The sequence below is a fragment of the Amphibalanus amphitrite genome, unplaced genomic scaffold, assembly GCF_019059575.1.
Source record: "Amphibalanus amphitrite isolate SeventyFive unplaced genomic scaffold, NRLGWU_Aamphi_draft 000310F_arrow, whole genome shotgun sequence".
NCBI classification, from domain to species: domain Eukaryota; kingdom Metazoa; phylum Arthropoda; class Thecostraca; order Balanomorpha; family Balanidae; genus Amphibalanus; species Amphibalanus amphitrite.
In genome coordinates, this window is record NW_024881805.1 from 255,758 (window position 1) to 399,936 (window position 144,179).

General features: G+C 50.6%; 3 protein-coding genes across 7 annotated transcripts; 2 read left to right on the forward strand and 1 right to left on the reverse strand.

Moving 5' to 3' along the window:
- The first annotated feature begins 6,774 nt into the window (after window positions 1–6,774).
- On the forward strand, window positions 6,775–62,281 carry LOC122388141 (serine/threonine-protein kinase SIK1-like). Of its 2 annotated transcripts, none has more exons than XM_043378960.1 (10): window positions 6,775–6,951; window positions 27,713–27,829; window positions 28,011–28,074; window positions 30,867–30,982; window positions 34,911–35,081; window positions 35,694–35,817; window positions 39,408–39,607; window positions 42,333–42,938; window positions 43,406–43,548; window positions 44,271–45,937. In XM_043378960.1, the coding sequence occupies exons 1-10, from the start codon at window positions 6,829–6,831 to the stop codon at window positions 44,434–44,436; spliced, it is 1,830 nt and encodes a 609-aa protein (XP_043234895.1). In that variant the 5' UTR covers window positions 6,775–6,828; the 3' UTR covers window positions 44,437–45,937. The 2 variants fall into 2 exon arrangements, with proteins under 2 accessions (XP_043234895.1, XP_043234896.1); XM_043378961.1 differs by lacking the exons at window positions 42,333–42,938; window positions 43,406–43,548; window positions 44,271–45,937 and adding exons at window positions 58,705–59,310; window positions 59,769–59,911; window positions 60,620–62,281 and having other exon boundaries at window positions 6,778–6,951.
- A 3,715-nt stretch (window positions 62,282–65,996) lies between these two features.
- LOC122388138 (nuclear pore glycoprotein p62-like) lies at window positions 65,997–102,960 on the reverse strand. 3 transcript variants are annotated; one of them, XM_043378956.1, is made up of 8 exons: window positions 102,723–102,960; window positions 102,406–102,576; window positions 76,399–76,733; window positions 70,136–70,264; window positions 68,504–69,847; window positions 68,089–68,223; window positions 67,291–67,387; window positions 65,997–67,061 (listed from the first exon to the last, which is right to left on the reverse strand). In XM_043378956.1, the coding sequence occupies exons 3-8, from the start codon at window positions 76,556–76,558 to the stop codon at window positions 66,965–66,967; spliced, it is 1,962 nt and encodes a 653-aa protein (XP_043234891.1). In that variant the 5' UTR covers window positions 76,559–76,733; window positions 102,406–102,576; window positions 102,723–102,960; the 3' UTR covers window positions 65,997–66,964. The 3 variants fall into 3 exon arrangements, with proteins under 3 accessions (XP_043234891.1, XP_043234890.1, XP_043234892.1); XM_043378955.1 differs by having other exon boundaries at window positions 76,399–76,747; XM_043378957.1 differs by lacking the exon at window positions 76,399–76,733.
- Window positions 91,193–109,682, forward strand: LOC122388139. 2 transcript variants are annotated; one of them, XM_043378959.1, is made up of 3 exons: window positions 91,218–91,376; window positions 106,549–106,654; window positions 106,778–109,682. In XM_043378959.1, exons 2-3 carry the CDS (start codon window positions 106,583–106,585, stop codon window positions 108,053–108,055), a joined length of 1,350 nt encoding a protein of 449 aa, XP_043234894.1. In that variant the 5' UTR covers window positions 91,218–91,376; window positions 106,549–106,582; the 3' UTR covers window positions 108,056–109,682. The 2 variants fall into 2 exon arrangements, with proteins under 2 accessions (XP_043234893.1, XP_043234894.1); XM_043378958.1 differs by having other exon boundaries at window positions 91,193–91,376; window positions 106,549–109,682.
- Window positions 109,683–144,179: the final 34,497 nt, after the last annotated feature.

Below are 144,179 nucleotides of genomic sequence, written 5' to 3' on the forward strand. Positions count from 1 at the left end.
AAAAGTGTACTCCCAGCCCAAGGACAAGTTTGTTGGCCATGTCGACCTGGGAGCAGGTGATGTGGAAGACTCTAGACTGGCCACAAATGCCATGGTGTTCATGGCCGTTGGGTTGAAGGGGGTGTGGCGCCACCCAGTCGCGTACTTTTTAACTGATCACCTGACGGGAGAGACGCAGGCTGAGCTGACCAAGACCGTCCTACGTGCCCTGAACTCAGCAGGTCTGAAGGCTAGGACGCTTGTGGCAGATGGTCTCCAGGCCAACATGACGATGTTCGCTCACCTGGGCGTTCAGAATATGCAGCCGGGACAACTCCAGCTTCCCATCAGGAACAACTTCTTCCTGCACCCTGCTACAGGAGAAAAGGTACACATACTCCTTGATGTCGTCCACATGTTGAAGTTGTTGCGGAACCTGTTCGGTGAACAGAAAATGCTGCTTCTGGATGGCGAAGAGATATCCTGGAAGTATGTACAGGTGAGCATTAACGCTAATCAGCGGACTTGCTGAAATGGGTTTATTTGATTTTAACCACTACCCAGCTTTTTTGTATACTGTGCATAATGTTGTAGTGAATATTTTTTTTGTATATTTTGTAGTTGTTGTACTTAAAACAATAATCAGCAATAACACAACCAGTAACCACCCATCAGGATGCTGTCAACAGTGTCATTTACATTTTTTTGCTTTTATTGTGCTTAAGCATTAACCAGCAATGACCAGACCTTTCACTCAGCTTTGCATTAATATAGCAGTAGGCAGTAGCATTGAAGTAATCTGACTGCCAGGCCGGCTGCCGACGTTCTTCATCAAAATAATTTTGGTTTGTTTTTTCACAGGCGCTGTACGCTCTTCAACAGAGGGAGGGCATCCGAGCTGCAAATAAGCTATCTCGCCTCCACATCGAGTACAAGAAAAACAAAATGAAGGTAAAACTCGCGGCTCAGCTGTTCAGCAGCTCGGTGGGCAATGCCCTGCTGTACATGGCAGAATCTGGCCATCACCAGTTCGTTGGAGCTGAAGCTACGGCCCGATTCATCCTGATGATCGACCAGGCGTTCGATTACCTGAACGGCAGTAGCATCTATGGCAAGGGCTTCAAGGCTCCTGTAACCGCCAATAACCTACCGTGAGTAGCGATGGATTCAAAGCGATGGATACATTTTTTTGTTGCTATCATTGTGCTTCAACATTAACCAGCAATAATCAGACCATTTGCATTGACTCATTTTTGCCTGAATATAGCTTTGAAGTAACCTGTTTGCCACGATGCCCTGAAATATTCATATCGTGCCAATTGCTTGTCTTGCTTATTTGTCAGTCTTTCACATTTGTTTTGCATCAAAGGTGTTCGAAATCAGCTGCTAGTACTTTAAATCAAGGCTGCGGCGTCGGGGTCGTGGTCGGTAGTTAATTTGTCCGGAGTCGGAATCGAAAAAATCACCGACTCTGACTCCTGCCTGGAATTAGAGTCGTTTAAACCAGCTCCCGTTTTTTTCGGGTTCCTGACTTATTCAACCCTTTTCAGGCTCCGGCGTCAGTTCCTGGCGGAGTTCAGCTCCACACTGTTCCGGCTGCAGACGGCATCCGGAGAGCCGGTGCTGAAGACGCGCCGCTCCACTCCTGTGTTGGGCCTCTGCCTCGCCGCGCAGTCCGTCCTGGACGTCAGCGAGGCTCTCCTGGAGCAGGAGGGCTTCGCGTACGTCCTGCCCTACAAGATGAGCCAGGATCACGTGGAGCTGCTGTTCAGCCGTATCCGGCGCATGGGTGGGTTTAACAATAACCCAAACGCGGTGCAGCTGCAGCACGCTCTGCGGAGACTGGCTCTCCACAACTTCATCTCGCCATCTGCGACCGGCAACAGCACGGCACCAGCTGACGAGGACAACGGCAACGACGACGAGGTCGGTCTGCTGCAGATCCGTCGCCCACAACGGCAGCGCTCGGCACTCGGTGCAGGTGATCCGATGCCGGCGGTAGTGCAGCATGTCCTCATGACGCCCGGCAACCGGTCTGCGTTTGTGGACGACTCTGTCGGCTACATAGCTGGCTATGTGTGCCGTAAGCTGATAGAGGGCAGCGTGGTGAAGTGTGGAGAGTGTATAGGTGCACTTCTCAGTAACGAGGAAGATCCGCCATCACGCGAAGTGATGAGGCTGGTCGAAATTCGAGACAACGGGGGCCTTCTCGTCCCATCGGCGTCGACGTACGCAATCATTGCGTCATCAGAGCGGCACCTGACTGCGCTGAGAAGGTGCGGTGAAATGGGACAGGAGAACCTGTCTCTGAGGATTCAGTGCTCCGTACTCGCTCAGTTTATGACTGAGCGCAGTCATGAGCTATTCCCTGGCGTGCAGGAGCACATGTTTGAACCTCGCGCAGGTGGATGCCACGCAGTGAGTCTGCTGAAGCAGGTGGTGGCCCGGTACCTGCGCGTCCGGCTGCATGCCTACGGCCACTATATCACTCTGAGCGGGATGGCCAGTGCCCATGTGAGGCATCATCTGCACAAGCAGGTGCTGTTTGCGCGGCAGTAAGTATATGTGCCATATGAGTATGTGCATTCAATAGTGTAGGTGGTATTTAATTTTTTTTGTATGCATAGTTGGTGTTTTGTCGTTTTCGCTATCTTTGATATTTACGTGATTTCACTCGCTGTTTCGCTTTATCCACCAATTTGTGAGTTTTCGTCTGGAAAAAATTGTACGTGAGATGTAGCAGTAATGTGAAATGTCCGCCATCCAAAATTTATTTAGTGTCAATTTTCAGTGTCGTGTACTTTTATTCTTTTTTTTTTGAGGACATGAAATATTCCGGGAAAAAGTGGGTGATAGCCGGGAAGCTGCTTTCTGTTAGATGACGGTCTTTGACACTAACAAATGTAATTCATTGTGAAGTCAAGGGAATCGCCTTGGCCTGATTCGTTCCTGGCATGTGCTTACTAGTTTACAGACACTGTGTGACAGTGTAAGTGACTGGATCTTACTGAGAAACGCCTCTTTAATCTAACTTGAATTTGCCGGACACCTTAGTATCTCGACGGAGCGCGGCGTAGATGTATGTATCGATGTATGGCTGTTTGAGTTGAGCGGAGTTGAGCGCTGTGGCCGGTCAGCTGGCTGGCTTTCTTTCAGAATCTCCTGCTTTCTGGTCTCGTTCTGGTCTCCCAACAGCAGACAGCGATGCACGTTCCCAGGTTGCCAAAGAACGTACTTAGAATAAATACTGCACCGCCTGAAGCCCGTCGTTCACCTCCCAAACCGTGGAATAAGGCTTCGAGATCGGCCCTGTTCCATGGGGCTGTAACGTTGCCGATCAAGTTTTGTTGTTCCCTAGCATACATAATTGACTACTTAATGCATCTGTGAAGGTTAAAATGTTCTAACCCAAACAGGTTTATCAGCATCCGCATCCAAAGTTTGATATTTCGCCATAGCCTTAGCATTACGATGCTAACTCACGCCCCCAGTCGTTTGGTGGCGCTAGTGTCGCAAGACAGGAACGGCCGGCCGGGCGCCGGGCCAATGGGAGTCGCGCGTCTAGTCTTTTTTAGGTCAATGGTCGCCGTGGTTGTCCACTGGCAACACGTGTCTGGCAAATCTAGTACCTTCCAGGACTCGGCCGGCCCCTGCCCGCACCCTTCAGCGCCGCCCCCGGCCGGCGGTCAGTTAGCGTCCCCTCCAATCCGCCGGGGCTCCTTTTGTGACGTCATACCCACCCCCGGCGGCGCCTGGGGGTAGGTCCGCGGCGGGACCGCGCCAGTGCCGGTAATATTTTGATGCGGGGAGGGCACGCCATGTCATGCCCACGAGGATATGGTGTCTCGGGACTTCCGAGGTCGAGGAATAGGGATCGTCGGACATTTTAGCTTGACAGCTGAGCGCCCTACACTATCAAGAAGGAGAGGAATTAGAATGTATTCGCACGCAGGGTCCGTGGCGTCTGCACGACTGAAGTGCTTGTACTAACTTGAGCACGTTTTGTTGAAAGGTGAGTGGAAGTCGACCAGTGGCACCGTCGAAGAGTCACTGAAAGGCGGGTCAACAGGGCTATCGAATCTTTTCCGCGGCGCCGTATGTAGCTCTATAATTGGTTCCCGAGTTGTGGACCGGTGTTTCGAAGAAAAAAGTTGAAAAAGGCAATGTTTTTCATTTAATGGCATCTGGTGACCTGACCTTTGACTTGATCTAACAAATGAATGACATGTTTTCATCCTTATTTTGGACGTTCTTTCGAATGCCGTTTACTGCTTAACACTGCTTGACCCAGGATCAGAGTTAAAAGAGCGGGGTGTTGTACCACCCCCCCCCAGCAGGGCATGGAAATCAAGGACCCTCAGCGGGGCGCGGGTTAGACATCTTTAGCCGACAACCAAATAAGCCCGTTTTCCTTCGGACGACAACCACCGAAACACTTTTTTCAGCCCTGCCGCGAGGCTCTAGCTCAATTAGAGGCGAAACGGCGAGGGAGTTGTACCAACCCTCCCCGGTCAATGTAGAAAACCAATCGGTCCGGCCAGGGTTAAATACCGGAATTGTGATCTAATGTAAAAAGACGGCCCAAGGTAACCCGACGTCAGTGACAGGTGTCCTATATTTGCAGCGTCTTATATTCACGAAGGTTTCAATTTCCACTTTCTTCAGCCGAGTGATCGTTGTCAATAGCAAGGCTCTCTAAATGCAAGCCGTAATCGCCACGCAATATGTGGAAGGCTTTTGATGTCAATACATACATAAATGCATACATAAAACGCGCTTTTCACAAAATTCATAAACTCAAGTGCATCTGTTTTTAAAGGGACCCTCCCACCTTAACATTAGATTTGAGTTGAGATAGCCAAAATGGGGTCCCTGGCTCACAATTACCGGTTTCGGCACTCACAACATCGAGAAATGCCTTAAATCGGAAATATTGAATTTCAAAATTGCAGCATTTTGATTCAGAGGGGCTAATGCTTAGGAATACCCCTCTGAATGTGTGACGTCAGCGCAAATATCTAACGATTTTTAAATGTTTGACTAAAACGTTTTGTAGCACGCGGTGGTATATGCTATTTGCGCGCAACATCTGCCGCAAACGCCGCACTTCTAAAATAAAGTCGCTAGAAACAGCGGAGATCCCAAAAAAAGTAAACAAAAGTAAAAGTCTAATATCTTGAAAACCGGTGAATATTTTTCGGTGAAATTTGGTAGATATTCGTTTTTGCTCTTTCTGAACCGAGCGACATCACTTTCATGCCAATTCATAAACTTTTTGGAAGGTGGGAGGGTCCCTTTAATGACCAGTCAACTACGCATGGATGCGTGCAGGCCACACAGGTCAGCGTAAGCCGGGCGCGGCGGCCGAGCCGAAACTGGGGCGGGGCGGGCGGTAGTTGGGTAGGAAGAGCGGCTCCTGCAAATTTTGCGCAAATATGCGCAGTTAGCTTTTATGTTGCCCTGGTGTAAATTTAAATCCTACTTCATCTCACAAAAAATCAGAGTGGAACTAGATGGGACTACCTGTTGTTTCCTTACCTAAACTTTGCAGTTATATTCCAGAATCACTGTAGGAGAGCCTTCATAAAAAAGCTATAGTACATCTTAGTTTGGGAAAAAGTATGCCAAAAATTTTGCACTGACCAGTCGGCAACTTCATAACGAACATTTTGATGCATCATATGTGGGATTTCAATTTGGTGTCTATCAGCAATAAGACTCTGAATATCCGGCTCAAGAAACCTCTTGCTCCGCGTCAGTTTCCGAGTTCTGGGATACCCCATCTTCGGGGGCTGATTACAGCTATTTTTGGTCACCCGGATTAGTTTTTTTGGCCTAAGTATAATAATTTGATCAATTTCAAATCGATCTATATAAAAAATAATCCGAAACTCCGGAATCGCCCGTGGCCTCTCGTGAGGGCGTTTCCGACCAGTGTGCAGTGTGGCCGGAGTGTGGCCATACAGTAGACCTACCAGATCTAATTTCTATCACCTTTCCGATTTTGAAAATGTCTTCTGAGACCGAAAGGGTCTAACCCCACAAAAAGTAGGGAAGTGAATCACCTAATGATCGGAAAGTGGATACCTATCGAGTTTTACGTTTAATTTACATATTTAAATTATACTGCATTGTATTTGTGACGGAAGCTAAATCACAGAAACAAAGAGGCTCATTCATCGTTTATCATTCAATTGCTCGTAGCTTGAAGTACGCTGTGCAATGTGCATGGTCTTAAACCAGCAACACGCTGCTTAGGCGTTTAGACTAAGCACATTGCATAATTCATTCCCTCCGCAATCTGCATCCTTCCAAGTCAGCAGCAATGGCCACAGCCACTAATCGACGGCTCAGTACGGCCATGAAGGCAAACATTTATCAGGTTCCGAAAACGCGTTATCCAACAAATGGCCCTCGGTGAAAAGTTATTGGCTCCGAGTTCAAATCGAATTCCGTTTCGAATACTTTAGCACTAAATCTGCCCAATAAATAGCAAGTCGAGTTTCGGTGCAACTTTCTGAGATTGCAGAAATACGCCTGGGAAGCCGAGCCAAAGGTCATCAGGTCCCTGGTCGGTCGGTGGGGTGCGTGCTGATTCGCCCGCCGTCTGGCCATCGCTGACCACCTGGTCAGAGGACACCCTCGCCGCTGTGTCGACCGGCGGCCGGCGGCGACCGACCGCGGCCCGCCGGTCGGTCACAGCGCCGCTGCGTGCCCGCGCTGACGTCCCCTGTGACGTCACAAATGACGTCACGCCGACGGCGGCGGCGGCGGCCGCGGCGGCTGCCAGTCGCTCGCTCGGACCCGTGGGGGAGGGAATGCGCGGGACGCTTCCGGACCGACCCAGACATGGTCATGAGCGTGAAGACCACCCAGCCCGTGCGCGTGGGCTTTTACGACATCGAGAGGACCATCGGCAAGGGCAACTTTGCCGTCGTCAAGCTGGCGCGCCATCGCATCACCAAAACAGAGGTACGGTCCGTGGTTGTCCTGGTCGGAGGGGAGCCCGCGCCGTTTCCTTTGTTCGCTATCGATGTGCACAGGCCCTGTCCGACGGTTCTAGTGTGGTAGACTGCGAGGAGACCTCTCACTCTCGTTGAAGCATCCAGTGCTGGTGGCAGGGACACTGCACCCGGCCTCGGCCGGCCGCCGGGCTCATGGGGGCTCATAATCGATGTCACTGTAACTCGGTTATAGCTCGGCCAAGGTCGGGTCGTCGCGGACCGTGCTCGAAACGTCGATGTCGATGCTGAGTCGAGGAACGAAACAGCCGCCTGTCTACGCTGGGACCTTTGTTGCTCTCTTAGCAGCGTGTGAGGGAGGGAAATGAACGCACAACGCTCCCTCGGCGCTCTCGGAAGAGGGCAATCACCCTATGTGAGTTCACCGCTCCCCACCACAGCCAGAGTTGCGGGCTGGATGGGCTACCACCGCGCCGATCGCGCATACACTCTGTTTGGGGGAACTGGACCTGGAGCGCGGGGAAGTTTTTCATGCCAGCGTTACCCGTTTGACAGGGTTTCAGTCTGGCTTCAGGCCGGACTGGACACGGACAGCTAATCATAGAGATCTTGCTAATTGCCTGTTATAAAGCGGCTGGAGTCGGAGCTGATATGGTATTGATTGGAAATTGGAATGGGTTTGGTATTGGAACTTGGGAAGCCATGCAGTCAAGATGCCTATCCGCGCGACTTCCATTTCCTACAGCTAAAGTAGATCTTGCACTATTCTTGCGCTATTATGGTTTATACCTCTAATGCGAATGGCAATGGCATATAAGCTTGGATGGATAAAATCCAGACCACTTTTTGTTCCTGCCGTATTTGGAGCTGTAGGCGTGAAGTGCTACCCAACAGTTTACCTTTCAACCTAAAGGGGAACAACCAGTTCTGAAATCCCAGCGACTGACGAAAACCGGCTGCGGTGGACGCTGGCATTTCCCGAGGCTATGTTTTTACTTTGGACAGGCCAGACACATTGGTGGCACGAAATAGACGGACCGGTCCCTCATGGTCAGGTTTATCGACACAATGTGGCCGTTCTTATAGCTCTTCGTATAGCAAAATGACACGCGATCTGTCGTCCATAACATAGGTCTCTATTTCTTGTGGCCAACGACTGTCACGATTTTGGCCTAGCACTCTACGATTCAGAGAAACCAAAGAAACTTCAGAGCCGCGATAATTTTACGCATATGGCTTAGCAAAATGGCAGGTCGGTCATGTATACATATTTTGTTATCGAGCCATCCAATCAAACTCACCGACTTAGCTGAACTGCCATGCAGGAATGGACCGATCAAACAGAGTTCCTATGGTCGCTATGGCGACAATTTTCCTTATCTACATACAAAGCCCATGTGATCCGTTCTGTCGCCCGTTTTCCCGGTCAGAAGCGTGCTCTAGGTCTCGGTGGCAGCTTCCGTCACTTAGCTCCCGTGCTGTGTTGAGCTGAAGAGCGACTGTTTCTGGAATAAGATCGGGTGGTGGGTGTGCGACCGGATGTTCCTTGATTCAGGGTTTAATGTGGCTGATATTATTATAGGATTTTGTTAGGACATGATCCAGTGTAGGTGGTAAGAAATTACATAAATTACGTAAGAAATTACATTTCGATTTACTGGCTCATCTATACACGAGTTTGTATGTTGTACTCTCTGACCTGCCTCGGGTTACGTTATGCCGTCTTCTTATGTTCTTTGTCCGGTAAAGCATCAGGAACTGTTAGCCCTGAGCTGCTGAGCTGCAGAATCACAGTCACCGAGGAGGCAGCAGCGCGAGTTCCCTTGTCCCCTCTCGGTCCAGCCGTCGAGCGCGTCGGACCACCCTCACATCTACCGACGCCACCCTCCCCGGCGAGCCTGTTTATGAGAGCGCGCGACGGCATCAGGCAGCCGCTTGGAGAAACATTTTCTAGTAGCGGCCTCTGTTTAGAGAATCAACCGTCGAGACCGACTTCAGAGCCTCCAGCGGCAGCCGCTAACCAGAGCCCGCCTGGCTACCGCTGCTTGACCAGCAGCGTTACGTCAGTTCGACTACGATGGAGCGTATAGGTGCCGGTGAGACGCAGTATACCGTGCAGCCCGTCGCGCAGAGCTCGCGTTTCACCTGGGGGGTCCTGTAACAGTGTAAGCTCACGGCTACGGCGGATCTGACCAGCTCGAGCCGCTGTGAGCTGACGCGGGCTGACGGCGTCCGGCGCTGCGGCGGTACGGCTCAGGTGTCGATGTGACGTCACCGGTCCGTGTCGTTATGACGTCATTGACCCGTGTCCATGGTAGCCATTGACTCGGCCGGTGGTCGGCAGTTCCGCCACACCGCGCACTAGCTCCGAGCTCTGTGCGAGCTGCGAGCTGAGAGACGGCGCAGCTTGACCACCTGCCATTGGCAGCGAACGGTGTGGGGGAGGTAACCATAGCAGCCGCCTCGCCGCCGCTCTTCAAAGCGACCTACTCGCGCTCAGGAGAGCTCTCGCCGTCCGCGTCACATCCTGCTGCACCTCAGAGGTTCTATATGCGCCTCAGCTGCTATATATAGACCGGCTATTTTTACCCGCAGCCAGTGACTCCTCTATCAGCAGGTCGGAAGCTGAATCGGGCCCTCTCCAGGTCGGGGCCCGTTTCTACTTCTATTTCAACTTCTACGGGGGAGTTGCTTTCCAGTCAAACGCTACGTGTATGTTGAATAGAATTTCCCGAAAGCAGCCTCCAGCCTCCGTGTAGGTACCAAGTTTGGCGTCCGTACCGATGTATGTTTTACGCTTGGCTGAGCACGACATAGCCTGCCGGTCGACAGCCGGACGCGATGCTGGCAAATAAACCTGTCACGTGTGACGTGGGACCGGCGTGCGTGGCTGCAGGGGACAGACTGGTGGCCGCGGCCCAGGCCCACAGGGGAGGGCCTCTGTAGCTCCCTCGGGGCGGCTGATGACACGGAGAGGGGTAGTCCTGGAACGGCGGTCCTGCCGTGACCGGACCGTTCGACGCTCACCTCGACAAGATCACAGCAGTCGCGTGACGCCACTGTGGCGCTCCTCGCCTCTGCAGCTGATGCAACGTGAACTCGATCGCAGTCTGGGACGGGGCGAATCGTCGCCACGCTGGCGCCATCCAGTCTTGGGGTGGATCCATATGGAGGCCTGGAAATGGCAGCCGACAGCTCTGACATCGACGAACCACCCAAAGGAACGTAGCCGTTCTATAGAAGCTGAAGGTGTAGGTCGCGCTATGTAGGTAGCTGTTGTGGCTCCAGCTGACGACAAAGAAGGACTGACACGTAACGTGCTGCTCTCTTGCGCACCCTGAGTTACCGGTGGGATGAACGCATAGTGTTGTAAGGGTCACCGCATGGGCCGCCCCATTCGAAATAATATTACGTCCTCGGATACCATCGCAGAGCCGGGCCACTAACATCAGAGTTTTCTGGTAAATTCGCGGCGTGGGAGCTCGTTGGCGGGCTGAAAAAATGTTATAGGATCAACGATACCACCCATTTGAACTCTTGCAATGGACTTTGTAATGCTTGCGGCAAGCTTTCGCAAAACAAATGATGGGAATGGTTTGGATGAATTTCTACGGTGGGTGGCACGCCAAAATCGCGATGCTTGGAGCCGCTTGGGATGATTCTATATGGGAATGTTTAGTGCCGGTGGCTGCATTAAGTTTTGCTGTGGTTGAAGCATAGATTATGTAAGACTTTATGGGTAAATATGTCAAAATATGACGCAACGCAGATGACCGAACCGGTTCTCTGTTACGTATCCACGTCTAAACATTACACAGTCTCCCGGTCCCATTTCGGAAGCAAAACAGTGTGTCTGAAAGTGGACAGTGACTCAGCTGTCATTTGTCGACATCAGTCGGGTGCGGCCTTGGCCGCTGTAGCTGTTTGATGTTTATATGCCGGCGCTATGACGTCAGCGCCGTCAGCTGGCAGCCCGCTCCCACAGGCTGTTACAGCGACCATGACGTCATTCGAGCAGCTCCCTCGATGTTGGCCCGGCTTATCGCCGCTGCAGCATCAAATAGTCATACCTGGATGTATTTTCGGACGGAGCCGGTGCCAGCCGATGCAAAATAGCACCATCCTGAAAGAAATGCTCTCGAGCAACACCAGCCAACATCGTATGTACGTTTGGAAGCTAAACTCATAACGGCTCCGTTTACTTGGCATGTCAGTCTGGATTTCCGTCGATTGTTTGAGGTTATCGGGCCTCGGAGAATGTCTGTTGGGAGTGGCTCTTGGCGCGGTATGTGTCCGGGGCTAGCGAAAACAATGGCAGCCCGCTGCATGGAGTCCCTGGCATTGTACACCTAAGCCACGGGATCTTGCAAACTGGCGGTCGGACAGCGCTGTTGCTGCCCGGCGACGTCCCCTGTGACGGACCCCTGAGGCCCTGTCACTATCTCTTCCTCTCCGCTTCGCTCCGTCCCGCTTCTCTAACGGCAGTGAACAGATGAGCGACGCCTCAGCTGATCGTCGCGGCGGCAAAACAGCCGATAAAACGGCGAATTGGCCGCGCGCTCGCCGCAGTGCTGACGTCACTCCGGGTCAGATAGGGGCGCGGTGGCGTACTATTTGTCTCGTCAGTGCAGACCATTGTGTCACATCTGGGACGACTGCTGACAACTGACGAGCCGCTGGGTGTCACGGCCGCAAACAGATGCTATTTCGGCGACTGGCGCACTGTGGAGACACATGAACTTTGAACGGCTAAATGGATTCACTGCAGCGAACCCACAGCTGTGTGTTTCGTCAACGTCGCGGCGTGGTATCTGTCGGTCGTTATCTTTCCGAGGAGTGGTTGGCAATGCTGCAATAACAACAGACGTTTTCTTTATCACAGTCTAGCGTAAACCGAATGAATGAGCTTGGCAAAGCCCATGCTTAGCAGTCATAAACCACTTTCCTGAAGTAGCTCGTTGCTAGGGACCACATGCAGGAGACGTTTGTTGCTTTGAATCGTTCTATCTGGTGCGCTCACGACTCTGAAATGAGAAGGTGGTCGTCGTTCCGGTCGTCACCTGGCTTGGTAAAGGTCAGCTCACATCCCTCGGGGGCCGTTTTCCTTGTCACCTCGGACCGCTGAGGTGAGCGTCCCGCCACACCGACAGACCTCGGTGAGCTCACCACAGGTCCGCTATCCCTCCGAGACTGGTACAGAGCCAGGTGGGATTTTTACGCGACGTGACTGACTGGACGTCTCATTTGTGATACAGTGGTTGATGTCGTGCATACTGTTCCTGCAGCTCAGCTTCCAACCCAATTCGGGATACGTCTCCGCCTCCGCCTCCGCCTCCTGACTCCGACTTCTGTTCCGTCTTTGCTCCTGTTTTAGTTCCGGCTCCGGTTCCGTATAAGACAGCCATTGTTTGACCGTCTGTCGCTCTTTCATACCGATCGAGTCAGGCCGTGCAGAACCGAAGCACGTCCACAGACCGGGGTGACGGCTGGAACCTGAGCTCCGGCTCCGTGCCTCCACCGCTGCTCAGAACCGGAGGTGCGGTATTGAGCACGGTCGTCAGGACGGCAAGTTTGGTTCACTCCGCTACAACCGTTGTTCCTGATCACGAGTCGTCTACTGAGCTCTGGCAAAGTTTGCTAAAATAGTGGAACGATTGATGGGCCAGATCCAATCCAATATTCTAGCTTCCATAGTGCAAAGCAGCTGCATCGTACTTGGCAGAGCTCCTCAAGCTTATGACTTAACCATACTCGTGCGCTGCTTTATGCTTATTCTCAGTGTAAGACCTGTTCGCTTCCAAATACTGCAGCGTTCGATTGTATCCAGGCGCCGCCCACCTAGTCGGTAAAACGAACAACTGAACCAGTGACAACTAACCTTAGTGGACAACTGAAACAGCGGACAATCGAACCAGTGGAAAACAAACACTGCATTGCTGAACCCATTGATAACTGACCGGTTTATTTGACCACTGGTTCAGTTGTCATCGATTCAGTTGTCATGGAACTCGCCCAGTCGGCTCCAGCCCTGTCTTCATCCGTCCCTGGCCAGTCGTCACCTGTCCTCTGACCCATAACCAGGGCGGCCATGCAAGGCCAGCTGTTTGCGGCTCCGTCGCCGAGGCGCGTGTTTGCCACCAGTTACCCGGCTCGCCTGCGCGCGAAGGTATTCTTGGAGCGTTCTGGGCGGCCGGCCGGCCACATAGGTCACCTGGCGTGACCCCGGTGGGGTGAGGGGCCGCCGAGCCGCTTGGTTGGCTGCCGAACGTCGGGTGATGTCACGCAAAATACCGCCGGTTATAGCGCGCCGACAGTGACGGATGACGCAGCAGCGGGCCCACTGTCAGGGCCGCTGTCACCGGCTGGACGGCGACCCTGTCATGGCCGCTGTCAGATCAGCCGCTGTCAGATAAGGTCCCAGGAATGCCGCACAATACTGAGGAGAGAGCTGTCATGACTGCACCGAAAGGGTTATCATAGGTATGGTGACTCCGGAATGAAATAGCATATCGCTGACTTCCAACCATGAAACTGACAGCTTATGGCTGTCAGTAAATAACGAAATCGCCATGTCATTGCCCTTTATATCCTGGAGAACAATGCAGCCAATACCTCCCCTGGCGACTGTGCAGCTGTCACGAGCCCGACCCCAGTCACCCAATGACATTTCCTATTGATTAGACGACGACGAAGCCGCTTTTTGGCCCGCTCGCCAGCCGCCTTGTTGTGAAAGTGGAGCACGCCCCGCCGTCTGTCCCCGGTCAAACTGGGGTCGTTTTTATCGGAATGTGTGCCGAGGTCACCGGAGGCTAGTGCGACTGTGAAGCACAGGGGTCATCGGGTCGACAAGCCGCCGACCTAGTTGGTCGTGATTCTGAGGTTCTTCCCAGTCGGAGCGTGAGACATGCACTTTGATGGATGTGAGAGCAGTGGCTCAGCTAAATGCTGTGGCGAGAGATTCGAGAGCGATTATTACATGGGTCGGGTGTCTGTGTGGCTTTCATCGACATTATCAACGAATACTTACAGGTTCCAGCATCAGATAATGCTTTCAGCTAGTTTGTTGACATCAAGCTAGCTGGTAGATTTTGAGCTGCGATGTTCAGAATTTTTATCTTTGTTCTTGGAGTTTTCCACCGACGAACCGGTTACTGACTGCGCAAAACTTAACAGTGCCACGGACCAAGAGCCGAGCTATATCATTGGGGTATATGGTCCATCGGTTGATAACCAGCGCGAAAAATGTAATTTTTTAGATCAAGTGCGAGAGTTATTGCTTTGCTATGAAACGCATGATATCTGTCTTGCAGGGGATTTTAATATTAGAATGAGCGGATTGGATACTGACAGCGACACATACCATGGTACGAGAGCCAGCAGAAAATTACAAGATATCCTCAGTGAATTCGAGCTAGAAGATGTATGGCGGTACCATCATCCGACAGTGCGTAGGTACACTTGGCGTAGGACTAACCCAGTACAGCAGTCACGTATTGACTACGTTTTCACGAGCCGAAACCTTATAGCAAATAACGTGACAGAAGCGAGGATAGATACTGGCATATTGAGTGACCATAGCTTTGTGTTTCTTGATATTCAGATTAATAATGAGCGTCGTGGCCCTGGGATTTGGCGTTATAATAATGCACTTCTGGATGACTTGGATCACGTGAACGATATCCGAGTAGAAATTGAAAAGGCAAAACGTAATCGTGGAGCATATATCGAGGTTACAAGCATAGGATTAAAAATAGAAATGCTGTTAAGCAACATTAGAGTCCGTACCATCAGGCATAGCAAGAAGTTAGCCAGAGAGAATCGGAAACAGGAAAGTGAACTTTACAACCGAGCAAATGAATTAGAATCAATCGTTGCAATTATGCCCACTGATGAGCAGCGGGCAGAATATGAAAATCTGAAAATGATGCTAGATGAGTTAAAGGAAAAAAGAGGAAAATCGGCTATATTACATTCGCAAGCTAGGTGGATAGAAGAAGGAGAGAAATCGAATAAGTATTTCTTACGCTTATGCAAGAGGCAACAAGCACAAACAAACATTACTACTGTCATTACGGACGACGGAAAACTTATTAGGGGAAATAAGCCAATATTAGATGCTTGTGTTACACACTTTAGCAGACTGTATAAATCAAAACTTCGCAAAGACCGTGTCTTGCATGACTTTATAGATGAGGAAAACGTTCCCCGGTTGTCTGAAGATGAAATGACGGCATGCGAGGGGCCGATAACCTTGGAGGAATGCAAAGACGCGTTAGATAAAATGGCAAGGAATAAAGCGGCAGGGATATCGGGATTTACGGCAGAGTTCTTTGCATTCTTTTGGCAGGACATGGGTAAAATGATGGTAGAGTACTTTAATCTCGCAAAAGAGGAGGGAGAATTATTTATCTCTCATAGGAGAGGAATTCTAACCTTGATCCCGAAAAAGGGCAATCAGATGCAGCTTAAAAATAAAAGACCGATCTGTTTATTAGACGTAGTATATAAAATAATAGCTAAAGTGATTGCCAGTAGGCTAAGCAATGTGATCGATAAATTAGTGCATCACAGTCAAACAGGATTTATTAAAGGAAGATTTATAGGTGAAAACATTAGACTGATTTCAGATGTAATAGAATACTGTCAAATGGACAACACGGAAGGTATTCTTTTGGCAATAGATTATCGAAACGCGTTTGACTCCGTTGAACATGACTTTATTGTATATGTCCTCAAAATGTTTAACTTCGGGCCAGACTTTATAGCGTGGGTCCGATTACTATACAGTAATGCATTGCTTACGGTAAAGAATAATGGATTAACGTCCGATTGGTTTTCATGTTCGCGCGGAACGTTCCAGGGTTCGCCATTAAGTGGTCTGCTATTTAATCTGGTAGTTGAAACTCTCGCAATTAAAATCAGGGACTCAGAACACATTGTGGGCGTCAAGATAAACGGAAACGAAATAAAAATATCTCAATACGCCGATGACACCACGCTGTTCCTCAGAGACCCAGCTTCGGTTAACAGAGTGATGAAAGTACTGTCTGACTTTAAGAACGTTTCTGGTCTGGAGATAAACGTACAGAAGTGCAATATTATGTGGTTGGGCCCGACGCGTATTAGGAGAGACTCCATTTGTGGAATCGAGGCGCAGACAAAAGTAAAAATTTTAGGCGTCTGGTTTAGCGCAACAGAGCCATGCAACGAGGATAATGTCGCCCCGGTAGTAAAAAGGATAAGAAATACAGTCAATTCATGGTCGCAGCGTAACCTGACGATAAAAGGCAGAATAGTTGTCACCAAAGCATTATTAGCGTCGCAAATGGTGTATGTGGCAACATGCAGTTCAATTGCACAAGTAGACTTAAGAGAAATTCAAAGTTTAATTATGAAGTTCGTTTGGCGCGGTAGACCTCCGAAAGTATCACAAAGCGTCTTGTGTCAGGATATTAAAGACGGCGGACTGGGTGCAATAAATGTTGCTCGGTTTTATACGGCCTTAAGGCTAACGTGGATTACTCGAATAGTGAAATGTAGGGAATCGGCATGGCGTGTTCTTTTGCAATCCAGAGTAGGTCAGTTCGATATCCAAGATGTGCTCAGAATCAGAAAATGTAATGTGTTTTTGCAACGGTTGAAAATTCCGGACTTTTACAAGGATATTTTATCAGACTTTCAAAACATTCACCAGCAAAACCCAATCATATATGCGACAGAAGTTCGTTCCCAGTGTTTATGGCACAATGACGAGATAACGGTAGATAGGAGGCCGGTGTTTGTTAAAGACATGTATGATGCAGGAATCAAACTAGTAGACGATATAGTTGATTCTAGCGGAAATATATTGTCATTTGATGAAATCAAAAGAGTACATCCTAATGTTAAGTCAAACTTATTTACAATTCAGAGTGTAACATGTGCTATACCTGGATCATGGAAGAGGATTCTACGTCAAAGAGATGAAGGAAGGAATAAGACAGATCCAAAAAAGTTGTCTGTAATGGTAAAAGAACAGTACTGCGAACTCGAAACATGCAAATGCAATCATTTCTATAAAAGCATAGAATATAGAATATCTAAGCCAGCCGCCGTAAGCAGATGGGAGCACTATGGAGTGTGTCCGGAGTCCTGGCGAAAAGTCTTCGAAATACCGTATAAATGCACAAAATCTACGCGGCTTCAATCTCTACATTTTCGGATAATTAACAGGTACATTCCAACGAGAAAGTATCTATGTGCAAGAGGAGTGGTCGGTAGTCCACGGTGCCTAAAATGCTTTGAAGTTGATGATGTTGAGCACTTCTTTTATGGATGTACCGACGTAAAAATAATATGGGAAAAAGTAATTTCTCAACTGAGAAGTAAATGTCGCTTACCTAGAAATTTTAACACCTATCAGTCAGTTATTCTTGGGAATCCCGCGGCACCACCACTTGTGAACCTGATTCTACTATTAACAAAACAGTACATAGTCAATTGTAAACTGGGCAATGGTGATAGATTGCGAACGCCGAAAATCGCGTGCGTCACGGAAATTATAAATAGGGAAGCAAAAGTGGAAAAAAATTGTAGCAAAAAAGAAAAACAAAATTGCCGAATATTGTGAAAAGTGGGGTTTAATATTAGATGAAAGAGGAAACGTGGCTATTGCGGATAACTCGGCACTCTATCGCGCTGCTGTCACTGGCTGGTGAGGCGGGGGCGGTGCGGGATGGGGGCGACGGCCCGCTCGAGGCACCGGGGAGGCATCACGCAGCCCTCCCCGGCCGGGGAGAAAACCCTCAGCTCTCCCCGGGGTCGGCGCGGTAGTGGCGGGTGCACCGCCCGACCTGCCCGGGCGGGCCGGACGGCGAATAGGAAATATGTTGTTTTTTTTTCTTTTATTTGTATGTTTGTCATAACTTTAAATCATTTAGAGTGCCTGTGTGTTCGTGTGATCATTGGTGTGTATAATAAACGTTATAAATGCAAAAAAAAAAATAGTTAAAAAAAAAAAGAACCGGTTACTGACTAGTCTATGAATTACCCAGCCGGGATGAGGCCGTCGGCAGGAGATGACAGAATTTGTACTGTATATAGTGTCTAATGAGGAGCTCGAGATCTGTAAATACCTTGTTGACGGTCAAACTCATCACGCCCAGAGGGGTACAGCGCGGGACAGCACCGGGAATCGTCCGATTCCATGAAGGTGACATAGTCAAAGTGCTGCTAAAACGGTCATCTCATGGCAACCGTTATGCTGTATCTCCCGGTGGAAGGGCTGATGAGACAGCCCGCACCGGACAACAGCAGCAGGTGACGGTCCACTCTGTCACGGCGCTGTTTTTGTTGATATCATCACAACGCCTCGGTCCTGTTAGCCCGCCGACATGTGGAAACTACCACGAAACGAAATTTTCCAAACCGGTTGGACAGAAAGAACCGCTAAAGATAGCCGCAGCGTCGGACCGGAGCACCGATGTCGGCGGGCGCCGGGGGTCGTGGTCGCCGTCGGATCACCCACTAAGTCCGCCGGCGGGCGTCGTTTTGTGTCTCCGACGGCGCTCCCAGCTGGCAGCGCCTCCCACCGTCCCACCAGACGTGACGTCAGCGCGCCGGTTCGGTGACGTCAGCGGCGCTGACGCAGCCGGCCGCTCGTTATTGACGTGGCCGGCCCGCGGCGCCCCGGGGCATCGCCGGGTCACGGGCCGACCTCCTCAGGCCGGGGATCATCCGCCGCCCGCCGCGCTGGAGTGGCTGCCATCAGAGGTCGCTGACCGACACCCTCGGGGCTTCTTGTGACCGCTCCTCAGGGATCAGGGTGTGATAAAAATAGGACACAAGTCGATGTAAATAATGTGGACATGCAGCAGATCAACCATTACTGGAACGGGTGTTAACATCACAATTCACATTATAATGTTTCGTATAAATGTGCTAAATTTCTATGGGCTATAGGGTTCAAGATTTATGACGGTCGCGGTCTGTAGCAAAATCGTCAACCTGCGTCACGTAAACAAGCAACCTAGCTCGCACAGCACAGGTGCGCTGTCTATAAGAGGGGCTGCTGAGCATACCTCAGTGAAACCCGTTGGCGTTACAGACAGTCCATGCTGAGTGCTCTCCTGAATCCATGCATTGTCACCACTACTCGCAGGAGCAGACAACTGTATTTTCGGTGCTGTCTAAATTAGCCAGTTTAGCCGGTTTTCACTTTATCTTGGCAGTAGCCACTTCCTTTGGTTCACATACATGCGGGATATGGGGGAAAAATGTAGACGAAACGTCTCCCGGGTATTGTTCTGGAAGTACTTGAGAGACCTTAACTATATGTTTCTCATTTATCATGAACGACTTTGTTGATCAGATAATTTAGATATTTCAAATCCTTTTGAGTCCAATGTGCAAATTACGTGCAAATAAAGAGCATCAAAATATTTTTAACGCTGCGCTACGCCATTCGATTTAATCCGCAACGGAGAAATAAATACAGCCCAGCCATCTCCTGTTATGTAATTAATTCTTCTGTCCCACGGCGACTGGTGTCCTGTTTCGCTGTGTCTCTCACGCGCGACTCATCTCGCCATTATAACCCTCACGTTCTTCACGTGAAAGAACAAACGAGCTCGGCCGACCTTCAATTGGCTTCCGTTAGTGCGTCATTGGTCTGATAGCCGAACGGTCTGAGTCGTCACACATTAGATGCTGTGTCGCCACACCTGCCTCTGATTGAGACCAAAGGCAGCGTTTTAATGGAGCAAGACGAGCAGACTGTAAAAAGTTGGGTGTGGTCACGCCTTCCAGCATGTGATTGCTGCAGCTAGGTGGCAGTATCTTAACCCTTACGCTGTGACATCAAGCTCTTCTTACATGCAGTGCGACTGAGTGTCATTACAGAATAGTGCGATGTTTCGTGTTGGGATGTGGCCATACTCGTACGTTGCGGAGATGTGCATATCAATCTCTCATTTGGAAGCTTAGCTTCTTGCCCTCCGCAATGAGCGTCTGCTCTCTGCTCTCTCCGAATTACAGCTACTGCTCTCCCTGGGCAATCACACCATGCTGCCAACTGCTGTCCCCGTTCTCTCCGAACAGCTGCCTTGCCCAGAACAGCTGTTTGCCCTGAGCAGCTAGGCGCGCCCTGAGCAGCTTGCCCTACTCTCCCTAAGCTGTTTGCCTCTGAAGCAGCTGGGCGCGGACCGCCGCGCCGCCGGCCGCCGCCCCGAACTCGGCGATGACGCACGCTACTGACTCTGCTGACGTCATCTTGCCGTCAATATTGGTGGCGACGAGCGCGCCGCGAATGTCTGCCAGCGGAGCCAGCGCCGATAGCGGCTGTTGCCGAGCGCCGGAGGACAGTGCGGCCTGGTGGGAGTCGCCTCCCGGACGGTCCAGCCCTCCCGGGGAGTGCTCCTCCGCTGAGAGCACCGCGCGTCCCCCGAGCGGCAGCCTGGAGGGGAAGGGCTGAGGGAGCAAACGTTTCTGATAGCAAACGTTTCTGCCTGCAAAAGTTTGAGCTAGCAAATGTCTGAGGTGGAAAAAGTATCAGCAAACAAAGCTCTGAGCAAACGAAAATCTGAGCTGGTAAAGATCTGAGCTGGTAAAGTTCTGAGCTGGTAAAGGCCCGGGAAGGTCAGCGCCCAGCGGTCCAATGTTCTGGTGAGCTGTTAAACTGCACACCGACTGCAGGCTTCGGCTGCTGAGCTGTGGGGCTCTCCCCTGCCGAGAACTCCCCGCGGCCTGCTCGATAAGACGAGAGAACGGCCGAGGATGGATGATCCGGGTTCAGAGAACGTCGACACACCCCGTGATCGGATATGTGTCCTGTGTCGATATTGTCGACCAGATTGAGTTAGCGGCGGCATTTCAGGCGTGCCGCTCCTACTTCTTTTCCCAGAACGCCAACTCGGGCATGACTTTCGACAAATTGTCTCAGAGATTTTCCGTTCAGACGTAGTACTGTGACGGGGTCGGAAAGTTAGTGGCTGGAAATGGAAGACGAGGCGGGTTCGGAGGGCTGCTGGGATTTGCCGTGAGTCCTTTAGAGACATATACCTGGCGGCGCTTAGAATAAGCCGTTGAGCACTTACGGACGACGGATGATGGCCACGGTTGAAAGGTTTATGAGCACTTATCCGGCAGTCGAGTGGCTCAAAACTTGAGAGGAGATTAATACCGTTATTTTACGTCACGACCTGCCTCAAACAGGCACCGTTCGCCTCCACAGAACTCCTCCCTTGTCACCGCTCAGCACGACGTCAGAAAGCTAACGGGGCTGGTTGCCAACCGATCCTAGCCATAATCATGATGATGGCATTTTGGTCATGAGCGCTCGCACACGATCAATGAATGGCGTTAGTGGTGTAACAAGTACAGCTGAGTTTATCGAGCGAGCTCTTGGTACCGTTATCACGATTCAATTGATGTTTATCTCGAGAATGAATGACAGATTGCAATAAGCTTGAATGTAAACAAATAGACTTGGTGCAACACCAACTGTTCAAGACATCTGATAAGATTAGTTTCAATAGTCGACAAGTTTATCGATAATCAATAAGCGTGCAATATTGTTGAGAAGCTGCTCTGGCATTCACACCTGGATCGTGGACAATGGACCAGGCCCATTTCCAAATCCATGATCGGTCCCATGACCGGACCTACGGCAGCTGACCGTTGGTCACCGGCAGCCCGCTCGGACCGGTCCGTCGGCTGCCGTTACCGTGCCGTGTCCGTGCAGTCCGGCCCGCCGTATACCGCCCTGCAGAGGGGAGCGGTAACCAGTCTGGCCCGTCCTGCAGAGCCGTCGGCCGGCACCGGTACCACTTCTTCCTGGTGCGATCAGAGACTCAGCTGACTCGGGCCACCAGCTGAGGACTGACAACACCGGTTTGACCGCCGTGCTCATGGCACCGGCAAATTCGGAGCGGGCCACGCGCCGACCGCGGTGGGTTGGCTGCCGCTAGGGGCTTCTGGCGTTCTTATGAGCACGAACACTGTGTAAGGATTTACGTGAATAAGGATGATGTGATATAACCGATTTTGGCATAGTTTATTCTGTTGTAATGGGTACAGCACAAGTTGCATATTTACATATTGATTTGTTGACTTTAACTTAACATATGCATTAGCTAAACACTATGTGCATTAGCTTCTAGTTCATTCCCTTCCGCATGGTTTCTGTAATCTGCATAATGCCCATATCAGTCCACCGGGGACATTGAGCAACTGGCTTACGAATCGCGCCCTGACCTTACGTCAAAACTTGGTCTGAGCATCGGACAGGAATTTAGTGACGTCTTCTCAGACTCGGCGCTTTGAAGCCCGCTCTTTTATCAGAAGGTCACCAGGGTGGAGCACGGCAACATTGATTTCTGCCGTCTGAAGTGACGCTCACAGCCAGCCCATGTGAAGGATGGCCCGACTGCCCGCGAGCGAAGACGCTCGGACAATGCGGAGAGGCGATTGTGACGCGCTGACATCCTGTCGGTGAAGATAGTGAGGCGTGACTCGAACTCTGTCCTCAGTGGTGAATTCCGTGACTCTGTCCTTCATGGTAAACTCCCCCGTTTTTCAGCGACTCTATGATAACTCAGGGTCTCTTGCCGATTGTCGGAGTTCTCTGCCACTTTCTTAGGCTTACCACAACAGTGGCGATAGTTCTGGCCACCAATATCTCACGATCCCTTTGCACATGCATCAGCCAAGCTCTCGATGCCACCGTCTAGCCAGACACTCTGACGTCAAAGAAGTCTCAGGAAGGTTTCTCACTTCCTGGTCTGCGGCTTCTGCTCGTCAGTCACCGTCCGTCTATCAGCGAGACTGCACGACTGTTTAGACTTCCCGTGCCGGTGACAGTGGTCTGGACTGGAGGGACTGTGATGACCCGCATTCGCTGTTGGTATGGTTGCAGTATGCCTCTGCTGCATCACATGTTTGGGGTTGCAGGGTGCACGCTAAATTTAGCCCCTGTTACCACCGCGGGGAGGGATGGACGCCATGAATTACCCTGCCCTCGGGGGCCGCCTGTTACCGTCAGCTGCTGTGCCCATCTGTTTGAGGTGTCGGTTGCAGGTCCGCCGAACATCGGGGAAAGATCAAGGCCGTGACACGGGTTAGAGGGGTATAGGTGAAGGCTGTTACCTGAGTCAGATGGGTCAGCGCCCGCCGAGAATGCTTTGAGGCTACCGTAATGAACTCTCCTTTCTGGCACACCAGGCCGCGTCATGCCGTCCCGCTCACGCCGTAACGGGTCGGGGCCTGACCACCAGAGCGGACAATGACAATAGAATTTAACTTCACGCGCGTTTTGACGATGTGACGGCTCTCAGAAGCCAGCGTGAAGGGTAGAGAGGAGTGACGCAAAACGGGTGTGACGCCAGTCAAAATGGATCCGTGAACACCCGTCCGCGACTGATGGAGAGAATCACCTCGAACGCTGCTTCGAAAGGCTTCCTGGCCCCGCAAGAGAGGAGCTGTCACAGTTTGGGGGTCAAGCGGGGGGGGGGAGCAGGTGGTGAGGTGAGGGATTGGCGTCAGCGTGTGACGACAGCACCAAACGTGACGGAGGGGAGAGCGATAAGGCATGTGTGGCGCGAGTACACTGGAGCTTTCCCGATGGGCCAGATGGAGACCGGGATATAAGCTGTGCTTACCGCTGCGGCGGAGAGAGAGAGAGAGAGAGAGAGAGAGAGAGAGAGAGAGAGAGAGAGAGAGAGAGAGAGAGAGAGAGAGAGAGAGAGAGAGAGAGGGAGAGAGAGAGAGAGAGAGGAGATAGATATGGCGGCACTGGTTTGTTCTTCCCGACCTTTGCTCGGTTGGCCATTCATTGTTTTCGTTTAATATCAAAGGCCAGATCCACATGCAGGCTGAGCGACAAATTCATAGAAATTAGAATAAAGGCTAATTTCGAAGTAAAATAAGACACATTCCTTTGTTGTTAACACTAATACCAGCTTTCGCTTTCAATGATGTCGACAGCCTGTTGTCGTAACAACGTACATACTTACGTTTGATATTGCAAAGCTTGCAATTATGAACGAATAAATATGTCATTCGTAATTATGCCACATTCCTTAAACTTCTCCTATGAACTGCATTGTAGGCATAAGTCTAGAAGACTGTTGGTGAAGGCGGGATACAAATCCCAAAATCTGGATAAAGTGTTCATACAATGAAGTTGCGAAGTAGCTACCTACGAAAAACTAATGCAGCCGTTTTTCAGCTGCTGGAAGGATTTGCATAATGTGCAGTGTGCACCCTATGAACCGCAACAACAGATTAGGAAAGTAACGAGCTCTGGCAGATCTCATAATCCCATCAAAGAACCGCCTGATGATTCAACTCCACTGAGAAAGTCTGTGGTATACGTGTTTGTGGTAACTTTTAAATGGCGACAGAGCGGGGCTATCAGTCACGTTTGGCAGTATCTGTGTCTGCCGTGTTTGACTTTTTCTCCCAGATAGTGCCTCGCTGACATCTCAAGTGGCTACTACGGTTCTACTCGGTACAAATCTATCGACAGCTGAGCATGTCCGGAACTGGGTCGGGCGACAATAGACCTTGATGGTCAGCTGAATACTGACCGCTAAGTAAGAAGTTTATCAGCTCAGAACTTTGTTTTTCGCGGTAAAGAACTCAAGAACTGATAGTCCGTGAACGTGTGTCCTTGCACATCACTGAATCCTCACTTAACCCGCGCCCCGTTGGGCTCTGCCGAGCAACGCGCCCGGTTGGGGGGGGGGGCCATTTTGGCCCCCCCCCCTAAGATCTCGAGAACCACGCAACATAGCGACAAGCGGTAAACGGCGTTGGATAGCCCCAACGGGGAACTACCTTGTGACCCAATTTTATTGACCTAGGTCAAACCGATGACGTCACAGGTCAGGTCAAAGGTCCAATTTTCACCGTTTACAGGCACTTCAAGAAATGCGTTGTAAAATCGAGTAAAATGCATTTCATTGAAAATCATCGATGGGGAAATGCTCTTCAAACACATATTTTGCTATTTGAGGTCACTGATACCAGGTCAGGTCACAGAGGTCAGGTCACGGGGGGTCACAATATGAAAGTGTCGTGTGATACATGTTTTATGGTCCATTTTACATGACAAATGCGATTATATGGGTCAGGCAGGCTTTGGGGCCAGCTTAGATCACGTTTTGGTCAAGGTCAGGTCATGGTCAGGTCAAGGTCAGGTCAAATTAGGTCAAATTTCAAAGTTAATATTTTTGCATAAAATGGGTATCGAATCGATGCAGCTCGTCACGGGAAGTTCAATGGTGGTCTTTGTTTTGCCGTACGTGGTCTAAAATTGCTAAAAATTGAGTTCAAAAATTTGACGTCATCATTTTTGAACAGTTTTTTCGCTATAACTTGGCCAAAAAACGAGATATCGATCTGAAATTTGGTATGTATATAGAAGAGCGCTGGAACTATCACATATATTCCGGTTTTTTTCGAAATTCGGAAAAGTTTTGGATTTTTTCAAAGTTTTTCTAAAAAAATCAATGTTTTGAATTTTTTTTGGTCAAAAACCAAAAATTTTGAAAATCCGAGATAGCAGTTTTGTAGCGCCGCTTTTTGTCTACTAGACCATATAAAGAACTTTGAAATTGCTTGATAACTGTAGATTTGGTGAGCGTTTCAAGATTGCATGTTTTTTGTTCATTTTTGCTCGAACATGACCTCAGTTTGACCTCAATAACTCCTGACCTAAGGTGACCTAAGACTTGAAATTTGGTGTGAAGGTGTCAAATTGATGCCCGGGAAGGTACTGAAAATTTGGCGGCGCTGCGCGCCGCCGTTTTCTTGCTATTCAGGAAAAACCACAGGGGGGGCCAAAATGGCCCCCCCCCAACGGGGCGAGGGTTAAAACTTCGAACAATCTCTCGTCTGTGGCTTGTCCTCCGTTACACCTAAAAGCGTGATCACACCGCGTTGTGGACTGGGTGACGCAATACAGTGTGAACGGTGGCGTCTGCTCTACGCAGCTACGAGTACATTTACGTTTTCGCCGCATCATTCGGCGTAATTTCTCTGCCGGCCGGCTGACTCAGATGTGTGAGGTAGCGCCAGTAGGCCACCCAAGTCTCCGGATGTCGGGTCACCACGGCACACCCGTCACTGTCCGACCGTCAGTGGTAAATGTCAGCAGGGGGACTGACGGCTGGCCTGCTCCGTACGGTCAGCCAGCCGCAGGGGAATGTAGTGTCGAGTGGGCTTAGGTTCCCGGTGGAACATTTACTTTGCCAAGCAGCTTCGATGAGGTGATGGGCTTCTAGTTGACAGACAGGTCTCTCTAAATCCCTTTCCGTCGTCTCGGACTGCTGCACTGACGACGTTAGGAATCGCCGATGACCGGCCACCTCTGACGCCATACGCAGATAATCTGTATGTTGGGAGCGCTTCCGATTGGAAATTCTACGCTGACTGGTCAAGCTTGTCCAGTCTAAACGCGTTGGAGAGATGCGTGGTCACGCCGATTGTGAAGGGATCGTCTCTAGTGAAGGGCAGTGTGCGCACATTTTTGCGTGGAGGAATATGCGAGGTCACGTCGCTAAAGGGAAGATTATGCAGTGCAGTGAAGGGGAGATTGGAATGGTAATGGAGTGCTCCGCGGGGAGCGTGCACGCACACTACCTGGTGGGGTGGCGAGCATGACAAAGAGTTTGCTACAGCGTGCACCTGCGAGCGAACTCATTCATCACAGGTGTCGTAGCATTCGGCTGAGAATGTATTAATGTATATGGTGTGTGGGGCTAAAAACAAGTCCTATGTCCCACCCTGCAGCTGTGTTTGTAATTATGCACACATGCGTAAAGTGAGGGAGAGAGACGACAGGCACGTTTCCTCGCGTGCCACCGCACTGGCAGTGGACACTGACAGCCTGTGCGGTGCACAATGTTCCTTTGTGCCGAGTGCTCGCTGACCAGATTTTACCGGCTGAGCTGTATCCTATCGGTAGATGGGCGATCAGCGAGATCATGATATTTTTGTTACGATGATTGGTATTTCTACTAGCGATTGAGATGCCGAATGTATCATATTCTGTCGTGCTTGCATTACTGGAACATTACTTTCTTGTCATGAGGACAAGAAATATAGCAATTCGTTGTGATTATTGTGGGCCATGTTTGCAGAAATAGCTGCATCACTATTAGAAGACGCAATTACCAGAAGCCACGTTGACGACCACACAAGTGTCATAAATGCAATCATCTATTATCCATTATCCATTATACAATATGCGCGCGTTCATTATTTGTGTGAATAAATGTCATGTGCATTGTGCAGTGTCCATTTTGTGCATTTTCATTCATGGCTGGATGTTATCACGCAAAAATTGCATTCATTCTTAATTGACGTGTGTAATTTAAAGCCGTTACCATCAACCTAAAATATAGCAAAGGTCAAATCGTTAGTCACAAGGAAACACTGCTCGATTGTGCACCGAACAAAATTAAAAGCTGAGTGTTGAACAGCAATTCTCATTGGCGTTGCTATGTGCATTGTGCATGCCCCAAATGATTTGTAGGCGACATTGCATTAGCTTGAAAACATGCAAACATGAAACACACCAAGACAACGACCTATGGTACCAATTAATATATAACACTTGATATGCAAAACATGACAAATTCGATTAGCCTTGCTATATTATTATCAACCTATGTTTAATTAGTCGGAATTCATTAAGCGGCTCTTGCCTCGACCAAAAAAGCAAATGCGCGACGTACCATGCAAGGTTGAAACCTTAAAGTCCATGCACTAACATATTGTCTGTTTTCCAGGTGGCGATAAAGATCATTGACAAGATGAGCTTAACTCCCGATAATCTCAAGAAAGTGTACCGTGAAGTGGAAATCATGAAGCGCCTCAGTCACCCCAACATCATTCGGTTGTACCAGGTGAGCTCCTCACACCGTCACGCGCACAGTGACGCAGCTTCATCCCCGTGACGGAAATAGCTCACCTCGAGAGATCAATCACTGGATCAGATCACAGCGCTCATGCCTGACCGATCGCCGCCGCGCCTGAGTGCGGCCGATCGTCACCCAGGCGCTGAGAGAATATTGTCGTCTATTTCAGGTTATGGAGACGCAGAGCATGCTCTATATCGTCTCCGAATACGCCAGCCAAGGCGACATCTTCGGTGAGTGGACCGGATCCCCGCCCCCCCTCTCTCTCTCTCTCTCCCTCCCCTCTCTCTCCCTCTGTATGTCTGTCTGTCTGCCTGTCTGTCTGTCTGTCTGTCTGTCTGTCTGTCTGTCTGTCTGTCTGTCTGTCTGTCTGTCTGTCTGTCTGTCTGTCTGTCTGTCTGTCTGTCTGTCTGTCTGTCTGTCTGTCTGTCTGTTTCTCTCTCTCTCTCTCTCTCTCTCTCTCTCTCTCTCTCTCTCTCTCTCTCTCTCTCTCTCTCTCTCTCTCTCTCTCTCTCTCTCTCTCCTCTGCCTCTATATCTGTCTCTGTCTCTGTCTCTCTCTCTGTCTCTGTCTCTGTCTCTCTCTGTCTCTCTCTGTCTCTCTGTCTCTGTCTCTGTCTCTGTCTCTGTCTCTGTCTCTGTCTCTGTCTCTGTCTCTGTCTCTCTCTCTGTCTCTCTCTCTCTCTCTCTCTCTCTCTCTCTCTCTCTCTCTCTCTCTCTCTCTCTCTCTCTCTCTCTCTCTCTCTCTCTCTCTCTCTCTCTTTATCTATCTATCTATCTTTTCTATCCTTTTCTCTCTTTCCTGTTCCATCGCAACTTGGTTTATTTGTTAACAACTTAAAGTTTATTTGTGTATTTGTTTTATTTTTGTACCTACTCGTTTCGTGAACAACTCATTTCGTGAGTTAAAATGACTGCCGTCACTACCCTGTTCTAACCATGTCGTTTGTAATCATCCGAGTAACAGCGAATCACACCCGAGCCCTTGATGTTTGGCTGACACATGGGTATTACGATGTAATCCGATTGTGTTTTGTCTGTTGGCTGACTCAACCCATTAGTAGCGACCTTCTGTTAGGCTTGTTATTAGTTGACGGCAACCAGCTTTGAAATAGGAAACTCCGCATTCAAAAACATGATGAATGTCCCATCTACTGGAACGAATTTATTTGTGATTTCAAAAACAAAAACGTATGTGTGATTGCCACAGATCGGGACGCTTATTGTCTGGATTCATAGCTCCTGTTATTTTCCCGCGATCGCCCGCGCTGCATTCTATCGTTTAGCAGCTTCCTGGTCAGGGCGGACCGCGCCGAGCCGGTCATCGCCCCCTCCTCCCTCTCCCCTCCCTGTCAGCCGTCTCTATTCAGGGTCACGAGTCAGCACATATATCACGTGACTTGACGCTGCGCTATGCACGGTGCTCCAAGCGTGCATGCCTCTGCCGCCGCCACCGCCAGCCGCTCGGGCGGGCGGACCGCGACACAGCCGCCTGTGACGTCATAAATGGTCTATTGTGACGTCATCAGTAGATGACGTCACTGGCTCGACCTGCTGCCAATGTTAGATCGCCCGCGCTTGGAGATGGTGCGGGGTTGACTGTCAACGGCCGTATGACGTCACTAGAAAGATGTGACGTCACGCACGATCGGTATGACGTCACGCAAACGGAGATTGTGTGCGCGGCGGCCATAAAATATTCCGCTATCGGAGGCGTCGATCGCAGTAGGCAAGGTCGGACCGTTTCCAGCGGTCCGTCGGGCCCATACAGGGCACGGCCTGTCGGGTCAGGGGTCACATCTGCCCAGCTCGAACGTGCTGAAACCGCTTACGAACTGGTCTGCGAAGCCGGAGGGCGGCCAGAGATGAGTGGCACTGACCTCCGAGGCAGCTGTGAAGCTGTTACATTAGCTCGGGTGGAGAACGGGCATGGGAACAGAAAGGCTCGCGGCGCCACCCCGGCCGGCGGGCGGGGACCTCGTTTTAGATGGCGTCATCTCCATACGAATAGAGAGGCTATCAGCGGCCAGGGCAGGCTGCCAGGAACCTCCTGTCCCCTCGCAGGCAGAGACGTATGATGTAAGATGTTAATGACGGCTGGGTCCTACTGCGGTGCCGCATCAGACGGGAACATAACGGTCCCGAGAGGTTACCAAGCTCGTTCGAAGCAGAGAGTGGGGTCAGATGTATCAATTACCTAGCTGCTTGATGTATTTTCGTAATTGGCACGGCTTTCATATATGCTTTTCATGCTCGGACGATGCAATCACTACCTAATTAAACGCGGCAGTCAGCGCTCCCGCTTGCATGTGATTCTCGTTTTCGGTAAGACTCGCCAAATTCATTCATTAAGCCAAATGTCGTCATTCGGTGGGTATTTACCAAGGTATTTTTGGATATAATTCAATAGCAACTCCCCGCAAACTTCATCAAGCGAACGATCACAACGACCATAGCTTCAATTGCATTTGGCGATAAGCTGCGCCGGTCCCGGAACCCTAAATTTAGCATACCATTTGCTCGCTGATCTCCTTACATCTGTGTTACGTCTCTAGATCAATGATCATGCCCGGAATATGCTCATCGGCCCGGTTAGTAACCCCTCTTCGTGAGAAAACATCAATGCTTCGAATTAGCCTGCGACCGTGTCCACAATCGTCACTCAGCAACAGTGCAGGTGTGTCGTCACTGGCCGGTGGCAGCCGGGCGAAACAGCACACATATGTATGCACAATGTCCATGCGTCCATTAGTCGGTCGTGTTCCGTGACGGCGCGTGCAAAACTGTCGGAACTGCCATCGACCGGTGTGGGACCGACAGCGGTGACCCGTGCCGCCGACCGCATGCCGACCTTTCGATAGTCGGACCAGTCGCCAGGTGGACCCGCCTACCCCTTAGTTACGATCAACTGTAATAATCCACTCCTCGAAATTGTCAAATATGGAAAGCCGACAACTAAAATTCATCGAATATAGCAATCAATCTCTTACATAAGCCGCGAGTCTGACCAGCGTTTTCCATTGCAGAGTACATTTCTCACAACGGCCGATTGAGGGAGTCTGAGGCGCAGAGGAAGTTCTTTCAGATCGCTTCGGCTGTGGATTACTGCCACCGTCACGGCATCGTTCACCGAGACCTGAAGGTGAGTCACGTAATGTGACGGGATGCGACGGGATGTGACGTGAAACATTTGCACTGTCTCACCCTGAAGACACGGGGCATCATCGACCCATCAGCGACTGGTCGTGAACATGCGAGCTGTGACATTTAGACGCTCTCGCCAGTGAATTGTTGATGTGTGATACCATGGAATTTCAGCGAATACGTCGAGGCCGGTGGTCCGGTGGTCGTCGTCGGTCTGACCTTTAGATCCATGTGGCGACTATATGGCGGCCTCGAGACGCATGGGGATCGTATCATTGGAGGGATTTCACCTGCCCTGACCGACACGGGACTTTCTGCGTTGAGAATAGTTACCTCTCACTCCCACTCCCTTCACCCAACAGTTGGCATCGAACGGTCCGACAGTAGGTTTTCTGACGTGGCCTAACGCATAATGGGAGGACAAAATAGTTGCTGAGCCATGCTATGACATTCGCAGTTGAATTCAACTCCTAGCTCTCCAACACACCCGTGGCAGGAAGCGTCGAACCAGATTGCGCCCCCATACGGTCACTGGAGCTTTCATGGTCACCCTGCTAATTCACATTCGTGTTCCAGCCTGGCACACCAGAGATGACGTCAAACTTTGCGGGAGAGCGGAGCTATTTTAACTGCCACCGCCCCACTGCAACTGCCTGGTAAAACCGCTAGGCACAGCGCGAAATACGTGACATTGGTACAGATTATGAATGCTCTGTATGCGGTGCACATGAGCGGCTTGTGATGATATCCATGTAACGCATTGTAACGGATGCAGCGATAAAACCGTTTGAACACCAACAAAGGGGAATAGGGATGATCCGATCTGATTGCAGGATCCCGTTGTCTGTGGTGATGATGGATATGGTCAGTCAGGAAAAAGGTACACTTTTATTTTTAATATTCTTTTATAACATAACACTGAAAGCTAGGTAAGTGACTTTGGAATGACTAAAACTGGGTACAAAAACATAAGTATCGGTATACGATTGAGCCTTAATGTTTTGTTTGTGTTTAATGCCCTTCCTGCAGAGGAACCAATGCGTTCAAATATTTACCAAGTTTCGGACAGTGTACCCTTTCAACCGTATCACCAAACAAGACATCTGCCAGCAACGTCACGGCTACCGTTACATGGAACGATTATATTTCGTCACTTGCTCTCTGATAAGGCAGCCTTGTAGTCAGCGAGAGGAAGGCATGCTGTCGGCTCCGGGAGCAGCCTCGCTTCGCAGGAATGACAGGAGTCCAGGGGATGTGGGGAGGGTGGGGGGCAGTGACGCAGGCTCCAGCAATCTGTCTGCACCCTGCAACAGCTCAAGGCCACCGTCTACCCTCCTCCCCCTCCTCATGCGTCTGTGACGGGGAGGGGTGACAGCTGCTCACTGCTCAGCTGGCCGTGCAGCTGCGTTCGCTGACCGCGTCTGCACTGGCGACGGTGACACAGAGTCCGAGCTGTGCCGTTGGAAACGTTAGTGACGCGTCGAAAGGTCAAGGCAGTGTCAGTGTGGTGTGGATCGTTGACCCGTCTGAGGCCTTACTTTGCTAAGTCGATCCATGACAAAATTAGACTGTTTGATCTATTTCTTTGCAGGTTGTATGAAATATTCAGAGACGCCGCTGCAGTATTCACACTTAATTGAAATGAAGTTCATTTGTGTCTGGATAATTCATGCAACCAGTCCGCACCACAAACTTTTGACAATCAAATCAACCACGACCATGCGGACATATAGGGAAGGGGTGCAGGGTCCATGAAGCGAAGCTATACTTTGCAGTCAACTTAGGGTGCTCGGCTACGACTGCAATATGGAAAACTGACAATACCACCAATACATTCTGCACAGTGGGCTGGGTGGCTAGGTCACGTTACAACGACACTTTTGAATGCCACGTTTGACACACAAACGAGTCAAACGACCCTGACAGGTGCGTCACAAACCGCGTCACGACCGGCACTCTTCGCTGACCTTGTCACCCGATGTGTCACGTCACAGCGTCACTGATCAGTTCTCACCAACGTGACGTTGCGAGCGCCCCCCCCCCCCCCTTGGGACCACGTCAGCCATGCAGGGAATTCAGCTGCAAGAAAAAACAGTGCGATTCGAAATTGGTTGATCCAGTGACGTTTTTACAACGTTTTTTTTTTTGCGTGTGCTTTAGGAGGTGATGGCAAATTCAATGAACACCATGCAAACCAATACTGCTTGCAGTCCAAACTTTGCACCGGCTTCAGAAACAGACGTTACGTGAATTTATATTATTTCCAGCATATTCGATAACACTTTTCCTGATGTTATGGGTCAATTCGCAGTTCGCAGAAAACATATATTTAATGTAATGCCAGTGTCACATATGATACCGCAGGGTTGCATGTCGCACTCCCCATTTCTCGTGAAAGAATAATAAACCCAGTCCTTGCCCTATCCAGTATCGGTTCAGTGCTATTTTTGTTTGTGCTCAGTTCTGCATACCTTTGTGATTTCCCTGGCAGATTGTGTGACGGCCCTCGCACTAAGGGAGGGAAATTATACATATTGCAAACGCCGCATTAAACTGAATCCGGGTTTTCACGCTCAATGTGTTCCTTTGGCAGTTAATAAATGGTTTTTTGATGGAAAACAGAACCGATTAGATCCCGTCTGTTATATGCATTTGATAAGATGGTGATTGAACGATGAAGGCACCAGTTTATTAAAAAAGGGATAGGTTGTTTCTTTAACCCTAGAACGCCTAGGGGGGGGTGTATCAACCCCCCCCCCCCTGAGATTTTTTCGAAGTGCACGCTAAACGGCTTGTCGTAGCGGGCTGAAATTTTCAATATTCTCTGGGGCAACCTTTGCGCATCTTTTGCCGAAAAAAAATTGATCGGGTCATGTCAGGTCACGGAGTTATGACGTCATAAGAGGTACAGCCTCCGGCCGACAGTTACCAAACGTGTGCGCCGAATCCCTAGGTTTTCTGCCGGTGATACCCACATTGTTTGATGGATCATGATGAAACTTCCCATGCATGTTGGGGCAAGCATTGGCTATCGTGTGGTGCAAAAAAATTGACCGGGTCAGGTCAGGTCACGGAGCTATGACGTCACAAGAGAAACAGCGTCCGGTACTATTTTTGAAAAGCGCCCGAACCACTATTTTGCTAATTCTTGTCACCTCAATGGGAATATGCAGCAATATTAGCTTCTATAGGGAGCAAATGGACCTCCCAAATCCAAAAATACAATCAGATTTCAAAAATTTAAACTTTGATTTTTCGAATTTCTGCCGCCGACTGTGACCTTGCCGACTTCCGGCGCTCCCAACGCGCCATTTTTAGAGCTAGGGAAACGAAATACATACCAAACGATAGAGAATTGATCAAGGAACACGATAGTGAAGGTTTCAAGTCGATATCTCCCACCGTTTTGCCGCAATCGCCGCGGAAAGTTGAAAAAGTTTGATTTTTTTCGGAAAATTTCACCTTTGACCGGTCATAAGTAGGTCAAATGTTGACCTAGGACCAAAAAATATACCACCAATCGCGAGATCTCGTTGAGAGCAATCCGTTGGTTTTTTCTGCTAAGCTCTACGACCTTCCGTTTCGAAACGCCAGGGGGGGTCGTAACAACCCCCCCCCCCCCCTGGTCGTTCGTGTTATGAGAAATGGCCTGGTCGTGCGAGGGTTAAACAGACTCCCAATATCTGCACCACCGTTTGCGGGTGAAGTAATTGTACATACATACTTCGGCATATTTCATGCAGATTAATGTTGTTTAAATTCGTAGTTCATCACTTCGTGGGGTATTTGACAACGTTATTGGCGCATGAAGCCCTGATCCGAATCGGAGCTATTGCAACATCATATGTGTGTTAAATTCATCCATGCCATAATGAATATATCAAGTAAATGTTATCTAAAACCGGCTGTTGTTGTTGCTCTGTCAGGTGGAGAACCTGCTGATTGACGGGTGCGGCCAGATCAAGATCGCCGACTGGGGCTTCAGCACGTTCTTCCAGCCGGACGGGGCGCTGACGACGTGGTGCGGCTCGCCGCCCTACGCCGCGCCCGAGGTGTTCGAGGGAAAGGTCTACACGGGACCCGAGATTGACATCTGGGTGAGTCGCCCCAGTCGGAAGAGCTTAGGGGGACGGGGTGAAGGTCCCAGGTTGGGAGAGCCGTGGGTGTGGGAGGGTCCTAACCTGGAAGAGCCGTGAGTGTGTGAAGGTCCAACAATGGAAGAGCCGTGGGTATGTGAGGGTCCTAACCTGGGAGAACCGTGGGTGCGTGAGGGTCCCAGGCTGGGAGAACCGTGGGTGTGTGGGGGACAGAGGGTCCTATGCTTGGAGAGATATGGGTGTGTGATTGCCCCACGCTGGAACAGTCGCGAGTCTGTCACCAGAGAACCTGTGCAGCTTCGCCGTTCCACTGTGGAAATTGGCTATATCTTCGGCAAAGCCTTTTCGTTATGTGGAGTGTGATTTCAGAATATAATGAAATTTAAAACTAAGTGATAGCTGTCTACTGGAAATTTCATTCAAGAATAATAAGCTGAGTTAGAGTTTTCATATTTATTTCTCTCATTGATTTTCGAAGTTGAGTGGCAGACCTTTTCTGCTCAGTGCTCTTATCAGGGCGTTATTTCTGTGTCGGAAAATTCCCTGACCCAGTGAACTCCCTCCTTCCTCTCCCCTGACAGCGCGTCTGACCTCCCTCCCTCTCCCCGACAGAGTCTCGGCGTGGTGTTATACGTGCTCGTCTGCGGTGCTCTGCCATTCGAGGGCAGCTCCGTGCAAGTTCTCAGAGATCGCGTGCTGGCCGGCCGGTTCAGGATACCATTCTTCATGTCCACAGGCAAGTGATCAACCCTCTGTCCTCTCTCTCTCTCTCTCTCTCTCTCTCTCTCTCTCTCTCTCTCTCTCTCTCTCTCTCTCTCTCTCTCTCTCTCTCTCTCTCTCTCTCTCTCTCTCTCTCTCTCTTCGCTTTAAGTTATCACCTTTTCGTATCATCCACTTTGGGCTATTCCCCCCTGCATCCCCCAGTTGGATCCCCTTCTCTTCCCATCCTAGCGAATGACGACCGACCAGCCTATAGTTTACTTCTGATTTGAACGGCTAGTCCCCAGTGCCCCAGCCTTCGCTCAGTGGGCGGTCTGAGAACGCCTCTGCCAGCCTGGACCGGGCAGCGAAAATCCCCGACGGCGAACTGAAAGCTATTTTTGTCAACGTGTGCTGGGCAATCGCCTCGACGGCTCGACAGGCTATGACAGAAATGGTATTACTATGAAACAGCTCGGCAATAGTATGATTGGTGACCAGCTGGAGACCGTGTATGCGTGGGTCACGCATTTATTGTCGATTAACCGTCTGAAGCATTGAACAAGGCTGCCCACGTGCAGGGCCATTCAATTGGAGGAATGTCAAATTTAGAGTTTATGTGGTCAATGCTTCAAAACGGCTTGCGGAGGCGAGGCAGACTTTATCCTGGCGTGGGCCGCGGAGGGCCGCTCGTCGCAGCCGTCGGTCGTCGCTCCCGACGTTGGGAGGGGGGGGGGGGAGCTGCCGACGCCGACGGCGCGCGCCGCTGACGTCATTTCACCGCTAACGTCATCTGGCCAGGATTTTTAATCAGAGCGTAAGCGGCTGGCTGCCGGCGTCCCTTTATAGACGCCTTAATGACGCATTGGGTGGCCGAAATACAGCGCCTGGGCGGCGTGCTGGCCACGGGGCCATTGTCAGCGCCCCCGGTCCCCACGGGCCCCGGCGGTAAAGGTCACTGGAACTGGCAGCCCCCGGGAGTGCGTGGGCCGTCTGCTGCCGAGATGCCACACATCGTGATGTGGCAATGGCTGGAGCCTGGAAATGAATGGGGAATGGCTGCTAAGTTGGCTGAAGATTTTAGCGATTTAGCGATTCATTAACTTCATAGTTGCATGGTTTTGCAACGAAGCTAAATATACATTGATGTGTGCAATTCGGAATTGAATTTTTTCTATTATAAAACGATTGCACATTATCTCTTAAATCCTTATGTGTTAATGGCAATGAATGTAGGCGATTAAATGCCTTTTGCCATTACCGATAACATTTTCTTCTACGGACTCGAAATGGGCCACGACGAAAGAAGCCCTGCCCTATTTGGCACCATCTGCGGACTATTTCTGTCCCATGTCGTCACCGACTGGCGGCTTCCCCTCCCCTCTACCCCTCTCCCCGACCCCCTCTGCTGCGGTCAGGAGCCACTCGCCCCGGGCTGCGCCAGCCGCCCCCCTCTCCGACGATATAGCCGTCGGAGCTGCCATTCGGTACTTAGTCGGCCCACTGAACCCTGAAATGACGTCATATTTTCCTGCGGCCTCGCCGATGTTTGAAGGATATGTTCATCGAATCAAGGGCTGACACGCTTATCAGAGGATATTTTCGGAAAATGGATTCGGAGGGATATCGGTTTGGATTTGTTTGTAAAGTGAAATAGCGTGTGGGACGTTTCAGTCAGAATGCATCGCTTTCAGATGAACTGTGCTGCTGAAAGGCTGTCATAATGATGGAATATTTGGACGGAAGTTTAGCGGCAAAATGATCGCTGTACTTTCCGTGAGAAATAATCACAGCATTATGAAAGATCCGTGCGACCAATGGGCCGCCTAATGTAAACCTATCATTTCCAGCGCCCAGATAGCCGCTTCGGTTAAAGGTCAGCTCGCCTGAACGCTTTTCCCGCTGTAGCTCTCTCCCTCTCTCTCTCTCTCTCCCTCTCTCTTTCCAAGCTCTGTCCACCGTCCCACTCGGTTGACCTGTCTTGTCCAGCCGGTGCCTTTTGGGCGACATCCGGGCGGGGCCGGGGGCGGCATCGCGTGGGCGGCTATTGACGCCGGCTGCCGGTGCTTTATGACGTCTGATGACGTCTGATGACGTCTGTGACTCATTGGAGTCCGGTGCAGTTCTTGATTTAGCCGAACAGTCAACAGACGGCGTAATCCTCGGATCAACCTTGTTGCGTTGGTGGTCGTGGTCGAGGTCGTCTCTTGGTCGGTGACAAGGTTTGCAGTCGTCTCTTGGTCGGTGTCTATAAGGGCTTAATTTTCTTCCGGTCGACGTCTATGTAAGTCACCGTCGTTTCTTTTTGGAGTCCTGGTTGCGGTCGTCTTTTGGTCGGTGTCTAGGTTCGCAGACGTATCTTGGTCGGCATCTATTGGGTCGTAATCGTCTCTTGATCATTGTCTAGTTTGGCAGACGTCTCTTGGTCGGGCTGCAGTCGTCTCTCGCTCGATGTTTAGGTCGTGACCGTCTCTTGGTCAGTGCCTATAAGGGTCGCAGACGTCGGCGTCTATAAGGTCGCAGCTGGAGCCGGTGTCGCTATTCCAGGACTCTGAGCAGACAGAGCCGCCTCTCCCCGCCCACACGTAGCTCGGAGAGAGGTAGCGGAGGCGGAACACCGGCTGTCGTCCAAAGCCGGGCCGACAGCGCCGTGGGCTGCGGACTCTGCGTGGGATGGATGTGCATGAAAATCCATAGTGTTGCGTCGTGCAATTCTCAGCAAAAGGCCATACAGATATGAATGTATCATAGATGCACGTATTTAGGCAGTTGCTTATGCCTCTTGAATTTGTAAACGGGAATGATTCTTGCTATCAGCTAGTGACGCGGTGCGAAATTGCATCAATAGTCTCCGCTCTTGACGTTAAGAAAAGTATTCCCTTCCCATCTTGCTCATTCATTTATTCAGTCTCATCTATTCCGCTTCCTTCGAAGTTCCAGGCATGGACACAGACCATTCAGAGATTCCAGCACTGATGCACCTCCACCCAGTTGCGTGTCGGTGCCGCGTCTGCGCGCCGCCGCGATAAGTGGCTACACTCTGTGCCAGTAGCGATCGATGTGTGTCGCTGAACTCTGGCCGACTAACAAGCTGCAATCAGGCGGTCGGTGCGTGCTCAACCCCCGGTCGATATATGTGAACCCCTGCTCCCCCTCCTTCCGCTGTGCAGTCGATATGGTGAAATGCCAGTGCTGCTGGGCGGTGCACAATGGTCTGCACGTTTGGATTCTATAAACTGCTATGCACTGGAGGCCATTCAGTCGATTGATGACTCTTGAAGGTTTGATTAATAATGAAGTTGTGGATTCGGTTGACGGATTGACCTGACCGAATGACACCGGAAATATTACGCCAATTTTCCACTGAGCGTTGCAAGAGCACTACGATACGAGTGGCTAATAGGCTGACTTCGAATGCTCGTATTTGCAATATCGCAGGCTTATCAATATCTTAAGCACATTTAGTGCCCTTCATTATGTATTTGGCATACAGAATACACAGGAGTCGTGCTTAACTCTTTACACTAAACTCGGTCCCGCCACAACCGTTATATTTTCTCTTCATGCCCAGTACCCACCCACTCTCCAACTGTTTGTAACCTCCACCCTGTCTCTGTTTCTCCACAGACTGTGAGAGCCTGGTGCGGAAGATGCTGGTGGTGGACCCTGCGCGGCGGCTCACCATGTCACAGGTTCTTCGTCACCGGTGGCTGCAGACGGGCTCACCGCCCCCGGCGCCTCTGCCGCCGCCGCCACCCACCGAAATCAACGAGCACGTGCTGAGAGTGATGCAGGGCCTCGGCATCGATACGTCCGTCACACGACAGGTGAGAGACAGGTGATAGGTGAGGTGGCGTCACATGACAGGAGAAGGGACGTCACAATTGGCATGACAGGTCAGGTGGCTGAAGAATATCCATCCAGGGAAGGGGTAGGCGTATGGAAAAATCGCCGTCCACTTATTTCATTTCCGGGGCACGGCTACAGAACATGTATAATAAGAAAAAGTCTGAATGGAAAAATCAGCTAGAATCTCCCACTGACCCTTGCTTGAAATGCATCACAGAATCACAAATCCAGGTCCACTGTGTGCTGCGGATTCCCTTTGGACTTTGGAAACCCCAAAGGCTCGTATGATAGATATAACAGAACCACAACGCCCCTGTACGAGTGACCCTAAACTCCGGTGTGTCCGAACGGTCTTTCGACGCCGACCGTTCGTTCTAGCCAACATATTTAGGTGACGTCAGTCCCCAGTCGGCCAGCATTCCCGATCCGGGACTCTGATATCAAACGGTATTAGTATTTCATTCAGCCGGGCTATTCTTGGCCGTGCCCCTGCGACTCTGTGACGCAATCAACACAATTTGCCCGGGGCTCAGCCCAGGAATTAGGGTCGTTATTAATAGACGGTCCTCAGCCTACATGGACCGGATTTCTATAACAGACGCCCGCGGTCATTATGCGTGCAAGATCTTCGAACAACAGGATGGTATTGTGCGTAGTTCGAAACGAAGGTCTGTAGGAGCGGGTATCCCCAATTATTGGACTAGATGCCGGCAGCGCTCTTGCGTTGCCTTGGGCCAGAATTGGAGGAACGGTACTGAGGGCACACACCGGGCCAAACCACCGAAACCCAGACTGAGCAAGGACTGAGCTTGGACTGAGCTTGGACTGAACCTGAAACCAAACGAAACATCCCAAAAATGCTTCGAAGCACGTGAGATTGGTGCGGATATCTTCCTACAGTACACACAGAAAAATATTGACACCGTTAGCGGTGTAATTGCACAGGATTGCACAGTACATATCTGAGCACTTGAGGAAAGTTAATTTAGTCCCTTCCCCGCTTAAATTACTCGCGCTTCCAAATGAACACCAGGAAGAAGGTAGTAGAACACTGTTAGGAGGGTTGGGTGTTTTGCTACATGTAGCAAAACACCCAACCCTCCTAACAGTGTTCTACTACCTTCTTCCTGGTGTTCATTTGGAAGCGCGAGTAATTTAAGCGGGGAAGGAACTAAATTAACTTTCCTCAAGTGCTCAGATATGTACTGTGCAATTACACCGCTAACGGTGTTAATATTTTTCTGTGTGTATGGTATGAATTAACTGCACGTGCATAGTTCGTGTCCCGGGCACCCCAGTGCAGTCATTTTCATAACATCATGTAGCGTGTGTCTAGTTCTATCAGTGTACCGACTTTTGTGTCGCTAGATCGACGTTTCCCGGGATCAGAGGATCCCTAGTCAAAACCGTTATCCGCCCCCCGCACGCGCAGCTTGCACCCCTGGGATATTATCTCGCCGGAATGTTACGACTCAATGTATTCTTCTTATGACCTGCAAGTTTTGAACCAGTTAGAGCGGCCGTTTACCCTGCAGGCGTGGCAACGCACGAAGGGGTGCAATCGGCTTGCACGTACCTAGCTCATGCACCACAGAGTTTAGCTCAACCAAATGTGCACTATTTTGGAGGCCTTGCCTGAGACTACCATTGAACCGATTTTGAGGTTGATAGCTCAAAATTTCTTTGAGCCAGAGGACCTCACGTCAAAACGGTTTTCCGCCCCCAGCACGTGCAGCCTGCACCCCTCGCAGACGGTGACCCCCCTGGAAACTGGTTCAAGGTGTTACCGATGTGTCCCGCCAGTGTGGTTTTGTCCGTGACCTCGGGTTGACCTGTAGCCTTGACAAAAAAATTCGTGTCACCGAAACTTTGAAGCGGAATAGCATGTGCCACGAAGCACTGAGCGAACCGAGGCCAGTACCAAAAGTTTACCTCGCCGGAGACGAGTCGAACGGTCCCACTTTCGTCCCGATCGGTCCACCCATTTTGACTCCAGGTCCAAAAAGGCTTGGACAAACTCACTCACATACTCACTCACATACTCACTCACCTACTGACAAACAGGCTTGGCCGAACTTTTCTTCAGCGACCCACCAATGGGAATTTCCGGATGCAAAAGCATGCTATCGCATGCTTTTGAATTTTGATCCTCCAATTCTGGATGAAACTGCACCTCTGTAGTTCATTATCACATTTCCTGACGCCGCAGTTAGCTGTATTCTTGCCTGCAGCTAGACTTGGTTTCATTTAGGTGCCAAAGCATATCAACAACTAATAAGCATTATACGATGCACGTGATTCTTAGTCCTCTTCCTGTGTGAGTCTGAAAATGGAAGAATGCGTAAAATGTAACTTCGCTGAAACGACAGAAGCTTCGAAATTAAGATCTAATGATAGTTTGTGCGCGAGCGCACTACTAGATGATGCATCTATACAGCGCGCTAAAAGCTGATGCAGTGCACGATAAAAGTGAAGGATTTTTGGTACTATTTGGAATAAGTGAAGACTTTTCTGATGTTCTGCTTTCTCTAATCAGGCCTTTCTCTGTTCCGTCCCGTTTGACATGTCATTCTCAGTCCCATCTGATCGTCCCCTTCGCTCACCGTTCAAGTGTTTGTTTTTAATCGTTTTCCGGACCATTCTGACTGTTCTTGGCGCATTCTCCGTCCCGTCTGACCGCTATTTACCGTCCTCCATTCGCAGTCGGTACTCCGGCACGCGTACGACCACCACGCGGGCATTTATCTGCTGCTGGACGAGCGGCTGCGCCACCACCGCAGCAGCTATCCGTGTCCGGCCGGGTGTGGCCTGGCTCGCCGGAGACCCAGCAGCGTGGCCGAACAGGCGGCGCGGCTCACTGCCGGACCAGACTCCGCCGAGCCGACCCCCGCCCCCGCGCCCGGCGCCGGCGGAGCGCCCTCCTTCGACGAGGGCGTCGAAGTGGACATTGCCGACGAGCTGCTCCCGTCGACGGCGCCGACGGGGGCGTCCGGCACCGGCGTCCGCCACCCGCCGGTGGCGAGGAAACCGTCGGACGGCGCGCTGGCGCCCGAGTCGCCCTTCGGCTCCGTCACTAGCACCGAGTCCAACAACTTCGAGTCGTTTGACTCGCAGATGGAGCCGGACATGTTTAGCAGCTCGAGTTCGTGCTACCAGCCGCCGGCGCTGGCCAAGCCGCCGTGTCGGCCGACGCTCGCCTGCCGACACAGTGTGCGCCACAACCCGCTGGAGACGGCGGCTGGCGGCCGGCGCTCGCCTGTCAGCTTCCGCGAGGGCCGGCGCGCCTCGGATGGTCTAGTCGCCTCTCAGGTGAGGTCCCACACTCGCCGGACTGAGTGCTTGCCCCGCTGCACTGGTAGCCGGTAGGCGCGCCAACGGTTATCTATATTGATTGTGTTTTATATTTGAATAACGTTTATTTTCATTAGATTTGGAATAATTTTGCGTCTTATTCGTCTGAATAAAATATGAAACTATCAATAGCAAGAACTTGCTTGCATGCAAATCTGCAAAAGTTGGATAACACTTTTGAATGTGCTAATTTTTCTTCATATTCAGACGTAAGAACCCTAAAAGTGAACATGAGAAAATGTTGAACTGTGCTCAATGCAAGTGCAGAGTTTCTCAGGCGCCACCAGCCCATTCGCACAGTTGTACCCTGCTGACAGCTATTGACGTTTGCACAGGCGCCCTGTCCCGTTGTTCAGGACTCCCGCCAGTAATGTGTATGTGTGTGTGTGCGGAGCTCGCTGACAGCGCGGCTGTTCTGTCGTTAGGGTCTGGTGGCGTTCAGTCACCGTCTGAACCAGGGCCAGAAGGCCGGCGGCTTCACCGAGCTGAGCTGTCTGCAGCAGGAGCACGCCTGTCTGCGCGCCCAGGTCACCCGGCAGCGGCACGGCCAGCTCAAACGGCCTCCCAGGTGAGGCTCCAGCCCCCACCACCGCCGCCGCCCCGCCCACGACGCCGCCCCCGGCTCATACACCGCCATTGCAGCTGACACTTTGAACCGGTTGCCAGGCGTCGGTCTTCGATAACAGTCAACTATGGGAAAGCGTTGAGTGCATGTAAAACAGTTGGATGGAGAAGAAAGTTTGCGCTAAACTGGCATCGATCCGAGAATTTGCCGATGCTCCTTTTAGTAAGAAGTTGGTGCTGCTTAAATCGTGATGAAAACGACTGTTTTGTCGGTATCTTGCGAGCGCTGTTCATCGCGCTGTATGGGTGCTCGGCGAGTGCCTGTGCGTAGACTGTGCCGCAGTACAAGCGTGTCTGGCGGTACAGTCTATCTGTCAGGCATTCTTTCCCGCAAACGCATACGCTCCGGTACTTACTACGAGATGTTGAAATCCGGGTGAAAATGCATTGTATTTTTTTTGGGGGGGGGGGATGCATGCCAGCGTAGCGTTGACTCTTATCTTTTGTATGATTGCTGCAAGGTATGAAAAATTATTTAACTTTCTGGCTTTGCAACCTTCGACGGAGGTTATAACATTAATGTCTAGGAAAAGCTTTTTCTGTTTTCATTTAACGGAACTCAATGGCTTCACATATGTTACAGTCGCGATTCCACGGAACTCCCCCACACGAGTCTATGCGCCTTCTGCTTCCAGTAACCGAAGCTCTCCATCTGCCCTTTTCCAGACCTCGTTGTTGTTACAAGCCGGCCGCCGTGGCTGCCGAGCTGCTGCAGCCGGAGCTTCACTTCCAGCCGATCGCTGAGGACGCAGCCGCCGGCGACGGCTGGGACAACCTGCAGTACAGCCTGGCCAACTGTCAGATCACGCCTCGCCTCTCCGCAGACAGCTGACAGCCACCGCGCCGGCCGTGACCGCGACTGGGAGCGGCGCGGCTCGGCAGGGCGGCACGCGCCGGCCGCCCGCCGCTCTGGCCCGAGCCGCCGCCGCCCCCGCCGCCCCCGCTGCCGACAGCCGGGACAGACCTCCCGGCGGCGTGTGCCGGTCCCACGAGGTTCGCGCCGGTGCACGAGGCGGCGACCAGGTATGAGGTGGACAGCGGGCCGAGCGCGCTGACGGAGCGACGGAGGCTGTCCGGCCCGGAGACGGGCTGTCGACCAGCCCTCCGTCGGCAGCTGGGACTGGGCGAACTGCGCCGCGGGGGCAGCTGGGCAGAGAGACGGGAGCTCACCGTCAGCACTGGTAACCGCGCACGGCGCACTCAGTCACTAGAGGCGGGAGGAGCGACTGCTCGTATCACGGCCAGCCCGCCGCGGGCCGGGCCCAGAGGGTCACTGCGCCGGCGCAGCCGCTCCCTGGGGGATGTGGATCCGACCCGGCCCGATGCCCCTCTCTGCCGCGACTGCGCGGTGCACGGAGCCCACCGGCCGACTGACTGACTATGACTGAGAGAGGCTGAGGAGGCGGGCGACTGAGAGCGAGCGACTGTCTCGGTGTGTGCGGGTGTCTGAGATGTTCCTGAATGCAGCCAGCACCGTAGGGCCGGCGCCGCTTGTCTAGCCAAACCAGCAATAACCGGACACATGCCGTTTGCCGTGCATGCGTGCCCAGAAAGGTGTTATTTTTGGAGCGGTCTAGGCCGGTGCACTGTTGTCGATTCGCCGGCTGACGGCGGCCGGCCAGTGCGTCTCTCAGGCAGCCCACTGGCGCCGCCAGTGGGGACGGTGCTGCCGGCGGAGGGACCTCTCATCAGCGCGGCGGCGCTGAGCTCACGGCTACCGCCGCCCGCGCCCGTCCGCGCCCACCGGCGTCACACGTATATTTACACTTAGGCCGTCGCGTGTAGCTCTAAAGATGTGAACCAAACGTGGATCGCGCGGTGGCATGCGTTGGACTGTGGTGGTGGCATCGCTCACAACCCGTCTCTGAGAGAAGGGACTCGCTGACCTCAGGCGTGCGAGCCCCGCTCTATACCGACATCAGGCGTTTTCTAGTCAGTCGGCGAGTATGGCGCGCGCGTTTTGTACCGATGTCTTATGTTCAATGTGCGTGGAGCGTCGTCGAGTACGGTTTTGTCTTTGTCTCAGTTGTCGTTACTCTAGTCGGGGTGGTTGATGCAGTCTTTCATTTGTCGGCGCTGCAGACCGACGTCGGCATACCGCCATTCCTAGCCGGCAGGTGGCAGGCCGAGCGCAGTGTAGGTGGCAGCACCAGTCATCATTCGTCGTGCACGGTGCACCTGTACGATAGAGCTCCACTGGGCGCACCGAGACACCTGTACCTACTGTCGGCCGACGCCATAAAACTTACCGCGCGAGGGCGGTATTCATGTCAGTTGTTTTGTTTCCATTATGAATGCAACCAGGGTTGCCAATAAAAGACTAAGCATTGTGACATGGCGTGTGTTTCTTATCGTAGTCAGTGAGCAATGTCGTGACCATGTACGTACATTGTACATAATGTGGCGATCAGGGATAAGATTCCCACCTTACCTATTATAAAAATGCATCCGTCCTCTCAGGATAGAATCCTTCGCAATCCACCCAACACTACTTTGTCTGGGCTACCGATCACCACAGTTGACCCACTTGACAACCGAGAGAGGGCAGAGCAGAATGCATATCCCGCGCACCGACGGGGGTCTGCGCCAACTTCGTACCGACGGGGGGGGGGGCGGATGACCGCCCCCCTGAGATCTCGAGAACGAAGCAAGATAGCGACAAGCGGTAAACGGCATCGGATACGCACGGCCAAGATCTACAATTTTTACTAAGGTCATTTTCAGGTCAGGTCAAAGATGACGTCACAGGGGTCGAAAAAGTCAAAATGGCGGCGCTAGATATGGAGAGAGTTTTTCTCGAATAACTTTCGAATTAGTCAAGATAGGAACAAACTAAGGGCATCATCGTGATCCTCTCGTCAATCCGCATCGAATGATATATATATATATATATATATATATATATATATATATATATATATATATATATATATATATATATATATATATATATATATATATATATAGATATATATATATATATATATATATATATATATATATATATATATATATATATATATATATATATATGTTGACCTCGAAAGGTCAAGGTCAAAGGTTGACCTCAGGTCACGTGACCTCGAGGTCATCATGTATATCATTCGATGCGTCTTGACGAGCTGAACACAATGAGACCATCCACGCGTCTGTATCTTGTTCCTGTACGGAGTTATTGGCCAAAAACCTTTGGTGACCTTTGATGACGTCACATGACCTCACAGCTGCCCAACAGCAAAACAGACCTCAAGGTAGTGAAGGTTGATCGTATATGAAGTCATGTATGGTATATGGGGCCATTCCGACCCGTTTTAGTGGTAAAAACAGGGAGTTGATTTTTCCCCCATTGACTTATAATGGGGAGGTCGCGAAATTGACCTGACCTTAGGTCACCGATATCAAAATTCCGAGATAAACAAATTGTAGCTACTAATGACCTAATAACATCCTGCGACTTTCAAAGGCCTCCGACATCTACTGTAGCTCTGGCACGGTGACAAAGTTGCAAAAAAGTGACTTGATGTTGGGTCATTCAAAGTGACCTGGTGACCTGACCTTAAAAGGTAGCCACCGCCGCCGCCCCGCCCACGACGCCGCCCCCGGCTCATACACCGCCATTGCAGCTGACACTTTGAACCGGTTGCCAGGCGTCGGTCTTCGATAACAGTCAACTATGGGAAAGCGTTGAGTGCATGTAAAACAGTTGGATGGAGAAGAAAGTTTGCGCTAAACTGGCATCGATCCGAGAATTTGCCGATGCTCCTTTTAGTAAGAAGTTGGTGCTGCTTAAATCGTGATGAAAACGACTGTTTTGTCGGTATCTTGCGAGCGCTGTTCATCGCGCTGTATGGGTGCTCGGCGAGTGCCTGTGCGTAGACTGTGCCGCAGTACAAGCGTGTCTGGCGGTACAGTCTATCTGTCAGGCATTCTTTCCCGCAAACGCATACGCTCCGGTACTTACTACGAGATGTTGAAATCCGGGTGAAAATGCATTGTATTTTTTTTGGGGGGGGGGATGCATGCCAGCGTAGCGTTGACTCTTATCTTTTGTATGATTGCTGCAAGGTATGAAAAATTATTTAACTTTCTGGCTTTGCAACCTTCGACGGAGGTTATAACATTAATGTCTAGGAAAAGCTTTTTCTGTTTTCATTTAACGGAACTCAATGGCTTCACATATGTTACAGTCGCGATTCCACGGAACTCCCCCACACGAGTCTATGCGCCTTCTGCTTCCAGTAACCGAAGCTCTCCATCTGCCCTTTTCCAGACCTCGTTGTTGTTACAAGCCGGCCGCCGTGGCTGCCGAGCTGCTGCAGCCGGAGCTTCACTTCCAGCCGATCGCTGAGGACGCAGCCGCCGGCGACGGCTGGGACAACCTGCAGTACAGCCTGGCCAACTGTCAGATCACGCCTCGCCTCTCCGCAGACAGCTGACAGCCACCGCGCCGGCCGTGACCGCGACTGGGAGCGGCGCGGCTCGGCAGGGCGGCACGCGCCGGCCGCCCGCCGCTCTGGCCCGAGCCGCCGCCGCCCCCGCCGCCCCCGCTGCCGACAGCCGGGACAGACCTCCCGGCGGCGTGTGCCGGTCCCACGAGGTTCGCGCCGGTGCACGAGGCGGCGACCAGGTATGAGGTGGACAGCGGGCCGAGCGCGCTGACGGAGCGACGGAGGCTGTCCGGCCCGGAGACGGGCTGTCGACCAGCCCTCCGTCGGCAGCTGGGACTGGGCGAACTGCGCCGCGGGGGCAGCTGGGCAGAGAGACGGGAGCTCACCGTCAGCACTGGTAACCGCGCACGGCGCACTCAGTCACTAGAGGCGGGAGGAGCGACTGCTCGTATCACGGCCAGCCCGCCGCGGGCCGGGCCCAGAGGGTCACTGCGCCGGCGCAGCCGCTCCCTGGGGGATGTGGATCCGACCCGGCCCGATGCCCCTCTCTGCCGCGACTGCGCGGTGCACGGAGCCCACCGGCCGACTGACTGACTATGACTGAGAGAGGCTGAGGAGGCGGGCGACTGAGAGCGAGCGACTGTCTCGGTGTGTGCGGGTGTCTGAGATGTTCCTGAATGCAGCCAGCACCGTAGGGCCGGCGCCGCTTGTCTAGCCAAACCAGCAATAACCGGACACATGCCGTTTGCCGTGCATGCGTGCCCAGAAAGGTGTTATTTTTGGAGCGGTCTAGGCCGGTGCACTGTTGTCGATTCGCCGGCTGACGGCGGCCGGCCAGTGCGTCTCTCAGGCAGCCCACTGGCGCCGCCAGTGGGGACGGTGCTGCCGGCGGAGGGACCTCTCATCAGCGCGGCGGCGCTGAGCTCACGGCTACCGCCGCCCGCGCCCGTCCGCGCCCACCGGCGTCACACGTATATTTACACTTAGGCCGTCGCGTGTAGCTCTAAAGATGTGAACCAAACGTGGATCGCGCGGTGGCATGCGTTGGACTGTGGTGGTGGCATCGCTCACAACCCGTCTCTGAGAGAAGGGACTCGCTGACCTCAGGCGTGCGAGCCCCGCTCTATACCGACATCAGGCGTTTTCTAGTCAGTCGGCGAGTATGGCGCGCGCGTTTTGTACCGATGTCTTATGTTCAATGTGCGTGGAGCGTCGTCGAGTACGGTTTTGTCTTTGTCTCAGTTGTCGTTACTCTAGTCGGGGTGGTTGATGCAGTCTTTCATTTGTCGGCGCTGCAGACCGACGTCGGCATACCGCCATTCCTAGCCGGCAGGTGGCAGGCCGAGCGCAGTGTAGGTGGCAGCACCAGTCATCATTCGTCGTGCACGGTGCACCTGTACGATAGAGCTCCACTGGGCGCACCGAGACACCTGTACCTACTGTCGGCCGACGCCATAAAACTTACCGCGCGAGGGCGGTATTCATGTCAGTTGTTTTGTTTCCATTATGAATGCAACCAGGGTTGCCAATAAAAGACTAAGCATTGTGACATGGCGTGTGTTTCTTATCGTAGTCAGTGAGCAATGTCGTGACCATGTACGTACATTGTACATAATGTGGCGATCAGGGATAAGATTCCCACCTTACCTATTATAAAAATGCATCCGTCCTCTCAGGATAGAATCCTTCGCAATCCACCCAACACTACTTTGTCTGGGCTACCGATCACCACAGTTGACCCACTTGACAACCGAGAGAGGGCAGAGCAGAATGCATATCCCGCGCACCGACGGGGGTCTGCGCCAACTTCGTACCGACGGGGGGGGGGGGCGGATGACCGCCCCCCTGAGATCTCGAGAACGAAGCAAGATAGCGACAAGCGGTAAACGGCATCGGATACGCACGGCCAAGATCTACAATTTTTACTAAGGTCATTTTCAGGTCAGGTCAAAGATGACGTCACAGGGGTCGAAAAAGTCAAAATGGCGGCGCTAGATATGGAGAGAGTTTTTCTCGAATAACTTTCGAATTAGTCAAGATAGGAACAAACTAAGGGCATCATCGTGATCCTCTCGTCAATCCGCATCGAATGATATATATATATATATATATATATATATATATATATATATATATATATATATATATATATATATATATATAGATATATATATATATATATATATATATATATATATATATATATATATATATATATATATATATATATATATATATATATATATATATATATATATATATGTTGACCTCGAAAGGTCAAGGTCAAAGGTTGACCTCAGGTCACGTGACCTCGAGGTCATCATGTATATCATTCGATGCGTCTTGACGAGCTGAACACAATGAGACCATCCACGCGTCTGTATCTTGTTCCTGTACGGAGTTATTGGCCAAAAACCTTTGGTGACCTTTGATGACGTCACATGACCTCACAGCTGCCCAACAGCAAAACAGACCTCAAGGTAGTGAAGGTTGATCGTATATGAAGTCATGTATGGTATATGGGGCCATTCCGACCCGTTTTAGTGGTAAAAACAGGGAGTTGATTTTTCCCCCATTGACTTATAATGGGGAGGTCGCGAAATTGACCTGACCTTAGGTCACCGATATCAAAATTCCGAGATAAACAAATTGTAGCTACTAATGACCTAATAACATCCTGCGACTTTCAAAGGCCTCCGACATCTACTGTAGCTCTGGCACGGTGACAAAGTTGCAAAAAAGTGACTTGATGTTGGGTCATTCAAAGTGACCTGGTGACCTGACCTTAAAAGGTAGGAGGTTCAAACTTGCACACCATGTGTAAAATTGATGGGGTTATAGTCATACCAAATTTCGCGGCGCTACGCGCCGCGGTTTTCCCGCTATTCGCGAAAAACCTCAGGGGGGGCGGATATCCGCCCCCCCCCGTCGGTGCGCGGGATATACCTACGGAAGGAACCCTACCATAACCCTTCGGAGTGTCCGTTTGAATGACTCCTGACCAGCCGTTTCGTGACACCCTCATCCCAAGGAAATGAGCTGAGCCGCTGTAGCTAGCCAGTCTGAGGGTCGACTCAGCCCTCTACGTTATATTTCTGGAGTACTTACACACATAGGTACATACTTATCTCAGCCGATATCGCGAAGTGGTATCTATAGATCAAAAGAATCTCACCTAGCTAAACAAATACGACAATCAATACTGTCAATAGCAGACAGGTGCTATATTACTGAATGAATAACTAAATTTTTGATTGATAAATAGGTATGGATGCCTTAATTGTTACCCACTCAAAAGTAGCATTTATATAAGCAGGTAAATAGGCATAGTTAACTCATATGCTCTGCATAGTTAACTCATTACAGCTACATGGGATTGATGTCTCATGGTTTTTAAGCTACCTTATGGGCCATATGCAAAGTGTCACATTTTCTGACAGCTTGGGAAACCTCCGATGCTCCAAGCCGCTCCCTAATAATATCGGTGTATTTCAGGGCTCAGCGCTAGGTCCATTGCTTTACTGCATTTTTGCAAACGATCTCAGTCTATTTGCTGATGATGCGATGATCGTGCAGTATGCAGATGACACACAAATTTTAGTCAGTGGTAAAAAGGCGGAATTCAATCTTGTTGTTAGCAGGCTGGAACAAGTGTTGGAATCTCTGGGGTCATGGTTCCGAGCTAACGGGCTCAAACTTAATTCTGAGAAAACTCAATTAATGTTGTTAGGTAGCCCACAGAATTTGCGAAACATTTCCAGCTATGTTGTAAAATTTAATAATTGTAATTTGACTCCTGTTTCCGAAGCGAGGAATCTTGGAGTTCATTTTGACTGTGCCCTTAGCTGGGACACTCATGTTTCTGTTGTTGTGCACCGTTGTTTCGGAATTCTTACCGGATTGTCGCAACTGAGGGGCCATTTACCGCCATCTACCATTTCTATTCTAGTGGATGCCTTAGTTTTATCTCATATCCGCTACTGTTTATCCGTTTATGGTAATACCACAAACAAAAATCTTCTTCGGATTCAGAAAGTGATCAATTATGCCGCCAAAGTCATTTTCCGTCGCAAGAAATTTGACCATGTGTCCGATCTGCTTCAACGTTTGGGTTGGTTGAAAGCTAATGAGCTCGTCCAGTACCACACTATGTGCATGGTTCATAGAGTACGTCGCGCAGGCGAACCTGAAGCACTGGCTGAAAATCTCATTAAAAGCTCAGAGACCCGTGACCGCAATACTAGACAAAACAACACATTGTACGTACCAATGTCACATACAGAGATGGGACGAAGGCGTTTCTGCTGTCGTGCACCTCGCCAGTATAATGCGCTGCCACATGATCTGACGTTACGCTCGACGCCAGCTTTCCGGAGTCACTTAGTAAGCCACCTATGTGACAATCGCACCGTGACTGGGCAAGAGTGACGTGATCCGATGTCGAACTATAGCCGCGTTTACATAGGGCTAGTTGCCAGATAGTGGAATTCCACTAACGAGACATTTTTTCCACTAACGAGACATTTCAGGCACCTTCAGATAATTCTGACGACCTATCCGGCCAGAAGGACCAAACCGATTGACAAAAATAAATACATCGTGGCGGATGAATACTTCAGGCCTAGACATAGTATAGATGTCGCAACTCGCGGCCTTCCCGGCAGTAAGGGCGAGGTATAGATGACGCTACTGCAGCAAGTCACTGGAACGTGGGAGTCGTGGAATGGAACGGAAGATACGGAACGGGGGCTTCTTAACGGAAGCTTATTCGTTTTATTTTCATTTAAGAATTGATTTCGTGCGCTAGGGAAAGAACATTGTCTTCTTTTTCCTTACGTCTGCACCCCCCCCCCCGTCCCTTCCATCCTTTGGATCAGCCAGTGTGCAGCAAGAGGGTTCATCGGAGAAAAACAACAAAGAGCAATCCTCCCTGAGCCTGTCAGGTCAGAAATAACCTGAGCATAGGCGGCGGAACGGGGAGGGCACCGGGGCACCGTGCCCCCCTTTGATTTTGGCATTTTAACATTAGCCTTATGGGCGCTGCATGGAAAGAATGGGACCAAAAGTCGGCGGTGCCCCCCCCCCCCCCTTAATTGAAGGTGCTCCGCGGCTACTGAACCTGAGGACCGTTCGTTATGCCCTACTGCCCACGCTTCTTAAAATTTCGTAGTAGTCAGTTATCTGGCCAATGTTTCCGTATAGGGGTTGGCAAACACAACTGAGCCTCGTGAGTGGGATGAGTACTGGACACAGAAGTGGACAATCTGTTGGCAAGGAGCCCGCAAGGATAATATCTCGAAACTCAGGACTACGCATACAAACACTTTAAAAGTATCTAAATCTATACTATAATCGAAAGCCGCATTGTTGTGAACTACCGGCACGTGCGTCCAATCACCATCAAGAACGGAAGTCCGACCTACAGCAAGCACGACAGTCCGATCATAGATGTATTGAAAAATAACTAGCAACTTTAAACATCGCCTTCCTCAGCCACGCTCTACACCGCATCACATAAGAAAACCGCCAATATCGATTACAAAACACACATAAAGGAATTTCGTAGGTATAGATCAGAGGAATACTTCACCTCCTTTATCTGGCGCGTCAATAGGTATAAAGTAATCTTTGGCGTCTACGCACTAGCAACATCTATAATGCAAACAGCAGTTCAGAAACCATCCACTAAAATTGTAACAAGGCAAGGGTTGGTCAAAATAAATTATAGTCACCGTGATAAATAGCAAACGAAATACAGAACAAGCACAACAAAGCATTCCACACTCGTTTAGACTGTACCTACAATATGCCTACATAAGACATTGCAGCAGTGTACAAGGGAAACATTCTTTAAAGATGCTAACGTGAGGAGTTTTAAAAGTTTGGTGAACATAGTTACGAGTCACTGCACAAGAAATGTCGCGGTCGCCAGCCGGCCCAGGCGAAAGAGTCGACGGAGACGGCGTCAAACAAACCCGAGAGGGGGTAGTTTCATCCGCATCAGCGGAGGCGCTCTCTCTACCAAGGTCGTCAGTTACCAGCCGCAGCACCCTGCTGGCGATTTGATAGCGGCTCTCATTCTCAGCTGGCTGAGCGCCATGTGCCGGGTCATCCGGCTCCATGATTTCCCCTTTCATTAGCAGCTGCTGTTGTAGTTATTGTTGTTGCGTTCCTTTCAGCCGCTGCCGCAGCATAGCCGTACGGTTCTGGATGGTTCTCACGGCGGCAGCCAGAGTCACCAAATCCGTCTCCCCGTAGCCACACCAGACTCGGGAAAATGTACCGAGATGTACCGAGCCAATGTTGCAGCACTCGCGGCATTCATCGGTAGGACTCCGCCCAACCCAATGTCGGCACTGGCAGGAGCCCGACCAGTGGTCCAAACGAAACTGATGAAAATCGACAGCTGATGAGCGGTCCTCCACTGACGCCGGACGGGTGGCGACGGCGCGGCCGGTCCTGGAGCTGGAACAGCAGAATGGACCGGCCGGGACACGCGGCTCATCAGTCCATTCGTGCTGCTACTCCCCGTAGACCCCAGCTCCTTCGCTGCAGGTTCTCGCGTCTGCCGACCCGTCCGTCCACACCCACGCGGCTCGATAGGGGAGGGGAGGGCAGATATCGTTACGTCGCTTGAAGCAGTTCAGCTGCCGAGGCTCTTTGTCGCAACACCGCCAGCGCCGCGCATCGCAGCAGCACATACCGTGGAGTGCCAGCCTCTTCGCGGCAGACGCGGCATCGGGCAGCAGGGCACTCCACGTCGTTGCATTGTGGGCATCCGGCCTCGGGAGGCGGCCGATGCAGAGCAGGTACTGGCGGATGTCGATAACGACTGCACGGTCGGCCTCCAGGACGGAGCCAGGACAGCGGTCGACCCATATCGACCGGTACCATCCGTCCGGCCAGTTCCGCTGCCAGGCGCGCGCAGCGTCGCGCGCGCGCCTGCCGTGGCGCGCCTGTCGCGCGCGCGCGCCTGCCTTGCAGAAAGTGCCCACGTCGATCGGCGCTACCGTTGGGATAGACGGCGGTCGACCCATATCGACCGGTACCATCCGTCCGGCCAGCTCCTCCAACACCGCTCTTAGGGCGAATAGCTCGCCGCGCGTGCTAAAGCAGAGGGCGCCTGCCGCGACACGCACCTCTCGAATGTCGCGGTTCAGGGGGGGGGGTGCCCCTCCTCCTCCATCTAGCACACCATCGGTGGCGGAGCTGTCTGACCAGATCAAGCTCGCCTCAGACGGGAGCTCCACCAGACGACTTTCCGCCGCCTTGGCTCGCCAGCCGTCGCGCCCAAACTCGCTTCAGGCCGTGAGTCTATAGCCGGCGCGGTGGCGTGGCTTCGTCATGGTAGCCTTGGGCGGGTTGTCCTCAGAGAACGCATTCGCATTGGCGAAGAGGCGAGCAGCGCCACGAGTCCTGAAAAGACCAAACAATATCAATAGACAATCAAAATTGTAAAAATTGGCATTAACTGCGCAACTGATGTTTGCTTGTTTGTTTATTAGGGTTTACGGGCGCTGCGGTGGTCATTTTGCACCCATGAAGCTGTTCTGGTGAACCTGCCCAACTGAGCAGTGATCATGCCATAACTTATGTTTGGCGTAGTGGCAGGGTTCCACCTAAAATTTCGGCGCACGTCAGGTGTAACGTCACATGCGACAAATTCAGCGCATGTCAGTTGGGCAAACTAAGGCTGATGGAATAATATAAAACGAGGGCACCAAAAATTGATCCTAAATGACCATACTTGGACATTAATGCAGACCCTCTCTGTATCACCAATTGTCAGAAAACAAGCAGGTGTTTCAAGGAGCGTTAGAGAGTCATGAAGCCAGGATAAAACACAGTGCTATTTTCTCAAAACAGTTTTTACATGATAGAGTTAGGTAACTCTCTCTCTCTCCCTCCGTTTACCATTCGCAAGGCCAAAAAGCCCAATTGGTTTTGAAAGACATTGGATTACAAGCTGAGATTTTTTTACTTTATCATAAAATGTTAAACCTGCGTGTAGATGAAGCCTGAACGGTGGTTTGTAGGCTGATAGGTTGGAGGTTGAAGGTTAGTAGGGAAGGTAAGGTCAGGATAATTTCTGCTTTTTATTTTCATTGGACTTCAGTCTTAATCAACACACGCATCAAAAATATATCTATTTGAGCATCTTCAAGCCTCAATAAACAGCAAGTTGTACCACAACAAATTAAAAATTGATGTCATGCCAACATATGGTCATGATTTTTACCACCAGAATTGAATTAAATGCCTATTGATGCTTTACCTAATATTTTGAAGCCTGAAATCTGATTAACCAAACATTTTTTTTCTTGTGTTGGCAGTCTAAAATTTGGCTGGCTTGAGCGCGATGCTATTGCTCTAGCAGAATCTCAAACGGATGTCTACCAAGTGCCACTCCCAAGAAAGTTTTTCAAGATTCTAAAACCACAAACTTAGTTGATGCCTGATCGTGTGATGGTAAATCAAATAACTAATAGCACTCCATCTGAGGCCAGTTTTACAAACAGAAAATAGCCACCTGCCGGATTATTTTGCCTAAAGGCTAATTCACATATGGAGTGTAAATGGTGAAGCCCTCCCTGCTTACCTACATGCCTATCGCGTTTACCCTCTGTATGTTGTACCTACGTGGAATGGATATATGAGGAGAAAAATTCCAGGCAGCTATTTTTGTTGGTAAATCGGGTAAAGTAATACTGGCCTCTGAACGAAAATTTGGACTGAGTGAGATCTGTCGTTTCTTTGGTGGTTTGGATAGGAGTTGATGATTTTAATTGAAAGATTAAAAGGAAAGGAAGGGTTTCAAGACAATCGGCATGACAAACCAACACCTTGCCTGCAGTTCAAGTTTGTCGATTTCTTCATCAAAATCTAGTCTTCGTCTAGTCCACAAATCAAGATAAAATTACTGGATAGGTACAACTTCTTCTTCTTCTCCTTCTGCACCTCACCTGCCACCCCCTACACTTCTACCTTATTCTGATAAATATCTTTACATAATTTTCACAAGAATGCCACTCAACGGGTTACGGGGTAGATCTAAAAGAGTGCAGGGCTTCAGTTTTGAGCTACAGAGTTCTCAGTGATTTTGAGACACCCAATATGTCTTTGGCACGCCGTATTTGTCTCTCACCGCCCGCGAATTCGGCGATATGATTGGTCGAAGGCCGAGGCTATGGGTCCAAGAAAAGGCCAAGATTCCTGCCAAGATTCTTACAGATAGCCAAGGCCGATGACTGACGTGACTGACGGCATGTTACTGCCCTTGGCATATTGCCAATGCACTGCTCCGTCATATCCGCAGTAATGTCAACAGTCATATCGGAAGTAATATGGTAGCTATACGCAAAAACCATTTGGTGTATGGCTACCATACTTTTCCGATAACGAGACATTCTAGATCAATCTCTCTACTGTTGGCGAAATCTGCTGAGAAATCCCAAGACCGAACGCAAGCACATAAAAGTAATGCACTCTATGGATGCGTTCGAAATCTGGGAAGTGACGGATTTCATTTCTCAATGCGTGTCCCAGCCTTCCCCATGCTGTTCGTTCCGCCTGCCGCCATCTATTGCCATGTTTCGCATTCGCACTTCATGAATTGACCACCCCTCCAAGTAGGTTGGTATCAAGTTGGTATAGGTGTCGCATTGCTCTGGTCGATCAGGCTGAGCCAGCTGTCTGGAGAGTGGAGCCGATCAAAAAAAAAAAAAAAACGCAGAAATTCAAAAGACCGACTCCAAAGCAATGGCAGCATGCATATCAATAGAACGTAATTCTGTCATGATTGCGTCAGAAGCAAACATAATGGCAAGAGTTTCTTGTGTGTCGGTAGGCGCGTGTGGAGCCGCTGGACCGACCGGGGACGTACAGAAGGGGGGACGGACGGGGTGCGCCTCCCTGTAGGGGTCTTCAGGGCCCATGCTGGTAGAAGGCCCACGTTGGCCAAAATCACGTCGGAGACGAACGAAATTCATGGGCATCCCCAAAAAAATTACGTCAGGGCAATCAAGGCTCTCCGACTCGCCTGCCACCTAGGGTCCTTCAATTTACTACATGGGGCCTCCTGTGAATAACCGCTAGTGTCTGTGTCTGACCACTAGGGCCCCTCTGACTCCTCGGGTAGAGGGCCCTCTGTAGGTAGGAGGCTCTCTCTACGGGATTCCTCCGCTCCCCCCCCCTCGGCCAAATTCTAGGTTATACGTGCCTGCGCTAAGCCGGAGTCGGAGAGAGGAGTTGACGACCGAATGACAAGGAGTACTCGTCCTGAAAGTAAACATTTGGAATACAAACAATCCAAAGCTGTTCAGTATTTATTAGTGATGTCAATTATAGAAAATATGAATACCAATTCCAAACCAAATACCAACATAAACCGTGAAGAAATACCGATACCGAACCAACTTCATAACATGAGGGAAATACCGACTTTTAACCAATTTCTCAGCCTCTTATACATAAGTGAGGGTTCATAATGCCAACAAAATACCAAGTACATTAGGATTGAAATACCAAATACCAAGTTGGTATCGGTTTGGTCTCTGTTCCGTCCCGTTTGACATGTCATTCTCAGTCCCATCTGATCGTCCCCTTCGCTCACCGTTCAGGTGATTGTTCTCAATCGTTTTCCGGACCATTCTGACTGTTCTTGGCGCATTCTCCGTCCCGTCTGACCGTTATTTACCGTCCTCTGTTCGCAGTCGGTACTGCGTCACGCGTACGATCACCACGCGGGCATCTACCTGCTGTTGGACGAGCGGCTGCGCCACCACCGCAGCAGCTATCCGTGCCCTGCCGGCTGCGGCCTGGCTCGCCGGAGACCCAGCAGCGTGGCCGAACAGGCGGCGCGGCTCACTGCCGGACCAGACACCGCCGAGCCGACCCCCGCCCCCGCGCCCGGCGACGGTGGAGCGCCCTCCTTCGACGAGGGCGTCGAGGTGGACATTGTCGACGAGCTGCTCCCGTCGACGGCGCCGACGGGGGCGTCCGGCGCGGGCGTCCGCCACCCGCCGGTGGCGAGGAAACCGTCGGACGGCGCGCTGGCGCCCGAGTCGCCCTTCGGCTCCGTCACTAGCACCGAGTCCAACAACTTCGAGTCGTTTGACTCGCAGATGGAGCCGGACATGTTTAGCAGCTCGAGTTCGTGCTACCAGCCACCGGCGCTGGCCAAGCCGCCGTGTCGGCCGACGCTCGCCTGCCGACACAGTGTGCGTCACAACCCGCTGGAGACGGCGGCTGGCGGCCGGCGCTCGCCCGTCAGCTTCCGCGAGGGCCGGCGCGCCTCGGATGGCCTTGTCGCCTCTCAGGTGAGGTCCCACACTCGCCGGACTGAGTGCTTGCCTCGCTGCACTGGTAGCCGGTGGGCGCGCCAACGGTTATATTGATCGTGTTTTATATTTGAATAACGTCTATCTTCATTATATTTGGAATAATTTTGCGTCTTATTCGTCTGAATAAGATATGAAACTATCAATAGCAAGAACTTGCTTGCATGCAAATCTGCAACAGTTGGGTAACACTTTTGAATGTGCTAATTTTTCTTCATATTCAGACGTATAAGAACCCTAAAAGTGAACATGAGAAAATGTTGAACTGTGCTCAGTGCAAGTGCAGCGTTTCTCAGGCGCCACCAGCCCATTCCCACAGTTGTAGCCTGCTGACAGCTATGACGTTTGCACAGGCGCCCTGTCCCGTTGTTCAGGACTCCCGCCAGTAATGTGTGTGTGTGCGGAGCTCGCTGACGGCACGGCTGTTCTGTCGGCAGGGTCTGGTGGCATTTAGTCACCGTCTGAACCAGGGCCAGAAGGCCGGCGGCTTCACCGAGCTGAGCTGTCTCCAGCAGGAGCACGCCTGTCTGCGCGCCCAGGTCACCCGGCAGCGGCACGGCCAGCTCAAACGGCCTCCCAGGTGAGGCTCCAGCCCCCACCACCCCGCCGCTCCGCTTCCGACGCCGCCCCCGGCTCATACACCGCCATTGCAGAGCTGACACTTTGAACCGGTTGCTAGGCGTCGGTCTTCGATAACAGTCAACTGCACTATGGGAAAGCGTTGAGTGCATGTAAAGCTGTCGGATGGAGAGACAAGTTTGCGCTAAACTGGCATCGATCCGAGGAATTACCAATGCTCTTTTTAGTAAGTTGATCCTGCTTAAATCGTGATAAAAGTGACTGTTTTGTCGGTATCTTGCGAGCGCTCTTCATCGCGCTGTATGGGTGCTCGGCGAGTGCCTGTGCGTAGACTGTGCCGCAGTACAAGCGTGTCTGGCGGTACAGTCTATCTGTCAGGCATTCTTTCCAGCAAACGCATACGCTCCGTTACTTACTACGAGATGTTGAGTTCCGGGTGGAAAACATGCATTGTATTTTTTGGGAGGGATGCATGCCAGCGGAGCGTTGACTCTTATCTTTTGTATGATTGCTTGAAGGTATGAGAAATTATTCAACTTTTGCAACCTTCGACGGAGGTTATAACATTAATGCCAAGGAAAAACTTTTTCATTTAAAGGAACTCAATGGCTTCACATATGTCACAGTCGCGATTCCACGGAACTCCCCCACACGAGTCTGTGTGCCTTCTGCTTCCAGTAACCGAAGCTCTCCATCTGCTCTTTTCCAGACCTCGTTGTTGTTACAAGCCGGCCGCTGTGGCTGCCGAGCTGCTGCAGCCCGAGCTTCACTTCCAGCCGATCGCTGAGGACGCAGCCGCCGGTGACGGCTGGGACAACCTGCAGTACAGCCTGGCCAACTGTCAGATCACGCCTCGCCTCTCGGCAGACAGCTGACAGCCACCGCGCCGGCCATGACCGCGACTGGGGGCGGTACGGCTCGGCAGGGCGGCACGCGCCGGCCGCCCGCCGCTCTGGCCCGAGCCGCCCCCGCCCCCGCCCCCGCCCCCGCCGACAGCCGGGACAGACCTCCCGGCGGCGTGTGCCGGCCCCACGAGGTTCGCGCCGGTGCACGAGGCGGCGACCAGGTATGAGGTGGACAGCGGGCCGAGCGCGCTGACGGAGCGACGGAGGCTGTCCGGCCCGGAGACGGGCTGTCGACCAGCCCTCCGTCGGCAGCTGGGACTGGGCGAACTGCGCCGCGGGGGCAGCTGGGCAGAGAGACGGGAGCCCGCCGTCAGCACTGGTAACCGCGCACGGCGCACTCAGTCACTAGAGGCGGGAGGAGCGACTGCTCGTATCACGGCCAGCCCGCCGCGGGCCGGGCCCAGCGGGTCACTGCGCCGGCGCAGCCGCTCCCTGGGGGATGTGGATCCGACCCGGCCCGATGCCCCTCTCTGCCGCGACTGCGCGGTGCACGGAGCCCACCGGCCGACTGACTGTGACTGAGAGAGGCTGAGGAGGCGGGCGACTGAGAGCGAGCGACTGTCTCTGTGTGTGCGGGTGACTGAGATGTTCCTGAATGCAGCCAGCACCGTAGGGCCGGCGCCGCTTGTCTAGCCAAACCAGCAATAACCGGACACATGCCGTTTGCCGTGCATGCGTGCCCAGAAAGGTGTTATTTTTGGAGCGGCCTAGGCCGGTGCACTGTTGTCGATTCACCGGCGGACGGCGGCCGGCCAGTGCGTCTCTCAGGCAGCCCACTGGCGCCGCCAGTGGGGACGGTGCTGCCGGCGGAGGGACCTCTCATCAGCGCGGCGGCGCTGAGCTCACGGCTACCGCCGCCCGCGCCCGTCCGCGCCCACCGGCGTCACACGTATATTTACACTTAGGCCGTCGCGTGTAGCTCTAAAGATGTGAACCAAACGTGGATCGCGCGGTGGCATGCGTTGGACTGTGGTGGTGGCATCGCTCACAACCCGTCTCTGAGAGAAGGGACTCGCTGACCTCAGGCGTGCGAGCCCGGCTCTGTACCGACATCAGGCGTTTTCTAGTCAGTCGGCGAGTATGGCGCGCGCGTTTTGTACCGATGTCTTATGTTCAATGTGCGTGGAGCGTCGTCGAGTACGGTTTTGTTTTTGTCTCAGTTGTCGTTACTCTAGTCGGGGTGGTTGACTGCAGTCTTTCATTTGTCGGCGCTGCAGACCGACGTCGGCAAGCCGCCATTCCTAGCCGGCAGGTGGCAGGCCGAGCGCAGTGTAGGTGGCAGCACCAGTCATCATTCGTCGTGCACGGTGCACCTGTACGATAGAGCTCCACTGGGCGCACCGAGACACCTGTACCTACTGTCGGCCGACGCCATAAAACTTACCGCGCGAGGGCGGTATTCATGTCAGTTGCTTTGTTTCCATTATGAATGCAACCAGGGTTGCCAATAAAAGACTAAGCATTGTGACATGGCGTGTGTTTCTTATCGTAGTCAGTGAGCAATGTCGTAAGCATGTAGGTAATGTGGCGATCACGGATAAGATCCCCACCTTACCTATTATGAAAATGCATCCGTCCTCTCAGGGTAGAATCCTTCGCAATCCACCCAGCACTACTTTGTCTGGGCTACCGATCACCACAGTTGACCCACTCGACAACCGAGAGAGGGCAGAGCAGAATGCAGATACCTACGGAAGGAACCCTACCATAACCCTTCGGAGTGTCCGTTTGAATGACTGGGCGGCCTGGCCAACCTTTTCGTGACACCCTCATCCCAACGGAATGAACTGAGCCGCTGTAGCTAGCCAGTCCGAGGGTCGACTCAGCCCTCTACGTTATATTTCTGGAGTACTTACACACATACCTACTTATCTCAGCCGATATCGTGAAGTGGTCTCTAATGACCAAAAGAATCTCACCTAGCTAACTGCTAAGCAAATACGACAATCAGTACTGTCAATGGCAAAAAGGTGCTATATTACTGAATGAATAACTAATTCTTTGATTGATAAATAGGTATGGATGCCTTGTTACCCACTCAAAAGTAGCATTTATTTAAGCAGGTAAATAGGCATAGTTAACTCATATGGGTGTGTGCGTGTGGGGGGGGGTTACGAGGGTATAGACTATAGAGCCTACGTCATGCTTGCGAGGACATTTTTTTGTAGGTACTTAAATGGGAGAGTGGATAAATTTTATCTCCGCAAAGAAACGTAGCCAACGTTGAGATGTACCATTTTAATAGTTATAAGAGTGCATAAGCACAGACACATTCGTCACACTCCGCAAAGTTTATTGAACATCACAGTCGCGTCGGGCGCACAGCCAACATACAGCTACAGGTAGGTACTAGGACTACTAGGTTCATTGTATTTCCGCTGAGTGACAGTTTTCGATCAGTTACGTTGGGTGACAAAATGGGCAAGGACACGGCCGCTTCCTTGAACTTCCATCCAGCTATTACAGCACATTGCCCGATAAGCAGACAGTAAACAACTCGGGACGTCCAAAGCAGCAAGCTTGTTGAAAAATAGGCTAATTGAGCAAGCGTCGGTCCGCAATATCACGAATGTCATACAATGGTCATCAGAAAATACTACCGAGAAAATAAGAGTCTGAAGGGTCTATGGATATAAGCGACACCACCTCAAAAGCGTGTGTGAATAAAATCACATTGATTACATGAAAGCAACATATTATTTTACGATAAGACATTGAGCGTATATGTATGCTTATCAAACCCTTTGAGCACTATTGTTAGCATGGCACTGGCCAAAATACTCGCAACCGAAATGATTGTTCTGTGTATACTCGTAATTATGATTTAAATTCGAGCCGAAAAACTGCCCGTCCTAAATCAGTTTTCAAATTTGTCGCAATAAACGTCTAGCAGAGGCATTGATATGCACATTAGCGTGAGTTAACATGAGCCCTGGTGGGGGGTCATTTTTGCCCCCCCCCCCCCTCCTGACTTTCAATACCTATATCCCCAGAACCGCTGCGCCGATATAAGTCACCAAACTTTCAGAATTCCCTCCCGGGCATCAATTCTACATATTTTGACCAAAACTTTTCCAAAGGCTTTGATAGGTTGGCCGCAAATGTCGTTAGTGACGTCATGTTCTGCCGTTTTCGACCCAAAAAAGATTTCGCAGGAAGAGCTGTCAAGCCTTTAGCTTTGAAGATACAGAAAAACCTTTCAGACGTAAAATGTGTATGATTACCAGGGCTACGAAACAGCTATCTCGATATTTTAAAACTTTGAATTTGAACCCTCCATAAATATTTTTTAAAGGATATAATTGCGAAAAAACCCAAAACGTTTTTCGATTTAAAAAAAAAACGGAATATATGTGATAGCGCTTACCAACTCCTATTCACATACTAAATTTTAGATCGATATCTCTTTTTTGGCCAGGTTAGAGCAAAAAAACTGTTCAAAATTGATAACGTCAACTTTTCAGACTCAATTCTTAGCAATTCTAGACAACGCAGCACAAAAAAAGACCACCATTAGACTCTCCGTGACGAGCTGCATCGAATGAATATAATCAGCTTTGAAATTGGACCTTTTTGACCTGATGAAAAACAGACCCCGCCTGACCTCCACCAGGACGTGACCTAAACCGTTCCTGATGGTCTTATAAACAGCAGCATTGAGTTTGAAATGAAAAAATAGCCATAAAACATGCATCACACAGCCCCAGTAAAATTAGGTTTATGAGCTGACCCTTGGTGACCTGACCTATGACCTGACCTGGTATTATCAGTGACCTCTAATAGCAACATATTTCCTATCCAACTGAAGCCCTATCGCATATTTTCGAAGTAATGCGTTTTACTTGATGTTATAGCGCATTCCTTAGAAGACCCGTGACCGGCAAAACATTTTATCTTTGACCTGACATTTGACGTCATCGGTAACTCAAGGTCAATGAACTTGGAGTTCCTGCGACAAATTTGACAGGGCTTTCGAACACCGTTTGAATTTGGTGGATCCGTTCAGTAATTTCGGAGATACGAGTGGGGGGGGGGGGGCAAAAATAGCTCCCCCCACCTGGTCGCGTTATAAACAGACCCCACCAGGGCGCGGATTAACTCTCGCCATCAGCATTACTAACCCGTTGTCACTATGATAAATACATCAATAAAATAGTGTTTCGGTAAATACGTCGCATTCAGCATATATGTAATAACACAACATTTATATCTCACAGTTATTTGTTTACAGGCATACCTCTTAACCCTCGCCCGTAAACGGTGTTTTGCCACCTTCGCCCACGCAGGGGGGGGGGGGGGGTTGGTGCGACCCCCTCTGGCGTTTGAAAACGAAGCGTCGTAGAGCTTAGCGGAAAAGATCAACGGATTGCTCTCAACGAGATCTCGCGATTGGTGGCATATTTTTTTGGTCCTAGGTCAACATTTGACCTACTTATGACCGGTCAAAGGTCAAATTTTAGGAAAAATCTAACTTTTTCATATTTCCGCGCCGATTGCGGCAAAACGGTAAGAGATATCGACTTGAAACCTTCACTATCGTGATCCTTGATCAATTCTCTATTGTTTGGTGTGTATTTCGATGTTATAACTCTAAAAATGATGCGTTGGGAGCATCGGAAGTCTGCAAGGTCATTTGTGCATTGGGTCACGTCAGGCGTGTGACGTCACTGACCTGACCCTGACCCAAAATGAACTACAAGATACAACCGACGATGCCTGAAATGGATAGCAAATTCGAGTTCAGGGCATCAAAATACCCCGAAAAGGCATACAAGTGCAAGAAGTCATTACAGGTTAACCGAGGTCACTGACCTTACCTTGACCTTAAGTGACCTTCAAAATGTCAACGGACATTGTGCCAATGTCAAATCAGCCAGTTGTGATTCTGAAACAATCCATCAGTGCGTCAGGTCAGTCGGCATTTATACCAATGTGAAGCAATCTCCAATTTAGCGTAAATCTGGCCGGAGGTCGTTCCCTTTATGACGTCATAACTCCGTGACCTGACATGACCTTGACAAAAAAAAATACCAAAAGTTGCGCAAAGGATGCCCCAAAGGGTACTGAAAACTTGAGCAGGCTATCTGAAACGGTTCGGCGTGTAGCTAAGAAAAACCTCAGGGGGGAGGGGTTGCACCCCCCCCCCCCCCTACATGGGCGAGGGTTAACAATGCAAATACAAACTGTACCTACCGATTTATTCAGAATAGTAACATTACTTGTTGTTCTTTTACAACCAGTTATCGATAACTTAGGCCTTGAGGATAAACGTGGATAGTGAGGAGGTCTGAATTTCATCCTCTTTAGGTGCGCACTGTCATTCCAAACCCTCTACAGGGTGTTCATTTCACATCAATCTAACATCAAATACATTTGAAGTCTCCATGGGTACAATATCGAACCGTGTCGGTGAACAAGACAAATAATGTTCAATTCGGACAGCGGTCCTGTCGTTACCGAACCATCCTCACCAGCCGTATTCTGAAGCAAACCTGACTTCGCAGCACGCGGCGCAGGTCAGCCCACCCATCCTAGCGCTACCGTTACCCCCAGCAATCAGCGGCATCCCACTGGGCTTAGACAGGACGTTACCTGCATCTTATCAACCAGACATCACCAGGACGTGACCCTCAAACCCCACGTAGGCAAACGACCAAAGTTGGCCGTCCTCCCTTGTAGTGAATGAGTGAGGTGAGGGCTTTCCTTGGGCGCTCCTGGTATTCCAGGGGGTCATCGGGTGCCTCCCGTTCTGTCTTGGACGATTCTGACGGATTGTAGGGCACTCCCAAAACCCCTTGAACCTTGGTGGCTTCGAGTGCGCCCGTTCACTCCGGATACTGAAACTCAGGGGAGGGGGCGCCCCGATGTGCGAGGGAGTGCCCCGATGAGTGACGGAGGTCGGAGAGGGGGACGTTTTCGGGCGCCGGAGCTCACGGGGCTCCGTCCGAGTGCTGTCTGACGGGCTCGGCGTCATCGTTCACGGAGCGGCCGGGCGTCAGGGCGCCGTCGCGGGGCGTGTGGGCGCCGGCACAACGGGTGGCCGGCGAGGCGCGGGCGCCGGCGGGAGCGGCGGGTGCGAACGGCAGCTGGCCGGGCGTGCGCCGTCGACTACCGCCGGTCTTCAGATGGACCACGCCCGGCCAGCGGCCCTAGGCGGCCGGCTGGCTGGCGCCGGCCTCGGCCTTTTTGGCGGCTCCGGCGCGCTCGGCACTCGGCTGTTCCACGTCCACCTGACTACCCACGCGCCTGTCGGCAGTCACGGCACCGGGGAGTCGGAGAGAGACGGCGCGACGTGGGCAGCCGCAACTCAGCGACGGCGACAATCGATACCGAACAGCGCAAAGTACTTTATAGACTGTACACTGCTCCAAACATCGCGAGATGCGTGTCTTTAGTTCTGCTAAGAATAAACCAAAAGAAGGGGACAAAAATACATTGCAACAGTATGAGACAGAAAGTTCTTGAATGCACTCACTTCCAGAAGAGGACGTAGATCATGATGCCGATGGTGGTGATGGTGATGGGCACGAGCAGGGCGACCATCATCCCCTCCCGAGTCATCGGCTGCTTCTCTGTAAAGCAGATTGTCCACCCACTTCACCTCAGCAGTTTACATGTGCACTGTGCAGTTTACATACAGTTTACAGTTTACATGTGCGACCACGGACCAGCGAATGCATTCCATTAATAAGCAGCAACATTTGATCAAGACATGCGTTCTTTAACCATTAAGTCGTTCCCTGTATCGCACAGAAAACTTAACGGCTAACGAGACGGTTACTGTTGACATGCTGGTTACCATATCATTTCTACTATGGCGTTTACTGTCACCGTTTTGCCAACATTCGCCGTTTTGTTTACAGTGATTATAACGTGTTTACTGTGATTATAATGTCTTTTAATATATCCTGTCGTTTACTGAGCCGTTTACAGCGTTATATGCGTTATCATGTTATTTCCCATTACCATGCCGTTGACTTTGTCGTTAAAAGCGTAACCCTGTAATTTTTATGTCGTTATACCGTTTGGCTGACGTGTCGTTTCCGCGCTATTTGCCGGTACAATTACCATTATCGTGTGGTTCCCACGTCCATTACCGTTGCTACTGTGTCAACAACTGTTTCGGTTACTGCTACAGTGACGTTGCTGCGTCTCCTACCACTATACCAAGTCCTTTACTGTGTCATCCGCCATTACCGTGTCGTTGCCGAGACCGTTACCGTGTCCCGGTGGTGGTTGTCATAGTTACCATTACCGTTACCCAGTCGGTTACCATGGCATTTTCCGGCGGAGGTGCCGGTGCAGCTGCTGAGTGGAGGTAGTTCGCTGCAGACCATCCGGGCGACGGTGCAGCTGGTGCCCTCGGAGTCGGCGGGACGCTGCAGTTCCGCCTCCAGCACGTCCAGGGCTGCGGACACGCGGCGCCAGGCCAGTCGTCATCAGATGCAGCCAGCGGTGCTGGACGATTAGTAAATATTGTGGCATCAGGCATGTCTACCGGCAGCAACGCGTTTTGATGTGTAGTAGGTATGTCATGCGCAGCGCTGTTATTTGATGGTGATAGTTATCTAGATTGCAACCTCTCCATGGAAGCATTTTCTTTTACGCATTTATAAGCGACAATACCTAAAGCAAAATAACTCCATAACAAGTAAATCGCCGACTTTGTGTCTCAGCATGGAACTAACCCTTAGAAGTGGACGAGTTGGCGGGGAATGTTTCGTTGTCGTCGACCAGCTGCGTCCTCAAACTGTCCAGCTGCCGAAGAAGAGTCTTCTTCTTTTCTCCCTCTCCGCCGTCAGGTTTGTCATCGCTCTCTGCCTTCTTCTTGATCGGCATGCTATGGTGTCCTGCGTCGTCGCGGCCTGCTGCTCTTTGACGGCGTTCTCCCTGGCTGGTGGTTTCCGTGGTCGCGGCCACACCAGCGGAGGTGGTGACACTGAGGGTGTCGGGCGAAACCGTGGGGGTCGACCTAAGGCTGGGAGTTAGCAGGGTCTCTGATGTTGGGGAGGTAGTTGTCATTTTTGTCTCTTTATTGAGCTGGCCCGGAGCGTCCGACATTGGTGGTATGGCTGGTTGACTGAGGTCAAATCCCCCAGTCGCTGCTGGAGCCTTAGCTGGCTGACTGAGGTCAAATCCTCCAGTCTTCACAGGGGCCTTAGCTGGCTGGCTGAGGTCAAATCCTCCAGTCTTCACAGGGGCCTTAGCTGGCTGGCTGAGGTCAAATCCTCCAGTCTTCACAGGGGCCTTAGCTGGCTGGCTGAGGTCAAATCCTCCAGTCTTCACAGAAGGTTTGGCTGGCTGACTAAGATCGAAACCCCCAGCCATCTCTGCTGGCTCGGCGGACTGACTGAGGTCAAATCCTCCAGTCTTCACAGGAGCCTTAGCTGGCTGGCTGAGGTCAAATCCTCCAGTCTTCATTGCTGGCTTAGCAGGCTGACTAGGATTGAAGCCCCCAGCTTTCACTGCTGGCTTGGCGGACTGACTGAGGTCAAATTCTCCAGTCTTCACAGGAGCCTTAGCTGGCTGGCTGAGGTCAAATCCTCCAGTCTTCATTGCTGGCTTAGCAGGCTGACTAGGATTGAAGCCCCCAGCTTTCACTGCTGGCTTGGCGGGCTGACTGAGATCAAATCCTCCAGTCTTTCCTGGAGCCTTAGCTGGCTGGCTGAGGTCAAATCCTCCTGCCTTCACTGCTGGCTTGGCAGGCTGACTAAGATCAAATCCTCCTGTCTTCGCCGGAGACTTGGCTGGCTGACTGAGATCGAATCCTCCACTCTTCACAGGAACCTTAGCTGGTTGGCTGAGATCAAATCCTCCAGTCTTCGCTGAAGGTTTGGCTGGCTGGCTTAGGTCAAATCCTCCACCAGATGTTGTCGAAGATTTGGGGAAGACGACGACGTCCCCTGTATCCATCGAGTCGTTGGTTTTCGTACCAGCGGTCACCAGCGATTGAAGGTAGGCGAGAAGATCGGGAAACTGACCGGTAAAGTCTGACTCGGATGTCATCATCTTCAGCACCAAGGTGGCCGACTCTGGAATAAATACATACACCATAACATATTTCATTTAAAAAACAATAACGATTCGGACAATTTTACACATTAGCTAACTACTTTTTTCAAACGTTAAAAAGTGTATGTAACTTTCGAAGTTGAGCTTACCCATCCTAATCGCTACTCAATCATTTTTAGCATTTTATTCAAGCTAACTACCATATGAGTCTCACGCACTCCACGTTACTGCATATATTTTGACAAATATAATAGCGTTTGCTATCCTGCACTGGAGCTGAGCCCACGCCCGACCCTCTCCCGACTGACCGCGTGTGCTGCTCGGACCGTCGCAGTTGATGAAGCCCTCTCCGACACAGCGCACAGTGTAGTTCTGGCAGGTCAGCGTTCCGTCCAGCTTGCAGAAAAAGTCGCCGGCTCTCAGCTCCTGCATAGCACCTGCAGGGAGGGAAGGAAGCCACGTGACCGAAACGACTATCAGGTGTTGGAGTCTTATGATTTTTTAAGGGTCACCTGTGCGTAGGTCGGTTATGTGACTTCAACAGCATGATATTGAACCTGTTATTTTTTTTTGCACGACCATTTCAGGCACCTGTCGTGATTTCGTTCAGTTCTTGCAAGGTCTCATGCTTAGGCTTATTAACACGCGCACTGCAGCGGGTCTGAGCCAAACACGAACTGCAGGGGGGGGGGGGTTGAACCCCCCCCCCCCACCTGAGATCTCGAAAACGGCGCAACGTAGCGACAAGCGGTAAACGGCGTTGGATAGGTTGAGACGAGATCTACAAGAAATACTCAGATCATTTTTGGATCAGGTCAAAAACGAGGTCAGCAGAGGTCACCAAACTCAAAATGTTGCGATTTTTTAGCGATCTCGACATCCCTCCATATTTCCCGCTTTATCTCGGGAACTAGATGAGCTAGAAAGTTGCGAAAAAAGCATTCGATAGCTGTTGAAACGCTCTTTCGCTAAGCTGTCCTCAGATTTGACCTAAGGTCAACGGTTCAGCCTATAGAGGTCAGATCTATATTGCAAATTTTCCTGAAATGCTTTTTCTGCAATAAATTTTCTTCCCAAAGAGATAGAGAAATAATTCACACACCATCGTTCTTAGCTCGTCAAGGGGCATCGAATGGTATATAATATGACCTCGAAAGGTCAAGTTCAAAAGTTGACCTCAGGTCAAGGGCATGACCTGACCGAAATAGGTCATATTGCATATCATTCGATCCGCATTGACGAGACAAGCACGATAAACGTCGAACGGAGTCTCTATCTCTATTCAATTAAAAGTTATTCAATTCAATTAAAAGAAAAACCGTTGGTGACCTCAGGTGACCTGAGATCGAGGTCATGTTAGGTCAAACATTGACCAAACTAGGTCAAGATGCATCTTGATCGACGCGTCTTGATAAAATAAGCGGGATGGTGAAAGAATGACGTTTCTATGCCCCATACTTCTCGAGTTATGTCCGAAATTGCATGCCGGGCCCCAAAAAGTGACCTGACCTAAGGTCACAGAACTAAAAATTTCGAGATATACGAAATGTTCCTTATGGTCTCCTAATATGTTTCTGAAAGTTTCATGGCATTCAGTCAATTGGTGTGGATGTAGCGCAGCGTCAAACTTTTGATGAGGTGAGGTCACTTATCGTGACCTGGTGACCTGACCTTGCATGACCTAACACTAATGTTTTCAAAGGTGATGTAAAATTGTTTGATGAACAGCTATACAAAGTTTCAAAAACGTAGCTTCACTGGTTTTTGAGTTACAGCGAAAAAACCAGAGGGGGGGGGGGTTGAAAACAACCCTCCTGCAGTGCGCGTGTTATGTGACTTCAACATCATGATATTGAGCCTGTTATTTTTTTGCACGACCATTTCAGGCACCTGTCGTGATTTCGTTCAGTTCTTGCAGGGTCTCATGCTTAGGCTTACATTGAGGACCTTGCATGACGTTGCATCTATGTGACGTCACTACGGTCGCTTGAGCTTATCGGACTTATCGGAGTTTTATCGGAGTTCAATAACTCTTGATCGAATTGAGCTAGCGCGAGTCGAGAAAGACACCAACGGAATAACAGGCAAGTCTCATTTTGTGCCTTATTTGACCGGCCTCCTGACCTAGGGAGACTGTGACCTGACCTTGACCTAAGGCAAACACTTTAAGTTGACCTTCCCCGAACAAAACATTCATGCATTGTTCTTTTCCTATAATGCAAAGGACAAAACTAGGTAATTGCGATTTGCGAGACTTTTTTTGCATTCGTTTTTCCTTTATGTGTATTGCTATATGCTTTGCTTTCTTTATTATACTTTGAAGTTTTATTCATCATTTTGCATTTTGACACACGCTTTCGCGAAATGGGCGTTATATCCATTTATACCTTTTCCTTACCTGTTCATTAAAAATAGTCGTTGGGTAAGCCCCATGAGTGAAACTGCGTTCCTAATGAACATATTGCATGACAAGCAGAGCTTAAAACGTAGGCACGACTGACGTCACGGCCATTAAATTTCTCCCGCATTGAGCTGCATGAACAATTACATGCGGGATATCCGGTAATTTGAATTAACCCTCGCCGGCCGAGGGGGGGGGGCGGGTGCCGCCCCCCCCCATAGGGTTTTTTCGCGATAGCTCCGAACACGCTGGCGATAGAGAGCTGAAACTTGGCATACCTGACCTTTGATCCAAGCCGCATCTTTTGACACCAACCGCATTTTTGGGTCAGGTCAGGTCACTGACCTATGACGTCATAAGTGAACCTCTGCACGGTCTTCAGATGTCGCAACTTCGCAACGCCCTCACTGCCAGAGGAGATGTCACAGGGAAATGAAACTTGCAGGATCTAGTATCCATTATGAGTCCCACAACTTGTATATCTCGGATTTTTCCTAAAGGTCATATGAGGTCAGGTCATTTTCGTGACCTCACCATTATAAGTCAATGGGGAAAAATGAAAACTGCTATTCTGGCGCCGGGAACGATCTCCAACTATCTCAAGCACACAGAATCGTGATTTGATGCACTCCTTGCAAGGTTAGATGCGTCACTTTTGCAATGTTGACCTTGCGTGACGTCATTTATGACGTCATCAAGGTCATATTAGTTTTTCGTCAATAACTCTTGATCAAATTGAGCTAGCGAGTCGGGAAAGCCACCAATGGACTCAGGAAGACCTGCCGAATCGAATGATATGCGACATGACCTCTTTCGACCAACTTCGTGACCTGGGGGTGCTGACCTGACCTTGACCTGAGGTCAACACCCCAAGTTGACCTGACCCGGACAAAAAGTATACCATTCGACGCGCCTGAGCGAGACGAACACGATGCTGCCAAAATCGGCGCTCTGCGGCCGTTTTTTGCGAAGTTATTCACCAAAAACTGAACCGTACCCTGGGGCAATTGACCTGACCTCAGAGGTCACCGGTTGACCTAGGACCTTAAAATCGGGTACCAATCTCTGCGTCTCGTAACGGCGCACACGCTCGTTTTTTCCGCGACGCGCTAGCTCCACCGGGGGCGAAACGGCGAGGGGGGGTCGTACCCGCCACCCCCCCCCCCCTCGGCCGGCGCGTATGTAGAACACCAATAGGTCCGGCGAGGGTTAATGTCAATCGCAGAATGACGCTGCTAAAACGCCGTAAACTCCATTGCATTTGTTACTCATTAGGATGGAAAATATTTTGTACGTCTACCGTGTATAGCTAGGACAGACTTTTTTCCAAACTTTAAACGTATTTCACAAATGAAAACACATCTGACGAAGTTCAGTCACTTGATTTACAAACACTTTCTGCACGCATTTTTATGCCTTTAAAAATTCGTGCACTGCATAGCAACTGTATAGTGTATAATCACCTTTAATCACCCTTATCACCTTAACGCACTAAAATATAGCATCAGCTGTCGAAATTTTATCGTGTTACTGTGATGCCATGACGTTAGAGTAACGACATCAATCTAGTGATGTGTCAGTGAACCTAGTGAACCTAGCGTAGTTATGCCGCATAACCAGCGCCTCTCGGCTGGACTGGTGGCCCCCGCTCCGATCTCGCGAGCGCGACTGTGTTCCGATCTCGTGGTGGTCGTCAAGACAACGCATGGCCATAGTGAGGGGCAAAAGAGGTTCGCCTTTGCCGCTACATTCTCCTCTCTTTTTACTTTAAAGTCAGTAGCCCTTACTTTGTGTTGATAAAACAACGGTACCAGTTTAACCCGCGACCTGGTGGGGGGGGGGGCTATTTTTTGCCCCCCCCTCCAGACTTTTCGATATATCTCCAGAACCGCTGCGCCGATCGTCACCAAACTTTCAGTACCCTCCCGGACATCAATTTTACACATTGTGACCAAAAATTTTTCCAATGGCTATGATAGGTTGGCCGGAAATGACGTCAGAGTGACGTCATGTTCTGCCGTTTTCGACCCAAAAAAGGGTTTCGCGGGAACAGCTGTCAGGCCTATAGCTTTGCAAATACAGAAAAATGATAAGGACATAAAAGCTGTAGATTGGACAGGGCTACAAAACTGCTATCTCGGATTTTTTAAACTTTAGGATTTTGACCCCCAAAAATCAAAAAATAATTTTTTTGGATATAATTATCGAAAAATCCAAAAAGTTTTTTTGAATTTCGCAAAAACCGGAATATATGTGATAGTCCTTACCGCCTTCCATCCACATACCAAATTTGAGATTGATATCTCTTTTTTTGGCGAATTTATAGCGAAAATACTGTTCAAAATTGATGACGTCAAATTTTCAAACTCAATTTTTAGCAATTCTAGACCCCGTAGCGCAAAACAAAGACCACCATTAGACTCCCCGTGACGAGCTGCATCGAATCAATACCCATTTTATGCAAAACTATCAACTTTAAAATTTGACCTTTTTGGCCTGACCTTGACCTGAACTTGACCTGAACTTCACCAGAAAGTGACCTTAGCTGTACCTGATAGTCTTATAACCAACACCATTGAGTTGGGAATGAAAAATTGGCCATAAAACATGTATCACACAACCTTAGTAAAGTTGGGCTCATGTGACCTGACCTGTGACCCTTGGTGACCTGACCTGTGACCTGACCTGGTATTGCCAGTGACCTCTAATAGCAACATATCTACTAGGCAACTGACGCCCTACCGCTGATTCTCGAGAAAATGCGTTTTCCTCGGTGTTATAGCGCATTCCCTAAAACACCCGTGAACGGAGAAACATTTCATCTTTGACCTGACCTGTGACGTCATCGGTGACCCCGAGGTCAATGAAATTTGGTTTCCTGCGACAAATTTGACAGGCCTTTCGAACGCCGTTTGAATTTTGTGGATTCGTCCAGTAGTTTCGGAGATACGAGGGGGGGGGGCAAAAAAATAGCCCCCCCCCCACCAGGTCGCGTTATAAACAGACCCCACCAGGGCGCGGGATAACGCCTTTTGGGGCGACTAACGGAGCGAGCGAGAGGGTGGGCCTTGCACGTGCGACATTGCGAGGGGGTACCTCCAACTGACTTGTGCACGGCACCCTACTAACCGGTAACCGGTCTCTAGCGATGTGCCAAATTTGAGCACAATCGGCCCAGCCGTTCTCGAGATTTGCAAGCGGCACCCTGCAGGTGCGCACGTGCAAAATGGGTCCCAACTGACTTTTGCACGGCACCCTACTAAACGGCCCCTAACCGCGTACCAAATTTGAGCGCAATCGGTCCAGCTGTTCTCGAGATCTGGAATCGACCCCTGCACGTGCGCACGTGCAGCAGCACCCCAACTGTGGCACATGGATATGCATTGCCTAGTGGCCTAGTGGGTACTGGGTGCCTACCTGCATGCCAAGTTTCAGCGCAATCGGCCCAGTAGTTACCGAGATATTGCAATTATTACAAAACTGACATCTCTTCGTTTTGCACGTGGCACGTGGCACATATAGGGTCACCCACATGCATCGGGAACAGTAGGTACAAAACTTGGTAGAAGGAACGACGCTACCCTACAAAAATTACCGCATGTAAATCGGTCAAGTGGTTGCTGAGATTTAAGCCTCGCAAAAGCGTCCCCACGGCCGCGACCGGCCGCTCATGCTCATAAATTTCCGTTAATCTACAATCTACATATACATATGCGAAAGACTCCGCTCGCTTCGCTCGCTCCGTAAAAAGCGCGGATGTAGTATATAGTCAGCTGCTTAACAGTATGAGTAGCCCATGTCTTAGTGTGCAATGTGCATTGTGCATGTCTTCAGTGAATGCCGAATAGTTGTAAAGACGCTTTCGGCTTCATTTCAGTTGACTTGTAATCATCGAAACGCCTTTCTTGCTGTCGACTTGTTAACATCCAAGCTACCTGTGAGTGTCCGTGACTCCTATTCCCACACCTTATTATTCACACGCAAATACAGGCGGATTGCCTTTGTGGTAGATCAATACTTGATGCTTACACACTCCCCAAGATAATGAATAGACAACATACGGCAACATATATTATCAATATCCCTCGCTGATGAACCAAACCTCGAACCGTGGGTGATGTAAATATCAGCTCATCTCCTTCCCGGTGAGCAAGACCGTGGGACACTTACCCTCAGTGGTAACCATGACGCAGAGTGAGAAAATGGCCAGGATCACGGTCACCATGATGGTGTTGTAGCGCGCCAGGCTGTCCTGGCTGTCCTCCGCCAGAGTCTCCTGGCCCACGGCTTGAAGCTTCTTGGCGGCCGCCGCTGGCTTCTCAGCCGTCATGGGCGCGCTATAGGAGGGAGGGCGGCACGGCACGGCTGTGGCGGCGGCTGCTCGCTGTCTCGACACCCTCTGCGGTGCCTTCTGGTGGCCTGCATCCGCGCTGTATTGACTGCGTGCCGCACGATCTCGGCGATCTCCATGACGACACGCCGATCAGAGAGCGTGGCCATAGCGACTGGCGACGCAGAGCTGTGTAACCATGCCAACCGCTGCACGACGTCATTGGCAACTAGGCAACCAACTAAACATACACACACACATACTCATACACACACTTTTTTAATTGCTAGAACTGGTCAAGGCAGAATATTCTTATTCATGTAATTGGCGTTTGGAGCTACTCGTAACATATATAGGTATTTCACTCACCAAAGAGATAATAGAGCGCAATGAAATACCTATCAATCAGCGCCGCGAAGGCTTATTACTAACCGTGCCTATAGGGGAAGTTGGGGCAATGCCGGAGTTGGGGCAAAGCCGAAATTCGAGATATTTCGAAAACCGTAAGACATGGATGCCACCTGTCAGTGATGCTCTGAAGCTAGCTCTGAAGTGACTACAATTATCGCATGTTTGTTACGAGTCGTCATTGGGAATACTTCGACTGTGAGGGCGCCAAGAGCGTTTTCAAGGTACGTTTCCCTTCACCTATCCGTGCTTCTATCCTCAGGATACTGAAATCCTTCTCCTCCACGCCGCAACCCCCCTCCGGGCTGGACAGGCAACTTTATCTCATGCGGGCTGCTCCCTTGGAGCGGCACCGCTGCTCCCGAGGGAGCGCACCCCGTAGCCGGGTGCAGTGAGTGCCTTGGGGCTGGGTGGCCTGTCCTCTGGACGGGCTCAGCCCCGGCGACTCACTAGGGTGCCTGCCCAGACCAATGTCTCCCCTAATTCCTATCATCCTTCCGGCTCTGCAATGGTCTTGTCGACCGAAAGGGCCTAACTAGTGATGTCAATTACAGAAAATCGGAATACCGATACCAAACCAAATACCAACCAACACCGTGGGGAAATACCGAAACCGAACCAACTTTGAAAGATGAGGGAAATACCAACTTTTTACCGATTTCTTAGCCACTTATGCATTAGTAAGGGTTCATAATACCAACAAAATACCGAACACATTAGGATTGAAATACCAAATACCAAGTTGGTATCGGTTTGGTATCGGTATACCAAAAAGTTGGTATCCGATTGACATCTCTAGGCCTAACCCAACAAAACAAACAAAAACAAATACGTTTCCCTTGTACTACATGCGCCTTTTAAGCTGCATTTCTTACTCATTATGCTACCGTTTGTCTGGCCAATTCGGTCAAGTAATCTTTAGCATGTCTTTGCATAAATGTGCTGCCTATTTGAAATTTATACAGCACGTTGAAAAGTTATGGGCCTGCAAATGAAAGTATGGCTGGCTGGGGTAATGCCGAAAAAGTGCGATTACGCACGTGTTAAAAGCACGCTACGTGGACTTTACTGCTGTAGAATAGCAACGCGTATTTTTAGTCACACAAATTACACTTTCAACCGACACAACGGCCTGTTACCTATAAGGAATAATTTACCTGGCATTTTCTTATTATATCACACAATTATAACTTCCAGTGTGCACCGCGTCCTCAAGCTCTTAACCCTCGCCCGTAAACGGCGATCTGCCACCTTCGCCCATGCAGGGGGGGGGGGGGGTTGGTGCGACCCCCCCTTGGCGTTTGAAAACGGAGCGTCGTAGAGCTTAGCGGAAAAGACCATCGGATTGCTCTCGCCGAGATCTCGCGATTGGTGGTATATTTTTTGGTCCTAGGTCAACATTTGACCTACTTTTGACCGGTCAAAGGTCAAATTTTCGGAAAAATAGACTTTTTTCAACTTTCCGCGGCGATTGCGGCAAAACGGTGGGAGATATCGACTTGAAACCTTCACTATCGTGTTCCTTGATCAATTCTCTATCGTTTGGTATGTATTTCGTTTCCCTAGCTCTAAAAATGGCGCGTTGGGAGCGCCGGAAGTCGGCAAGGTCACAGTCGGCGGCAGAAATTCGAAAAATCAAAATTTAAATTTTTGAAATCTGATTGTATTTTTGGATTTGGGAGGTCCATTTGCTCCCTATAGAAGCTAATATTGCTGCATATTCCCATTGAGGTGACAAGAATTAGCAAAATAGTGGTTCGGGCGCTTTTCAAAAATAGTACCGGACGCTGTTCCTCTTGTGACGTCATAGCTCCGTGACCTCACCTGACCCGGTCAAATTTCTTATACCATATGATAGCCAATACTTGCCCCAATATGCATGGGAAGTTTCATCACGATCCATCAACCGATGTCCGTACCACCGGCAGGAAACCTCGGGCGTTGGCACTCAGTTTGTGAAAATCCGGCCGGAGGCTGTTCCTTTTGTGACGTCATAACTCCGTGACCTGACATGACCCGGTCAATTTTTTTTTATCAAAAGATGCGCAAGGTTTGCCCCATAAGGTACCCAAAATTTGGCGGCGCTGCGCGCCGCCGTTTTTACACTATTTCCGAAAAACCTCAGGGGGGGGGGGTTGCACCAACCCCCCCCCCTACATGGGCGAGGGTTAAAACGCGTGTCAGCTTTGATGAATTCTGGATAAAGTTTGAGATAAACTGGCAAAACATCAATGTCGGCATTCCCCGTAGATCATTTCTCCCATTTTCGGCTTTCCCCGCAGTCCGGGGCAACGCCGAAAAAGTCACTTCTTTGATATTTTTAGTTTGTGCGCTTAAGGGTACCTATGCGAATTCATCAAATGCGCCTGGTATGTTTGAAAGGCAAAAGACTGGCCTCTCGAATGACGCCAACAAGAATAGCTTATGTTGTCTACCTTGCGTGCTACGGGCGTCAGAAAAAAAGTCTTCGGCGTTCCCCCAACTTCCCCTAAATGATTTGCTTTTCAACGAGTTGTTAAAGTTGCGGACATGGGTCATTCAAGGTTAATTGAAAAGGTCACATCAAGCTACCAAAACTGAACAAAAATCTAAAGGTTTATCATAGCTAAACCGACTGAACCGTTGCACTGAAACTGTCAAAGATTTGTGAGGGTGACAGCGTGTATAAAAAAGAACTAGTTATAATCCGCGAAATTCGCCCCACCTCCGTCCTCTACTGCGCGTGGGGGTGTGGGGTGGGGCAGAGTCTGCTCCCTCCCGTTTTTCTCAATAGGGACCTGACCTGACTTTGACCTTGACCTATGCATAGCATCGTAGGCGACGCATCTTGTCTAGATAGCCTTAGAATGCGTTTTAGGCAATCAATCTCGGGCATTCATTTCTCGTCAGCTACGCTTCAAAGCCGATAATGTATAAACTTATACCTTTGAACTGACCTTGACATGACCTCTGACACACTAAGCCAAAAAAAAAATCGGCTCCAAAGGTCCTTCTTGAGAGATATCGACTACCGTTTTCCGGCCTTTCTATAACGACCATTGGTTCGGAAGTTGGAAAGGGGCGGAATCGCCCCCCCCCCCCCCTCAGCAGGGCACGTATGACTGAATAGCCCAGCAGGACGCGGATTAACCGAGAGTAAGAGATGATACAAAAAATTCAGCCGGTTTATTCATCGCGGTAGGAGATAAACAGTGCACACGCAGTGCACACATAGCTCCATCGGAACACGATGGAGCTGTTTATACCTATTGGTGTACGAATCAAATTCGTACTGCAAAAAGTAATTTGAAAATTTGAAATTGTGAAATTTTTGCTAAAATACGTGTACCTTGGCCATTTTTGAAGATATCTGGCTAAAACTTGTTAGAATAGGTAAGTCATAAGCAGTTGTTCTATCATATATAGGTATTCCGTTTTTTTTTCTTCGAAAAGTCAAAAACTTTTTGAAAAAGATAAAAACATAAATTTTAAATTTAAATATATATAATTTTCAAAATTTTGAAAATTTTGAAAATTCGAGATGGTAATTTGATAGCTCAGTCCATTCTGAGTCCTCCCATGCAAGCAAATTGGATCTAGCTTAACCCTCGCATGTGTGCGGCGTTTGCCAGCTCTTCTAATGTGTGTGTGTGTGTGGGGGGGGGTCGATTGGACCCCCCTTGCCGTTTGGCCCCTGATCGAGCTAGAGCTTCGCCGAAAAAACCGAGCGTGTTGCCAGTGACGAGAGGAAGCCGATGATACCCAATTTTAAGGTCCTATGTCATTGGTTGACCTTCCAGGTCAGGTCAATGACCCAAAGTCGGGAAAATCGGGACCTGTTAGAAAGTCGTAAAGTGTGGCTGCCAAGGGGTTTTCGGGGTGCTGATCACGAATATCGTGTTAGTTTTGATCACAGATGATGTCTTTAAGCATTTAGACCAGGTCGGGTCAGGTCAGGTCAGGTCAACCAGTAGGCGTCGTGACGGGTATTCGTAGTACGTGTCAACCGCCTCTGACAGCTTCGTAACATGTTACGAAGTCACCAAAACTACTTCGGAAATGTTCAAATGGTTGCTAAATTCGATTTCAGCTCCAAAAACTAGCCTAGAAACATGTAAAACTCGAAAAAGTGAACCGAAGTCACAAAAGGTCAATGACCTGACCTGACCTTCAGGTGACCTTGACACCCACCCTAATGTATGGGAGCAACATCAAATCACATGTTTGAACGTTTGAAACCACGAAAAGCTTGCAAACGCGCGGCTAATGCGTGCCGACATACATTCGCCGAATCGCGATTACGGCCGAACATGGTCACGGAAAAGGGTTCACAGGTCAAAGGTCATTTGGGTCAGGGTCATGAAATTTTCAGGGTAGGTGTAAAATTGATTAATGCGAGGGTACTGAAAGTTTCGTCGCAATCGGCCGCTTTTACGCGAGTCGCGAAAAACCTTGGGGGGTTGCATACCCCCCCCCCCCTGTGCCGGCGAGGGTTAACCCGCGCCGGGCCGGGGGTGTTTGCCCAGCCAGCAATTCGTCCGGGATGCGGTTGGGGACGGTCGGGATAGGCTCCGGATGTCCCGACTTGTCCCTACCGGGTTGGGTAGGCTTGGGTTGTCCCAATCGATACCGGACCTCGATGGCCGGCGGTAGGGGCGACTCGGGATTTCCGGACCGCATGCTTAATCGGTTGGGACGCGGTACGGATAGCCCAATCGAATCCCATGTTTAGACAGGCTTGTGATTTACGTTGTTATCCCAACCGATCTGAGAAGGCGCTTCGGGCACCATATCCGGTGGCCCAGAAAGTCTGGAAAAGCAATCAGATGGGCCGCGTGCAGGCAGACGCGTCCTCTGAGCGCAGCGGCCAGTCTAGCTGCCGCGTTGGTCAAGTGTCGATCCCTCCTTTGAGCTGCTGCATCAGGATATTGCTTTTGAACTGGCTCTAGCAAACGGTCGATTCAACTGTTGTCGTTGCAGGGAAATCAGTCCGTCTTTGAGAACAGGGTGAGTATAGTGCACACTTCATCCGTGATGTAGGGAGCGGGAAAGCTATAGGTAATAGAAATTGTTATGTTCGTTGTGGTTGTACGGCATGTGAATTACACTCGTGCTGTCGCATGTTTGATCAGTTGTCATGGACAGAAGATGTTTGGTCTCATTGTCAAGTGTCGTTAATGGTTGCATTGTAGGTTTGAAACCTGAATTACCAGGCATAGGTACCAGGGCCTCGGCTAACATGTTAACTGGTGGGCCAAATGGCCCACCAGTGACCCGAAATGGCCCACCAGCCTCAAAGATTTGGCCCACCAGTAATTTTCCGAAAAATATAAGTTTTCACATTTTTCACATTTTAAATTGAATTAGCAGATCTTATCGTACATTTTCAGGCTGTAAAGGACCCATCGGTGAAACATATTCTTGTGAAAAAAAAACTTCAACCTATTGTTTGCAATATCCTCTTGGGGTAAAAAGTGAACTATAGTGGACTGGACTAAGCCTCGGTCACACTTCACCGGATTGGACCAATGGACGAGAAACGGACGGCGTCCGGTGATGTCCGGGGGATGTCCGTTCGTTTCCGTTGGACGTCCGTTTCTCATCCGTTCATATCCGTTCCATGTTCGGTGGTGTCCGGTGTGCTCAACCGGACACCACCGGACATGGAACGGATATTAACGGACCAGTATAACGCCTTATGGGGCGACTAACGGAGCGAGCGAGAGGGTGGGCCTTGCACGTGCGAAATTTCGAGGGGGTACCTCCAACTGACTTGTGCACGGCACCCTACTAACCGGTCTCTAGCGATGTGCCAAATTTGAGCACAATCGGCCCAGCCGTTCTAGAGACCTGGAGGCGGCACCCTGCACGTGCGCACGTGCAAAATGGGTCCCAACTGACTTGTGCACGGCACCCTACTAACTGGTCCCTAACCGTGTACCAAATTTGAGCGCCATCGGTCCAGCCGTTCTCGAGATCTGGAAACGACCCCTGCACGTGCGCACGTGCAGCAGCACCCCAACCCTAACACATGCAGATGAATTATCTGATGGAGACCTAACTGTGTACCGAGTTTCAATTCAATCGGCCCAGCCGTTGTGCCGTTATTGAGGTTGCAATTTTGGGGGTTCTTAAAAAATGTCCAGATTTACCACGCGCCACGTGCGGTGGTTGGCAAGAACGCATGGTGGCCATCACACCACAGAACTTTTACGTCCAAGTGACATTCAGTAAAGAAGACCGCTTGTCAATCGGATGTCCCGTTCCTAAGATATTAGCTTTTGAAGAACGTCCCCACGGCCGGCCGGCCGGCCGCTCATAGGTAGGTACTCAGAAATTTCCGTTATTCTACGTAAGACTCCGCTCGCTTCGCTCGCTCCGTAATAACAAACGGACGTCCAACGGAAACAATCGGACATCACCGGACGCTGACAGTTCTCGTCCGTTTCTCGTCCGTTGGTCCAATCCGGTGAAGTGTGACCGAGGCTTTAAATTTTATGCAATAATCGCGAAAGACGTCTGCCTCTGTCAATTACAGATAGTGTCGGCGGCTTCCAGCCGATCGAGGTCTGCGAGAGTTCTTGCAAGCTTTCCGATCGATCGAGTGGTTGTAGTCACATAAGCATCTGCCGCAGACCAGTCGGTTACAAGAAAGACTACGAAAAAGAACAGACCAGTTCAGACGGTCGGGGATAAGCCTGCGAGCGATCTCAGACGGCTCGCCGATAGACACGATATAAGCCAGAGTCAAACTAGAGGTAGTGTCGGCGACTTTCAGCGGATTGAAGTCTACAAGCGATATTATGCGTCTTTACGACCGGTATGATGCTTGCAGTCACACATCTGACCAGTTGGACGAATTTCGAACCGTTCACAGTCAGCGTTCCAAAAATTTATCATTTGGGCTGAAGATGACACTCAAGAATAAGAATGGATAATTTTCCACTCTCACATTTTGGGTGGCTCGAGTTTTCCACTCAGACACCCAAGAGAAATCTGAAGTTTGGGACACTGTTCACCAGAAGTGAACGTGTACATAACTTAGTTTTTTTTTTTTTTAAGAAAATATCAGGGCTGCGCAGTGCGCTTGGGCTTTTGAGTCAATTATTTTCCATGCGACACCAATAGGCTTAATGATCATTTTCAGAGATGTAGGGGTTGCTGCTACAACCCCCTTTTGGGGTTCCTGCTACAACCCACTTTATACATAATATATAAAATTGCACTAGTGCTGTTCACAATTCCTCCCGATCCACCCAACAACGCCCGATCCCGTCCGACCGCTTCCGAATCTCCGACTAGTCGGCGAGCGATCCACTCACGGCCGTAAAGTTATCGTCCAAATTTTTATAATCTGCGTCAATATTGTGTGCATACTTGTGCCACGGAATATATGTATAGTCTACGACATGTCGATATGTCGATATGTACTACGATATGTCGTAGACTATATATTCCGTGCTTGTGCGATTTTATGTGCACCGCGCACTGGCGGATCCAGGGGGGGGGGCACGGGGGCCATGGCCCCCCCCCAAAGGCCTAAAGTGGCCTGTTTGGCCCCCCAAAACGCCAGAAAAATTGCTAAGAAAATATACCTTGATGGAGGTTTTTAGCCACTTGGTGAAGTAAAGCTTTCCACAGCATAATATGGAAGCAATATAGTAGCAGTGAGGGTCAGTCAAAAGTTGCGCGAGCGGAGTCGACCTTAAAAAAGGACTGTTGTTGGCACGTGTTTATGGCGCGGCAGCTGGTAGTTGGCGGTGTTTCGCGTGGTGTGGCATCACTGGCGGATCTGGGGGGGAGGGGGGGGGGGTACGGGAGCCTGAGGTGCCCCTGACAGGCCCGTGGTGCCCTTGCTAGGCCTGTGGTGCCCCTGGACCCTGGCAGGCCTGTGGTACAGTCCACAGCAGAAGTAATGTGGGGTTTCAGTCATGGGTATGTTCTGCTTCTGAAGCTTAGGAACGATTAGCCAGACTACAATGAAACTTTGAATGTAGCTTATATGTATCGTCACCCTTTCAGCTGCAACTTTAGCTATTGACATCTTCTTTTCAATCACTTCGCATTAACCCTCGCCCGCACATGGGGGGGGGGTTGCCACCCCCCCCCCCCCAGGTAGTCTTTCTGCTCTGCACGCAACATTTTTAGAGCTAGAAGGCTGATTTTTCGTATAGCTGCTCCTCCATCCTTTCTTGATGTCCACTGAAAATTTCAAGTTTCTGTGACCTTTGGTTTTGGAGATATGACCTTGTTTTTCAGGTCATGTCATGACCCAAATGGCCAATTCTCGACATCTTGCGTTGGCTATGGGCCTTGTAAGCTTTTGACACCTTGATTTCGGCCTTTTTTACCAGTCTTACCTCCCACCCATCATTGAACATGTTGTTCGACGATGTACAGATGTCAAGGTCAAGGTCAAGGTCAACCTAGGTCATCTAAGGTAATTGCGTTTTAGGCAAGCGGAATTTACTTTTTGTGAAGTTTTTTGACTGCATTTTTGGTAAAAGCTTCTCAGATCATGATTTCATGTAATATGGACACATAAACAATCGGTACACACATCAGTATGCACACAGACACACACAGACATACAAACACATATAATTGACCTTGACCTAACTTGACCTGAAATGACCTCAGCAGCAAAAACCTGGTCGGGTAGTGTGAGAAGGAGGTTCTAGCTGGCTTGGCACCAGAAAACGGCATCGTTATCGGTATATGATAAGCAGCGCACTTGATATCCAACGGTGACCCAAAACAGCAACATTTTTTAGTTTGACCTGACCTGGAAGGTCAATGACTGACCTGAGAAGGTAAAACTGGGTATCATTGGATTCGTCTCTTCCCAAAGAATCTTTTTGGTCTTTACCGCTAAGCTCTATCTCCAACAGGAACGAAATGGCGCGGGGGGGGGGGTGGCAACCACCCCCCCCCCCCATGTGCGTTCTAGGATGGGAAAATGGCATGTGCGGGCGAGGGTTAAACAATCGCCAGTCAAAGCCAACCGTTGAGTTTGGTAAAACCCTACATTACTTTAGCGGTGGGCTGTACCTCTGGCGGGCCTAGGGTGCCCCTGCTAGGCTGCTGATGCCCCTGGGACCTGACAGGACTGTGGTGCCCCTGACAAGCCTAAAGTGCCCCCAACAGGCCCGTGATGCCCCCGACAGGCCCAAGGTGCCCCTGCGTGATGCCGTGATGCCTGCGAGGCCGGTGGTGCCCCCTGCGAGGCCGGTGGGGCCCCTGACAGGCCCATGGTGCCCCTGCTAGACAGGTGGTGCCCCTGGCAGGCCTGTGGTGCCCCTGCTAGGCCGCTGGTGCCCCTGGGCCCTGACAGGACTGTGGTGCCCCTGACAGGCCCAAGGTGCCCCTGCAAGGCCGGTGGTGCCCCTGTAAGGCCTGTGGTACCCCTGCTAGGCCTCTGGTGTCCCTGACAGGCCCATGGTGCCCCTGCGAGGCCGGCGGCGCCCCTGGCAGGTCTCTGGTGTCCCTAACAGACCTGGGGTGCCCCTGACAAGCCTGTGGGGCCCCTGACAGGCCCGTGGTGCCCTTGCTAGGCCTGTGGTGCCCCTGGCGGGCTGGTGGTGCCCCTACTAGGCCGGTGGTGCCCCTGACAGGCCTGTGGTGCCCCCGGGCACCAAGGGGGTCATGACCCATGTGGCCCCCCTTGGATCTGCCACTGATGCATAATATATTGATTTGTAAAGGCGTTATGGCTTATGCAATATGCAATTGCAGGCACTTGGTATCCTTCACTTATCCCTCATTGGGGCTCTGGCGGGCTCCTGAGGGCCCACGTCTATCTCCGGGAGCCCATATAGACAGGCTCCTTTGGGTCCTTTCAGTACACTATAGCATAAGAGGTCTCCATGCGAGTCCTATACATACATCTGAGGGCGTACCCTGATGTCTGAGGTACCCAACTGCAGCTCCAATGGTCTCTTCTTACACTGGCGGATCCAGGGAGGGGGCATTTAGGGCCATGCCCCCTTCCCAGAGGCCTAAAGTGGCCCGTTTTCCCCCTCCCCCAAACGATAATGAAACATAGTTCAATCAGGGCGTGGCCCAGGAGCCGAGTTAGACAGGGCTGTTTTACCACCTCCCGGCCCGCAAAGGAACCCAAGCACTGACTCGAAGCGGGTTAAAGAGACCCTCCCACCTTCAAAAAAGTTAATGAATTGGCATGAAAGTGATGCCGCTAGGTTCCGAAAGGGCGAAAACGAATATCTACCAAATTTTATCGAAACATATTCACCGGTTTTCAAGAGATTAGACTTTTATTTTTGTTTACTTTTTGGGATATCCGCTGCTGTTCCTAGCGACTTTATTTGAAAGTGCGGCATTTGTTGCGCGCAAAGCAGCCTATACCACCGCATGCTACCAAACGTTTTAGTAAAATATTAAAAAATCATTAGATCTCCGCTGACGTCACACATTCAGAGGGGTATCCAAAAGCATTAGCCCCTCTGAATCAAAATGCTGCAATTTTGAAATTCAATATTTCCGATTTAAGGCATTTCTCGATGTTGTGAGTGCGTGCCGAAACCGGTAATTGTGAGCCAGGGACCCCATTTTGGCTATCTCAGCTCAAATCTAATGTTAAGGTGGGAGGGTCCCTTTAACTGGTCGATAAAAACAATGGTAAGTGTTTACAAAGTAATATAAAGGCATGGGTCGGGTGGGCTACCATTTATATATTTTTCTTTTTAGTTAAAAAAAAAAATTCATAGTGTCAGGGCTGTGACGAAAAATAAGTGGCCTAAATCCGATGAGAAAACAGGATTTGGGGGTACCCTAGGTTTGGCTCCTGCATGAGTTGGCCCCCCCCCCCAAACGCAAGCCTGGATCCGCCAGTGGCACCGCGGGAGTATCACCACTGAGAGGGTTGTGGGTCCCTACTCTCTCCTCTCTCTCTGAAGAGTCGGGGGGGGGGGGGTCGAGCCCCGTTTTGTTTTTTACATTTTTTGAATGCCATCCTGACGTTTTTTGCAGAATAAAATGGCCGAAATCTGGGGAGAAATCGAAAATTTGGGGGGGGGGCTATGGCTACGAAGGTCAGTCCATGTCGCTGCCCAAGTGGCCCACCAGTCAAAATTCCTTAGCCGAGGCCCTGATAGGTACCATGTGAAATGTCAGATGTGGATTATTTCTTAGTGATTTTTAGTGTGTCCCAGACTTTGATTAATAACCTCTTGGTCATTTTCAGATGCTCTCTTCGCACAGTGGTGAACCGCCCGACCAGATGCCAGCCGTCTAGTTTCGCGGTGGCTCTCTGAAGCTCGTGACGGCAGACGGACACACTGTCCGCAGAGGAGCCGACACGAACAAGGCGCAGGCCTGCTATAATGGCTGTGAACACCGGAAGTGAGTCCGCTGTGCCAGCGCCTTGCAGCGGCGCTAAGATGATGGCCGACGCCACGAATGTGCTGGCCAGGCTGTGAATTTGTGAAAATTTGACCTGTGTGCAACCAGTAAATTTGTGAATATATTTCAGTGTCCAATGTAATTCATTTTGTCGTGCAGGCATTATAAAGGTTGAGTTGGAGAATAATGAAGAGGCGAGGGGGTTGCGGTGGCGCAAGCAAAGTGGTCACATCTGCATAACAGCAATCTGCGGATATAAGACTGCGGTTAATATGTCAGATGCCTGCGGTATTCCCAAACCGGCCGTGCGGGCCGAGTTGGGACATCCCGATCGGGATCGGAGTTCATCGCTTGTTAAAATGCCATAAGGCAGTCCGGATGCGTGCGGGATTTCCGAACCGGTTGTACGGGGAGATTTGGGGAATCCCGATCGGGATCGGAGTTCAGCGCTTGTTAAAACGTCATAAGGCGGTCCGGATACGTGCGGGATCTCCCAATCGGCCGTGCGGGGTAGGTTGGGATATCCGGACCGTTCCAGCCCGTACAAAGTGTCTCATTTCCCAATCCCGTCCCACTCCGGTCCCGATCGGGGTGGTGCGGGCTGAGTCCGAAAATCCCGATCGGGAACGGAGTGGGATTGCTGGCTGGGTGAACACCCCCCCCCCCCTGCGGTTTTTCGCAGATATATCAAAAACGGCGGAGCTCCGCACCACCGTTTTTGGTACACCTATTTGGGCATCTTTTCCGCACATGTTGTGAAAATTTCAGATCCAGGTCGCCTTAGGTCAGGTCACCAGGTCACGCCAAGTGACCTAACCTCAGAAAAAAATAAGAATGCTCGTCATAGCTTTACCGATTGATCGATTGCCTTGAAACTTTCAGCGATTGATTAGAGCAATAGTATCTATAAAATGTTTATATCGGAATTTCGATATCGGTGACCTAAGGTCAGGTCAATTTTTCGGCCTCTCCATAAGTCAACGGGAGAAAATTGAAAAGCGTCTGTTTTGCACGAACGCCATTCTAGACACTCTCAAACATCGGGATGTACAGGTAAAATTGACACACTGAACCGGAAAATGGCAACTGTGACCCCTCGTTATGTCCCCGAGGTCATCTCAGGTCACGAACAGAATCTAACAGTTTTTCGCTAATAACTTCTGATAGAGGCGTGCTAGAGCGCTGAAAACGCCTTAAATGCTTTCGGCTCGACGGTGCGGATCGACTGATATGCAACATGACCTTTTCCGGTCAGGTCATGGCCTTGACCTGAGGTCAAATTTTCAAGTTGACTTTTCAAGGTCAAATTATAGTTCATTCGACGCGTCTCGACGAGAGGAACACGATGCTGGCAAAAGTAATGTCATGGCTATTTTGAGTCAAAAGTTATCGCCGAAAAAAACGCTTTTCGTAAAAACGGCTACCTATTTTTGGAGTTTTTGCCCTCTGGTCTGGAGGCTAAACCGTTGACCTGAGGTCAAATCTGAGAACATTATTCAGAAAGGCCTGTAAAAGGGCTATCGAATGCGCTTTTCTGCGGCACTGTAGCTCTATCGGTTCCCGAGGTAGCCGTTGGCAGTTTCCAAAATGCTGAAATAGTCAACATTTTACCTTTGGTGACCTCTGGTGACCTGACCTTTGACCTGACCCAAAAAATGACCGAAGTGTTTTCGTCCTTATTTTGGACGTTCTTTCGATTGCCGCTTACCGCGTGTCGCTACGTGGCCCAGGAGCCGAGTTAGAAGGGGGTGTTCAGACACCCCCCCCCCGGCCCGGCGCGGAATCTCAGAGCACCGGCCCGGCGCGGGTTAAAGTGACCATCCCACCTTAACATTAGTTTTGAGTTGAGATAGCCAAATTGGTGGCCATGGCCTGCAAATACCGGTTTGGGCACTCAAAACATCGAGAAATGCTTTAATTCGGAGATATGGAATTTCAAACTTGCTGTTTTCGGATTCTAAGGGGCTAATGCATTGGGATGCCCTCTTAGAATTTGTGACGTCAGCGGTGATCTAACGATTTTAAAAGCTTATACTAACATCTTTGTGAAGCAGTGGTGGATATATGCTATTTGCGCGCAACATCTGCCGCAAACGCCGCACTTCCAAAATGAAGTCGCTAGGAACAGCGGAGATCCCAAAAAGTAAACAAAAGTAAAAGTTTAATGTCTTGAAAACCGGTGAATATTTTTCGGTGAAATTTGGTAGATATTCGTTTTTACTCTTTCTGAATCGAGCGACATCACTTTCATGCCAATTGATTAACTTTTTTGAAGGTGGGAGGGTCCCTTTAAAAACTGAGCTCTTAGGAGCGATTCCCGTGGTTTTATGTTTTGCTTCGAAATCGGCCGAACATGACGTCACTCTGACGTCATTTCCGGCCGATCTATGACAGATACGAAGTTCAAATTTTGACACAACGTGTCAAATTGATGCAGCCGAAGGTACTGAAAGTTTGGCGTTGATACGTCAAGCAGTTTGGAAGTTATTGCAGAAAAACTGGAGGAGGGCTATAAATAGCCCCCCCCCCCCAGTGGGGCGCGGGTTAACACTACTGCCATTACATGACAACAAAAAGAACACAACAAATACAATACTATCCCTGATATTTTGTATATTTTATTTTCTAATTGAATCAAAAAAGAATCATTCAAAAAAATTTTGGCTGAATCAAACGTGAATCATTCCTTTTATTGTTTTTTGATTCTCTGAATCAAAAGGAATCGATTCACCAATTTTTTTGAAGGAATCAAACGGTGATTGAATCAAACAAAAATCAAATCGATCCAAAAAAGGTGAATCAAAAACCAGTCTGCTACCAATCAGATTGCGCAAATCGATGACGTCATATATTACATTTCATTTTTGCTTTCGAACTATTTCAGCTAATGCCTGTCAGTTCTTGCGCGGCGATTCGTGTGTGAGGAGTGGCGCAGCGGCGGAAGCTAAAGCTGCAGAAATTTGACAATATTGATAATTTGGTGAATTTTTGTTAAAGTGATGCAAATTTGCGGGGCCTCTACATCGCTCTGAATGAAGCTGTAACATAATTTGGATACGAATCCGATTGGGTAAGTACGAGTACTGCTGCGTAACTTGAGCTCAGCACGTCAACAACGTCACGTTGAACTCTTGGTTGAACTGCAACTTTTCATTCATTATACCAATACAATATATCCTGAACTGCAACCACCCTAACCCTGATCCAGGTCGTTTTCTTGACTTGTAAAATGTAAATGTGTGCACATTGCTTGGTGACTGCCAATTGTTATCGTAGTGTGCCTGTGGCCTGGGCCCTGTTTCACCGGTGACACGTGTCAAATTGGGTTTCCATGGAAACATCAACAAACCATGACACCGTCAATCTGTGTGATGTCATCAAATATTGCTGCTAACATCTTCACGGCCGTGCGATCAAACAAATGCTATCAAACGCATTCAACGAGACAGCAACTCTGTTCCAAACGCAGCTCACGGATTACACGAAACGTCATTAGTGTGACCTCATCACATCACGTCAGCTCGCGCAATTTGATAGTAGCGTGCTGCTATCACCGGTGAAACAGGGCCCTGTGCGCTGCTCGTTTGTGTAAAATGTTTCATTTGAGCTAGCAATTATACTGATTTATTTGCTTGGAACTGTGCCCACTAGCTACTGACCATCATTTGCAACATTTAGGTAACAGGTTCAGACAAATATTTTGTTTTACTGCACTCATTGCAGTATTCACGCCTGTGATTTGTGAATCACTTTAACACGAACCATCAGGGCTTGTTGCACAGTTTCCCTATATCATTGTACGGTTCATGTAAGCCAGTGTTGAAGCTATGTAGGTACCTACTTCAAATCATTGAAATGACCTACCTGCTTAAGTGGGATCAGATTTCCATGACAGATTTGGGCATTAAAATACCAATGTTGATGTAGTATTACCTATAAAATCCAACCTTTTAAGTTATAAATTTTCCTCTTGCTCCTTTCAAAAGTTACATGCAGCACCACATTGTGTGCCAGAAGAAGGCGTAGATGAGAGGGCTGAGAAAACATGAAACTGCTGCAGCAGAATTTGAACATTGTGTTTTGTGTTTATGTTGTGGGTTAGTGTGCTACATTAGGTCAGGTTAGGCAAGTTTTTGTGTATTCATAGGGTGTGTTTCATTGGTCTTCTCATTTTTAATGAAATTCTGCTTCATTTTTGTTGCTGTTTTTCTTCATTACTACATGCACTTCAAGCTCATGCATAGAAATGTCATTGTGGGTCAGGAATGCTGTAGCATGTTACAGTTTGTCATTTATAAAAAGTAGGTACTAGGTAGGTTATCATGAAAATCTTCCATTTCAGACTTGTGATATCTTTCTTGTGATTCATCTTTGAGAAGTAGGTAGATCTCAGTGATAGGACATTGTTCTTGTGATGGGCAAGGGTCTTAATTTTCACCTTATTTCCAATATGTGAAACTTAATGTGAATGTGAAGTATATCCTGACATCACAGACATCAACTATTTCATTTATAGATGATATATAAGCATATTATTTTACATCATATGCACGATAACTACATCAATCTTAGTCCATACTTACTTCGTTAACTTACTTCCTTGGTTTAGTACCTGCAGGATTTAAAGGCCAGATGAATAATATGTTGTTTTCACTTCTTCCATTCATAGCTCAAATTATCCTCAGTTATATGGACAGACCTCTTACATTTTGTTTTGCCAATGTTGGTAAGTCTGACCTTGATTGTATTCATTGTTGGTCAGTGGTATAAGGTATTCATTCATTGTTACATATTCAGAAAAAAAGCTAACAGGCAGATTAACCTAGACTATTGGCTAGGTATTCTTTAGTTCAGTGATATAATTATAGTGGTTTGATCTGTGAAGCAGGTTCAACTTTTCATGTAAATGACTAAAGGTAGTGGGTGGATATTGGTCAGGGCCATCAGGCTGCCAATAAGTCCTTAATGACAATTTGTCTCCAATCAAAGTCCCAAGCACTGAAAGCTAGCTTTGAACATTGTGCTTACCTAATTTTATTGATCCTGCTCTTCAACTAGGTACTGTATCCTGCTGCAACAACCAGCTGCCATTCCTCACTCCCAGCCCCCCCCCCCCCCCCCACACAGTACACACACACACAAACACACTTAGCATTAGGTACTCGCTGCTCAGCGCCCACCACTTTCACATACTGTACTGTGTACTGGCAGCGCTGATTGTACCAGATAGCTGGAACTAGAACTTACCTCAGAGCACCTGGCAAACACCCTGGCCAATGGCATTGCCTGGGAACCATAACCATGCGTGGTACTCACTTACCCTTAGACTCGGGAGATGGATTTGTGGCTGTGCTCTTTCTGATAAGTGACGTTGCCACAAAGTATTTAAGTACACAGTTCTTTCACTGCTGTCAGGTAGTTTCCACAGTCAGGTGCACAGTTGCTAAGTGATTCTCACGAAGCAAAGGTGAAGAACACCTCAAAGCCCAAAGTAGGTACTAAACTATACTGAGCTTAAAAAGTTATATTCTTTTCATTCACTTCTTCCAAAGGTCATCCACATCCACATGCTTATTAATCACTAGACTTTCAGGATCCCTCAGGGCTTCAATTTAATTTCATGTTTCAAGTGACTATGATAGATTGGCCATAAATGACGTCATTTATGACCTAAAAAGTGTGACGGGAAGAGCCGTCACGCCTCCACTGTTGAAGATTAAAAAAAATATCCAACACAAAAAGGCATGGAATTAACAGGGCCACTAAAATGCTATTTCGAATTTTTAACTTTGTTTTTACCCCCCCCCCCCAAAAAAAAACTTTTTCTCGATATAGGTAATACCCTATAGATAACACAATATTCAACATTTTGGAAAATGGAAAGATATGTTTAGAACGTGTTGTCGCCGGCTACCTTTCTGTTCTTCCAATTCTTAGACGGTCAGATCTCTAAACGCACCGACTCATCACTTGTGATTTATTTGAATTGAACTTGACGATATATTTGAACTGAACATGATCGAGTGAGAGTGTAAAAGTGGTTTCTGAAACAAAGCAAAACACAAAAGTAAACAAGCATTCGTCATAACAAATTCTGACACAAATACTGACAATTATGAGGATATGGAACGTAACGCCGAGGATATGGAACGTAACAGTAGTAGATAGGCAAGTATATGAAATTACTCACCGAGGTTCTGCACTGTCCACTATAATTATTTAATTTAGCCGTTGACAAAATCTTTCAAAATAACACATAACTAAACTAACTAAGCAAACAAAGACATTTTGCGGAATGACACGGCCTTGACACGGTCAGCTGAGCCAAAGCTGAGCCGGCTGGTTCCACAATACACAAACAAACTCGTTCGTTGTAAACCGCTGGTTCTTCCACTTCCGAGGATCAGTCAGCCGAAGTATCGGCGCCGGATACGCTGCGCCAACACCCTCCCCCTTGAACCAACACAGGTTCAACAACAAGGGCAGGTAAGGACGTCCGGCGCTCACACAATTGCTTCCTGCACCAGTACCAGTTTGGAGATGGGCCGCTTGAATACAGATCTGGCGGTCTTAGCTGTCACAGTCCTGACTTGACCCTGTGCACCTGGGAACACTTCAGTCACCCGACCCAGAGGCCACTGTGGTCGGGGTAGATTCAGATCGACGATCAAGACCAGGTCGCCGACAGACAGATTCCTCTTGACCTTCATCCACTTTTGTCTTTGCTGCAGCTGAGGCAGATATTCTGCCATCCAGCGTCTCCAGAAAACGTCTGCCAGGTACTGCACCTGGCGCCACCGTCGTCTGGAGTACGTGTCCTGCTCATCAAACACGCCACAGGGTTCAGCACATCCTTGGAGCAGCAGCAGATGGTTCGGCGTCAGTGGTTCCAGATCTGCTGGATCGCTGGAAACTGGTGTCAAGGGTCGACTGTTCATCACAGCCTCGACTTCACACGTCAGCGTACGGAGTGACTCATCAGGCAGGGTCTGCTCTTTGAGAAGCGCGCCTAATATCTTTCTGAAAGTTCTGATAAGCCGCTCCCACACACCCCCATGATGCGAAGCGCCTGGCGCGTTGAATACCCATTTGATGCCTCTTTTCAACAAAAATTCGTGAACCTGGTCTCTGTTCAGGTTCTTTACCGCTTCTTGCAGTTCTCGATCGGAGCCGATGAAGTTAGTTCCGTTGTCAGAGCGGATATGCCTGACTTGACCTCGTCTTGCCTGGAAGCGACGCAGTGCACTGAAGGAGCTGATGTCCAGGCTGTCAGCAATCTCGATATGCACAGCGCGGGTTGTGAGACAAGTGAACAGCACGCCGTATCTCTTCATCTGCTTCCTGCCGCTTCTTGTGAAAAATGGCCCGAAGTAGTCAGTACCAACACGCGTAAAAGGAGGTTCGTTTGGGGTTACACGTTCCTCTGGTAGATGAGACATCACCTGGGTGACGACGCCCGCCTGTCGTTTCCGGCACCCAACACACTGGGACAGAACTCTGCGGACAGCAGCTGTGTTCCCGCTCACAATCCAATACTCGCAGCGCAAGGCCGCCAGAACATGTTCCCGTCCCTGATGACCAGTTCTTTCGTGCATGTCACGGATGATCAGGTCTGTGACGTGGCCTTGCTTGGGAAGAATCTTTGGATGTTTCACCAGATCTGAAAGCCCACTGTTCTTCAGACGACCTCCGACGGTCAGAGTCCCATCGACTACGAGTGGACTAAGGCGATACAGAGGGCTGCCTTTCTTCACATGAGTTCTGGTCAACTCCTCAGGGAAGACCCGTCGCTGTACGAATCTGATGATTGCAGATTCTGCGTCCTGAAGGTCGCGCACAGTGAGGCGCGCAGAAACGTTTTTGCTCTGCACGTCTTCCGTGCCATCATTTAACTTCTTTCTCGTTTTCGCTCGGATGAGAAGCGTAGCTCTGATTCGAAGCAGCCATCCAACTGCCTTTTTTAGCCTGTGCCAATCTGAAAATCTGTTCAGAAGCTGTGAGGTAGGATCGTCTTCATCTACACGAGCAGCATTCACCGTCACTTTCTTGATCTCTTCGGTGGCTTGAATGCGGTTTACTTTCACTCCCTCGGCCTCCGCTTGGTAGCCTCGCCTTGGACCCTGGATGACCCATCCAAGCGCAGTACGAACAGCAAATGGTCCACCATTTTCACTACGCCTCACCTCCAGGGGCTGGAGCACTTCAGGACAGTTGCTACCAATCAACAGGCCAACCTCAGCGTCGATTCTTGTCAGCTGGATGTCCTGCAGGTAAGTCCACTGCTTCAGCTCGTCGTTCGATGCCATGTCTCCTGACTTCACGGGAATGGATTTGAGGGTGTATGTCGGAGGCAGCTGAATGCAGATATCGCCATTCATGTCCGAAATCGCAAGGCCCTGGACCACACGGCTGTTCAGCTGCTGATTATCGACGGACGCAGTAGTCATCGACAGCCTGATATCTTTACTCTCGGCTTTCAGTTGCTTCAATAGAGACTCCGAACAGAAGGTTGCCGAACTTCCATTGTCAAAAAATGCGTAAGTCTCCACAAAACTGCTGTGATCCGAACAGAGCAGTTTTACCGATAGTACTGCCATCATTGTGGATGTTGACTCAGCGCTAGCCCTTAAAGCGCTGTCTAGCTTTACCCTGCCGTTTGTTACCAACTGGCTGGCACTGGAGTTGTCCCGACTGATGTCCCCCTCGTGGTTGTCATTATCATTGCTTGCACCAGGCAATGACGGTGATCTGTTGTGCATCACTGTAGGATGCCGCATCTTGCAGATCGTGCATGTTCTTCTTTTTGCGCATTCCTTAACCAGGTGACCCTTGCCCAAGCACCCATAACAAAGACCCTTCTCTCTGATGAATTTGTTCTTCTCATGAGGCGCCAAAGTTCTAAGGTCATCACACTGGTCTAGCCAATGGTCTCTGGAGCAGAACAAGCACACTCGCGAGGTCTGATGACGTCCAGAATATGCTCCGACGAATGTCGCCGACACGGTTTGAACGTTCTTCCGTGAACCGTCAAGCTCACCGCTCTTGCTGTTGTGTTGACGTCCAAACATTGGATTGGTTTGTATTCTTACTTCCTTTTCCACGAGGTTGACGATGTCTTCAAACCTAGCCTTTCTCCTCTCTTCCTCTTGAATCCTGTCAGCCAAACGGCGCCACTGGTCTTGCAGCTGATGCGGAAGTTTCCCAAGTATTCTCCGCATCGTCTTCGGGTGGTCGGTTTCCCTCCCTTCTGATGTGATTCCACCCATTGCGTTATGGCAGGACCTGAGCGTCAATGCGAATCTATCCAAGCTCTCTACGTCCCCAGGCTTCACCGGGGGCCACTCCATGAGCATGTCGACGAACGCATTCGTGATAGAGTCGTCGTCCCCATACCTCTGCTCTAGCAGCCGTCTAGCTTCCCGATATCCTGCACCAGGTGACATGTGCAAACAGCCTCTTATAACGTCTCGTGGTTTTCCTCGGGTGTACTGGTCAAGGAAAAACAGTTTCTCCTCGTCATCTTCGGTTTTCGACAAAATGCGACTTTCAAAGGCCCGGATGAAGGATCGGTATTTTGTTATCTCTCCGCTAAACACTGGAATTTCGACATTCGGTAACTGTCCTCTCTGGAGGTGGGTCAGGAGTGCCTGTGTGGTGTCGACATGTTGGTACGTCTCACTGCTAACCTGTCGTTGATCCATGCTTCTTTCTTCTCCAGCTTCCTTCAGCGTGTCTCCTTCCCTGTCATCATTCTTGGGAGAATTGTTTTCTCTGGCCTCTTCTTCTTCTACATCCCACCTTCTAGCTTCTTCCCTGCATGCCACTATGGCTGTACTCTCTTCATGTTCGTTGTCATATGCTGCATGGCTTATGAGTGATGCAGACCTTACCAGATGTGGTTGACTTGTTCTTGCATCGACCGACGTTTCTTCTTCGGCAAAGACCTGCTCCCTTGCTTCAGCCTCTGCGATTTCCATGCGTAGCTTAAATTCTTCCTTCTTCATTTTCATTGCCACTGCTTGCGCCACTGCTTGCTCCTCCAACTTCTGCTTCTCCTTCAGCATGTCGATCCTTGCCCGGAGACCTGCCTTCCTCGCCTGCTCCCTTGCCCTCAGTGACGACACAGAAGCGCGCGAACAAGAGGAGTGCCTCGATGAGGTAGACCCGATTGACACAATAGAGCTGGCTACCTCAGACGCAGCTCGTTTGTGGTTGTCATCTCTCGTGTCAAACCCCTGAGCCTCAGCAGCCTCCTGACAGGGGCGGCGGATTCCGGGGGGCAGGGTGGGCAGCTGCCCACCCTGAAAAATCTCAGGGTGGGCAAAACTATCTTTTTGCCCACCCTGTTCTGGGTGGAGGCCCTTTGCTCGGAATAGAGGGCCGCAGGCCCTCTATTCCGTTTTTTTTAGGGCCAGCCATGCTTGAAAGAGGCTAAAGGCTTCCGTGCAAAAAATGGCACTTTCATGCAAAAGAAGGCTCCCTCAGGGTCACTTTGCAATGTTAAGATGAGGCTCTGTCGTGACAGAAGACCTCCCACTTCCCAGTCCCTGCAAAGAGAGGCCCTCCCAGAAACGGAGGAGGAACTATGTGTACGTATGAGGCCCCTGTGCAAATGGGAGGTCCTCCGCGTACAGAGGAGGCCCTTCCTAGCACAGAGGAGGCCCCTTGAACAGATGAGGAACTAATCGTGCGCAGGAGGCCCCCGTGCACATGGGAGGCCTTCCATACACATAGACAAACCGTAGTATACAGAGGCCTCCTTCCGAGTACGAAGGAGGCCCCCTGAAGTCTGAACGGAGGAGAAACGAAACGTAGGTACGCAGGAGGCCCACGTGCACAGGGAGGCCCTCCATCTAAAGCGGAGGAGAGTCGGATACAAAGGAGGCCCCTTGCACATGGGAGGCCCTCCATGTACAGAGGAGGCGCGTAGTATACAGAGGAGGCCCTTCCGAGTACAGAGGAGGCCCCCTGAACGGATGAGGAACTAAACGTACGCAGGAGGCCCCCGTGCACATGGGAGGCCCTCTATCTAAAGCGGAAGCGTGTCGGATACAGAAGAGGCTCACGTCCACATGGGACCTCGGCTATGGCCTCACGGCTAGCTGGGAGGACAAAAAAGTCCACATGGGAGGCCCTCCATGCACAGAGAAGGCTTCAAGGCGCGTAGTATATAGAGGAGGCGCTTCCGAGTACCGAGGAGGCCCCTGAACGGAGGAGAAACGAAACATACGCAGAAGGCCCCCGTGCACATGGGAGACCCTCCATGCATATAGAAAACGCGTAGTATACAGAGGAGGCCCTTCCGAGTACAGAGGAGGTCCCTTGAACGGAGGAGAAACGAAACGTAGGTACGCAGGAGGCCCACGTGCACAGGGAGGCCTTCCATCTAAAGCGGAGGCGTGACGGATACAAAGGAGGCCCCTTGCACATAGGACTTAGGAGGCCCTCCACGTACACGGGAGGCGCGTAGTGTACAGAGGAGGCCCTTCCGAGTACAGAGGAGGTCTCCTGAACGGATGAGGAACTAAACGTATGCAGGAGGCGCCCGTGCACATGGTAGGCCCTCCATGTTAGATACGTCAATCGGATACCAACTTTTTGGTATACCGATACCAAACCGATACCATCTTGGTATTTGATATTTCAAGGCTAATTTATTTGGTATTTTGTTGGTACCATGAATCCTCACTAATGAAAAAGAGGTTGTGAATTTGGTAAAAAGTTGGTATTTTCCTCATATTCCCAAGTCGGTTCGGTTTCGGTATTTTCACTTGATCATTGTTGGTATTTGGTTTGGTATCGGTGTCCCGACCTTCTGCCATCCTCGTATCTATTGGCGTCCTCTTGCTGGTCATCGCCCTTCTGATCTTGACGCCCTCACGTTGTTCGGGGCCCTCCTACATACTGGCGCCCTCCTGTTGAATGTTGATGACGTGGTCATCCTACCTATTGGCGCCCACTTCTTAATAAACGGCCTCATAATATATTGGCGCCCTCCTGCTGCTCGCCAACCTACTATTATTAGTGCTATCCTGGCGAATGTTGATCGGGGCTCTCCTACCCTTTGGCGCCTTCATGTTGATTTCCGTCCTTCCACACATTGGCGTCCTTTTCTTGATAGCCATCCTCCTACCTATTGGCGCCGTCTTGTTGATCACCGCCCTTCTGATCACAAGCGCCCTCCTGTTGATCGGCGTCCTTGCTCCTCACAGATGACGTCCTATTCGATATCACCGTCTTGGGAAAAACGCCCTCTAACTATTGGTGTTTCTGTTTTCCTGTCATTCGCCGCCCTTCTACCCATTGGCGCCCTCCCGATGTTCGCAACCCAAGCCTACCTATTGGTGCCTTCCTGTCGAATGTTGATCGGGGCTCTCCTACCTTTTGGCGACCTCCTGTTAAATGTTAATCGGGGGCCCTACTACCTATTTAGCGCTCTCCTGATGATCTCCGGCCTCCGCCCTCTCAACCATTGGCACTATCCTGCCGATCACAGCCCATCTACCTATTGGCGACCTCCGTTGATCGCTGCCCTCCTATCATTTATCTACTTGTAAGCTTAAGTATGTTTCCCAGCATAGCCGTTCTCTTGCACAATGTGATGCATTGCCTGGGAAAACTGATACAATGGAACGTGTATTCAGCACAATGAATGAAGTATACCTACCAAATGTATGAGTAGATAAGTGAAACTTTTTTAAATATAAAGGTACTGTATTAAAGAAAGCATTTGCAAACGCGTTTCGAATATATCTTCGTCAGTGCTAGCTTCCTATAAATACAAAATCAAAGTGTTACATAAGCTCACAACTCATCACAAGTACACACCCAGACCGCAAATCACCCCTCCTAAGGTGTAAAAGCCCCTTATGGTTGACACACTTTGAATTAATGCCGACTCCTATATATACCTACCAAAGCTATTTACGTTCTAACATGGATGAAACCCGTCTTGGTCTTAACTGATTGATTTTACAACCATGACTGGTGTTTCTGAAGATTGTTGCTGCTATGCTGCTGCATTCTCGCTGTGAGCTTGCGTGCTTTCGCATCTCTTGCTCCGTTGTCGATTCGATACGGTGATTTGGTGTGGATGCCGTCACCAATAAACTTTTTCTACACCGTCACCCATGGGCAGAACGTCTCCACCAACCTTTATTTTTGTCCCACTAACTTTGCTAAAGGGACAAGAAAAGCTTCGAATGGTGAATGCATAACAGGTGTGCCTAAAAAGCAGAAAAAGGTTTTTTGACAATTCTACGGGACTTCGGCGCGGCATTTAAAGAACGTATTGTCGAAAGAAATTTGGTACCCACATGCCAATCGCTTGCAACCTTTTTGTCGCGTGTGATATTAACCCGATACCAAGTTTCGCAGCACTGCGCGTCGCCGCTTTCCTTACATACGCAAAAAAAGCTGGTGGCGTGGTAACCCCCTCCCCCCCCCCCCTCCTGAGCGATCGCTAAGGATTTTTTTTATATCGTCACCGTACATACGGCGCCCTCCTAACCTTTGCTCCCCCCTTCCTTCGCGATATTCTAAACACGCCGCTGACTACAATTTTGAATTTTGTTTTCGTTGAATTGGCTGGCGGAAAAAATATGCTTGTAGAGCAGATTATGCTAGTTGGTTTACTTCGGTGATACACGTTTACCCCTCCGTTCGTTCACTCACCAGATCTAGGAGGCCCATATACACAAAAGGCCCCTTTTCGCCAGGAGGCCCCCACGATATCTTGCCCACCCTTTCAGAAATGCAGTCCGCCGGCACTGCCTCCTGACTGTCATTGACATTTATACCAGCATCCTTGCAGGGCTTATCAGGAGCACAGTCTTTCTCTGGAGCTACCGTTTTAAATCCTAAATTGTCTCTAGATCTACTGGTGAGGCCACGGGTAAATTCAGCAAGATCGGCACCTTTTGATGCATTGAACTCATTGAGAAAATCAGCCACGGTAGTGCCTCCCGATTCCAAAACATCTTTCAAACGACTCACTAAAACGTCTTTCTTAATACCCTTGCAGGCTCTGCCCCTTCTTGACAGCTCATTTTTTAGCTCATGAACAGTGAGTTTGTATAATGTCTCCATTTTGTCCATACCTCAATGTAGGTGAACCCTCGAAACTGTTGTCGCCGGCTACCTTTCTGTTCTTCCAATTCTTAGACGGTCAGATCTCTAAACGCACCGACTCATCACTTGTGATTTATTTGAATTGAACTTGACGATATATTTGAACTGAACATGATCGAGTGAGAGTGTAAAAGTGGTTTCTGAAACAAAGCAAAACAAAAAAGTAAACAAGCATTCGTCATAACAAATTCTGACACAAATACTGACAATTATGAGGATATGGAACGTAACGCCGAGGATATGGAACGTAACAGTAGTAGATAGGCAAGTATATGAAATTACTCACCGAGGTTCTGCCCTGTCCACTATAATTATTTAATTTAGCCGTTGACAAAATCTTTCAAAATAACACATAACTAAACTAACTAAGCAAACAAAGACATTTTGCGGAATGACACGGTCAGCTGAGCCAAAGCTGAGCCGGCTGGTTCCACAATACACAAACAAACTCGTTCGTTGCAAACCGCTGGTTCTTCCACTTCCGAGGATCAGTCAGCCGAAGTATCGGCGCCGGATACGCTGCGCCAACAGAACGTATGGTCGTCCATCGACATACGTACCAAGTTGTGGATGCTACCAAATTTTAGATTAATTGCTTAATTTTTTGTGAAGTTATTGCGAAAAAAAACTTCTCTCAAAATTAGTGGCATCAAATTGTTTGACTCAATTTAAAGCTCATTTTTTATATGTGACCTTGACCTGGCCTTCGCCAGAACGTAACCTTAACTGGCCCTAATGGTCATCTTACCCGCATCATTAAGTTTGAAATGTAACATTGACCATAAAACATTTACATGTTTACATATCTACTTATGTTGATATGTATGTGTACATATCATACATATGTAAATACATATGATAGATATTTGTGTGTATAGTTGAGTTCATATTGTGACCCTTAGTGACCTGATCTCTGTGACCTGAACAGTATCAGTTACCTTATTTGGCAAAATCCTTCCTTGGTAGTAGGCAAACAATGTTTTATCGATATTTTTGGATAGCATGCCTTTTAGTCAATGTTATAAATTTCTTAGAAAAGACCTTAAATTTCTTAGTAAACGCTCAGAATGCGACCTGACCTGACCTGTGACGTTATCGGTTACACCTATGTCAGTGAAATTGGGTCACATGGTAGTTTCCGGCGGGGCTATCAAACGCTATTTGAATTTCATCCTGTTAGTGACTTGGTCCGTGAATACCTACTCCTACGGGACTACGGTCTTTAGACACTCTGTTAGTTGGGTATCATTTTTATGTCGCTTTGACGACTAACTACGTTAATGCACGTTGTGTAGATTATTCTCATTTTTAATGTTTAACTTATGACCGTCCACATTCTCGCAGCAACTGCAACTCTGAGGTAATTGACTGAGAAAGTTGCCTCTGCTAGTTTTCAAATTCCAGAGTTCTGAACTCTCAAATGTCGTTTGCCGCTTCCGTCATATTGAAATGTCTAGCTGTCTAGCCTACCAATGTCTAGCGAGACCAACACGTCTGAGTATCCGCCCCTGTCCGCATTTAACCGGTTCGGTCCCTGTCGGTCGGGCGCAATTCTGCACACCGTTTGAGGCTTGAGCTAACTTGAAACCAACTTCAAACTCGTTAGGAGGTTATTCCCTACCGATCAAGGAGGACGCTGCGTAAGAAAGTACGATGGAAAAGTAGAGAAGGCGAGAATAGATCTGGACGATCTTTTGAAAACGTGTTTTAACCCTCGCCCGCACATGCCATTTTCCCATCCTAGAACGCACATGGGGGGGGGGGGGGGTTGCCACCCCCCCCGCGCCATTTCGTTCCTGTTGGAGATAGAGCTTAGCAGTAAAGACCAAAAAGATTCTTTGGGAAGAGACGAATCCAATGATACCCAGTTTTACCTTCTCAGGTCAGTCATTGACCTTCCAGGTCAGGTCAAACTAAAAAATGTTGCTGTTTTGGGTCACCGTTGGATATCAAGTGCGCTGTTTATCAAATACCGATGACGATGCTGTTTTCTGGTGCCAAGCCAGCTAGAACCTCTTTGTCACACTATCCGACCAGAATTTTGCTGCTGAGGTCATTTCAGGTCAAGTTAGGTCAAGGTCAATTATATGTGTTTGTATGTCTGTGTGTGTCTGTGTGTATACTGATGTGTGCACCGATTGTTTTTGGTTTCATATCACATGAAATCATCATCTGAGAAGCTTTTACCAAAAATGCAGTCAAAAAACTTCACAAAAAGTAAATTCAGCTTGCCTAAAACGCAATTATCTTAGATGACCTAGGTTGACCTTGACCCTGACCTTGACCCCTGTACATCGTCGAACAACATGTTCCATGATAGGTGGGAGGTAAGACTGGCAAAAAAGGCCGAAATCAGGGTGTCAAAACCTCACAAAGCCCATGACAAACGCAAGATGTTGAGAATTGGCCATTTGGGTCATGACATGACCTGAAAAACAAGGTCATATCTCCGAAACCAAAAATCACAGAAACTTGAAATTTTCAGTGGACATCAAGAAAGGATAGACGAGCAGCTATACGAAAAATCAGCCTTCTAGCTCTAAAAATGATGAGTGCAGAGCAGAAAGACTGTCTGGGGGGGGGGGGGCAACCCCCCCATGTGCGGGCGAGGGTTAATTAGCAGACTGCATCTCATCAGTTTGTCGTGTTGGGTTGTGAATCAATTTCAAATAATCCACGTCAATTCCTTGAAGTAAATAGATTGAGCAAATATGCATTTAGGATAGTATGGTAGCTCAAATGTCCATGGAATGCCCTGGCCTGGGCTCAAATGCCCTGGGTCTCAAATGCCCATGGAAACGTGGTCATAAATACATAGAGGTCGTGTGCTCGCCTTTTGATAACTAAGCTCTTAGGCTCGGAGCGAACGGAAAAAAGTATGGATTAATTCATATGCTGCACCATTCTGGCTCCTGCTCGCAAACTAAGCCACGTTTTGCTGCAAATGAGGCCTCTAATTGTATGAGGCCTCTAATTGTCGGCTGTGGATTGAGTCGTATGCAGCTCAGCCACATTATTAGTGGCGCACGGAATGGTATGACCAGTGACATAAGTAGCATATTTTATCCGTAATAAAGTATTGTTTCTTTGATGAGGAGTTGATCCTGTTCTTCTTACCTGCATAGCATATTCGAGAAATGATCACTTGTGGATCAATGAATCATGCATGTGGCGTTACCTTTTTCTGGATAGCCTTTCAGAACCCATTACAGTCTTATAGACTGACAACCTATGACGATCAGCTCAGTTCATCCCATAACGCTAGGTTTCGGGTTCCTAATTCCTGTTTGTCTTCCTATTTCTTGCGGATGTGAGGAGTCTTGCTGAAGTTCACCTCCCGTTTGCTTATCGTTACGTGCTTTTGTGACTCAGCCTTCGGACTCTAAATTTTGCCATAGACAAGGAATTGCGTGATCGGAAGGTAGAGGGTAGGGCCAACGCAACAAGCTCCGCTTAGCGGGAGCTCTGTCCTTGTGAATCCTTCCATTCAAAAGGTTCGGCCCAAATTATAATAAAATAAAATAAATGCATGGGCCAGCATCATTTCACATGTTTGAACGTTAACAGCCACAAAGAGACTGGACACGCGCAGACAATGTGAGCCTACATACGCCGAACCGCGATTCCGACCTAGCATGGTCTCGAGAAACACATTCGTCAAAGTAAACAAAGTAATTTGACTTGTTGCCGTACCAGCTACTGCCAGTTCTAATGCAAACATAATCGCATTCTCAGCCTCAGAGGCGAATGCTATTCGGAGCATGCGATGTTGCACGCAATGACTGACTGTGCAGCTGCACTATCTGGTCCGTTCATGTGTCGTCAGCAGCGCGGCAGGCGGCCGATACGTGCCGTTATCAGTGCCGGCACACGGCGCCTCATCTCGTACAAGTGTCATTGCGTCAGTCGGGGCCGGCTGTTACAGAGGTCTCTCGGACGCCGGCGCTCGGCGGCGTCTGCATTTCAATAGCCGGTGTGGCGACCGCCGGCGGGCCGGCCGGTGTACCGCCAGACAGTCAGTGTGTGGCGACGGCTCGCCCCGGGCGGTGTGCTGACGTGTGTGACAGCTGCGCCTGGGTGAGCCGACTGACCCCCGGTCTCTGTTCCGACAGAGGCCGACCCCGACGGGTGATGTGAGTGGGGCCGATGGCTGGCGCCGCCCCGATCTCGGACAGCTGCCGCCGCCTGCCGCCGCTGCTGCTCCTGCTGCTGCTGCTGCCGGCCGGTCGAGCCGCCGCAGTCGTCACCGCCGACACCCGCTGTATCCGCCTGCTCAACTCGACCAACGAGAATGGACACCGGCGCTCCAACGTGCTCGTCAATGACACGTGCGGCTGCGACCGGCTCTCGCTGTTTGTGATGCTAAACTCCAGCGGCATGCCGATCGACTGCGGCCAGAACGGCTCCTGGCACGACGCCAAACAGACGGCGCCGGTGTCGGACGGAGTGGCCGTCTTCCGCACCGTGGTGGCCGGCTGTTTTGAGGCGCGCTGCACGTGTGCGAACGGCAGCCACTGTCGCAAGTACTGGCACTTTGACGGGCTCGACTACTATGACTACAACCTGGAGATATCGGCGGTGCAGCTGGCCGGCCGGCCGCCGCGGCTCGACGTGCACCTCAAGCCGGACAAAAATGCCACGCAGTTCTACTTTCCGCGGCTAGAGGTGCGTCTGTACCGGTGTCCGGAGGAGCGGGACAAGGCTTGCGGACACCACCGCGTCGCCGGCCCGCTGGTGGCCGACGCCGCGCCCGACGTGCGTGTCGAGTTGAACGGCTCGCGGGAGCCTCTGACTCCCGGCCGGTACCGGCTCGAGGTGCTGCCGTCCGACTCGTGGGTCTGTCAGGGCAGCAACAATGGCTGCAAGCGGATCGTATTGCCCGTGCGGCTCAGCGACACGCCGACAGACGCCGGCGCGGTGCTGCCCGCAGCCGGCGACGATCGCATGAAGGCACTGTACGCCGTGGTTGGCGTCACCCTGGCGGTCATCGCCGCCGGCCTGGTGTTCGTCTGGCGAGAGTGCACCGCCGTGCGGCCCGGCCAACGCGCGCCGTTCTCGGCGAAGACGGCGGCGCCCAGCGGCGCGCAGGTGCTGCTCGTTCACCTGTGGGCCGGGCAGCGGCTGGCGCAGCTCAAATCCGACCTGCGCGACGCCGGCCTACAAGTGAGCGATTTCCAGGAGCGCAAGCTGGCCTCGCTGCTGCGCGCCGTGCCCGTGGCTGACGTGCTGACCTCCGAGCGGCTGCGACACGCCAAGATCGTGTTCCTGTGCTCGGAGCGCGCGCTGCAGCTGGAGCAGGGCCCTGCCACCGCGCTGGGCGGCGGCGGCGCGGAGAATGGCACCAGCACCACCGGCGGTGGGTTCTCGGCCTCCAGCCGTCTGGTCGGCCACGAGGCCACCTTCAGTGCAGTGCTGCACTGTGTGCGTAACAGCGCGCTGGCGCAGGACTACCGGCGCGTGTTTGTGGTGCTGCCGGAGGGCGGCGGTGGCGGCGATGAGGCCAGCCCGGCCGCACTGGTGCCCGGCTGTCGGTTCCGATGGCCCGCCGACGGGCCGGAGCTAATTCGGCAGCTGGGTCTGTCTCCGACAGAGACCGACTGTGATCATCGGGTGGTGTGAAACCCGCCGCCGGTCAGAGCGTGCGGCCGGTGCTCAGAGCAATGCGCGAAGTGCGGTAGTGCCGCGGTCAGCTAGCTTAGAAGCCGCCGGAGTGAGGGTTTGGTGATAACGTTTGGTAAAGAGATGACCGCGGCGGGGCAGAGGCCGGCCGCTCGCTGGCTGTGTGGTGCCGCCGCGAGCCGCTGTGCCGGGAGGACGGACGGAGGCGCGCGCTGCGAGACGCGCAGATGTGATACGGGCTGTCGGGCCACGCTGCTACGTGACACGGGTCGATGGTGAGACGGGTCGCGCACTGAGGATGGCCGTCCGCCGCCGCCGAGACGGAAACCGGCCGAGGAGCGACTGCTGCGGCATGCTGTGTATACCGCTGCTGCTGCCGCCGCCGCTGCTGCTGCTGCTGCTGCTGCTGTGGTCGTCGCCGCTGCTGTGGTCGTTGCCGCTGCTGTGGCTGTTGCCGCTGCTCCTTTGCAATGTGTTCGTTCAAGGGATGCTGATTTCACATTCTAATCAGACCTCGAGCTTTAATCTGTTCCTGACTGTAGAGTTTTATCGGGCACACCTATGTTTGTTTTGAGCTTAGATTGATAGGCATTGTTGTGGTCTGCGCGCACCTGTGCTGTGGCCGGTCATCTTCTGAAGCGGCCGGCTGTTTTATGTACTTAGTGGTGAAGTGGTACCGAGCGATATTTTGCCAATCTGCGCGGACCGAGCAAGAGGGTCACTGTTCCCGCGAGGCATTGCTGTGTTCAGAGTTCGGGATGCCTGCTGCACCACCCGGGTCCCCTGCCGACCGTCGGGCAGTCTATTTTCTTCAGAGGGCAGCTACCGCCGGCTGCTAACGCGTTGTTTTGTGGTGTTACGGGCTGATCCATCCTTGCCGCTGTGAGAACCTGTACTGTGTTGGGCACTGTTGGTGTGCTGTGTGCTCCTGTGTGCGCTGTTGTGCCCGCCCCGCCGCCCTGTGTTGCGCACAGCCCGCGACGCGACGGGACCGGCCCGTCGCCCGCTCGTCAGTGTTTGTCAGTCAGTCTGTCGGTGTTTGGTTGTGCGGCCCGGCTGTGCTGTGCCGGCCCAGTGCCGTATCGCTCGCTCGGACTGTTGTTGGTCGTGTTGTGTGCACCGGTCGGGGCGCCGCGCCTCCGGCCAGCCGCTGAGATCTGAGCTGCGCTGTCGGAGGGACCGGCCGGACCGTCTCCGCGCCGAGCCATGAGGGAGGAGGCACCGATGCGCACCGCGTGGCGCCTCTCCCTCCCACGGCCGGCGCGGCGGCGCTCCGTCGTTTTTGCGTCTCCTAATTCAGCTAAGCTGCTGGGATTTCCAGTTGCGGAAACGTCCGTGCGCCTCTTTTCCTCTGAACGCGGACCGTTTTCCTATAGGCGGCGTGTGGCCGCTGGCGCCGGAGGACGGTGCCGCGCGGCCGGCCGGGTCGCAGGGGTGTCCTCGTGGCCCATCGGCGCGCACAGGGGGCTCCGACCAGCGACCTGATACAGTCGGCACGTGTCCCCAGCGCGCTGGCCGGCGCGAGGGCCCCCTGCACCCGGTGACGCGCGTCAGAAGAGCAGGACATAATATGGGTGTTGACGTTGGGGTGATATTGTTTCTACCTGAAAATATACCTACTCTGGTACGCTGCCTGTGTTGGCCACTCGACGGGACTTTATGGGCGGCTGAAAAATCGGCGGCCCACTGCGCCAACACTGGCGGAACATTCCGCATTGCGTGACAGCGGACCGTAGCCGGAATTCGCCGGGCGGGCTGGGAACGCCGCGCGCCCGACGCAGTCGCCGCGGTCGCGCTCGATCGCCGCTCACCGGGCGGGTTCGACCGCGGCGCCGACGCCTCGGCGAGGAAAGGAAGCCGAAAAACGCTACCACAGTGATGCTGTTTGAGCAGGTACAAGCTTTACTGTATATGACCGCGTAAAAACGCTGCGGTTTTGCTATCTGACTGACACGCCTGGGTACATTAGCAGCACTTTGCCACTGGGATTTAGGAAATGACGTGCATGTGCGCTACATATGCACGGTCTGATGTATTTTAGTTCACTGATGGCATCGGCTGGCCGGCACGCTATTGGGCAGCGTCCGACGGGCCGGGTTTAGCGGCTCTCGGCGGCGAGGGCCGGTCGGCCGACCCGCCCGCAGCCGCCGCCGCTGCCGACGAGGGCCGGCCGAGGTCACGCAACGCTCCGCGCCGCCGCCGCGGACGCGATAACTTGTTACGACCAGTTGGTCCGGCGCGCGGTGCGACGTGCGCCCTACTGGGAGCGTCGCTCCATATCTGGGGGAGCGCGGTCCGGTGTGGCGCCCGACCGAACCGAGTTCCCGGTACTACCCTCCTCCGGGCTCCGCGTGGCGCGACCGACGCAGCGACAGCTGCTACTGTCCCGGGGATAACGAACAAACCCGTGACAAAAGCCACACTTGAGCATTGGTATTCTGCTAAGAGTGACACACATTGCACAAATGCGATATATTCCTAATTGCGAGTCCGTTTTTTATTGGACGGCAATCGCCATCACGTGGTCGGTTTCGTTGTTGCGCTGGCTGCCGCCGTTCGTTGGCTTGCTGATATCGGCGGCGTTTCTATGGAAGCTGAAACAGCCTTTTGCGTGCAGACTCCCAGGTGACTGCGTTCTTTAGAAATTAGATCAATAAGAGCACGTTTCCTCGCACTGCGGCACAGTGCGCCTCTGGCATCAGGGCCGGCCATAGTTGAAGCCAGACCCTGTTTACGACTGGGTCATTTCTATTCACACCGTACGAGTCGGTTAGTCAGCGGGCCACGTCACTTGCTCACACGAGATATCGACTAGAATGGGATTGCCACCGTAAATCGGCACTTCGTGTTGGCAAAGGCGTTCGCTCGCCTTACGCGCGGCCGCGGCCGCGTTGTTAGAGGGCTGTAGGCTTAGATTGTCATTAGTTGTGTACCTACCGTATGGGTACATATTTTTTGGTGATTGGCGTGCTGTGATGATATTTGTACGATGATTACTATGAGTACGGTGATTTTTTTTCGGTGACAGATATTTTTACCTTGAGACGGTTCTTTGATCTTTCAACCTATAAGCGCATGTCAGTTTTATTTTGACTGGATGCATCGGCCCCCGACTCGAGATGTTCCCGGTCTCATTGGCAGAGATGGAATGCCACCATCAATGATGGAGCTGCTTGGTGACTTTGGTTCTTGCATCATTCAAACCGGCAACTTGCATCACAGCGATGAAATGCTACAACTTACCAACGCATAAATGGTGCGTGGCACATGGTTCAAAATATTGCCGCTAGATGTCACTAGTAGTAAGCGCCTGTAGTTATGCTGTGCCGCATGGCTTCAATTCTCCTTTTCTCTCAGGGGCGGATCCAAGGGGGGGGGATCACATGGGTCATGGCCCCCCCCCCCTTGAGGCCCGGGGGCCCAAAGACCTGCCAGGGGCACCACCGGCCTATCAGGGGTATCACAGTCCTGACAGGGGCACCACAGGACCGCCAGGGGCATGACAGGCCTAGCAGGGACACCACGGGCCTGGTGCCCCTGGGCCCTGACAGGACTGTAACGCCCCTGACAAGCCTGAAGTGTCCCCGGCAGGCACGTGGTGCCCCTGACAGGCCGGTGGTGCCCCTGGCAGGCCTGTGGTGTCCATGGCAGGCCTGTGGTGCCCTTGCTAGGCCTCTGGTGCCCCTGACAGGCTTGTAATGCCCCTGGAAGGACTGTGGTGCCCCTGGGCCCTGACAGGCCCGTGGTGCCCTTGTTAGGCCTGTGGTGCCCCTGGCAGGCCTCTTTTTTTTTCGTTTTTTTTTCGAACTCTGGTGCCCTTGCTAGGCCGCTGGTGCCCCTGGCAGGCCTGTGGTGCCCTTGCTAGGCCTCTGGTGCCCCTGACAGGCTTGTAATGCCCCTGGAAGGACTGTGGTGCCCCTGGGCCCTGACAAGCCTGAGGTGCCCCTGGCAGGCCTCTGGTGCCCCTGACAGGCTTGCGGTGCCCTTGGAAGGACTGTGGTGTCCCTGGGCCCTCACAAGCCTTAGGTGCCCCTGACAGGCCCGTGGTGCCCTTGTTAGGCCTGTGGTGCCCCTGGCAGGCCTCTGGTGCCCTTGCTAGGCCGCTGGTGCCCCTGGCAGGCCTCTGGTGCTCTTGCTAGGCCGCTGGTACCCCTGCGCCCGGAGAGGACTGGTGCCCCTGAAAAGTCTGAAGTGCCCCTCGGCAGGCCCGTGGTGCCCCTGACAGGCCCAAGGTGCCCCTGCGAGGCCGGTGGTGCCCCTGGCAGACCTCTGGTGCCCCTGGCAGGTCTGTGGTGCCCCTGGCAGGTCTGTGGCGCCCCTGGCAGACCTGTGTTGACTGGTGCCCCTGCTAGGTCGCTGGTGCCCCTCACAGACCTGTGGTGCCCCTGGGCCTTGACAAGCCTGAGATGCCTGGCTATGACAGGCTCGTGGTGCCCCTGATAGACCAGTGGTGCCCTTGCTAGGCCTGTAGTGCCCCTGGCAGGCCTCTGGTGCCCCTGCTACCCCTGCGCCCGGAGAGGACTATGGTGCCCCTGAAAAGCCTGAAGTGCCTCTCGACAGGCCCGTGGTGCCCCTGGGCCCTGACAGGCCCAAGTTACCCCTGCGAGATCGGTGGTGCTCCTGGCAGGCCTCTGGTGCCCCTGGCAGGTCTGTGGTGCCCCTGGCAGGCCTGTGTTGACTGGTGCCCCTGCTAGGCCGCTGGTGCCCCTCACAGGCCTGCGGTGCCCCTGGAAGGACTGTGGTGCCCCTGCCCCTAGGGGTACTCATGGGCCCAACAGGCCCGTTGTGCCCCTGTCAGGCCTGTCGTGTATACTTGCTAGACCTGTGGTGCCCCTGCTTCCTGGCAGGCCTGTGGTGCCCCTGGCGGGTCTGTGGCGCCCCTACAAGGCCGTAGTTGCCCGTGACAGGTTTGTGGTGTCCCTGGAAGGACTTTGGTGCCCCTGACAAGCCTGAAGTGTCAAGGACAGACCCTTTATACGCCAGGGTCAAGTTCGTCGGACTGACAACGATTTGCTTACCTGATAACGTTCCTGGTAAGTACTCACTACTCAGCGTCCACAACATATATACACATAGCACATTCATATATACTTGCTTACAATTGGTAAATGTGGTTGTGGCTAAGAGTTAAGATACTGACTGAAAATAAAAAATAAAAAGAAGAAAAAAAACTGAAAATGGGGGCCCCACCAAAATGAAGTGGACGAAATCCGTTGAGTTTTTAATTTTGGGTATAGGTAGGGGCACCACTTCGATTCATGACCCTCCCCTTGGAGTTTTCCTGGATCCGCCCCTGTTTTCTCTCGTTGATCGCTATAAGAGCTGAAGATCAACAGAGCCGTGAAGTCGCGGCTAACAGACGCTGGAAGTTGTCATGATTGATAGTTAACTCAAACGCATCTAGTTCCAGCCCTGCAGTGTTGTCCGGAGGTGGGCTCGTGCCTACCTAAACTTGTGGATGCGCGGGCCAGATGAGATCTGCAAGAAGCGGTCGGAGGGCCGAAGGAACGAACCGTGTCATAAACAGATGCAAGTTACATATGTAGCTGGAATGGCTATCGCCTTCTGCGTCGGCAGGCAATTTTGAATGTCAAATTGTTTCTGGTAGGTCATCGCTAATCTGGGGCCGAAGTCTTTGCCAATAGTTGTCAATTGACCCAAAAATGGTCATAAAGGTCGGACAAACTATACAATCAGTACCATGGTCTTCGATGTCTGTTCTCGTCACCCGTATTTAAAATGAAAGTTGATTTGAAGTTGTCATATGTAGAAGTATGTACCTATGTAGTAGACTTGCTATACAATTTAATGGGACGATGAAGACAACCACAGCCATGCTGTGGTTCTCTTAGACCGTGTTGACGGACACTCCATATATATTTATCTTGGGTGGCCTTGGCTGCAGTGAGGTGTTATCCACACGTGGATCAGCCTCACCAGTTGGGATGAAGGTTTCGTGACTAGCGCTCTACTGAGCTGTGAAATTAGGGCGCTGTAGATTACCATGGTCGTCGTTTAAGGTTCTACGGAATTCGCTGCCAGGGCTATAAATTGATGGACCCGGTTGGTTTGCACTGCGCGACCGATACACGGGCGTTTAGAAACTCAGCCAGTACAAATTACAATGCTTACCACATGCCACATATTGTTGTTATTTTTCAGACATGCGGCTTTACTTGAAAAAGGAAGACGTCTAGTTAACTTGACAAGTAGTTCAAAAACATGAGTTTATATGCTGTGAAAAGGCTAAATTGGCCCAGATGTGTTCATAAGGTGCAAGTCATTGTAAAATGAAATGCCTCTTCAAGCGATTCATCATCAGTTAGAGACGGATTTCGGCAGCCTCAAGTTTTTTGTTTAAGCCCGAAAACATAACTAATCCCAATAAAGCATGCGAGCACGATTACTTCTGAAATCGGTCGTGCAGTGTCCGTACCAATGCCACCTGAGCTCTGGCTTAAGACCTCCGTGTCATGCCCAAACAAGGCTGCCAGCTTTATGGTTTGTCTGTGTCATTGTGCTTTACGGTGTGCTGGCAGCCGGGCGTCATGCAATGCGGAGACAAAAGTTGGAGACATAAGCGGCGCTCCGCGTCGGACTCGCAGCCGCGCCGACGAAGCAGTTGGCGCCAAACATGTCTCGCCGGACCCCCTCCCCTGCCCCCTGAACGGAAAACGGCGCCAGCAGGCTGGCTGAGGAGCACGGTATTATTTTTGCCGTTAGCCTTATAGCGACAATGGCATTTTCATTGGAATCCTGAACGTTTTTGTTTGCGGTGACGACGCAAATGCAGAAGTCATTTAGACAGCTAACTGGGAAACTGCTTCATGAATTTATTAGCCTTACCGAACATATCGACTCATCAATTTCATGTGTTTGTTGCTATGATGAGTCATATTACCATGCTGATATTATGTGAAAAACGATACCTAAGGATGATAAGCCACATTAATTACTTCGTCAAATTAATTGGACAAAGTATCCGTATGACTATTGGTAACTGATACTCTATTGAAGTTCAGTTTGTGTGTTTGTCCGTTTCCTATTTCCCCGGCCGGTCCGTTCTCGCCCCATTCCTCTGCCCCGCCCGGTCTGCTAACCTTGTCGGGCGGAGTTTGAAGCAGCTTCGCACCGAATATGGTTATGCGGAGTCGGCGGAAAACCCACCGACAGGCCGCTCGGAGCGCCGCAGAGTAGCGATGGTACCAGCAGAAGTCACCCAGCAGCGCACCAGCGGCGCTCGAATCCGGGAAAGTCAGCCCAGCGCGCCCAGTTCTTCCAGCGGTTTGCCGTCAACGGATTACCGGTGACGCGGACATCACTGTGTGAGCATATTCCTGATGGTATCTGCTGCGGCCAGGCATTTGTGCACCTGCCAGACGGCCAGCCATGGCTAGTCCGGGCCCAAAACCTTCCAACACTACCAGATATAGCAGCAAATCACGAATGCATAAGCAAGAGCATCTCTCGACATTATCATTTGACCGTTAAATTGATATGTGATACTATGGTAAATACTAGGGTGGCCCGCGTGCTCCGCAACGCGAAAAGGGATATTTTCGATCGGCGGGTGTTCGGTTGTTCTTGTGTCGGTTGGGTTATCTATCCATTTCGGTCGATTGCTTTTTGACGGCTAAACGTTTTGGTTTGTGGAAAAAATATCCACCGCATCGAGGTGCCCGTGTCTGATAAGCATGCTTTCCACTTCAGAATCTGTCAAATGTGCTTTATAATTGAGGTGCGTAGTTTTAAGACAAATGAAAGGCGTAGATAATTTTCGCTAAAATCGTTTTGCAGAGGTTTAAAACATTTATATTTTTAAGAATACTGTTGCTTGTCATGCAAACGTGATGATTGGATCTTGGAGAGAATTGAATGCTCTTTCTAATGATAGCATTTTCAATTGTCAAGCGTATCAGGTTAAGCAGCAAATCCCGTGTATCTTTTTAGTGGCACATTGTGGACAAATACCATTTTAATTCAGCGATTTTTCCACATTGTTTTTGATCAATTAGCTGTCCACAATTTTTCCATGAGAGGCGGTACATTTCTCTTGGCAATTGACGTTGTTTCAACTCTCTCAGTCTGATGGTCACGGGAAAATAAAATAAAATCCAAAATACGTCTAAAATGGCACTTTTTGAAATGAAATTGCCCTCACACTTGCACGTGGCGCGTGCCACCCCTGCACCGCACACTATTCGATTGCCCGTTCGATTCTCTACACGATGCTGTTTTCCCCGTGCCGATCGGGCGCACGGCTACCGAGATATTGCACGGGGAACGGACCCGTGTCGGGCAAATTTAGCCATTTTCGCCCGTTTTTGCCAGCCGATTTATACATGTAAAGTCTATGACACGAATTTGCACTTTTTGGGCACGCGCCACGCGCTCGCTATCGATCCGATCGAGCCGAGACCGCTCAAAGGCACGTTGTCCATCCTTGTTCTATAACTTGCGCAAATTTCAGCGCGGTAGGTGCAACGGTGTGACCTGTAACCCGCGCTACGTAGCACCATGTCGCGACCTTCGTAATAGACAGAAACTACGCCTTCCTCAAATAGTAGTATAGACAAGCGGCTGCGCCACTTGCTTTGCTGCGTGGTAGGAAAAATTGCGGCACCAGCCAATTTGCTTTCGAATGGTGTTTGATTCATGTCGATGTGTCGTCTAGAAGCATAGATATGGACGGAAATGTGAAGAGAATTTAAAAAAGAACTGTTCTGAGGGCGTTGTTGGATGAAATTTGGGTGATACGGGGTCAGTACGGGTCAAAGGGGTCAGCCCCGGTCACTTTGGGTCAGGCCAGGTCACATAGGTCACCTCTCGTCCGCTGGGATCAGCCCGGGCCACTGTTCTGCTTTTGTCTCCACCACTACCCCTTCCCCTACCACTACCCCTACCCTACCACTACCCCTACCCCTACCCCTACCACTACCCCTACCACTACCCCTACCCCTACCCCTACCACTACATCTACCCCTACCACTACTACTACCCATACTCCTACCCCTACCACTATCCCTACCCCTACTACTACTCCTACCACTACCCCTACCCCTACTAACACCGCTGGGTCATGTCAGGTCACAGAATAATTCGTGCCATTCCATTGCCCTTACTCGATTTTGTCGGAAATGGCGCTTTGTGGCAAACGTGGCGCATTGCGGCAAATGCGGCGCATCTGTACCTGTTGTTTGAGCATGCACCCTTGCACCAAATTGTACCCTCATCGGGCCATATTTGACAAAACTGTGCGAGCTGCGGCAAAAAATGGAGCCCTGTGACCAATGTGACGCGTTGCGGCAAACGCGGTTCATTTGTACAATCTTATCACAAACTGTACCCATTTAGCAACAATCAACACATTTTTTCGCCACCATTTATCAAAATCAATAATTTCACCATCCTTCAATGCGAGGCACCCGCCACCGATCGGCATGCATTTAGTCCACAAAGTTTGTCGACCCCGGCTCTCAATGAAGATCTACGAACCGATCAAAATTTCATTGGCGTTCTTCCAGCGCGCCCCACGCGCGAACCGTGCACCCCAGCGAGTCGGAACCTAGAAAAGGCGCTGATCCGCTCTGTCACCTAGAAGGTGTGCAACTTTCAACCCCCTACGATATACCGTCTGCCCTGTAGGCCGGCTAAATTGAACCCACTACACGGCGTGGCGGACAAACAGACAGACAGACAGATGGATCCTGTTCAAATAGTAATATAGACAAGCGGCTCCGCCACTTGCTTTGCTGCGTGGTAGGAAAAAATTGCGGCACCAGCCAATTTGCTTTCGAATGGTGTTTGATTTACGCCGATGTGTCGTCTAGAAGCATAGATATGGACGGAAATGTGAAGAGAATTTAAAAAAGAACTGTTCTGAGGGCGTTGTTGGATGAACCTTGGATGATACGGGGTCAAGACGGGTCAAAGGGGTCAGCCCCGGTCACTTTGGGTCAGGCCAGGTCACATAGGTCACTTGTCGTCCGATGGGATCAGCCCGGGCCACTGTTCTGCTTTTGCCTCCACCACTACCACTACCCCTACCACTACCCCTACCCCTACCCCTACCCCTACCCCTACCCCTACCCCTACCACTACCCCTACCACTACCCCTACCCCTACCCCTACACCTACCACTACATCTACCACTACTACTACCCATACTCCTACCCCTACCACTACCCCTACCACTACCCCTACTACTACCCCTACTACTACTACCCCTACCCCTACTACTACTCCTACCACTACCCCTACCCCTACCCCTACCCCTACCCCTACCCCTACCCCTACCCCTACCACTACCCTACCCCTACCCCTACCCCTACCCCTACCCCTACCCCTACCCCTACCAACACCGCTGAGTCATATCAGGTCACAGAATAATTGGATCCAATCAGTACTAAAATATCAGACATAAATTGTTCCCAGCCCCGCCCCTATTCGTGCCATTCCATTGCCCTTACTCGATTTTGTCGGAAATGACACCTTGTGGCATATGTGGCGCATTGCGACAAACGCGGCGCATTTTCACCCGGCGATTGAGCATGCATCTTGGCACCAAATTGCACCCATTGCACCCATTGGTCACAGGGCGGCAAAAATAAACCGGCAAAAATGACGCCCTGTGACCAATGTGACGCATTGCGGCAAACGCGGTGCATTTGTAAACTCGTATCACAAACTGTTTCCATCGAACGAAAATCAACACGTTCTCTCGCCACTTTTCATTCAAATTAATAACTTGCCGATCCGCCAATGCGAGGCACTCGCCACCGATCGGCATGCATTTAGCTCACAAAGTTTGTCGACCCCGGCTCTCAATGAAGATCTACGAACCGATCAAAATTTCATTGGCGTTCTTCCGGCGCGCCCCACGCGCGAACCGTGCACCCCAGCGAGTCGGAACCTAGAAAAGGCGCTGACCCGCTCTGTCACCTAGAAGGTGTGCAAATTTCAACCTCCTACGATATACCGTCTGCCCTGTAGGCCGGCTAAATTGAACCCACTACACGGCGTGGCGGACAGACAAACAAACAAACAGATGGATCCTGTTCAAATAGTAGTATAGACTAGAAGCATAGATATGGACGGAAATGTGAAGAAAATTTAAAAAAGAACTATTCTGAGGCCTTTGGATGAAATTTGGCTGATACGGGGTCAAGACGGGTCAAAGGGGTCAGCCCCGGTCACTTTGGGTGAGGCCAGGTCACAAAGGTCACCTCTCGTCCGATGGGATCAGCCCGGGCCACTGTTCAACTTTTGCCTCCACCACTACCCCTAACACTACCCCTACCCCTACCACTACCCCTACCACTACCCCTACCCCTACCACTACCCCTACCCCTACCCCTACCACTGCATCTACCACTACCACTACCCCTACCCCTACCACTACTACTACCCATACTATTATCCCTACCACTACCCCTACCACTACCCCTACCACTACCCCTACCACTACCCCTACCCCTACTACTACTCCTACCCCTACCACTACCACTACCCCTACCACTACCACTACCCCTACCACTACCCCTACCCCTACCAACACCGCCGGGTCATGTCAGGTCACAGAATAATTGGATCCAATCAGTACTAAAATATCAGACTTAAAGTGTTCCCAGCCCTGCCCCTATTCGTGCCAACCCATTACGCTTACTCGATTTTGTCGGAAATGGCGCTTTGTGGCAAATGTGGCGCATTGCGACAAACGCGGCGCATTTTCACCCGGTGATTGAGCATGCATCTTTGCACCAAATTGCACCCGTATCGGACCATATTTGACAAAATTGTGCGATTTGCTGCAAAAATGACGCCCTGTGACCAATGTGACGCATTGCGGCAAACGCGGTTCATTTGTATACTCGCATCACAAACTGTTTCCATCGAACGAAAATCAACACATTTTTTCGCCACCATTTATCAAAATCAATAATTTCACCATCCTTCAATGCGAGGCACCCGCCACCGATCGGCATGCATTTAGTCCACAAAGTTTGTCGACCCCGGCTCTCAATGAAGATCTACGAACCGATCAAAATTTCATTGGCGTTCTTCCAGCGCGCCCCACGCGCAAACCGTGCACCCCAGCGAATCGGAACCTAGAAAAGGCGCTGACCCACTCTGTCACCTATAAGGTGTGCAAATTTCAACCCCCTGCGCCGTACCGTCTGCCCTGTAGGCCGGCTAAATTGAACCCACTACACGGCGTGGCGGACAAACAGACAGACAGATGGATCCTGTTGAAATAGTAATATAGACAAGCGGCTGCGCCACTTGCTTTGCTGCGTGGTAGGAAAAAATTGCAGCACCAGCCAATTTGCTTTCGAATGGTGTTTGATTCATGTCGATGTGTCGTCTAGAACCATAGATATGGACGGAAATGTGAAGAGAATTTAAAAAGAGCTGTTCTGAGGGCGTTGTTGGATGAAATTTGGGTGATACGGGGTCAAGACGGGTCAAAGGGGTCAGCCCCGGTCACTTTGGGTCAGGCCAGGTCACATAGGTCACCTCTCGTCCGCTGGGATCAGCCCGGGCCACTGTTCTGCTTTTGCCTCCACCCCCCTACCCCTACCACTACCCCTACCCCTACCACTACCCCTACCACTACCCCTACCACTACCCCTACCACTACATCTACCCCTACCCCTACCACTACTACTACCCATACTCCTACCCCTACCACTACCCCTACCACTACCCCTACCACTACCCCTACCACTACCCCTACCACTACCCCTACTACTACCCCTACTACTACCCCTACCACTACTACTATCCCTACCAGTCCCCTACCCCTACTACTACTCCTACCACTACCCCTACCCCTACCCCTACCCCTACCCCTAACACTACCCTACCCCTACCACTACCCCTACCACTACCCCTACCCCTACCCCTACCAACACCGCTGGGTCATGTCAGGTCACAAAATAATTGGATCCAATCAGTACTAAAATATCAGACTTAAAGTGTTCCCAGCCCTGCCCCTATTCGACCCCGGCTCTCAATGAAGATATAAGAACCGATCAAAATTTCATTGGCGTTCTTCCGGCGCGCCCCACGCGCGAACCGTGCACCCCAGCGAGTCGGAACCTAGAAAAGGCGCTGACCCGCTCTGTCACCTAGAAGGTGTCCAAATTTCAACCCCCTACGATATACCGTCTGCCCTGTAGGCCGGCTAAATTGAACCCACTACACGACGTGGCGGACAGACAAACAAACAAACAGACGGATCCTGTTCAAATAGTAAGATAGATATTAACCCGCGCACCGACGGGGGTCTGCGCCAACTTAGTACCGACGGGGGGGGGGGGGGGCGGATGACCGCCCCCCCTGAGATCTCGAGAACGAAGCAAGATAGCGACAAGCGGTAAACGGCATCGGATACGCACGGACAAGGTCTACAATTTTTACTAAGGTCATTTTCAGGTCAGGTCAAAGATGACGTCACAGGGGTCGAAAAAGTCAAAATGGCGGCGCTAAATATGGAGAGAGTTTTTCTCGAATAACTTTCGAATTAGTCAAGATAGTAACAAACTAAGGGCATCATCGTGATCCTCTCGTCAATCCGCATCGAATGACATATATATTGACCTCGAAAGGTCAAGGTCAAAGGTTGACCTCAGGTCACGTGACCTTGAGGTCATCATGTATATCATTCGATGCGTATTGACGAGCTGAACACAATGAGACCATCCACGCGTCTGTATCTTGTTCCTGTACGGAGTTATTGGCCAAAAACCTTTGGTGACCTTTGATGACGTCACATGACCTCACAGCTGCCCAACAGCAAAACAGACCTCAAGGTAGTGAAGGTTGATCGTATATGAAGTCATGTATGGTATATGGGGCCATTCCGACCCGTTTTAGTGGTAAAAACAGGGAGTTGATTTTTCCCCCATTGACTTATAATGGGGAGGTCGCGAAATTGACCTGACCTTAGGTCACCGATATCAAAATTCCGAGATATACAAATTGTAGCTACTAATGACCTAATAACATCCTGCGACTTTCAAAGGCCTCCGACATCTACTGTAGCTCTGGCACGGTGACAAAGTTGCAAAAAAGTGACTTGAGGTTGGGTCATTCAAAGTGACCTGGTGACCTGACCTTGAAAGGTAGGAGGTTCAAACTTGCACACCATGTGTAAAATTGATAAGGGAATAGTCATACCAAATTTCGCGGCGCTACGCGCCGCGGTTTTCCCGCTATTCGCGAAAAACCTCAGGGGGGGCGGATATCCGCCCCCCCCGTCGGTGCGCGGGTTAAAATAAACACTCTCAATTGTTTGCATGTAAGTAACTAACTCAGAATTGCGACCATCATAAAGTCTTAGCACTGCAAGAATAAATCAATGAAACACCCTTCATACATGTATTATCGCAATGATTAGTTCGTAAATGAGCGGATAAATGCCCTCATTGTTGTTTCAGTACATATAGACCTGTCCTCATTATTGCATCTGTCTTGTTATCACGGCATGCTTCATCGTTTTCACAAACAGCGGCATGATAAACGCCATAAAAGCTCCAGTAAATGGTCAATTACATTGCACGATGACGCACTGACGATGCAGCCCAGTAGTAGGGTGAGAAGCGAGGCTGATATTGATGTCGCCGCTCAATCATCGCAAAGCGAATGTAATAAAGATCGCCCCAGAAGTCAGCAGTGCTCCCTATGGAAGGCAGACACGCGTAAATGTCACTGCATGTTGGATGTTGGTAAGATTATCACCGGAACTAGGCCGTCTCGGCTTAGTTTCCAGGACTAGAGTCAGCCTTGCCTCATCGTCAACATTGCCGGCGGTAGGTCTGCTGGGTCAGTTCCCCACACTGGCCTGGCAAACTGTCATTTATGACGAAGCAAATATTACATTTTCTGCGGCATGGATACTTTTACCAAGACCAAATCCAGGCTTAACCAGGCAACTGGTTTGCTGATGGATTGTCACACGCTGCCCATCCCGTTTACCGCAAACTGTTTTCCGTCTGGTTCTGTTCAACAGCTTTTGTCCCTCGCCGTACCCGTGTAGTCAAACTGTTTCGGAGACCGATTCTTTTTGTCTTGACCACATTTATCATGAGACAATGCGCTCGGACGGCGGTGTGTGACGGTTCTCAACGAGGAAACTCGGCGCGTCCAAACCCGATCAGGATGGAGGACAACACGTCAGAGTCGCCCGGAGACGGACGGCCGCGCTGGCGCTGCGACGCGCCGCGACGACCCAGCGCCGGGCCGGCGCCCCGCCACCCGTTCCGACATACTTCAGCCGAACGCGGGCCTTTGTGCACCCGAGCATGACACGCATTGTAAATCAAACGGTACCTCGATGTAAGGCACAGAATTTCGGCGACAGTGCCGACATCGGGCCTCCCCGCGGGCCGACGGAGGTGAAGCTGAACAACAAACTACAACGCAGCTGGGGCTGAAAGAGGAGCTCCCCTCGTCAGTGAACTTGTCACCCGGTGGAGCGCCAAAAGCCCGCTTATGCATGGCGTTGGTAATGTTATTCGGTCGTCGGCACGCGGAGCCGATGGGAGCATCGATCGCATTCGTTACTGCAGCTCGGGCGTCGCGCAAAGTCGGCCGCATTTGATGGCCACGGCGTCAGCTCGGCCGAGTCGCGGTGGAAAATGCAACTGTTCCTTGATATAATTGCCCAATACGTCCCACTTCAAGGCCAGAGATAGCGTCAAGCCAGGCTACTAATGCCCATTTTTACAGACAGTTGGGCACGGCGACTCATTCGAGCAGTTACCATGAATCACTGCGGACTGATAAAAGACCACAGGAAATCGGAAGGAGCTGATTTTACTTCAGAACAGCAACCTTCTTACAGCGGACAACTGGTTAGGCGTAGTGCAAGTGGAAACAAACCATATGTTACTGTTTGTTGCTAATCAGTGGCTGTTTTTTACATTCAACATATAACGAGCATTTAGTTCTCGTATAGATACAGCAATGATACAGGCAACCATGCGTAGATAAAAGAGCCCTAACAGATTAGTTATGGTTGTAATACGTTGACTCTTGCCTATTCTCTTAGCCATTTCTTAAGCGTCGCGGAAAAGCCAATCAAGGAACAGTTGCTATAGTTTTGATAGCATTTAAATGTGTGTTCAATATTAATATCATTCACATCCACTGTTATTTTCATCAAAAAATGCTTGCCAAGCTGACCAGTAAACAAAAAACTGTCTCACATAATATCCGCCTTCATGCCTCACCGTCATAAAACAAATTAAGTGGGGAAACATGCTAACAAAAATATTTTATGACATCTTGCAAGTAAATAATGTCAAATTCGTACTATAAAAATCGGCCCAGTTTCCGTTGGCCTACACATTCAGCTGGGTCACCCAGATACGAATGAGCACGATTATTGAGGCGCCGAGATATGCATCCCCTAAGACACATCTACATTTTCGCTCCGCCAGCCAAACTGCTCGACCTGGCAACTGAGATAGACTGCACGGTTGGGATGTGCTATATAAACGTAAATAATTCAACTATAAAGGCAGTTTATCCTCGGTATGATTTGCGGTTTGCTCGCCGGCGGTGCATTTCCACAGCTCAGTCCACGACGTTTGCTGATGTATCAGAGCTAGGTTCCGTCGGTGTCGATATTTAGCATAAACGGTGCGTATAACGGGCCACGTCTGAACCACGCCGGCGACCGATGCGGACGACTCGCGTCAGTCTCCATCGAATGCGACAGCTACGGACTATGGTTTTACAGGAGAGAGCTAAGCGGCATATCGACCGACACACCGGGCAAGAATCCTGCCACTGTTTGAAAAAAAGTGTCAGACAATGCACTTTTATAAGCCACCAGGATATCGCACAACATATCCAGGATCCCGAAGGCGTAGGTAGCCAGAGGGTTTACCAGCAGCGTAAGCGGGAAGTCTGTTTTTAAGGAGTCATTTATACCTGGTAAAAATGTCAGCTATGTCAGATAATACCCATACGGTCAGCTGCATCGGTACGACCTTGGGACTCCTGCTCGGGTGTTGTAGGTATGTACATTGGTCATGCATGTATGCGTGTCAGTTTCAGTACATTTGTGGCTCTCGACAAATTTGGGCATCATCTGCAAGTCAAGACGCATATTTGCTATGCCTCGCTTAGTTTCGTGTGGATGGCTGAATTCACTTTGCATCTCAAGTTGGGCTCGAGATGCCGCAAATGAAAAGACATGTCCTAAAATACTCTCGATTTCGAGCTCCAGCCGTTGCTATCAGATAGGGTTAGTGGTATGACCAGGATAGTGCGCATTGGCTCTATCTTCACAGAAAAACACAAGAAGAATGTTTTCTACCATAGGTATTGTTTGGACAAGGACAACATAGTTGAGTCCCTGGGCAGATATCGGAACTAACCCTGGTATATTTTTATCCCGCATATGTAGCGACTAGCGTTCCGCTAGCACGACGGATGACGGCCATCGCAGCTCCAATACGCTGCGACAGAAACGGGCCACAGAGTTCACAACTGCACAGTGCACACACGGTATGACGCTTACTCGCACGTTAATATGCGAATTACGGCGCCACCTGTCACCTGCCGCAGGCCCGGCGATGTGGTGGTTATACTTGATTGTATAGATGACGCTGCAATCGGCTGGGGTCGCCAGGACGGTGCAGCCGGTGCAGCCCGCGGTAAGACGCACACACGTCTATTGACAGTGGCACGGACAGTCGGGTTCAGTGCGGCGGCAGCATGGATCGTTTTCATGCCAGGCTGTACTACCTCCATCCGACGCTGGCGTGGGAGGCGTCCGATTTGGACAATTCAATTCACTCTCCAATTTGGCAGGGGACATCCGTGAGGACGCTCGTTCTGGGGATACCTAATGTAATGCATAAAGGTAAGTTGTTAATCAGAACGTATATAAGATGGAGGTTTGAGAGAGTGGTTTAGCAAAATAACAGTAGGAAAAAAACGTTCGTCATTAGTGACAGCTAAGCAGATTGTCTCCCTAGTTTCGTTTAAATGTAAATCATTATTCAATCAAACCTATGCCTAGATGCTCTGCTCTGCCAATTGGTAAGCAGGTACGAGTCAGGCAGTTATGTAAGCATTGAGGGCTACAGCGCATTCATCGCTTATAAACGCAAAATGTAGCATCAGCCTATTTCGAAATGCCCCTTCAGATGCGTACGTGCGAACCGATAGATGACCAGGACCTCCCATAGGCAGTGGCAACTTAGCAGGGCGCTCACGAGGGTTGGCGGGGGCATGTGGGACCTCCGGTCAGATGACGGAGCGATAAACGGCCACAGCGGCCGGCAGAATGTGGGGTCGGCCATCACTCATCTGCCGCGGCCACCGTGGAATACGGGATCGGCGCTCGGGTGCTGTCCCGGCCCGTACTACCACTCTCTGGACATCCGGACACTGTTCACTGTGTCCTGAGCGGTTTGTCCGTGAGCTGTTCGGTGCCCTCTGTGGATTGTCCCCCTCAAATTTGATGAGCTGTCTCGGGTCGGTGGTTTACCTACAGAAGGTTGACATAATAATAGCAGGATAACAAAATGCGATGCAAGATGATATAGGGTAGATGTATCTGCCGTGTGATATGATTAAAAAAGGTATTACACGAGGGACAGCCTTCTGCTTTCAGTTAGATGATTGCGTAGACATTTACTAAGTTTTCAGACACGCCTGAAGCCAGATTACAGGCGCTGCAGTTAGTATCATGTTGGCCCCTCGTCCTGTTATTTCAGTCACACAAAAGTACCTCCCATATCTCCCTGCGCAGGCGGGGCCGGGATAAACCCCAATACCTCCGCGGGCACGGCTGGCTCTGATTGTAAATCAGCCGAGCAGTTTTCCCGCGGGCGCCGGCAGACGAGTGGCCCTATGTACCCCGACGCCCCTGAGCCGTTAATCTCAATATCGCATCAGGCCAAATCCCAGAGGTGGTCGGGGCCCGCCACTTCCCATTCTGCCCAGTTGAACGCGTCGCCGCCGCGACCATCCGCCACTTCCCGTCCTTACGTCACCGGACAGTACCACTAATGACGTCAGAGAGCGCAGCTGGCGCGCCGAAACTGGCGCCATTTGGTAGCCGGTGTGCTCGCGCGCCTTTTCTGTTGTTGGTGAGATATGGAGCATGTAATCGGATTTATTGAGCGTTCCGGGCTTAAAATGGAATGACAGAATCTGGAATGGACATGGGTTAAACAAATTATCTTTTATGTTGGTCTATTCAGCTGATTCATCTTAGTTGTGAAATTACTATATATTGACTTTATCCCGCAAATACCAAGCTGTGAATGGTTATTGAGGAAACGTTACTATAAACTTAGAAGGATTACGTAAGAATTTCGCTGAGAATGAAGGGACGGGAACAGAATTACATTTTGTCTTCTAATTATAATTCAAGGCTTTAAGCGAAGGGCTATTAAAAAAGAAAGCAATAGAGTCCCCCTGGCCGCACTTCTTTGGCCTATGGTCATTCAAAGTCAGGCAGTACCAAAAGCTTCATTTTTAGTCCGTGAGCTACAGCGTAATAATCATTTTGTTCACATATTATAGCATGATGAATCAAACTGTTGTTATCATTTAGGAGAGTTTGAAGTGAAGTGCGTGAACTCATTGGCTGCTTATCTCAGGTGCTATTCATCCAATATAAGCGTGTTGAATTTCGAAGACGGCACCATCACACATTATCAGCTGACTGAAAAGTATCCTAACTTCTGACGTAAATACCTAATCGTGCTTGGTACATGGCTATCTTACCTTTTTCGTCACATTGCCTTTTAGAACACACTTATGCACACACTTATATACAAATATAATGAAATACATATCGACTGAAAGACAGCTCAACGGGCAAATACCTAGCCACCGACTTGTATTGATCGTGGCCATCATTTATGGCTGGTGGTAAGGACGCTGCGATCAGTTTACCTGGACCAAACCCTTCATGCAGCCCAGTCAACGAACAGCATGTCCAAACGGGCAAAACCACATACAAACATGTCGTCTTTCAGAGCCTCGAGGTCCGTCGCCTTTCAGCGTGAGTACTATTGAGTGATCTACGCATGGTGCTATAGTGCTTCGGACATTTGGGATATGGATAAACACATGCGGGACGTGTCAGCAGTTTCTTCTTTGTTCGAAACTACTACGTGTCGATAGGCGGCCGGGTAGAGCGGTGCCTTTTACGCGAAAACGCTTGTTCGTGGTCACTCGTGTTGCGGCGCTGAAGGAAGGAATACGGCGCACTCATCGAAGGCGGCCAAGTGAAGTGGTAAGTCTACTTTTTTGGAAGGTCTGCTTCTTGAAGAGGCACTCAAATTAGGCCTAAGGCCAGGACAGACCAGCTAGTGCCAATGACTACAGAAGTACATTATACGGCTACGCTAAACATGATGTATTTTTGTGAAGTAGATATACAAGATAAAGTAGATAGATAGTATCGACCAACATCATTTGCCGTATCTCCGAAATGTGTCTCCGTATCAACAATGTGTCTCCAAATCTATCAGTATCGTAGCTCCTTTGTAAAATTCGATATATGTGGATTAACGATGGTGGCAGTGTGACAATTCCATAAAGTTGACAGTTTGTAAAAAAAATCCATGCCAGAAACAATTTGTGTCAGACCAGAACATTTTGGTTAATTACATCATATCTCAAACTCTCATTCATTGTGTCACACAATGAAAAGGGGCTTTTGCGCTTTTGGGCTTTGGCTGATCTTTTGCGCTCATGAAATATGCTTACGTAACATGAGTGCACACTTCCCAGTGCTCACATCAAAGACTGTCGCTGTTACAGAGACCTCTGACGTCATCCGCCGAAGACCAGCCGTCAGCATGTTCTCCAAGGTGCACGCCGCAGCCCAGACCCACGCCGATGCGGCGCCGACCTCGGGTGTCGCCTGGACCGAGCGTCAACCAGAGGAGCCACCGATCCAGAAGTGCGCCGGGTCGGTGGCGAGCGCGCGGTCCGTTCCGGAGCGTCTCCTGCTCGGCCTGCTGAGGCTGCTGGCGCTGACCGGAGACGCCGGCTGGTGGAGCCAGCTGCTCGCCGCGCTCGTCCACGCTCTGTACACGGCCGGCGCGACGCTGGCCGCTACCATCTCCCTCCGAGATGTCACTCTGCGGCTCCAGCACGACACCGTCATACTCTCGCTTTGTTTGACTAGTTGCGGGGGTTTCGTCTTCGTGCTGATGTGGATTCCTCTAGGGTACTGTTTTGTTGTCGGGCGGCGCAGAGGTGGGCAGGTGATTTCCGACATTATTATTTTAATGCGTGGTTTTGTTGAATTGCCTGGCTATAAGGAGGCAGCCAAGACACTTCGTCGAAGTTGCGTTTGTTTTCTGATATTTTACGCATTACTAGTCCTTTTCCTCGCACCTGGCATCATCGGTATAATAACTTCAATCGCTTGCTCCAATTTATCCAAAGACTGCGCGCTTGGGTTATCTGGTGCCATAGTATGCGGGCTCTTCTTCGCCAGTGCCCAGCTGGTGCCGGTGAAGTTTATGTTTGGGGCGCTGCAGCTCCTCGTGGGCTATCGGGTCATCTCTGGCGAACTGCTGGCCACAGTGGAGGGCAGGCGGCCCATCAACGTCTCCACCCTCCGAAAGCTGAGGGCGCTGCACGATCAGCTGTCGGCTGCATTCGACTCTCTTATAAGCACCATGTCTCTGGAGATTGCAGCCATCACCGTTTGCGGCACCGTTTGCAGCATTGGCGTGCTGCTTCTCACCATCCATGCCATCGGCTCTGGCACCGACATCGTCCTGACCTCCGTAATCCTATGTTATATAGTCATCATGTTCGTGGCGCTGGTGCTGCCGTCTGAGGTCGTCCAGTGGGTCCTCGACACTGTCGGAAAGACTCGTAACCTGCTGCTGAAGCCACAGCTGCAGCTGCCGGCCCTGCAGCCCGAGCTGGGCCTGTTCCGGGAGACGGTCGGCCGCGACCTGGACACGCTCGGTGACCTGGGTCTGTTCCGACTGCAGAGGTCCACCGTGCTCTCCATCCTGGCCACCATCCTGACGTACGTCATCGTCATGCTGCAGTTTCACATCTAGGAGCTCACGCCCTGTGGTGGAAATCAGACGAAGGCATTCTGAGCGACTGCTTCTGTGACAGGCAGAGACAACAACCTTGAAGCTCGCGTTAGCTCTTTTTCCACTCTTTTAGCAATTCTGCTTCATTTACAGGTGCAAAATCTTACGATAGTTTCGTGTCACGCCCCGATAACTTCTTCATGCCACCATAAAACTGTTTCTTGTGGCCTTAGCTTATATATAATTATATATATATATATATATAGAGAGAGAGAGAGAGAGAGAGAGAGAGAGAGAGAGAGAGAGAGAGAGAGAGAGAGAGAGAGAGAGAGAGAGAGAGAGAGAGAGAGAGAGAGAGAGAGAGAGAGAGAGAGAGAGAGAGAGAGAGAGAGAGAGAGAGAGAGAGAGAGAGAGAGAGAGAGAGAGAGAGAGAGAGAGAGAGAGAGAGAGAGAGAGAGAGAGAGAGAGAGAGAGAGAGAGAGAGAGAGAGAGAGAGAGAGAGAGAGAGAGAGAGAGAGAGAGAGAGAGAGAGAGAGAGAGAGAGAGAGAGAGAGAGAGAGAGAGAGAGAGAGAGAGAGAGAGAGAGAGAGAGAGAGAGAGAGAGAGAGAGAGAGAGAGAGAGAGAGAGAGAGAGAGAGAGAGAGAGAGAGAGAGAGAGAGAGAGAGAGAGAGAGAGAGAGAGAGAGAGAGAGAGAGAGAGAGAGAGAGAGAGAGAGAGAGAGAGAGAGAGAGAGAGAGAGAGAGAGAGAGAGAGAGAGAGAGAGAGAGAGAGAGAGAGAGAGAGAGGAGAGAGAGAGAGAGAGAGAGAGAGAGAGAGAGAGAGATTTGCACATGCTGTGACTGTGTCCACGTATTCACCTGGAATATGCGCTCCGGGCTCAGAATATCGCGATGCAAAGCACTATAATATATGTCACGATGTTGTTGATGTGGTTTTCATGTCTGTTTTCACTGTCCGCAATGCTTGCGAATGGTCTGCATGCCACTATCATGTACAATTGTAATGAATTATTGGGCAGAAACAATTGAAAAACAGGACAATAAACATCTCTGGTAGCCGATCAGTTTTTTTTTAAATGAATTACTTCCACCATCGTTACACGCTGTCATGCACGTATACGATATAAGGGACGCGTATAAATCCGGCGGTCCAGCTCACATGCACCAACGCGCCGGGACGCTCACCAAAGACCAGCACGATCTCCCACTTCGTCCCGCTTCCTTCTTCCGTCCGTTCAGTGTATGGGAAGCCGTGGAAGGCAAGCGCCAGGTGGGTGACGCTGGTCCACCGGCCGACGGCGGCACGTGAGAGCCCAGTGCCTTTGATGAGACCGCCACCGACACGTCAGGAGAGAGTCTGATGGTACCGCTGGGCGCCACGCGATGGTGCGAAAAGTCGGAGGAGTCTCCCCTCCGCGCCTACCCGCCCCCGCGCCACCCCTCGTGTCTCGCCCGGGTAGATTGAGACGCGTCACAGGTGGCGGACGGGCGGAGTGTGGTGGCGCGGCTATCCCGGGGTCCCGAGGAGGTAACGTGCCGACAGATGGTAGACTGGTCACGGTGGGGTCGTAGCCAGGCGCGGATATATCGTCCAGATATGTGCCCGAAGAGAGGAGACGTCGAATAGCGGCTACACACAATGGTTTATGGTAGGCGTGACTTGTCCATCCCTTAACTTGTCTACATAACGTGGAGTGTGTATGGAAGTGGGCATCTTTGATTCGTACCTATCTCAGATCTTTGGTGCTCAATCACGATCTTTGGCGGTCGATCAGATCAATGACGATCAGTGCTGACAGAAACATCGGTGGAACATGAACGAATACCCCGACTCCACCGGTTTACGAGCAGAGCAGAGCTCAGACGAAACATGAATGTGGAGTGTAGGGCCAACACATTGAAACATTCACAGGTGCTCGCAGGCAAACTATTCGCCCTAATAATTGATAATGAGTCGGGTGCATGATGCTGCTTAGGTGTCCCACGATAATGCGGGAGATGACAATGTGCAGATCTGAGGATACTCATGGATCTTGAGGACCTGAGGATCGGACAAAGAGGTGAAAACGTCTACCGCCCACTTACTGAACTACTCACTTCTGTTCATAAGAGCTGCATCTGAGCCTGCAGGTTGTGACCCAGCGGACACAAGTCGCACAAGGCCAGCAGCGCGATATGGAATTATTTGCCTAGCTGATGTGTCTGTGTCAGAACGATGAGTACTATAGTCGTTGATGACGCAAGAAGTGATGATGTCAGGGGCAGTGACGTCCGAGTCCAGTCGGCCAGGTGAGGATGGTACTGATGACGTCACAGGTCTGGCCAATGCTGTCGGTACGAGGAATGGTAAATGGCACGCAGTGGTGTTGCGGCCGTATAGTACGTAACGACAGTATGACCACAACTTACGACTTCCTTGTCAAGTGTTGCGGCTTGCAGCTTTTCACCTGGCAGCATTCATAGATTAACCCGCGCGGGGCTGGGGGGGTAAATTTTACCCCCCCCCTCGCGAATTTTTGCGATATCTCAAAAACGGCGGCGCGCAGCGCCGCCAAACTTTCAGTACCTTTTCTTACATCAATTTGACACGTTCCCTGAAAATTTGAGCGAAATCCGTCGGAAAATTTTTGAGAAATTGACGTTTTAGTGACGTCATGTTCGCCATTTTCGCCTCAAAAACGGCAAAAGTTCAAACGCCGCTAACATCTTCATTTTTAAAGGAATCAAGACGTAACAAAAAAGGTTATACGTAATTTTACTTTGTCTATCAAATGGCCGTCTCGGTTTTTTGAAAATTTTGGATTTTGGCCTAAATTTTTTCAAAAAACTGATTTTTTTGGGAAAATCATTATAAAATCCAAAATTTTGAGTCTATCGAAAAAACCGGAATATATGTCAGAGAAGTGGTCTATGTGCGCCTACATACCAAATTTTAGAAGAATCGGTTCAAAAATGTGGGAGTTATTCAAAATTTTATGACGTCACGACACACAAAATTTTTGAAAAATTACCTTTTTGGAAGTTCTAGACCTCGTACGGAAACAAAAGTACCACCATTCGATTCGCCGTGAAAAACTGCATCAGATAGACACCTTTTTAGGCCTTAACAACCAACTTCAAAATTTGACCTCACTTGACCTGACCTTGACCTGACCTCGACCTGAAATTCATCCAGAGGTGGTCCATATCACTTATTGAGTGTGCCTATTGAATTCTATGAGTAAAATGACCCATAAAACATGTGTCGCACATGCCCTTTTCTATATTTTGTTTTTTGGTGACCTGACCTGACCTGACCTGACCTTGACCTTGACCTCTGAATGATATTGTATGCAACGAATATTGTCTTGGTAGCCTAAGAACACGTTTTGGGCGATCAGTCTCAGTCCATGACTCCATTCTTCGGCAACTACGGTGCAAGGCCGATACTGTAGAAACTTGCAATTTGTACCCTTGACCTGACCTTGACCTTGACCTCAAACTTTAAATTAAGTACATGTTTTTAGTAGTTCGTGATGAGAGCTTTCGATTGGCGTTTGAATTTTCCAAATCGGACCATTAGTTCGGGAGATAACAGGGGGGGGGTAAAATTTACCCCCCCCCGGCCCCGCGCGTTCGGCTGGAGACCCCAGCCCCGCGCGGGTTAATGCGCTGCCCTTCATGCCTCCCCTGTACATGACTTTTCACCGATAGGTACGCAGTTTAGAATTATCATAACTCTAGCAATTATATTGCAATAATTTTACCGTGATCTCACCGGACTGCAGTCGGAGGGGTAGGTTATCCCTAATGAAGAGGGACATGGAAAGGGTCAGGGACCATTTACGGTCTGCTTGATTGTAACTTGGAAGTAATTTATCATCCATGTGTAATTTATTGGCCCACACAAACATCAGAACCGGATCGTATCGTTTTCGGATAGTTTATCAACGGTAATTTTGGGTATTCATTGCATTTATCATGTCACAAACTCCATCAATTATGTTCAGTCCTCATAATGTGTAATGTAGCACGATTAGAGCGTTGTTTGTGATGTATTCAACATAAAATATCACTCACATCGATTTAATTGGTATATTTTCAAAACGATTATCTGCATCATTAACATACCTGCAAAGTAAAAATGTGCCTAATAAATGAACAATATGTATAACATTATTCGGAGCTAACGCAAACATAGGTACGGCCCTCCAGGTATTAAGTGGTTGGTTGCCAACATCACAATAATCGATCTGTATTGATGAATACATCTAATGGCTGTTGAAAACCATTGCCGAAGTGTTGACATGAGCCTTCTTCTCATTTCTGTCGAGTCATTTTACAGGAGTGCCTCTGTCATTCAAAATTATTGTACCAAAAACACATTGGCTAACCAACCACTCTTTTGCTGGAGGGCCGCAGTCCGCACCTAATGTTCAAGGACGAAAAAAACGACCGGTAATGGAATACGAGCTTATATGTATATAAAGTGATATAAACATTATGCTGCTTAAATTAGGATAAAATGTGGCAGGAAATCGTGGTGCAAATCGTAAAGCGTATGCAATTACCTTCGCCCTAGTAAAGGGGGCAAAGCTTATTAGGTTATTGAGGTTATAGGCGTTTTGCCTACACCCAGGCATCAAAACTGTGACAGAAATTTCAAAAGACAGATACGGAACGGCAGTTATCAATTAAAATAAGCATTTTTCTTAGTCGGTGGTATCAACTCAATAACAAAAGGAAGGTGTGGTCCCCTTCCCTCCCCCTTCCCGCCCGTCTCCGCCCCGCTGTTGATTTTGGACGGGCGGCGGCGGTCGGCCGGACTGGCCCATGTCTCAGGTGGTCGGCCTGTTGTGTCTGCCGCCTGTCACTGCCGTAGTAATTGCCGCCCACAGTCGCACACAGCTGAGGCCACGGTGGATTACATAGTCATGTGGCGAGTGGCCAGAACCAGCCGAGCTATAGCGGGTTTTGTCAGGAAGCCAGGCAGCATGGGATTCAGGAAAATCTATGAATGCTTCCCTGCAACGAAGGTGAAGTGATCGAAAATGGTGTGGTGGTAGCAACCCAGACTCAATGTATGTAGGTAGACTTTTGTTGTTGTCGTCTTTTGTTACTTTTCATCACCAGCTTATGTTTCCTGATAGCGCTCATCGTCCTCAAATAACTTCATCATCATCTTATGCCTTCGGGAGTCTATCTCCTTCATTTCACGGTCTGTCTGTGAGGCACGTGACCTGCGCGCGTAGCTCGGTGACCCGGTGACCGGCCGCTGTCATTGGTCACGCCTTCGGTCACCTGGGAGGCGCTCTGATGGATCGCTGGGCCTGGAGACGGATAGTCTCACTGCAGACGGTGCCCGTGTAACGGTGCAGTCTGCGTCTGATGCATCGCGCCACTCCTCCGCAAAGACGCGCGCGGACGTTACGGAGGGACGCTTGACGTGATACTGGCGGACGTTGAACATGGACTCCACAGGTATATACGTGCTCCACTCAAACTCAAGCTCCCTAGCCGAAGAAATGTCCGGTGTCGATTGATTGAAAAAGGGAATTGATGTGTCTAAGAACAAGAAAAACTGTCTGCTCTCAAATTTGCACAGAAAACCAGAACCAACTAGCCTCTTGATGCATCGTTTGTATTCCAGTCGTGTATGCCATTATGCAAGCCTACTTTAGGAACTCCGTTCGTCACATTTTTTTTTCTGCTGATGTTTTCGACTGCTACGCTTTTGTTCGGAAACGCATCTCTCTGGAAGTGCCTCAACAGAGAAAGCCTTCAAGCCGTATTTGGATTGATTAACTTATGGAAATCGAATGTGACGGAAACAAGCTCGTAAATTACATCTGACAGCGAGCTTATTAAGCGTTGCCAGAACCGAACGCACACGAAAATCCAGAAAGCTGACTGAGTTGAGAGCCTGCGCGAATGGCGGCTACTCGAACGCTCGGCAATAGGTAGAGTGGGCCCGACAGTTCGGGTGGTTCTTCAGGTAATATATGTACAGGACTACCGAGTAACAAATCAACTACAGCAATTGGATCAACGGCAATATACTGAACAACCACCGCAAACGAAACGACTGACAAAACAAATGGACCAACAAAATAAATGGGATCAACAGCATTGAAAAGACCGCCAGTCCATATATGGAGCTTCAAATGATATCCGCAGCGCCTGACATAATGGGCCAACTGCAATGCAGCATACGGAACAATTGACGTATACGCCTCTACGAAATCATTACGATAAACAAGGCACTCAGACCAACCGCAGCATACGGACCCACAGCCTGCTTGCCGTGCTTGCCGGTCAATAATCAATATAAAGACAGACGGCCTACTGCGATCACGTCATTGTCCTAAAACGGGAGGCGGTGCCGCAACATAATTCCGATCACTTCAAACGAATACTAGTTATTTCTGTCGACTCAAGTTCAATAATGTTAAGTTATTCTTATCTGACCGCGATAAGCCCTCTACTAGGATGAGTGGATTAGAAATGAAACAATGATTGAACAAAATAGTAACATTTATCGTTGTAGAATAGGCGAACTCAAATGGTTTATCTTGGATGACGTTGGTTTTGAATAATGCATGCCTCCTACATTGCTCAGTACATCAAATGAAATGACTCTAGACCGTAATTCTGCCTCAGCTAAGTTTGTGTTCCAAGGCAATGTAATACAGCGAGGAATCTCAACGTCATTATGCTCAAGTGTTATGAGATGCGCCCTGAATTGAAATTGAACATCGAAGTATGAATTTTGGAACCAAGAGTACTTACACAAGCAAAGTCCAATAAACTTGCATGACTATTTTTCATGCAGGTGTTACGTTTTAGCATGCCTCTGTAACTAAAATTACAGTCAAGTCGATGATGGACGGTGCCATCAAGACTCAAGTGAAATACTGTTCAAAGCTGACTAGATTGACGTTCCGACAGCTTTCCTCGTCTACAGCTATTGGCACAGCAAGTAAACATCAGTAACACATTCGGTACATTACGTATTCATCTAAACATGAGAGGAAACCTGCCCGACCGTAAAACACCTCTCTCCCCTGTGCCTTCTCTTTGTCTTCGCCACACAAAAACTCACACGGCCCGCAATCAAATAGCTATCGGTCGATTCATGGGCGAATCGATGCCCGCTAACCGTCGTACCCCATTCATGAGCTCCATCTCCTTCCCACCGGGTGCAGGTAACGTCTCTCCTGGACTTCTATACATATATCACCGACCCCTTCCTTGGTAACTTCAAACCAATCAGACCCATGTGATAGCCGGCCGGACAATCATTAATGTAACGCAGTAAATTCGGCGATAAATTTGACCGGTCGAGAGGTTGGAGATTGTTGGAAGGGGAATGTTCCTTTCTGACCGCTGCCCAAGGTATAAATAAATTGGACAGGGGAGACCAGTGGTAAGGGGAGGGTGATTATCGATCAAGAATGGTATGACTATAAGTCAGGATTTGCAGCTATTATTGGTCAGGAGCAGCGGTGATTATTGGTCAAAGAAGAGATTATCATTGGTCAATGATCAGAGATAGAATGTCCATTGACAGATAAGGTGTATCTTTCTCTCTCCCCTCTCTCGCTCTCTTTTCTTTATCTCTCTCTCTCCTCTCTCTCCCCTCTCTCTCTCTCTCTCTCTCTCTCTCTCTCTCTCTCTCTCTCTCTCTCTCTCTCTCTCTTTCTCCCGTGTGCCAAGAGACCTTTGATCTTAAGAAGACGCGCAGGAGTTAGGACGACTTAAGACGTCTCATTTTCATTTGATGAGCTGAAAAGTTCACAATTGGGGCTCATTTTGACTGATTAAACGTTTGCTTGGTCTTGAAATCACCGTTTCAATATACCCCCGTCTTCAATATGAGTCTTTTCCAATCAATTCACTCAATCAGCCACGTTTCCTCTCCAAAGAAACCATTATTCAGTGAAGTTCAGCGATGTGACCCACGAAAGGCTAAGTTCAAAGTAAAATTCATATTTTGCCGTAGCAATTGTGTAACTTGCCTTGGATTTGATAACCTCAATCACCATTTTTACTACACCTTCGCATCAAATCATCGAATTTCAGCCATTCACCCAGCCTCCTCCTCAAACCGATGACCGCTCTCCCGAACTGTCACCGAATCTAGACTTCGGCGACTTTCCTCGCCGTCGTCAGTGAGGAACTACCCAGCCGGTCACCATGTATCTCATGCGGTCAGCAGCCGTCCTTCGGGTGTCTCCGGCGTCACTGACCCTCGGAAACCCTCGGAAACCTCGCTCGGAAACCGTCCATCAGCGCTGACCGTCCGCGGCCCGGCCACTGGATTTACGGGCCAACTGGGGCACACGGTCATCTGCCGCCGCAGGGACTCACTGCGCTGCGAGAGATTCATGTGGATGACGGGATGAGAGGGATAGGTGTGGACAGTAGCGGCTCGTAGGAGAGATGTAGAGTCTATTTTGGGGGTATGGGAGACGAAATGGTGATTGGAAATTGATTTAGGGTGGTACTCAGTGATTTAGTGCGGTACTCATGTGGATTAAAGTGGCTCTCAGTGAAAAGGTACAGGCAAATGATTCATACGAAACGGTTACAAATGTGAGAAGCATGTAAGAAGTAGGATTCTAACAGCGTATCAAAAACCGCTGCTATGTCATTACCAAGTTCATAATTTTGACATTCTGATCTCAAAAAATTCACCCAGCGTTTTGTGACATCGCACTTCACGTGTGCAGTGGCCGCTCTGCCCCGGAACAGTTTCATGCCCCGGACATGAATATCAGCATTTGCATAAGCTGTCTGCCTGTGTCAGTAAAAAGTAGCGTCTCTGCATCTCATGTCGACCTCCGACTGCGACAGGTGATCGAAATCCATCCACTTATTCTCCTTCCTCTCCGAATCCGGTCCCTCTCCTTCACCGCGTGTCGTCCTGTTTGTACAACCACACACATCGGGACAACACTGCCGGAGCTGACGAATCGTTCTCGCCGCTCAGTCTGGCGCAGACGACTCAAACGTGACGCCGTTACGCCGTCCGGGATTTAGTGGCGGCGTATCTTTGTCAGGTGTTGGCAGCAGCAGCTGTGGTGTCGTGTCAGACGGTCCGGTCACCCCAGCGGGGGGTGGGAGAGGAGGGTCCCCGCTGCCGCCGACTGAAGGGGAACTGATCCGAGGCCCGGACCCCGCTCGGAGTGACACGCTCTGACAAATCAGTGGTATGTGTCGCTGAACAGTCACAAAGGCCGCCGAATGGCCGCCGTGGAACACAATGGACGGCCGTCCCGTGCCGGCCAGGTGCTAACCGGCAGCCGACGGCCGGAGAGGAAAAAACGCCGGACGCCGAGCTACTGTGTGACGGAGGCTAAAGGCTGCTGACTGCTGTCACATGTGAGGACAATTTGTCAAAAGACAATACACCACCCACCCCGTCACTACAGTGAATGCAGTCATTTGCACTTCAGTTGATTGCATGCCTTGAAGAACGTGCCTCAACAGCAAACCGTTCTTTCTGGGCTCTGGCTGCTTGGGCACCTTGAGCTGCTTGGGAACAAGAGGCGCCTTGGGCAAGGCAAGAGGAAAGAGACAAGAGGAATGCATCCTTAGAGGAGGACATAAATTGAGCTCAGTAGCCAGGGAAGCACCACTGTTTTTACCAACCCTTTCCTTCTCTCCTATCCCATTTCGCCTGACCCATGTGCGTGCGGGGACACCCATGAGGCTCATTACATCCCGAATTACCAGCGGAATCATGTTCACCCAATTAACAACCGGCTAGCCCATGTCTCTCGCTGACATTAACACTAGCATCGGAGCCGACTCCCGTGACAAAAACTTCCCGAGTGCGGCAGTGTCGTGAGGGCGAGCCGGCAGATCGGAGACACTGACTGATACGTCCCGGGCGCCGTCGTGTCGGGCACACCGCCGCACGCCAGCCGGACGGGTTTTTGGACGGCTGTTATCTTCCGATCGCGGCTATCTGTTGATCGGGGTGGCCAGTGGCCGGATGGGTGCCGGTGGTGGTTGGATGGGGTCGCGGAGCGGCCGGGTCCTGGAGAGTCCTGTGGGTTACGTACACTGAAATAGGTGGAAGGGTGGTGGGGCCGCCCGCACGCCAAGCACGTTCATGACAAGATGGATGTTACGGAGTTGGTCCGCTCACGTCGCTAGCAGGGAGGTGAGTGTCTATGAAGGCCTGCGGAAGCCTACCCGGCTGCTGATGATGGTAGCTTCGATCGCACTAGTAGAGCTGCCAAAAACTTATCTTCTGGACCACCCGTCCATTTGGTCAGTGGGTTATCAACGGTCCTCGCTGACAGTCTGACGCCCAAATGGGCTCGCTAACTCGCGAAGCATCAATTTGGCACATCTAATTCAAACCGATCAACGCTCCACCCATCCAACTCGTGCAGATAAGATCAAACCTCCACCGGCCGGTCCGAGAACCCACCGCCGACGGATGTGCGTCGCTGGCGGCGGTTTGTGTGCGTGTGTGCGCGCCGTTATCTTCCGCTGTAAGTGCGTGTCGACGCTGTGGCTCCGCTGTTTGTCGGCTGGGGGCAGCGGTAGTAATACCCGCCCGGGCACCACACTAACGAGCGCCCAGCGCACACCAACCGCCGAAAATTGGTGCCAATTCAGACACTAGGTAATGTGAAATGACGCCGAATCACGTACAGAGTGCATTTAGCAGGCGTCAAAGTACCTGCCGTCGATTCAGAATTACGGAACCTGTAAATTGTGCTCTTGTTGGTTAGAGCGGAATGGTACACTTACCAGGCACCTTTAACAAAAGAGAATGATGTGTTAGTGCGCTGTAATCATAAATATATGACACCCTTTGAAGGCAGCTTAGCCTCATAATTTTCAAGTCAGAACGCTATAAACTGTAAATGCTATTCGCAGAAGACGTCAAGTCGAACTTTATGATCCCGGCCAGATCATCAAATGCAGCATCTCTATCATCTTCTTTCAAAATGTGAGAATATTCGGTGTGATGATTATTTCTTAGACCACGAAAGGGTGAAGGAGTCTTCACGCAATGGTTCATAAGCTCTCGTCTGTATATTTTTCCATCCAGCATTATGAGACCGTCCGTCGGTGTTTGGTATTCCGATCTCACCCCGATAGACCAGCGAGGTTCACCACAGGGACTCGATGAACGCCTCTACATCCAATCATCGTGTTCTCCGGCGTAGATAGGACGGCTCACGGTTAGCTCAGCGCCTAAACACCAGTGACGGGCGTGAAAAATCGCTGCGGCCGCTATCTGACTGAATCGGCTCAGTGAGGTCGGTTTTTGCCGGTCTAATTCTCGGCTCGGTAACTGGGGTCCGGCCGGCCCCGGCAGGTGACGCAGCGAGGCCGGGGTGCGGAACAGGGGCGGCTAGGGGACAGGGACACGGACAGGGACAGTAGGCGGGGCCGGTGTGAGCCCCTGTGTCCGCCCCGGTCCGGCGCCGGGACAGGTCCCGTAATTGGATCGCCGGCCCGTTCAGGCCTGAGCTGCGATCAGCTGCCAGCGCATTCAGTCCCGGTTTTGTTCGCATCCACCGGCCGTCAGACTGGCAGCCGCACGACAAATATGGACGCTAAGGTGGGCCTGACACCGGCATAATGGCACCGTCACACGCAGTCACGCTTCCATTCCACCGCAGAAATTGCCTTCAATTCGGGCGGAGACAGGAATTGGCCTTAATGCCCTCGCGCAGGCCGGCAGGCCAGTGAGCACAGTGCGGACGCAGGGAGACGGAAGAGACAGCGGAGACGGCCGGGAGACAGCCAGGAGACAGATAGGAGACAGACACGTGCGGGACCAGGACGGAGCTTCCACCAACTGAATCAGACCGAGTGATCGGTGGATACTGTGTGGTCCCTATAACTGGGTCACGAAGAGTGGAGACAGGACTGGACGCAGCAGGATGTGGGTCACTGCTTTCACGGCTTTTACGATTCCAAATTTATTCTGACATTTTCTTATTGAAGTCGCCCGTCTCCGTCGATCACAATTGATCAATGTCATCCGGTGAACGGGAAGAAAAGAGGACCTGAGGTCAAACCATGATGAAATTGTGTCCAACTTCAATGTTCCAACTTGCGTAGATTCATTCAGTTTTCACTTAAGCTCAATTCGCACCGTAATTTGCATGCGGATGCCTTAATCACGCGCCCGCTAATGGATCCGCTTCAGCTGTCGACGAGTCATTACCTTTCTGGCCGGCGCCGATGTGCGTAACCGCCGCGCTCGAAAATGGCCCGTCCAGTCACGCATATCGTCAATTCCACGGGCGCCGCCGCCGGGGACGTCCCCCCCCCCCCCTGTCACTAGTGCGTGTCCGTCACGTTTGTCTGTCTGTCAGTCTGTGTGTCAGGAGTTGGGGTGTACTCCAGCGCGGGGGCAGGGGGCGATTTGATATAGAGCACGTAAAACACCCGATTAGAGAGCAAGAAAATCAGCTTTGAGAAGATAGAGCAATGATAAAGAACATCGACGATCGTAGAAGAGCACAGCGTCTTCCTGTTGTTCCACACCAGGTAAGTGCCCGACCTGAAGCAGCCCTCAGGACAGCTCACAGAGCCGGCGGGCGGGGCGGGGCGGGGCTGGGCGGCGGACACTTGCGTGACGCCCGGCCGAGTGCCGTGGCGGACTAATGGCTGTCTGTCATCGACCCGATGTCGGTTAGCGGCGGTTAGCGTGTCCTCCGATCAACTCCTCTCCCTGTTTGGCTGTGAAAGGCCGTCAACACCCGGGTTTATCTTCGCCTCCAGCTCTGTGCGAGCCACCGCTTCGTCAAACCCGGGTGGACGACGAGGGTCGTTTGGGAACAAAGGACAGGACGGTGATGATGGGGATGGTGGGTGGGCAACACTCCGCGCACCCCTTGTACACCGCGGCTCGGCTCACACTGCGCGTGTTATCGGCCGACCACGGCGGGGCCGCCGCGGTTCTGTTTGTTCTTCTCCACCCTTCTCGTTATCGCCCCCCCCCCCCTCCCCCTCCCGCTTCCCTGGACCCCACTGGCTCGGTGTCGCGTCGTGTCACCTCGGCCCGCTAATCACGATTCAACGTCCCGTTAATGCTTGATTAGCGTGTCCTCCGATCAACTCCTCTCCCTGTTTGGCTGTGAAAGGCCGTCAACACCCGGGTTTATCTTCGCCTCCAGCTCTGTGCGAGCCACCGCCAAACACCCCAAAGGAACCAAGGGTATGTGTATTCTTACTAGATTATGCGCGCGTGTCCCGTTCACAGGGTTCACAGGCGGTACCTGTCAGCACGGGGGTTCCACGGCTCGGGTCCTGTAGGTACTCCGCCACACACGATGGGGGCCGGACCGGACACTGGGCCGCCTGTGGCCGCAGCCGCCGGAAACCGCGCCAAGTCGTGCCGACTGAGCGCGTCGGCCGCGCCGTTCTCTTTCGTTGCCACGTACTCGACGGATACAGCGGACTCATGGAACGCCGTCCAGAACAGGGGCTGACGCAGCAGCGCCATAATCAGTGGCGACCCCGACCATCCCCTCCCCCCAGACCCCCACCTCCCCCATGTTATCGGACCGGATCAGCACGCGGTGCCCGCCCCATCTCTCTCCCCACACCAAACATGCCACCATGACGGGGATGAGCTCCAGCCACGTCATGGATGGCGCGACGTCACACTGCAGCTCGCGGGGCCACTCCATCATCCACCATTCGTCTCCGTGCCACGCCCCCATCCCCCGACGTGAGCTGTCCGTGTTCATCACAATACAGTGGTCGTACTCGCCCGGTGGCGGGAGGGGGGGGGGAATGCCGTTCCACATCGGCAAAAAGTGGCCCACCACCGTAAAACCGCCCGTACATCGGCCGTGATCCGCACCCGGCGGTTCGGTCCGCTACCAGAGTGCGCCGCGTCTATCAGGCGTCTAGTGAACGCCCTCCCCGGCGGGACGCACTTGCTGGCGTGCACTAGACGTCCCACCACCGACAGCAGTTCCCGCTGTAAGCATTTCTGTTGCCCGAACAGTGTCTTTAGTAACTCCTGGGTGCCCACTAGCTTGGCGTCTGGCAACGCTAGGGTCATTGTTCCTGTGTCGATCACAACCCGAGAAGCTCCATCCGTGTTGATGGCG

Excerpts from the sequence above, each read along its gene's own strand:
- LOC122388141 (XM_043378960.1), top strand. The coding sequence starts at position 6,829 with ATGGTCATGAGCGTGAAGACCACCCAGCCCGTGCGCGTGGGCTTTTAC. Across the intron at positions 28,075-30,866 it reads CAGCCAAGGCGACATCTTCG|AGTACATTTCTCACAACGGC; the intron begins GTGAGTGGACCG and ends TTTCCATTGCAG. Across the intron at positions 30,983-34,910 it reads TCGTTCACCGAGACCTGAAG|GTGGAGAACCTGCTGATTGA; the intron begins GTGAGTCACGTA and ends TTGCTCTGTCAG.
- LOC122388138 (XM_043378956.1), bottom strand. The coding sequence starts at position 76,558 with ATGACGGCTGAGAAGCCAGCGGCGGCCGCCAAGAAGCTTCAAGCCGTG. Across the intron at positions 70,265-76,398 it reads CGTCATGGTTACCACTGAGG|GTGCTATGCAGGAGCTGAGA; the intron begins GTAAGTGTCCCA and ends CCCTCCCTGCAG. Across the intron at positions 67,062-67,290 it reads ATCTACGTCCTCTTCTGGAA|GCGCGTGGGTAGTCAGGTGG; the intron begins GTGAGTGCATTC and ends GACTGCCGACAG.
- LOC122388139 (XM_043378958.1), top strand. The coding sequence starts at position 106,583 with ATGGCTGGCGCCGCCCCGATCTCGGACAGCTGCCGCCGCCTGCCGCCG.